This window comes from Miniopterus natalensis, chromosome 2 (assembly GCF_054644295.1).
Source record: "Miniopterus natalensis isolate mMinNat1 chromosome 2, mMinNat1.hap1, whole genome shotgun sequence".
Taxonomy (NCBI): Eukaryota; Metazoa; Chordata; class Mammalia; order Chiroptera; family Miniopteridae; genus Miniopterus; species Miniopterus natalensis.
In genome coordinates, this window is record NC_142082.1 from 26,750,160 (window position 1) to 26,894,338 (window position 144,179).

The window sequence follows — 144,179 nt, forward strand, 5'->3', positions numbered from 1 at the left end:
CTCCCCCACAAGGAAGGAGCTCATTGTAAGAACCAGGTCATTACCGTGGCTTATAATTTAACCAGGAGGAGACAGGAGGACCCTTTGATCCTATGGGTAAGTTCCAGTCTCTGGGCAGTCTGCATGGAGTGAGCCCCAAATGTAAATAGAAGATCCAGCACCTTACTAATTCCCAGAAATCCTCCCACTTCACAGCCTCCCCGGGCCAAGTTCAACACCCCTGTGTCTGGGCTCCATCTGTTCTCTGCTAATGGAAATTGGAGTGTGGGAAGTGAAGATGTTTTTGAAAACACGTTTTCAGGTGGGGTTGCCATTGATTAACCCTGCTTTATGTCTCAGCCTCTCTCCCTGGGCCCAGGTTGCGTGACTCATACCTGGCTGCATTGTGCGTGATATCTGTGATGGCTCAAGTGCTATTTGGGATATGGGGCCTTACACGGTGTGGGCTGTTGCGAAAAATACAGGAGGCCGAGCGCCGCCGGGCTATTTATAAAGATAATTGTTGCCTGCGAGGGTTCTAGACATCCACTTGTCCACACCCCAGGAGGAGCGGGGCTCTTTGTCATGTCTGGACTTAATAAAGGGTAAATAATGTGAGCTATATAGCTGGCTACAATGTGTCTCCTCCAGTAATCCTCTGTTTCAATTTTCTGCTTTGTATTGTGTACACAGAAAACAACCTCACGAAAGAGCCTCGGAAAATGCTGCTCCAGTTTCCCCCTCGTGAGGACACGAGGGAAGGTTCACAGGTAGCTTGGCTTGAATAGAGTGCAGGCTGGCGGGGCTGCGCTGTCTTCACAGCCCTTAGGTTTCAGTGCGTGTGTGAGGAATTTTAATTCTATCGATATAGAAAAGATACTTCAAATGGTTTTCCTTCTAGTGTTTAGATGGCAACATGCCACACGCAGCACGCAGGCTGTCTCCAGGGGATGGCAAAGGGCTGCTCGGTTCTGGGAGGTGAAACAGACATGGAAGCATCTCCTCTGAATGCTGCAGGAGGAAACTGAGGCACAGGTGACCTTGGCGATGACGCATTCCTGCTGCTCAGGGGAAGGCAGGGCCCCCATGTGTCCATCCCCAGTGCCGTCTGCTCTCTGGAGGCTGACAGAACCAGGGTACTAACCAAGCTGGCAGACCAAACAGGTTGATTTGGGGACGTTTATAGTCTACATGGTCCTGAACCATTGCACGTCTGAATAAAAGCATGGCTTTAAGTCCAAAAGTTGCCCCACTTTTTCAGTCAACTTCATATTTTAAACATCTGAGGATGTGGGAAACTCTCTAGTTTCTGAAGTCCCCCAAACATCTCAGATCTTCCACATTCACTGGATTTGGCACAGATTCCCTGTTCCGAGACCTTTTCTGTGTCATGGAGGGGATTCCCTTCCACATCCCCCAGTTGTCCTGCTCTATCTTGTGCTTCCCAGGGACAGGAAGCGCTATTCCTGCCCCTATGGGAACCCTACCTCCCTCAAGTCACTGAATCCATTAACTCATGATCTCCCTGCCTTGGTCTTGGCACTGGGAGCACCACAGTCCTTTTCTCTAAGGACACCGAGAGAAGCCCTGAGGGCTGGTGTCTTGTGTGGCAATATAGCAAACTCACTGACTGCAACTGCATGTGCCCCATTCACTGGGACTCAGCCAGCTCCAGGGAGAGCATTCCCTTCCAGGAGTACAATAAAGTCTAGGTCCTCTGGGCCATTTGGGTTGTAACAGTTCCAAAGAAAGCACAAGCTTTGCAGTTGGCAGTGGACTGAGATCAATGGAAATAGAATGGGGTATAGGATGCAACCAGAGAGAAACAGGGACCCCAGCACTGGGGTGGGGGTTGAGGCGGACCATGTTCAATATCCCGATCTTGATCAAACACCCGAGAGGGAGACAGGGTTCCAACTGGTCAGCGCAGAGGATGGTGTCTACCCCACAGAGTAAGAGTCAGGAGCTCACTGAAATGCCTCGCGCCGAACAGGAAATGCCAGCTCATTTACTACTGGTGCTGTAATAAAATGGAAGACTTTTTGAGAACATCTCATGACAAGATCCAAGTTCCATGATCAATGTTATCATCGTGAAACCCGTGCCCCAAGTTAAACGTGTTTGTGCAGGAAGCCTGGCTCCAAGAGTGGAAGACATAAATGTAAGCCTGTTAGTTAGCAACTCTCAAAACACACCGCTGACGTTGGTATGCATAATGTACCCATAGTAAAAACAAAGAACAAAACTGTGTACTGAGCAACCCATGATTAAATATTGGCTATTCATTGGTCTGGGTGTGGGCGCTTTGGTGTAAGGAAGAGAGAAAAGAGTCCTGGGCAACCTCATTAAGTTACCCAGAAAGTAAATAGCAGAAGTGAGCCGGCTGCTCATTTTAATAGCAGTTCCCGAGATACTAGGAATATAAAGATCACTGTTAAAGAAATTAGACATTCATGACAGAACCAAAGACCTGAGGAGGTGTCCGCCTTTCTCAGCCCCTCCTGCACTTAGTGGACGGCTCCCTCTGTCCTTTGGGTTGGCCGGCCCGACCAGCCGCATGGGTGGCCAGGGGAGACAGCCCATTTCACCCCTTACAGAACCAGGCACTCGGGATCTGATTTTCAAATTGCCCTCCCTTTTGCATCTGCCCTGATGCTTTGCATTTGTTTGAGGCTTGCATCTGCTTCCAAACAATGCGCAGTAATTTTAAACCTGTTTAGCACACATTTAACCCAGATACTTCTTTTGTGACCATTTCACTGGCATCTGGGGTTCAGTGCAGAGAGGTTGCGAGGAACAAAGCAAGAGCAAAATGGTCTCAGCCAGCAGCTGCCCGGGGGGAGAGCAGCACCCCCCCCCCATCAAACCCACGCACAGGGCACACTCTCTGGTTTCAAAGGCATCCCCATCGAGTAGCATGTTCCTGCTCCACAGGGTGAGGGCTGCTTCCTAGGACTGATTTTCATGATTTGAGGGTGCATGTGGGCCGTGAATTTGCCCCACCTGGGGCTTGCTGTGGCAGGAAGGAAATTGCCTCGATGAGGAAGTAGAGGAAACCCTCTTCCCTGTTGGCTGCCCCATGGCGCCAGTGGGCACTTCTCACCAATGTTGGTGAATAGCTTTCCTGGCAGGACAGATAAATGCCTTCTGTGGCTGCCATCCAGTGGCTCAGAGGCCTGCAGGTTTAATAAGAAACTTAGAGGTCCATGAGGGAGCTGGCCATCTGTTGGCTGAACAATTCATTTCTCACCTACTATCCTTAAACACACACCCACATCGTCTTTAACCGTTTGTCCATTGATGGACTCTTAGGTTGTTTCCATCTCTTGGCTATTGTAAATAATGGTGCAATGAACATGGGAGTGCAGACATCTTTTTGATATCATTTTTCTCTCCTTTGGATATATACCCAGAAGTAGACTATTATTCAGCCACAAAAAAGGAAATACTGTCATTTATGACAACATAGACGGACATTGAGGGCATTGTGCTAAATGAGATAAATCAGACAAGAGACAGATGAATACTCTATGATGTCACCTATATATAGACTCTAAAAAAGCTGAACTCATGAAAACAGAGTAGAATGGTGGTTACCAGGGGCAGGAGTTGGAGGAACTGGGGGGACATTGGTTAATGAATAAAAACCTGCAACTAGAGGATGAATAAACTTGCAACTAGAAGATTAATAAGTCTGAAGAGCTAATGCACAGCATATGATTACAGTCAACAATACTACATCATAAACGTCAAAGTTGCTAAGAGACTAGATCTTAAATGTTCTCACTACAAAATGAAATAATAATTATGTGACCTGACGGAGGTGTTAGCTGATGCTACAGTAACAGTCATAAAGCAATATATACATAAATGTGTCCAATCAATGCATGGTACACCTTAAACTTAACATTATATGCCAATCATCTCAATTAAAAAGAGAAAGAAAAAAATATGTCAATTACAACTCAATTTTAAAAAGAAAGGAAAAGGCACACTCAATTCCAGGTCAACTTGTTGGTTTATTTTAATCTTGGTGTTTCCTAAAGGAAGGGAACTGCAGGAAATCTTGTAACTGAAGGAAATTTTTGATTTCTTGCTTTTGGGCCTGTGTGCCCTTCTAATGCAATCACACCCTAACAACCTAAGACCTCTAGATGGCCCACAGGATTTTGACTCACTTGAATGACAAAGGTTTTTGGTTCTAAGCCTGTTGTCATGCCAGAGTTCAAGGAGGGAGGGTCCTCATTAAGATCCCTCCTCTCCTGGAGCTGGGGTCTGTCCAGCTCTGTGTACATGTCCTTGTCCCATAAACACCGCTTGGGAACTCCCTTTCTGCCCAGAACACGTGTGGGAGATCTTGGGGACCCCTGAACAGTCCACGGGGTTCTTAAAGTTAGACTTTTTAAAGCCAGATTTGAAAACGTGTCTATATAAGATCTGATTGTTCTCTCTCAAAGCATCAAACATGACAAAATTTTTACAATCGCAAAAATCATGTCACATTGTTTGATATGGCAGTGTGCTCCTTACAAAGGCTGACTAAATGAACAGTTGGAGATTTATAATAGACTCTATTTTGTTGCTGGATGACAATTAGAAATATGGGGATTTATCATGATGCTGCCAACAGCATTTTACGTGATGATGGGAATGTACATCTGCCCTGTGCCATATTATGACAGCCACTAACCAGGCATGGTTGTTGAGTGCATGAAATGTGGTGAGTGGGAGTGAAGAACTGAGCTTTTTATTTCATTTGATAAATAACTTATATCCAAATTTAGATTTTAAAAGCCACACATGGCCAGTGGCAACCATATTGGAAAGCATTGATTAGGTTCTTTCCTATGTCATTTATTGCTCCATACATACCTCCCCACCACACACACATAAAAACATGTAGAAATAGCATGAAAACTATCCCTAGAAACTTGAGATAAAAGAAACAAAATCTGTCATTATCAATTCATCATTTTTGCTGATGTCCTGAGGGAGAGTTTTAAATTTATACATTGTTTTATTTAGATATTATTTCTTCTAAAATGCTATCCTTTGAGACAATTGTATTTCCCTTTTTTTTTCTCCCAGAAGCCACAGGTCAATATAAAGGCAATTAACAATATTTTTATCCTTTAAAAATGAAAAATTAAACCAGGTTTTTGAAAAAATCATTTTTGAAGAATGAACATTAAAAACTAAAATGAATTTTATTTGAATTTTGGCATGTGTTAAAATAATTGATTGCTATCATAAATTAGGTTTATTATTTTTTTAAAATCAGTGTTTTTGTTCACCACTGTATCCATAGCCCTTGGCCGGAAAATAATGCAGTAAATATTTTCTGTGATCCTACAGCATTGTTTGCATATTAGTGTTGGCACTTCCATCTAAAAGTCTGAAAGTTATCATAGGACTTTCTCATCAGTGGTTATAAGATTAGATGAGGTAATAGATAGAAAACAAACTGATGCTGCTGTTGTTACTCTCACCTCCCTGTCTAGGACGGGATTCCTCAGGCCTGGGGCCCTGCCCTATTCATTTCTGTACTCTCATATATTATATGATTGTAAGTGACTGAGTGGATGCAGGAATAAGTGAGTCAGTAACGGGCAGATGAGGAGAGAGGTAATAAGTGGGAGAGAAGGGTAGGTTTTGTTGGGAGCCTTTGGAGAGTAAGTGGTTAGAGCTGGATTTTTGGTCAGCACTGTTGACACGTTGGGAGGATAAGGCTTTGCTCTGGGGCTATGCTGGCCATTGTGGGGTGTCAGCAGCACCTCTGGCCTCCATCCACTCAATGCCAGTAGCATCCTCAATCCTAACAACCAAAAATATCTCCAGGCATTGCTAAGGGTTCCCTGCAGGTACATTCGGATTATATCGTTTGTTAGGCTTCTAGTTACAAAGTTCCATAGACTCTGAGAGTCCTCCCCAACCCTTTTTTAAAAAAAAATTTTTGCAGAACTGAGAATTTTTAGGAGTCTGTGATGTTTGTGGTAGAAATGCCTAATTGGATGGACCACTCCCATTAACAAAGATTTTTTGGGGGGAATGAGATTAGGGATAATTTTATTTTTTCTTAGGGGTTTTACATATATTCTAAATGTTCCACCCAAAAAAGAGAAAAACTCCACAAAGTTTTATTTTACTATCATAAAATGTATATAAATTGTGTTTAATTTATTAAACAAATTATACTGAGAAATATTTATCAGTTCCTGTTCCAATCCTTTACCTATAATCCAGTCTGATCTAGCTCATGGGGTCATAAGGATGTCACTATAAAGTGATCATAATTAGGCTATAAATATAAACATGAAAAATGGAAGCAAATGCCACCTGCTCATCTGAAATGATGACTCACTCCCTGGGCTCTTCATCTTGCAGGAAATGGTTCTCCCACTAGACTCTGCTCCTGCTTTGGCTGAAGTGCACTTCGGTGTGGACGTCTCGTTCCACATGCACAGGGTTTTCTGATGTGCTTGTTGAATTAGTGCATAATTTTGCCCTGTACTAGAGCGCAGAAGGAGGGGACCAGCTTCAGGGCTGAATTGCTCTGTGCTCATTTGAATATCAGTAGATATTCATTAGTGTGAGATGAAGGCCAGGCTCATCCCCACGACTTGACTTTGGAGATGAAACACAGCAGCCACAGACTTCACGGGAACAAGCAAATACTCATGGAATGTTGCGACAATGCTCAGGGGCCAGAGGACCCTTTCCGATTTTGACCTTTCTTTTCTAGTCTATCAATGAGGATTATTTTAAAAGGCACAAAGATCGAAGCCACCAAATATCAGGTTCTCACCATGTCACAGAAACATAAGGACAGAGTGCACTGGAAAGTCAATGGGGCAAAGATGCACCCAGCTTTTAGCAGACCACATCCAGATCAACCATTTTAATATCCACAAGATACTATTCTTTCCCTTGTGCTCTTAGACAACAATTATTCCTTAAAACTGAAGAATAGGTTTCTTTAGAACAGTGTACGAGACAAAGTGGCTCTTCTTGGAAATACTGCTCAGTAATAAGATAATAAAATGTTTGAATGTCAGTGTCATCTAAGGCTGATAATAACATATCCTGTACTTCTCTTATTTTATTTCCTTATAGGCCAGATAAATGAAATTAAACCAGCTCTTTGCTCAACAGCTTGAGATGCGTTGTTAATAATAGCTTTGCTCTCCCTCGATAGAATGACTGGCTCAAGGGTGAGTGTGGGTGGAGCTTTCCTTCAGGAGTTGGGTGTGTGCCTCAGGTAAAAGCTAAGTAGAGGTGGCCTGGAGAAAAGGGTAGGAGCTGTTCATTTTGGAGTTATGTTGGGAATGCTGGCGATGTCTAAACAGTAAACAGCAAATGAGCCTAGAGTACGGGTTCATATGACCTAGGGCTTCCCCAGGCCAGCTGGACATGATGGTGCAGCACCTCACAGCCCTGAGGATGCTTCTGTCCCCAATTTTAACACCAGCTACACAGTATTTACGTGCAGCCTGGCCAAGACTTCAAGTTAACAAACTATTTAAAAACATCTTCACTTCTCATTGGTAAACACTGTGAGTACTAATATATATTGAGAAAATTAGTGTTTTCATGGAGTGTTTTCTGGTACATTACCTAAACTCAATGCACAACTCACACTTGGTGTTTCATTGCTAGCTAGCATTGGATTGCAATGTTTCACCACCAACCATGGGCGTCGCAGCAATAATTTGACAGGAGATAAAAAAAGAATAAGCTCTTTGGTGCAATTTTTATAGTCTATTCTCCACAGTCTCGGTCATTGGAGTGGAAGCAATGAAGATGTACAATTTAACCAGTATGTTTACATGCATCCAATAGATATTTTTCTTTGGAGATTAATTGAATTACACCTATAAAATACTTATATTGTATACTTATCAGTCCTGAGATGGTTTTAAACAATTAGGGGAATATGTTTTCATTAGTAATAAAAAATAACTACACAGCTGAGCAACATTGAACAATATGCTCTGAACAGGACGCTCTCCAATAGTTTTTGCAAATGTACTCTTTCATGATATTCCATATAAATCATAACTTTACTGAAGTCCTTGACTCTAAAATCTCAAATTCTAAGTGGAAAACAATCTTGTCTCAAAACCATACACAGTATGTACTGCCACAGTAGGACATAAATATAGTAGAGAAAGCAATGAATTTGGTGGGGTGAAATTGGCCCCTTTTTTTTTTTTTAGTTTTGTTGTTGTAAGTTGTGTTACGTTAGGCCAGTCCCTAGTCTCTGAATCTTAGTTTCTTCACCTGTCATTTGTGTGTTAGAGTCAGAAAGGAACTGAAACTGAGCAGGGAATCCTCACAGAAAATAATGCTTGGATGCAAATTTGGTTTAGGTTGAATGCAGGCGGAGGTGCACTGGTAGGTAACAACTGGCTCTAAAAGGAAGGAGGGAGGGAGGGAGGGAGGGAGGGAGGGAGGGAGGGAGGAAGGAAGGAAGGAAGGAAGGAAGGAAGGAAGGAAGGAAGGAAGGAAGGAAGGGGAAGAAAAGAGGAGGGGAGAGGAGGGGAGGAAAGGAAAAGAAGCCCTGACTTGTAGTGTCTGTCAGTTTCTCCAGTATATATACTCCCATGATGACTGATTTCAAGAAACCAATGTGACATCCTTGACCATGGAGCTGGGGAAAAACAGAGCTGGATCTTGAACTAATAGAAGTTGCCCCAGGGCCCTGCTGGGTAGGGTGTGGTCTTACGGCCCTGCCCATCATTCACCAGGTTAGAGCAGTTAATATAGTTGGTGTTGTTTTTCATGTTCCAGTCAAATCAGGAACATTCATTGCACATAATATTATGGCTTAGCATTGATTCATGTTTTACAGTATCATAGAAATAACACCTTGATATTTATAGCTACTAGTACAATCATCACTTTGGTGTTTAAGACCACAAGCATTAAATTTACTCTCAACAGCACTGTTTATGTCCCTTAAAACATTTTTGTGAAAAGTGGGCTTTTTATTGTGGTGGGTCCACGGTTATATTGTTATTGGGATATAGTGTCAGGCAGTTGAGAAGCTATAGACCAAAGATTCCTGTTTCCTTCCATAAGTATTTGTAGGTTAAATTACTCTAGTGATAGTGACATACAATGTCTAGAACCGGGCACATGCTATTTTCCCAATAAATACCTAGCCACCCCTACCCCCAAGGATAGAAGGGACAGCAGTGACTCAGGGTAAAGCTAGTGTCTGCCCTTCCCCTGCCTTTCTTCACTCTTCCAGCCACTTGTACCAGGAATTAGCTGACTTGGTTTCAGGTTCTGTGATAAGCGCTGAGTTTAGAACTGGTGAATGAAGTCTGAGAGTTGAAGCGATATATCAGACAGGTTGTTTGTTAAGTATCTACTCTGTCAGAGTGGAGAGATAAACTCATTCACTGAGCATATCTCTAGAGAGCCTACTGTGCGCTGCCATTTTGTAGGCCCTCGGTTTACAGTACAGATGCCTCACACTCTAGAGGGAGGGGCCAGCCAGTGAGCGAATCAACGCTCAGGTCTATGCACAGTATAGCAATAGTGATGAGCTCTCCAGAGAACATCTCATGGTCCTTCATTTATTCATTCACCCAATAAATGCTTATTAAGCCTTCGCACATGCAGGGGGGAGGTGGGACAGTGAGCAAAACCAGACAGTTCCTGCCTCTGGGTTGCTCACAAATTAGTAGCCTAGCCTAGTGATCCCTGTGCATGGGAGAGCAGGTGTGGCTCATGTTGGCTACGACTCTTGTAGAGAAGGAGACTGGGGGCCAAGCACCTTCCCTGGAGAGGAGACACGAGGTAGAGCCTGAAGGAGAAGGAACCATGCTAAGAGGATTCTGTCTGGAGACCAGATGTCCAGAGTCAGTCTTGAAAGAGACTGGGCTGAGAAATGGTGCTGTGCCCTGGAATAGCATGGTTCCGCTGGGAACAGGGTGTGCTTGGCCACTGAGGACACTCCCCACCACAGGGTGGAGATCGACGGTAGGCAGGCCATGTGTTGTCCCTGACAATTGCCAGCGTGTGGTTGGGAAGCCTGAGTCAACCCACAGTTTCCAGCAGCTCTCAGGTGTCTCCAAGGAAAAGGAAGGCAGTGAGGGGCAACCTGGGTACACCTAACAGTTTGTCCTGGGGTTAACATTTATTAACAAACACCTATTGAGCACCTGTGGTATGCAGGTGCTGTTATAGGCCCTGAGAATATAATTGTGAATGAAATACAAACGCCAGGTAAGTGGCCCTAAGTGACAAACAAAAGCCCCTCCTGATCTGACACTGACCCACCACTGACAGTCTTTGAGAAAAGTTGGGGTGGGGGGCCTTGAGCAGGCTGGACTGATGGGGATAGGCCTGGACAGCCTCAGGGGATGAAACTGTGAGGGGAGGCAAGCCCAAGCCAGCCCAAGACAGTCACCCTTGGGGCATGACTCCCCCTGCCTGTGACCATCTTCCAGGCTGATTCCCATGCTGGTCTGATTTCAACAGCCTATGGCCCACCACAGGGCAGGAAAAGGCAAAACCTTATTGGGGTACCCAGGCTCTGCAATGGCTGGCTTTGAGGCTCTATTTCATGTGCCCCCTACCTAGCATGACTGGGAATGGTGGCCACATGGGATTTTCCAGCGGTAGCTGAGAAGTTAAGGTTTCCTTCCATGCACAGGGGTCCAGAGAAAGACATTTGCCATGAAGGCAGTTTTATCTAATAATCACATGAAAACAGTCCACACGGTTTTATCCTAAATGCCTTTCAGTACCTTTTTCATTCCAAAGTGCCCTTCATAGATCACTGAAATGGGTGAACCGGGAAAGTGTCAGAAATAGTGAAGTTAAGCAATTTACTAGAACTTCAGAGAAAACCTCCAACAGCATGACATAAACACAAGTCTCAAGGCGGTGAATCCTTGACCTTGCTCTTGGTACTGAGGTTGGCTTTTCTAGCAGGGAGAGACATTTCTTAGCAAAGAAATGTGACCCTGCTCATTGAGAACATTCTGTGACACAAGGAGGTTTTTATAAATAATCTACAGTAAGCTGGCTTGACCATGAATTCCCAGATCCAGAGCCTGACAAAGGGGCAAATTCATATACACGTGGGCTGTGGTGCTCAGACTCTGATAGGCAGGGAGGGTGGCAAGGGCCTCCCCTGGGGTCAGGGGCGAGGGGTCTTCAGAGGGCTAGAGCCTGGGTTTTAAAGGGCTGTGAGGATTGCAAGGGACCCTGAGAACCCCTCAGGACATGCCCAACAGTGGCATCCTCAAAAAAGAGCCACTGCAGGACTCACTAAAGCTGTGGCAGTTTGCAGAGGAAAAGACTGGTGCAGGCCTGGTCATGAGGCAAAGCTTCCAGGATATGGGGGTGAGAGTTCAGAACAAGGTATCTGGGCAGCGTGGAGGGCCCAGGGGGCGTGGGGGCTCACTCACTCAAGAAGCAGTGCCCCCTTCCCTGTGGCCTCTTCCCAAAGGGGACAGATAGGAGCCTATGATCCCTACCAGGAGAGAACAGAGCACTCTTTTATGTGTAAATGACCTTGGGCAACAAGACACACTCTGGTGCCTTGCTCTTAGCCAGCTCTGCTCTCAGCACCTGCTCCATCATCCCCACCTTCTTGTTCCTAAGTTCTCATCGGCAACTTCCTATGGGACCATGTCCAGCAGACATTGCATATTCCAGCCACGCAGAGTCCACATATGTCTCTACATTAAAAACAAACTCTGAAGACAAGCAGCTACTTTAACAATAACACCAGCAATAATGAACACACGAGAAGGAGGTATCTGTTGTTTCCCTTTGTGCCCTGCTGTTCTAAGGGCTTCACAGGATTGTTTCACTGAGTCCTCGCAGCAAACTAGCATGGTCATCCCTGGAACACTCACGGGGGTGGGGTGAGGCACTGCAAAGATTACAGGGTGATCAGCACGGCCAGGATGGACAAAGGAGCACATATCTCACAGGTCTTGGGTAGTGGACTCCAACCCCCACACACCCACGCAATTGCTATGCAGCCTTGGGCAAGTTACTAAACCTCTCTGTTCTTATCTGTAAAGTGACAAAGTTGTGTAAGGTTGGTTCTGAATCCCAGTAGGGGCTGATACAAAGTTGGCCCTTCCCCTCCTCCCCCAGCTCACTGTGTGGGCTGGATGGCCACTGGTAGGAAGACAACCCAGAAAGGGCAAAGCACGTAGAAAATCAAATCAAGATGCTTTCCGTGGAGCCCCGACATTGCCCTGTGCTCTCCCAAGGCGGCAACTCTAGGATAAAGGACTCAGACACCTTAACTGTCTCTTCAGGTGAGAAGAAGAGATAAAGGAAGGCAAAATCGACTTTCTTTCTGGTTAAGCATATGTTCCAAACAGCTTTAAATGGAGCATGAATGCGATGAAACCATCCAAGTGGAATTTTACTTATGCGTAGTTCAGGACATGCCTCGGAGAAGGAAGCGCCTGCTCAGGGAAAGGCAGGGTCTTTCTCGGTGCCCAGTTAAAAACAGAAATAGTACCACTGACCATTGTAAGTAAATCTTGACATTTTTTCGTATCTCATATTTTGCCATTTCCCACAATTATTACAAAGACCACACAGGTAATTAGGGGATAAAGAATAATTAGATAATGAGGTGAGAAATCAATTATGTTTTTTTCAGCTAATTGCAAAAATATAAGCATTTCTGGGCCTGAATTATTCACACTAGCCAGGGAACGGCGGAAACTCAGCAGTCATCACGTTGTGCTCGTCAAACCAGGTTTTAGAACCTCAGTGTCCTTTTATTCTTTCTTTAATGTCAAAAAATATTTTTATCAGTGACACACACAGTTTGAAAACTCAAACTGGCTTATGACAGAAACAGTCTGTCTTGCCCCTAAGTCCCCCATCACCTATTACACACACTCTCCTTCTCACATTTATTTATCTTCACATTTCTAAATAACATACTCTTCTTTCTTAATTCTGCTTTTAGATTTTCTTTTTTTTTTTTTGGATTAGTGAGGAAGAGAGAGGGAGAGACAAACATCGAGGTGAGAACAAACTATCAATCGTCCACCCCCTGCACCCCCCCCCCCCGGGGCTTCAGCAGGCAACCCGGGCGCGGGGCCAGAATCGAACTGGCAACCCCTCGGGGCACAGGAACGACGCCCAACCAACGGAGGCACACAGGCCAGGGCTTCCTTGATTTTTTTAGCTTGAGTTTCATCTGACTTCCTGTTACAGAAAATTATGGAGGGTTTGGCTTTCTTCCATGAACCCCCAACACGCACCCTACTATGGGCCTTTCCTCCCCCATGACTCTAATATGCTGTACGACTTGAGCGGGTCAGTATTTGAGTGGAGGAAGTTACATGTCATGACGACATAAGTATCATTCGCAGAAGAGCCATGTGGTACTATGGCCTCTTTTCCTTCCTTATACAGGTCTTCTGTTTTTCTAGACTTAATGGATTTGCTATTTCATTGCATTAGTTTTTACATACTTATCGCTAATTTATTCCTAATCTCTCTGTGAGAATTGTAAATCCCCTCTCAACATGCAACAGGCATTAGGCCATCTGCCATTTTCCCCTTTCCTGGAAGACACTGTGCTGTAGCCTTCCTTCCTCTCCTCCGCCCCGTGTCCTAACTTCTCCCTCCCTCCCTCCCTCCCTCCCTCCCTCCCTCCCTCCCTCCCTCCCTCCCTCCCTCCCTCCCTCTTTCTCCCTCTCTCTCTCTCTCATGTTCTGGGAAGCCCCTTCCCACCTCCTCTTGGAGCCCCAGTTTCCTGAATCCTGTATCGTTGTCTCTCTTAGCTTTTCTCCCATTTCGTGGGGCACATCTTCCTGTACCCCGCTGATATTGTGGGTTGGAGATATATTCACTGAGTGATTATATGTCTGAAAATGTAGTCAGTCTTGATCGTTTGTTTGGGTTAAAATTCTAGGGAGAAAGTCACAACATTTAAATTTCATTTGTCCCATAAAATTTTGAAGGCAAATTTCCATTGTGCTGAGCCCACGCGGAGAGGAAGACGGGGCCAGGGTAACATAGCTGGGGCTTTGGGGCCCCGAAGGGACATTTAGTGTGTTGGGACACAGCCTAACCCATGGAGCAAGAGGTGATAAGGGCTCAGGTATCAAGAGCCAATGCAGGAACTGGATTTAAAATCTAGCAAGGGGCTGCAGATATGGGAAGCAAGACTAGGGAAATGAGGTGGAAGGACTGTCTCAGGACGCTGGTTGCACTAGGGATGAGTGGGGGGATAGGGGATAAGGGGAGCCACAAACCACAGGTGGGGGTGGGCATCGATCTGTCCATGCATGTCAAGGAGTGCCTGCCTGCACCTGCCCTGCAGGGCAAAACTGGGCACTGTGTGCCAGGTGTCATCTGAAGGGCCAGAAGTGATCTGTGCAACTGTGGCTTCTCGCTGGTCCTGCCAAGGGGGCAGACTGCAGATAACCAGGTGCTAGTTAGGGGTGTGGGGTAGGGTTTCATTGGGAACAGGTAGACCAAGTTGTGTGGCCATCAGGTTTTCTTGTTAATTCAAATATGTTGTGGCTCCTCTGAGGGTGCTGACTTTCTGCTCCTTTGTGCCCCCTGCTGGCAGAGATTGGAGCAGAGTATTCTGGGATGTGCAGAGCATGCCAGGGCCATGGGATTAGAGAGGCCTGGAGAATGAGCTGGGCTGGAGACCAGGATGGAATGTGAACTGACAGGTGGTCCCATCACAGCAACACAACATTTAAAAAAAATACTTAGTAAGCTAATGTGCAAAGATTTGCCAAAACACAGTTGTCACCGTCACAAATGGCAAGAAGGCCTTTAGGCCCATTTCTTGACATTTCACACATCTCTGAAACCCTGCTTTAATTGAGTGAGTGTCTTCCCATTTAAAACTTCGAGGTTTAATGACCCAAAGAATAGAAATTGATGAGGAAAGACGTGCCACCCCTAATTTTAAAATATATTTGTCATCACAATCATTAATCTTTCTAAAATTTTCTCCCTCAGGGAGGAAAAGTAGAATTAAAAAAAAAATAGCTGTTCTTCATCTCGGCCTTTCAGCATTCATGCACTCACTCATGTGTTAATTGGCTTCATAAGCAGCTACGTGCCTGGTGGGGCTGAGAGCTGGAGGACACACAGGCCCTCTTCCTGATGGCTCCCCTAGCTCAGAATGGGTTTGCAGGAAGCCACAGTGCACACTGATGAAGTCCCCAGAGTGGGGAGTGTCAGCACAGAGCAGGTGTCAGGGGCAAAGCCTGGCTGGGGAGGGGACAATGCCCTGCTCTTTGGCTGACCTTCTCTCACCCCAACCCCTTGTCTTCACAAAGGGTCTCCCCGGGCTGGCCTACTCCAGTCATAGGGCCAAGCCCCCTTTGGTCAGCCCACCTACCCAGGACTCAAACTCTTTGGGTCCTGACCCCCTTCTTGATCCTTTGACCCCCTTCTTGATCCTTTGACCCCCAGGACCCACCTGCTGGCTCCTTCCCTCAGCACAGCAACCCCTTTCTGTTCTCTGTTGTCCTGGGATTATGCTGGAGATCACGTCAAAGATACTCATTTGAGGACTGGCCTTGGCCTTCCACCCAGCTCTCCAAGATCCCAACCTCTCTGGGATCAGCTCAGTCCCTTTCCCCTGTCCAATCCAGAGTCAGTGGGAGAGCTAACTCCCTCACATCTCCATGCTACCTTTTAGCTTTTCCTGTGCTCAAGGACAAAGCCAGCAATTGAGTAGACATCAATAAAAATAAAAGGAATGCTTCTCGTCAATGAGGGATTAAAGACAAGGTCTTTTGCTCTCTCGGTGGTATCAACAGGGAGCCCACTGTGTGCCAGTCCCTGTGGCAGGTGTTAGGTCCACCCATAATGGAGAAGAAAAGGCCTCCTCCGCATGGACTCACAGCCCAGGGGAATGACAGATACCAGACAAATAAATGTGCAGATGAAGATGAAAGTGTCATAGTGCTATGAAAAAGACTAGGCTTTGGAGCTGGACCCAACTTTGCCACTTACCTCCTGGGCGTCTCTGGGCAATTTAACTTCTTGACACTTCCATTTCCTTATCTGAAAAGTAAAAACAGGAATGCCAAGTTCACTGAGTATCATGAGGATTAAATGAAAGAATGGAGTTAAAACAATGGTTACCCAGAGCGCAGACACGGTAAGCACTCAAAATTGGTATAAACGTTATTACTAATAGCCATCATTAATAATCAAGTGTGTATCTGTGTGCTCTGTGCCTCCTAATTCAAAAAGGGATTATGAAGCTAAATAAAAATTCTGAGGTGTAACCGACTGCTTCCGAGAGGATTTCCTCAAATATTCTTAATGTCACCGTGCTAATTAACACAAGTGTGTGGGGACAGATGTCTTGGTGTAGAAGCTGTGAGACAGGATTCCAGGAGATGAGTGTGGGTATCTCTCCCAGCTGCAGCCGGTTACTTCTCCACTGGCAGTCCTGGGGGCCTTGGCCCTGTTGGGGTCTAGGAACAGATGTGGGACTTTCTTGCTGGCCTCTCTGGGCTGAACAGGAGCCTGGGATGGGCATGGAGGACTCTGGCTACATTCAGAAACTTGAGGGTATGGAGAGAAGCCCTGGATGAAGCCCCACAGAGCCTGGCAGATGGTTGGGTTCTCTTGGCCTGCTGAGCTAAGAAGGAAGTCAAAGCTGGTTTCTCCATTCCTGAGAGAGTGTGAGGGGGCCAGACACAGAAGGTTCTCCAGGAGCTGTCAGAGATTTAAGTCCAACATAATAATTTTTTGCTATAGCAAATACCCCATTTCCTGCTGGAAAAAAAGCATTAGCTAAATTGGAGTAGAGAATGGTCACTGCTGAGAACCAAATTAGTGCCCTGGTGGAAGGAGAAGAAAATATATTTCAAAGCACAAGGCAAGGAAACATCAAGAAAAGAGACTAGAGGGTAGATCCAAGGGAACTTGCAGTTGAAAAATTAGAGTCCCAGACGGAAAAATGAAAGAACATATGGAAGAGGGACAGTTAATACACAAATAGTAGACAAGCTAAAGAGAGACTAGAGTCTACAGATTTAGGAAGCTCTGCTGAGTAAAGACCCATGGCCAGGAATAGTTAGGGAATATCCCCTACACAAGAATAAAGAGAAAAATCTGCGAGCCTTCAGAAGTAAAGGACAAATGAATTACAAGGGAAGAGGAATCAGACTGGCACCGATTTCTCATCTGGAACACTGAAAGCAGGAGATGAGAGAACAGAATTACAGACTCTGAAAGGGAGCACGTGATGTCAGAACTCCACAGCATTCGGGCTGTCAAGGTGAAGGGTGGATAATTGCATGAATCCAGGTCCCTTTCCTGGGGAAATGCTTAAGGAAGCAGTGGTGAGCAGTGAATCTTGACATGAGCAAGCAAATAAACACACACAGATACATGTAAATGGTGATGATAACTGGGAATGAGAAATACAGGTGCTAAATATGTATTTTTGAAATTGAAGAGACGTACCGCAGGCAAAGCCTTAGATAGTCCAGAAGTAAAAGTATTAAATCTACAAAATCTAAGCATTAGCTTGGTGGGGAAAGGGGAGTAGAAGCCATGTCATCTCAGGGGGCCGAGGTCTGAAGCAGAAAACAGGTATGAAGCACTCCCCTGCTCTCCTCTGACTGAGATGGTGGAGGTGTGGGAGGCTCGAGAGAGGGAAAAGGGTGTCTCAGTGGGAAAAATACCTAGGTCCTTTGTCATAGTATGTAAAGCAGTATACCATGGATTATGCGCACCAGGAGGGAAAGGCATCATTAATAATGGTACAAGGGAGATAACCATGTAGTAGGAGACACAGAAGAGAGTAATAATACCCATTCAAACCAGCGAAGAGAGAAATAGAAAAATAAACAATAACATTGAAATGGAAGAAATAAAACCAAGTAATTAGCTATTCCACTAAATACAACGGACAGACTTATTCCATTAAAAGACAGAGGCTCTCAGATTGGATTAGCAAACAATCCCTAGGGTATATTCTGGGCACAAAAAACATACCTAAAATAAATATAACAAAGAAACGTTGAAAATATAACTCTTAGTTAAAAATGTGTAGAAATGTGCATGTCACAGAGCTGAAAATAATGGATTATCTTCTGGCTAGAGTGAATAAATTTTGGATAAAGATTATTAAAGTTCAGATATTTTTCTATCAAAAGATGAGCAGATTGTAGGGTAACATTGCTTTTCTATGGAGGAGAAAGGAGTTTATGACTTGTTTCATCATTAGGAAATGTCCTTCAGAATCTCTGAAGTGACCTCATTTATGTTTGTATGAAAGAATATATGGAGGAGGGACAGTTAATAAACAAATAGTAAAAAAGCAGCTGGCCAATTCATTGGAGCCAGTGGAAAAGTTACTAAAATCAGGATTTCTTTGTGTGTGTAGCACAGTTGCCTATTGGTTGGTTGATTGAGTGTTCACTTTTTCACCAATATTTCTGGCTAAAATGTGTTGGAGCTATTAGGTCTAACTCTACAACCGTTGCCCTATCACCCTGTCCCAGGGCAGCATGTCACAGGGGTTAAACCAATGGGCCTGGAGCCAAGCTGCTTAGGACACGATGCCCAGGAACTGTGGGAACTGGGCAAGTCACTCCACTTCCTAATCTATGAAACTGGAATAATAGTAGGATCTACTCATAAGGTGGTTGAGAGTTAACTGAAGGATAACTGAAGGGTTGATGGATTACTGAAGAGCTAGCACTGTCCTGGCAGGTAACGATAAATATTAGCTGTTATCAAATAGCAAATTGGCAGGTGAGCTGTAATGAAGGAGGGGGTTGCTGTGTGGCCGTGGGCTTGTGTGTGCCAGTGTTTTCCCAGCTGTAGTTCAGCCTTTAGAGATGAACAATTAGCGGGTAGAATTATCTTGTTGACTCACGCCCTCAGGTCAGAATGACATGTATGTGTACAGAAGCTCAGCCAATCTTTATTCTAGATGGCTCCATGGTCCACAGAAAAAGAACAAAGCATTATATTTTAAAGATGAGTTTTTCTAAGAGACATACAAGCCTTCTAATCCACATGCTTTTTGAATTGGGAACAGGCAGTATTAAACCATATGTGAGAAGCAAAGTAAATATTAAAATGTGCATCCCTCCTCCATGCTGTCATCAACAAAAGGCCTAGGAGAACCAACAAAAAGAGATGAGCATGGGGTGGGTGCAAGTTGGAAAAGACACGGAGTGAAGGAGCTGGATGAACTCTCAGGGCTGTCCCTCCTTGGAGGTGCTGGGGTTATCTCCCCAGGGAGGCGGCTGAGACTCAGACTTGCCCTAAGGGCAGAAGGGCCTTCTGTCATCAGGCTGACCTGAGTCTGCTATTGGCTCTAGAAACCTGTGTGGTTCTGGCAGGGTATTGAAAGGTTGTGAGCTTCCATTTCTTCTAGTAAATTAAGAATAACAGTATCTATTTCCCACACTTGGGGCAAAGAATGAAGACAACATCAGTGACAACGGTGATGGCCATGACTGTTATTAATAAGGAGCAGATGGAAGGACTCTAGCCTACTGCTCTTTGCACTGGGCAACATTTTTTTTTCTCTTGAGAGGGAGTGGCATAGAGACAAGTGAGAAAGGCTCTGAAGGTGAGGAAAAGTTATGAGGATGGGGGTTCAGAACCTGGCCACCTGCTCCCGGTGGCAACTGGCCCCATCCTACCCTGACACGGTGCTGTCCCTGAACACTGTCCCTGCAGAGGGCCTTGGTGCCGGAAGACCCCTGCCTCCCCTCCACCTGAGAAACAGCACAGCGGTGCCGAGGCTGCTTCCCTGTCCCATGGTCAAATGATGTTTCCCTCCCACAGAGGAAAGGGCCCAACCTGCCAGTCAGAAAAAATTACCATGCAGAAATGACCATTTCTTTAAAAGTAAGGATGGTGGACAAAGGCGCTTTCATTATACTGAAAACTCTCTTCAAAGCTACATGGGCGTAAAGATGTAAAAGCCAATCTCTGCAGTTCCCGGGAGCCCCCTTTAAAACCTGACTTCTCCGGAGGCCCTGGCCAGCCTCCGACTGCACGCAGAGCGCAAGGGCATTCGCTCCGCACTGTCAGCAGGGCGCGCTTCACAGGCAACGAGGTGCAGTATTTATAAGTTTCACAGCGGTTCGCCTGGCGGGGCAGCTGATTCGCCTCCATCTTTTCTGACCTCTGTTTTCTTCCTTCTTTCTATACTTATCTTTAAAACAAACCAAAGCCAAGACCAGAAATCCAGCTCCCAAAACAAAGCAAACAAAAATAAAATGAAAGGTAATCCTTCTATCTGCAGAACCAAGATCCGAGAGCGCCCTGCCCCTTGTGTGGTCTCTTTGCTGTGCCATATAACACAGGAGGTCCTGGTGCTAATAAGCAGCCACACGTGACAGCCTGGCCCTGCTCGGAATGAAGGCTCCTTTCAGAAACGACCGGCTTGGCTACAATTTCTGAACAGCCTCCACCGTGCACCAGGAGACATTCGAGCTTCAGGGTGGACTGGTGGCGTTTTCAAGGGAGCCTGCAGGGATAAGGCTGGACACACAGAGAGAAGAAACAGAAAGGCAACCGCTGGGCTGGTCAGGGGAAGGCCCAGCCGGTGTGGGAGCTGGGTGTGCAGGGGCAGAGGGGAACTGAAAAATGCTGACGGCACAAAATTCCTTATTTGGCTTTAAGACTATTTTTTGCAACCTTTGGACATGATGTGAATCTATCCCCTCTCTTCCTAACTGCCAGCAAACTAGGGCCTGGTTTCTCTTCAATTCGGCATTCACCCCTCATCAAACTCGTGAATGAGGTTCAGTCCCTTCAACCCCACAAGACATTTCGTCTGCCCACACCTGGTATCTGTGCTACGATACTTATAATTGCCTATTTCTTGGTGTGGGATAAAAGCGCCCAAACATATTCTCTGTACATGAGATGTGAATTCTACCACCACATCATGCCTGAAACATTACGATCATCCAAAGACCCCAACGACTGGGGTTGATCAACTCTGACTTTGGAGAAGATGTGATTTTATTTAATGACGGCTGGGAATAGAAATATTGTATGTCTACTCGAGTACGTGAATGAGGGATTTAGGAAAAATTAGTCATGCTTCTCTGAACAGAACTTCATGAATATCTACACTGGTGGGTGCTGATTCTGAGCAATGTTGGGCTTCCTTCCCTCTTCTAGAAGTGCCAAGGCCAAATGAGCAGGCCGAACATGAGGCAGGGCATCTCACAGTACGATCGGCCAGACGCCCACGAGCTTAAGAAGGCTGTTTGAGTAACTCTGAGGTTGGCTTCACTCCTGGAGCTGGCCTCCGGCTTTCTTCTTCAAGCGGGCTTGCTGGCAGGAGGCAAGCTGGAACTGAGGGGGAGGTTCATGAGTTGACCATCTCTATTAGGCTTGGCATTAAAGTGCTGGTCAGCATTAGCATGAAAGCTGCAGTCCTAATTTGGGCCAGAATTTGGGTTAGGAGGGCTTTTCTGTTCCCTCTGCCTGCAGGCCTACTATCCATCATAGCTCTACTCTGGATCTCAGGGTCTACATTCCCCAGGCTCCGCTGCATTCTCACCTGGGGAGGGGGGCACCTCAGCAGTGGCTGTTCCCCAGGATTGGGGATCCTGCTTCTGTTGGGAGTCCAGATTCTGGGCTTAGGTAACACAATATGCCCTCTGTTGTGGGTTGAGTTGTGTCTCCCAAACAGACATGTTGCAGTCCTAATCTCCCTCACTTTCCTACCTCAAAATGTGACCTTATTTGAAAATAGGTTAGCCGTGCAGATGTAGTTAGTTAGATGAGGTCATCAGGGTGGGCCCTAATCCAATGACTGGTGTCCTGATGAGAAGAGGAGAGGAGACACAGAGATACATGCAGAGAGGGAAGTGGCCACGTAACAACAGAGGCCGAGATCAGGGTGATGCATCCACAAGCCGAGGACACCAAGGATTGCCGCAAACACCAGAAGCTGGGAGGGAGGCCTGATTCTCCCTCACAGTCTCAGGAGGACCCAGACCTGCAAATACCTTGACCTCAGATTTCTGGCATCCGGACTGTGATACTATATATTTCTGTTGTTTAAGTCACATAATCAGTGGTACTTTGTTTTGGTGGCCCCAGGAAACTACTAGAGTGGTCACGCTGGCTCAAGAGCAGTTTGATCCATGTTAATTCCTCTGTCCACACTCGGTGTACAAGGTAAGGACACAGGCCCGAGTCACAGACAGTGCATGAATCTGAGCAGACTCCTAACCTACTCTTTATCTTGTTTTTTTCTGCTTCATGTTTTTTTATTCTTACTTTATTTTTATTAGCACAAAGGTATAACAATAACAACCCCAAGGCAAGGTCGCCTGAAGCCTAGGTGCATTTGTCGGTGTGCAGTGCTTGTCACAGGACACTCTCGAGCAGTGGGTCTCCATGGTGGCCCCAACCAGCAGCTTGGGCGTCACCTGGGAGCATGTGGATCTGCAGACCCTCTGAATCAGATACCCCAGGTGTACATAGCAATCTGTGTCTTAACATGGCCTTTGGACAACTCTGAGGCAGCCGAAGTTTGTGAGGCTGCTTAAAATTACTTCTCAATGAGTGTAGGGGACTCCAGTAAGTGCTAGTTGTACATCATTGTTTCAAGACCCCTAAGTACTCAGTCTTGATTTCTAGGAGATCCACCCTGCCCTGCTGGGGATCAGGGATGGTGGAACCTGGGTACTAAGGCCCCACCTCCTCAGACCCCTTTCCTTAGTGGGACATGAGGTGCCAGTGCTGCACTAGAGGGTTCCCCGAGACCCTTCCCCACCCAGCAGCATGGAGCTTTATGCATTGTTTAGGGTCTCAGAATTCCAACCTATGTAATTTGCAAAAGGACAGAGGCAAAGGTTGTCAAGCAGGAGTCCAGCCTTCATGTGGACTGACCAGAGGTGATATTTAGAGGACCCTGGAGGGGTCTGGATGCTGGAACTTCAAAAACCAGAGTCAGCTTGAGATGCTGCTCTCAGACGCTTCTGGAGCACACAGAGACTTTCAAATGTCATCCACTCAACATTCACACACATCACAGTGATGTATTTATATAGACCTTCATGTTTCAGATGAAAGCATTTGATATACCATACTAACCGTAATGCAATCAAAGCAGGAAGCACTCATTCTGAATTAACCGTTTTGGTGTATTATCCTAATAGAGTATTATTTTTAAACTACCACAATATTTTAATTACATTCTCAGCATGAATCATTATGTACCTTAGTGGAAAAGCACTTCTGACTGTAATTGCACATTGAGTCCCATGATATAGTCGATGAACGTAAATCCTGAAATGGATTGACAGACAGACTGCTTATCCGCCGCTGCTCCCCACCAACCACGTTTTCTTTTAGCCTACCTCTTATTCCTGCCTGCCCCTCCCTTACTCGTTTCCATTCAATAATCTTTATTAACCCCTCAGCACATACCAGTGATTCTTCTCAACTCTGGGGACACCAACAAAATGCCCTGTCCTCGGGGGGCCTGCGTTCTAGCAGAGGAAGGGCATCCTTGCTCGTAAAGAAGTACCCTGCATAGCTCGCTGAATGGTGGAAGGTACTGTAAGGAAAACTAAAGCAGAGGGGGTGGGGGCCCAGGGATTGTGGGTGTCTGGGGTAAAGAGCTACAATTTTAAGACAGGCCACTGGGAGAGGGCTGATTGAAGGGGACCAACAGAAGGGGACGCTGGAGCAGGCATCTGGGCTCAGAGTGGCAGAAACACTCACTCCTCGGTGCATCAGGAGTGGCGTGTGGTGGGCCTGCTTCCTCTGAGTTTCACGCACATAGACCACCAGGGCCCTCCAGGACTGCTCCATCAAAGGCACTTGAGTGAATTTTCAAACACATGGGATTGGAACAGGACAGCTCTCTCCTGTATCATTACCCATTTTCCTGTTCCATTTATGGGTGAATATTAAGGCACTTATGGGATGGAGAAAATAGAAGCTAACACATCTGTGCGCAAAACGGTCAATGGCAGTTCAAACAGTCCTCTGGCCTTCAACGGTCATTCCGGCCAAATTACCTGTGGAAGATTCCACCTGACATGCGAGCCAGACTCTCTCATGTGCTCTCACACAGTCACGCCAGGTCCATCGGGAAGTTCAGGGGCGGCAAGGCCTTGCTTTCTCAGCTCTTGCTTCAGTGCAGCAACCAAAGTGGCGAGGTTTCCTTGGAGGAGGGCTCACTCCAGCGGGGATGTGTGTGCTTGTCCACAGGACAGGATTTCCTTCCTCCTGGTGGGTTTTAAACCCAGACAGGCCCCAGGGGCACAGATGGAGGTGGCCCAGCAGCACTTGTCACCCCCTGCACTCCACGAGCAACCACTTGTTAGTCTAGCAGTTCCTCGAGGCCTATCAGGGTCTCACTCATTCTGTGTCCTGACCCATAATGACTATTCCAGGAGCCTGTTCTAGGAGGTTCTGACCAGCTCATTTCAAGGGGAGCGTGGGGAACCTGTCTCTGATAATGGCCAGGTGAATATTATGAAAAAGCATGTTTGCAAAGACTGACACCTCTTTCCCATGGCTGGGCTGGTTCTAGCCTCCCACAGACCGTAGCCTACACTGGCTGGTGCAAGTGTCCATTCAGCTTTTCCTTTTTCTTTCTATTCTCTGTGGCTCTTTCAGAGAAGGGGCGCAGGTGGATGGGTCACTGTTGCCCCTTAAACACTGTGGAATGAATTGGTGCCAGACAGAGGGAGTAGGGACTCTCCCCGGCTTCTTAACGAGGGGCCCAGCCTGGATCACTCTGAACTGACGTGTCAAAGCAGGTTTCAGGGCCACCCGGGGAAATGGAGAGTGGTGGCAATGTTTCACTACTAAAGGAAATACTGGACAGCTGTCTATCTGAGGCGATAGTGTCACAAGGGCAAGGACTCTCCAGGACGGTGTCTTCTGCTTTTCCCCTTAGTGCACCCTGGAGCCAAAGGGAACTAAAGTCCCAGTCTTGGTATGCTGGGTGAAAAGTTGGGCAAATCACCCACTTTTCTAGGTGAGCCACCCACCTCCCCAGCAGCCTCACCAACCTCTCCAGAGAACAGTTATCAGTGGTCATGGTGGGAAGGCCTTGGCCTTACCTCACCTTTCCTCTTTCTGCCTCTGTTTCCACCTGCTTTTCATTCAGAACAGTCTGAACGCGCGGGCCCTCTTCTCTCCACGGCCCCCACTCCCACTCTAAGGACCCCAGTTCCACATGCACCCATCATCTCTGCAGGAAGACTTCTCTGTTAGACTTTAGATTTCTACCATTAGATTTTCCTCTTTTCCCTCAGTCTGGCTGGAGCCTCGCCCACCTTACAACCCACATGTGCTCTCTTTTACACTCAGGCTGCCGGACCCCCATCTCTAAGTCTGCCCCACCCTTCCCTGGTGCTCCCTTCTGCTCCTCCATCCGTCCAGCAGTGGGACCATCCTTTGAGCTCAGTTCACTGACACAGGGGATGAGCCTCTTTCAGGTGCCCCGAGAGGCCCTGTGCAGGAGTGCCCACATGGACTTGGTGGAAATGGGCTTTGCCCTGGAGACCAAGTCCTTCCTCCCTGAGCGATGACCTCTGGCTGTTCCTGCCTCCTTCCCAGCTCTGAAGTGCCCCCGGGACCAAGGGAATCTTTCCCAGAGAACTCTGTTCCAGAGCCACAGAGGCCTAGAAAGGAAAGAGTGGCTGACTGGACACCCATCAAGAGGAAGAGACACCAAATGTTTACCCTTGACCTCATTTGACCCACAAAACAGCCCAGGAGGCAACTGGGGCTCTAATGAGACATGGCCCAGCTAGACAGTGACGGAGCCCGAATTGAATGCCTATTTGTCCAGGTAGTTCACAAACCATCTCTCTCTGTGGATGTCTGTTTGTGGAAGTGATTGGACAGTATTGGACATCTTTTTATTTTATCATTACCCTATTTGCAATGCTCCCAACACACTACATAGCAGGAATCTAATTTACCCTCAAGACTCAGGCATTCATTCAGCACATTCCTCAGACAGAAAACAGTGGACTTGCCTTGGCCTTATTTGGACCATTCCAGGGTTGTGAAGTATTTCCACCCATTGCAGCTGGTTGGGACCTCCCACAACCCTGAGGGGGATGCAGGGCAGACATAATCAAGCTTTTCCCCAGAAGAGTCAGGCTTGTGAAAGTGAGGCATCATGCCCGGTTAATTGGCTAGTTGAAGAAATAGAATTCAGTTGCCCTTTGGTATCTACAAGGGATTGGTTCCAGGGCCCCCTGCAGAAACCAAAATCCAACATGTTCAAGTTTCTTAAATAGAACAAAATAGTATTTGCATATAACCCATGCAATCCTCCATTAAACTTTACATTATACGTAGGTTACTTATAATACCTAATGCAATGTAAATGCTATGTAAATAGTTGCTACACTGTATTGTTTAGAAAAGAGTAACAAGAGAAAAAAATGCATGTACATGTTCAGTACAGACATAAGCATCTTACGCCTAGCTATCTAGTGCACATCCACAACAACGTGACATTTTTTTCTGAGTATTTTCAATTTGCAGTTGGTTGACCCCCCCAGTGGGGAACCCGGGGATACAGAGGGCCAGCTGCAATACCATTGCAGTGGGTCTCCAACTCCTTGCTGACAGCCCTGCTCCAAGAGAAGAGAGGTGGGCCTTATGCTTTCTCAAGGTTGCTCTCAGTCTCAGACTCCTGTCAACTGTGGTTCTGACACATTAAGGAGAACCCAGAATCCACTACCAGCCAGCTCACAAGAGGTAAATATTCATATGTGTAGTTCCCATGCCCTTTATTCTTCCAGATAAGGGATAACAATATCATGAAATCTCTGTTTCTGGGGTGGGGGACAGAGAGATGGAGAGAATGAATAAATGAATGATGATAGTTGGACCATTTATTTTCACTTCACCAAGCAGCCTATAGCTTTAAAAGCAAATGTGATCACAAGTGTGACAGGAATTGTGCCAGCCACAGAAATAACCAGGCTTCTAGGCTGTGATGCTAAGTTTGTGTGGCCTGGGAGGACAAGCTGCATTATCAGTGGTGATTGCAGGACACAGACGCCCTGACCTTTTCCTCTCGCCTCCTCTCTTCTCCATGGGACTTTCTGTAACGGGGGTTATCAGAGCGTGTGGGGGTGACATTAGCACAGTGGCAGCTAAATAGAAATGATGTGTCATGCCTTATTAATTAGAAAAGAGCGCTGGTGAGGTTTCCTGAGACATGTCAGCAATTCCCAGAAACAGAAATATCTGGGTTTGTTCCTATCCAGCCCTTCCCCTGCCTTTTTTTTCTTTTTAGCTTCCCATATTCAGGAGGACCACTTCTGGGAACTGCTAAGCTTTGAAGAGGCTGAGCTGGGCCCCTTTGGTCTTTGTATTGTCTACAGCGCCCCCTCACCCATCCAGCTGGTTCCACTGCGTGGAGTGAGGTACGCCTGGCCTCCCCCCTCTCCTGTGCGCTCTCTCCTCCAGTTAGTGCCCGGGGGACCCACTCTATTCCCTGTCTTCTCCATCAAACCCTCAATTTTGGCAAACAGCTAACCCACTTCCTTACATTATTTTGCTGGCCATGCTCACGAGAGCCTCCTGCAGGAACATGGAAAAGGTCAGTCTGCAAGTGGAAGATTTGGGAGCACAGCGGCACCTCGGGCCTCTGAACCGCCACCATCATGGACTAGTCTCATGTGTGAGGGTCAGCCTGCACCTCTGCCACAGTTCCCTGGGAGTCCCACCTCTACGCTAAGCATGCTCATGCTTCCCTGCTCTTTCAGGCTTGGAACCTCGCATTCTTTTGCTTTAAATGGATGACAATAGATGGACAGTGTTTTGAGGGACCCTACAGTGAAAATACTTGGGCTCAAATCCTCACTCAACCACTCCTTAGCTGCGTGGCTTTTAGGTTGCCTCACCTTTCCACACTGTTCCATCTGTACAATGGGGACAATAACAGTGCCTGTTCACCGAAATGTTGGGTACTAAATGAGCTGGGCAGGATGTCCGATCAGAAGTAAGCTTTGATAACAATTGGCTGTTATTATTTTTATAAATAAACAGGTGTTAGGGCCCAGCAGAAGGCCCTGAGGTCTGTCCTTTTGGCCTAGTGTGAATTTTATCACTCCTAACAGACCGTGTTGTAAGGTTTCAAACAGGAACTGTGGCCAGGACAGTGACCCAGGGAGTCAAGGACTGAAAAAGCACACGAGTTTGGGGATGGCGTGGGATGCATGGCCCTGTGTTGGAGGAGGCCAGCTTGCATCCTGGGGTATCCCAACGTCCTAGTACCCAGGTGTGGGGATCACAGCCAGTCTTCCCTGGACACTGGCATGGGTCTATGTGTACCTACTGATCTCCATCCCTGAAGCCCAGGCCTCCTGATGGGTTTGCCTGGAGAGAGTTGTGTGAGTTTTGGGATCACAGAGCAGCTAAGACGCAGAGAGGTCAAGAACAGGCTCAGTGGCCCGGGTCGTCAGCAATAGGGCTGGATATGGGAACCAAGACTGACACACGGTCAGTCTGATTTATTTATTTTTTTTTAATCCTTACCCAAGGATATGTTTTTATTGATTTTAGAGAGGGAGAAACATCAATTGGTTGCCTCCCATACTCACCCCAACCAGGGATTGAATCTGCAACTTAGGTATGTACCCTGACCAGGAATCGAACCCACAACCTTTTGGTGTACAGGATGACACTCTCACCTGCTAAGCCACCTGACAAGGGCAAGTTTGATCCATCTTATCTTTAAATTTCTACAAGACAATTTGGCTCTTAAAAAGATTTATTTAATTAAAAAAAAACACAACAACATTTATATGAAGAAAATGGAAATGGAAAGGATTCTAGGATAAGTAGAGTCTATGCTAGGAAGACTCATGAGCAGAAAGCTGTCAGTTCTCCATAAGACGATCTGTACCATTTAATGTACTTAATACAATACCACCTTTCAAAGAGCACACGTAGGATTTTCTGAACTAAATATATCAATTCTGAATTTCATATGAAAAAGTAACTAAGCAAGAATAGTGAGAGAGTTTTGAAAATTAAATGTAATAAAGAAATCACTACACTTTCCATGTTAAACATTAAAATATTTTGAAAGTTACACTAATCAAAACAGTATGATATTGATACAAAAATAGACAAAGAATAAAAAAAAGTCCAGAAACAAAATGAAATATAGTCAGGACTTATTATATGATAAAGACAGCATTTCATGTAAGTGTAGAAGGATCCATTTTTGCAATAAATGGTTTATTCTAGTTGGGGAGAGGGGGAGAAAGGTAGGATTTCTACTTCATACTATATACCCAAACAAATTCCAGATGGAATTATATACATGTGAAAAGTGAAACTACCTGAGGTGTTCTACCTAAGAAATCTTTGCCTAGTCTTACAAAAAAAAAAACTAGAAGAAAAATAATAGCATTTTTTTCATAATCAGAGTGAGACTCAGGAAAAAAATCTCCCCTACATATAATTTCCCCCCTTTTCTGAACAGTTTGTTGAAGCATATTTAATATACAACAAACCCACATATGTAAAGTATACAATATGATAGTTTTAACATACATGTGTCCTATGAAAGCATCACCACAATCAAGACAATACACATCCATCACAACTGTGTCCAATGTTTCCTCAGGCCCTTTGTAATCCACCCCTCCACCCTCTCCCGTTTCTCTTCTCAACCCTCTTCAGAAAGCAGGTCTCAACCCTCTGGCCTGCTTTCTGTCACCAGACTGGTTTGCATTTTCTAGAATGTTGTGTAAACAGACGATACAATGTACACTCTATTTGTCTGGTTTCTTTCACTCAGTGTAATTATTTTGAGATGGATCCATATTGTTGTGTGCATCAGACCTTTGTTCCCTTGTATTGATGAATAATATTCTATTGTATAGATACACTCAAATGTGTTTATCCATTCACCCAGTGATAGACATTTGGGTTCCTTTCCATTTGGGGCTAGAAGATAAAGCTGCTATGAACATCATGTACAAGTTATTGTGTGAACATATGATTTTATTTCTCTTGGTAGATACCTAGGAGTGAAATGGCTGGGTCATAGCGCAAGTTGTTCAACTTTTTAAAGGAATCGCCAAAATGTTTTTCAAAGTGGCTGCCCTACTTTACGTTCCCACCAGACATTTGCGAGGATTCCAGTTTCTCCACATTCCCACAACACTTGGTGTGAGGTGGTGTCTCATTGTGGTTTTGATTTGCAGTTTCTTATGACTAATGATGTTGTACACCTTTTCATGTGCTCACTGGCCATTTATCTCTTCTTCAATAAAACATCTTTTAAAATCTTTCTCCAATTTTAAAAACTGGGTTATTTGTCTTTTTATTATTGAGTTCTAAAAGTTCCTTATATATTCTGGATGCAAGTTTTTTATCAGCTACATGATTTGCAAATATTTTCTCCCAGTCTGTGACTTGTCTTTTTATTGTCTTCAGTGTCCTTTGAAGAGCAGAAGTTCTTAATTTTGATTATGTGCAATTTATCATTTTTTATTTTATGGATCATGCTTTTGATGTCATGCCTAAGAAATCTTTGTCTCACCTTATAAAAAAATTTGAAAAAATTTTGAGCCACAGAAAGGAAGTTGAACAAAGAGAAAAGATAAATGACTAACTAGATCAAAATATTTGAACTCATAAAGTACTAATTTGTCTAGTAGATAAAGAACTTCTACAAATCAATAAACAAAAGACCAGCCATCTAACAGAATAAATGGCCATGGGATATAAGCAGACAGTTCATAGAAAATGAAATACAAAATACAAATGCTTCTTATACATAAAACACCCAACTTTACTCAGAAAAAGAGAAACACAAATTAAAACTATAGTAAGACACAATTGCTTCCCTCTTAGGTTGGCAACAATTAGAATGTCGGACAACATCCTGGGTTGAGAAGGATGTCAGATGGGGGGAAACGGTGCTCTCTGACAGGGTCTGAGGGAGTTCAAACTGGGGCGAATCTATAGAGAGCGATCTGGAAATTTCCTATAAAAATGCACATTCTGCCTGGCCCGGTGTGGCTCAGCGGTTGAGCGTTGACCTGGGATCCAGGCAATTGGGGTTTGATTCCCGGTCAGGGCACATGCCCAGGTTGCTGGCTCAATCCCCAGTCGGGGGCGTACAGTAGGCAGCCGATCAATGACTCTCTCATCATTGATGTTTCTATCTCTCTCTCCCTCTCCTTTCCTCTCTATGAAATCAATAAAGATATAGTGTTTTTTTTTAAATGCACATTCTTTTTGATCCAGAAATTTCACTTCAGGAAATTTTCCTTTTATATATGCTTACTCATGTGCAAAATATATGTGTTCAAAGATGTCCATTGCAGCATTGAATACAATATAAAGTATTAAGGATATTCAGTAAACAGCAGGCTGATTAGGTAATTTGCGGTAATCCGCACAAACAATGGAATATTGTTGGTGGGGCGGGGTTGGGGGAGGATCCTCCTCTTTCCTGGGTTTATGGCTCAATGTGAGTGAGCCCCACTCCTGGGCCCTACCCCAGAATGTAAAAGAGGAAAGCTGTCTTATGAATTGTGTGCATGTATTGTCCATTCAAGAAATTAAAGCTAAAAAAGAACAGAAAAAAAGAGAATGGAAATCGACATTCAGGTAGCTCTTTCCCTGTGAGCTAGCTAATTAAAGAAAATGTACAATTTATTGAGCACCTACGTATGCCAGGCACTTTCTTTTAAGCCTTACAACAACTCTGAAATAAATGTTTATCCTCGCACATAGGCCTGGGAACCTAGGCTCAGAGAGGTAAAGCATTTGTTCACGGTGGCACAGGCAGGGGGGGCTCACCGGGCATACAATCTGTTTTCCTATACTGACACCTTCCCAGGAAGTTTCAATATGAACTTCAGACTCCTGACTTAACAATTGCTCAGAAATTGATGACTGATAGAGTCATTGTACCGTGTAAGTCACCAACTACAAGGTAAGTCCTTTAAAATAACTCACCACTCTTATAAATACACCAGAAGGTGTTATGATAAAGCTCCCAAACACATGATTTCTGAATTGTTCAACTATAGGATTTGCCAGAATTGGACTAAAACCCGACCTTAGCAAAACAGATGGAACCTGAGATCTCATGATGAGTATGGATGGTCCTGCAGGTGAGTAGACTCCCCAGGAACACTGTCTATTCACCGAGTGCGCACCCAGCTTTCATTGCAGTGTTTGTTTGTTTGTTTTGGTGGAGTTTGGTATAATGAAATCTTTTGATATCCATTCCTGTGCTCTAGTTCATGCAGAGATTAAGAAAAAGCTTCTCACCCTGGTCAGTGTGGCTCGGTTGGTTGAGCATTGTCACATGCACTGAAATGTCATTGGTTTGATTCCCCCGGTCAGGGCACATGCCCAGGTTGTAGTTTTGATCTCTAGTCAGAGTATGTGCGGGAAGCGACCAATCAACATTTCCGATCAATGTTCCTCTCTCGCATTGATGTTTCTCTCTCTCACTCTCTCCCTTCCTATCTCTCTAAAATGTCAATTACAAAAACATTAAAAAAAGAAAGAAAAAGGTTCTCAATGTTCATTATTTAAATTAGCAGGTGGTAGGAGGCATCAAGACACTGCCCACAAGCAAAGGACGATGACAGTGAGCCTTCACATCACTTCCACCTGGTCACCTGTCTCTCTCCTGTGGAAGGGGGTCTGAGATCAAAGCGTGACCTTGGGGATCTTCCTGCCGCCTCTGAGGGTGCTTCTCAGTGCAGGCAGGATCTTCTCACGGCTCGGATTCTCCCCTTTCAAGCAGGAAGAGGGGGAATCAGAAGGGCACTTTTGTACACAATTCAAACTTCTTGTTTCTCTTATCCAATGAAGGACATCTATTGATCGGAAATGTGTGCTTCCTTAGAAACCTCCAGCCGCACCTTCCTATCACGCACCCCACTCCTGACCCCTCCAGCTATTATCGATTAGACACTGCATTTTGTCGCCGAGGCGAAAGTGTCTCGCATTGACGTAGAATTCCAGTCCTGGCTCCACCCCGGGCCCCCACCCCAACCCCCGCCCCGGCCCCCCGAGCCCCCCCACACACCGCCTTCATCCCTCACCTCCCACCCCTGTTGCTGTGCCTCATCTCAAGTAATTATGCTGCACATGAATCATTTTTTAATGTTTGGTTTAATACATACAGATTCTTTAAACAATAAAAAAAATCAGCAAACAGCATCACAATCTGGAAATCTCTTTCTTAACATAGAAAAAGGTTTCTTAATGGCACAGGGGGAGAACGCAACAGCGAGCTTGACAACATAATTAGGAGACTGTTACTGGGAAGGAAAAAGCAGTCTTTATCCAGCTCTTACTACTCTCAATAAGATTATCCCCCCTGAATAGCTAATCAGCTTTCTCCAGCTTCCCAAAGCCGCTGCGTAGCTGCTCTCGGCTCCCCTGACTTACCAGGCAAACAGTGACACCTCAGAAAGGGAAACGGAAAGTGTTAACAGAATGTGAGCAAACAGCACGCTGGCGCTGCAGAGAGATCGCTGGCAGATTAGCGGCAATTTAGGGAGATGGTGCTGTCACACCTGGGTTGACAGGGCTGACAGGGTTTGTTGATCTCCGCTCCCTTCTCAAATTTGAGTGTCACGTTTCAACAGAACCGAGGAATAAAAAATCCCCACACAGCCCCTTTCAGGAGCTGATGTTGGCTTAATGGCAAGTTTACGGCACCTGAAACAATGGGAAGGGGACACAGGGGTGCAACAGGCTCCTCTCCGAGTCACCATCTCCCCCTGGCCCTGGGCCCGGCCCTGTGGGGTCTCCGGGCTGGTGGGAAGGTGAAGGGAGAAAGTACAAAACTGAGAGTCGGGCTGGCCAGCCGTTTCTCTGGTGTAATTATGCTGTTCAAGCCCTGACCCTATTCTGAAAGGAAGCCCCTGCTTCCAGCTGTTCCCCTGCTCAGGGGGGCTGCTCTTCAAGAAAAAAGATGCAAAGAGCCCCAGCGGAGGGCCTGGCAAAGTGGGGTCATCTGCAAAGCAGCGAGGGCCATGAGCAGAGCGGCTAGGCCAGGCCCGGAGCTCACCTGAGGCCAGACTCAGAGTGCGCACAGGCTGAGCCGGGGGTGGCAGGCGGGGAGGACCTGTTTGTAAGACAACCACCTACCACCCCCGCTAGGTCAGCTGATGGGCCATCGAGAGCCTGCAGAGGGTAAAACGAGATGAAAGCCATCTCTACCCTGGAGAAGCTTCCACCCAGCTTGGAGATATCAGACTATTAAAAGCATAGGTTCTTGTTCTTTCCAGCTCATTAAAGACTTGAAAATTCATCATTACATGGCTCCTCGGAAGCAACAAGGGTATTTCTACCTGGTTCACAGTTGAGGAAATGGCTTGGGAGAGATGCTCTGTACATGGTGCCTCTACCAGAAAGAGTGGAAATGGAGCCAACCCCAGCTGTCCATCTAGTAACTCTTGCTCCCAAAACTCTAATCCTTATTTACACAGAAGGGCACACAAAAGCCAAACTGAGCCTTGCTGATGTTTAAAGTCAGAGATGTGGAGGAACCGAAGTCTATGAGCTGGAGCATGGGGGACGCGGTCAGGCCCCATCCCTACCCCCTCCACCTTCCCGCCGTATCTGTGCTTTTCTGAGTATAGGAAACAGTAAGCTGCTTTTCCGTAGAAAACAGCTGGCGATTAGCCAGGCTGCTTATGTGCAGAACACTGTATGTTCCCATTTTTGGAAGACCGATGGAAAGCTGGCATCTCAGGCATTATTTCTGAGATTGGAGCCCCATTCCTTCCCCAAGTGAAAATGCCCTTTGAGTCTGCCATGCCCTGTTCAAAGCCAGGGTTGTGCGTTCGCACCCCCACCTTGCCACAGTCACCGTTAGGGGCGCAGCAGCTGCCCAGGTGAGCCAGGTTAGAAGTAGTAGTGCACACACACACATTAGGATGTATCCGGTGAATGGTGAGCGCACGTGCTCACAGCACTGAATGAATAGCCTTCAGGTCACAAAAATGTGTGTGTAATTAGTTCTCCTTCATTGTGAAGTGTTACAGCGGTCTGTGCCTATGACAGGTCCCACCTAGGCCCCCAGATTTCATGCAGGGTTTTCCACTATATTTGCCCACTTGTTCTTCTTCTTACATCAAGGTCCTTCTCCTTTCCTGGCTGACCTGGCCATGATGTGCTAAGGGCCACCCCCCTGAAGAGTCTTCTCTCTGGCTGTCCCAGATGCTGCAGCTCAGCTCTCTGGCCATGCACTTCCATCCTACAAAGGTTTCACTAACCCTTTGTCTACAAAACACGTTCAGCCCCAGATACTCGTTCCACACCTGCTTTTCTCCTATCACTAACTCTCCCTCCTCTCCTTTGTCACTCCTCTGAAGGCATACCTAATATCCTTCCTGACTAAATGTTTTCTTCTTCCATTCCTGGCCACAGTCCTTTGCTGTATTCCAAGGTTTTCCCACACTGTTCCCAAAGGGTTGAAAAGCCTCCAGTTTCATAGATAATGGAATCCTCTGTTCTAATTCTGCATCTACTTCTAATTATATTGTATATGAAGGTTACCAAGAGTGCCCTTAGCATAAACGATGCAAATCAAACACCCTTATCCATGAAAAATTTATCTGGAAAGTCCAAAGAATATATTTCTAATTCTTTTTGGATGTTACCTTCTTCCATCAAATAAAGGCTATTAGGGTAAGATAATCTGTATTTATTTTGGGTCACTAGAAAGGGAAGATGCCTGGGTTGAAATCTTAGATGACACTCATGGCTCAGGAAACAAAATTTAGGCAGAACTGCAGTCTCAATTTGAGAAGCAACATTCCTCTTTCCAAGCACTCTAAATATACCCTTATCATTTCACTTTCTCTTATACTAACTAAAATCTCGTTTCTCTCATGGGAGGAAGAATTTGTGAGATTATTAGATTATACTTGAAAGTACATGGAAAGTTTATCTTATTTTGTGTGACAAGGCATATCCAACATCTTGGTCTGTCTAACCAGTCATCCTATACTTGAGCCAAATGTTAAGGAACAGAAACTTTTCAATTGCATTAGCAAAAAGGCCGAATCCAAACCACTCATTGGTGTCAACCATGGATAATGTAATAATTTTAACAAGATTCATAAACTGAGGGAAAAGGTGATCACACACTCAACCTGGAGACTTAGATTTTTACTAGATTACAAATGGTAAAGTCATTGTTTTTCCATACAGGTTATTGAGAATATAGGGTAGTGTGACAGTTTTAAGTTTCTGTTTGCTTTGTCTTTAGCAGTTTGACCGTTGACCCCAATAATAAGAGACATTCTAAGGGCTGGAGAGGGTCCATGCCCTATAACTCCTACACTTAGTGTCATCTTTTGACTGATTAAAAAAAAATGTTTTTTTGTGGCTGGTTATAGCATTTTCGCCTTAGTCATAAAGTAGAAGCAAGTTTAGGATGACCTGCTCATCTGTGAAGGAACCATTCATTTCAAATGACCAACATTTTGGCTCATTTCCAAACTGATCAACTAAGTGGTCCTTAGTAGATACAGCACCATCAGTTTCCTTTTCACACCTGCCAGACATGCTTTCCTCAATCAGAAATGAAAACATAATAGCTAAATATAGAGTCAGGTCTCCTGATTATGTCTCCAGCAAAACTGGAATAAATGACTGAAAGTGACAGATAATCTAAGAAAGCAAACTTTAACAAATAGAGATTATCAACATGTTCCAAAGAAAACATTGCAAGTATCCAGACTGAGAAGTTTCAGTTTCAGTTTCTTGTCTATAGTGCAAAGGAAATAGCCAAGAGAAAGAGTCCAACATTAACTTCGAACAGGAGAAGGCCTGGTCAGTTCTCAGGGGAAACCTACTAACTATGTAAATATATCTAATTTCTCTCAGCCTCAGATATCAACATAACCTCCCTGTGATGAAGGCGGAGAAGAAATTATTAAAGTTAAACAATGCATCGTAAAAGTGCCATTCAATACAAACACAAGGGATTAGTTTTCATTATTTACAGTGATGTAATAAGGAGAAATGAGAAACCTAGATAATCCACCAACTGGATAATCTGCCCTTTAGATAACCAAGATTGACTAATCTTCTGCAAGTTAATTGTTAGGCAGCAAATATTTTGTCCGCTGTGAGAGTAGCTCAGTTACAACACAAAAGGATGGCTTGATTTTGTGCACTTAACACAAATCACCAGGCAAAATGCATCTCATCAACTGGCTTCTCCAATTTTAATCAATTGCTTATTATTTCCCCCCACACCAACTTATTTCCATGATTTCTGCCATGTGAAATAATCATGAAATACTCAAATGAGCGTGGTTTAGCGGGAAAGGAAGCCGCCATCGTTGACCCTGAGTAGACAGGCTAGTGGAGTCCTCGGGAGTGTTTATCTCCCTGGAACCTGGACTCATGCCCAGCAATGGCATGAGGTGTGCGTGACCTGTTTGAGCTCAATTACGAGTAGCCTCTCTATCAAATTATACGAAAATTGTTAGCCTGGTGGAAAGAAGTTGAACTTCTGGATTCTTAATTCATGCCAATTCATGTGTATTAAACTAGAGGTGAAATATTACCAGTCAACATGCATAGAATGTAGGTGTGCTTCATTTCCAGGCCACTGCTCCCACTTTCTTAGCCTTAGTAAGTCCAAAATTTGGATAACAGAGAGCCATGACTCACCACACGTAGGGCCATGTACCCTATGGGGTTCTGCTAAGCTTCCTATCATTCTGTGCCAGAGAATTGAATTTGGGGAATTATCTATTTTAGGCTGAATGATGGAAAATAAAAGTTGGAAAGGTGGGATTTCCTAGGACGTGTGTTAGAAAGAGGCTGAGGCAATGGCAGGTGCTGCCTTTCTTGGGAGAATAGGCTTTTGTCTCACCTGTGTCCACTGTGGACAGACTATGTGATTTCTTGGGCAATGGAAAGGTCCTTTTTTGTAAAAAGTGATCTCTCTCACCTCCTTACAGATTATTGATATTTTCTCATCAGAGATCCACATCTCTGACTTAAGTTAAATAAGATTTTTTCCTTGTTAAGAACATATTTGCCAATGATACATCTGATAAGGGGTTAATTTCCAAAACATATAACGTACTCATACAACTCAAAAAAAGGAAGACAAACAACCCAATTAAAAAATGGGCAGGGGACCTGAATAGACACTTCTCCAAAGAAGACATACAGATGACCAAGAGGCATATGAAAAAATGCTCAATGTCACTAATTATCAGAGAGATACAAATTAAAGTGACAATAAAGTACCACTTCACACCTGTTAGAATGAATACCATTAATAAATCAACAAACAACAAGTCCTGGCAAAGATATCTAGAAAAAGGCACCCTAGTACACTGCTGGTGGGAATGCAGACTGGTGCAGCCACTATGGAAAAGTGTGGAATTTCCTCAAAAAATTAAAAATGAAACTGCCATTTGACTCAGTGATCCTACTTTTAGGAATACATCCTAAGAAGCCAGAAACACCAATCAGAAAGAATATATGTGCCCTATGTTTATAGCAGCATTATTTACAATAGCTAAGACCTGGAAACAGCCTAAGTGCCCATCAGTAGATGAGTGGATTAAAAAATTGTGGTACGTTTACAACATGGAATACTATGCAGTTGTATAAAAGAAAGATCTCTTACCCTTTGGGACTGCATGGAGGGACCCGGAGAGTATTATGCTAAGTGAAATAAGCCAGCCAGAAAAAGATAAGTACTATATGATCTTACTTGTATGTGGAATCTAATGAACAAAATAAACTGACGAACAAAAACAAAAAAGATCCAGAGACATTGAAGCATGGAACAGACTGACATATTTCAGAGGCAAGAGGGGAGAGATTAACCGATGAACTTATATGCATATATGCACAGTCCATGGACAGACAATAGTGAGGGGAAGACCTGGGGAGGGGCTAGAGCAGGGTGGAGGAGGTCAATGGCGGGGGAGGAATGGGGAAATTTGTAATGCTTTCAACATAAACATAAATTTAAAAAAACAACAACAAAACCCTCTAACTTTTCTTTCCCTGAGGAGAATCATTAAGACATTAATCTGAAAGATTTTCAGAATCTTTCTGGAAGGTAGACTTTGTTAAGGGAAAAGAAAGACAAAACCAAAATTTTAGGTTCCTAGGATTTGGGAGCGGAGGTGGGCAGGAGGGACAGAGTATCCCCAACATGATTAAAAAAAGAGTGAAAGAGAGAAGGCTGGGCCACCTACGGTTAAGCATGCCTTAGCTAGGATTTGCCTTACCCCTGAACAGCATAAGAGAAAACTGTGAAGGACCATGACAACTGGCCAATCCTAGATGCGTAGCAAGGCCAGGGCTTCTTGCAGCTAAGCAAACACTTGCTCTGTGATTTCATAATGTACAGTGGAGCGGGGAGAACCACTCCTCATGCTTTTGCCAATTTTCTGGACAGCCTTCCAATGCCTCTTTGAGCACAACTTCAATCACCTCTTCCATTCAGTTTTCCTTGTTCTCTCCCATCAGACCCTGTGTCCCTGGCACCCCAGGACACCTTGTCTGTATTTCTGCCTGGGAGGTTAGGTCCCTTCTCTTTGTGTTTGCTCATCCCTGGGCAGGAATGTCCTCCTTCAACTTTTGCATCTATTCCAATATCTACTACTGTATAGCAGAGGCTCCGTAGATGGTTGTGGAATTGCCTTATTGGATTCATTGATGAAATTGATGGATGGAATGCTGACTTAATGTTCAGCAGTAAAAATAATAATTACTAACTTTATGATTAGATACTGGGCCAAAATGATTAAATAATAATTACCTCATTTGTACAAGTACCACAATTAAAGGATAAACTCTGCATCAGCAAAGAGTGTTTTCGGCCAAAGTCAATTTTTGGTCTATGACGAGCCTGAGTAAATTCATTGAGCTATCACGGGAGTGGGTTTGGGGAGGAATAACAAACCCTCCATTCCTAGGAGGCAGCAGACTCCGAAGCACTGATTTCTTTTCACCTTCAGCGTCCTGATATGTAAAATGGGTAGAATGCCACCTATTTCCATAGATCCTAGGAGGAATGAATGAAATAACTCATGGGAAGTTAGTCCAGCATGGGAAGCATATACATGGGTGTCTTAGTGTCCTGGGGTTGCCCTTACACAGCACCACAAAATGAGTGGCTTAAAACAACAGAAAATTGCCCTGGCCGGTGTTGTTCAGTGGTTAGAGCATCGGCCTACACACCAGAGGAATGCAGGTTCGATTCCCAGTCAAGGGCATGTACCTGGGTTGCAGGTCTGATTCCTGCCTTGGTCAGGGCCTGTGTGGGAGGCAACCAATCGATGTGTCTCTCTCACATCGATGTTTCTCTCTCTCTCTCTCCCCCTCTTTCCTTCTACTCTCTCTAGAAATCAATGGAAAAAATATCCTTACTCCTCGGGTGAGGGTAAAACAAACAAACCAAAAAAGCCCCAGAAATTTATTGTCTCACTATTATGAAGGCCAGTCCAAACCTTAGGCGTCAGTAGGGCTGTGCCCCTGCTGAGGCTCTGGAGGAGACTCTCCTTTGCCTCTTCTAGCTTCCGGTGTGTGCCAGCAATCCCTGGCCTTCCTTGGCTTGTAGATGCATCACTCCAGCCAAGTGGCAATTTTCTCTGTGTCTTCACATCATTTATCCCCTTTGTGCATCTGTCTTTGTGTCCAAATTTTCCCTTCTTATAAGCACACCAGTCATATTGGATTAGGACCACCCTAAATATATAATTTTAATTGGATTACCTCTGTAATGACCCTATTTCCAAATAAGGTCGTATTCACAGGTCCTGTGAGTTAGGACTTGAGCATATATTTTAGGGGAACACAATTCAGCTCACAATCGATTACTTGATCAACATTAATATATTCTCCCTTTCCCCAACTCACCACCCCCCACCCCACTGTGTACAAGGAAGTCAGATTAGATCAACCATTCTCACAGTTTTTGGTCTTAATACTCCTTCACACTACTATAAATCATTGAAAAACAAAAAGAGCTCTGTTTCTGTGTATTATATCTATTGATATTTACCATGCCAGAAACTCAAAATAGGAAAATGTTCACACATTTATTTTAATTCATTTAAAAATAACTATAATGAAACCATTATGTATTTAATATAAATAAGATAATTTTATGAAAATAAGTATATTTTCAAAAAACATCTGAGAAAAGTGGCATTGTTTTACATTTTTGCAAATTTCTTTGATGTCTTGCAGAATGAGGACATCTGAATTCTCATACTTCTTTCATATTCAGTCTGCTGCTCTATGTTGTTCTGGTTGAAATATATGAAGAAAATCCAGCCTCACACTGATATGTAGTTGGAAAAGAGAAGAGTATTTTAATGGCTTTTTCAGATAGTTCTGGATAGTCTTCTTTGCTATTTCACCAAAACTCAACAAGCTTAGCTGTGGAATCTGAAGCCATATCAATTAATATTTTACTATATTACATTAAAATCCATTGGTCTGTTTTGTCCTTTGAATGCATGATCTTGTACTCTCAGGCTTTGACATTTGGAAATTACTCGTTCACTAGAGTTATGCAGATCTTCCAAATTTTATGAGATAATATTTTTTAAATGACATTTGTTAATATCACCACAAATCTCAGCAGAAAGGTCTTTAAGTACTAAAATATTTCAAGCCCACAGTGGCAGGTAGAAGTTTTCCAAAATTCTACTTTTCAATTGAACGTTCACATTTTATTATTGACAACAAATACTTCCAGTTATTTTCTTTGAAGTGACATTTTGGAGAAAATATCAGCCAGCTGTCCAGGTTTGAACAGCTACTGTTTGTTCATGAAACATACATCAAGCAAAAATGATGTTCCCTGACAATTGTGGTTAGTTCAGGTTGCACGTCAGTTTGCAGCGGAAGTGCTTCATGCTCATTCCCCACTTTGTCACACAGTGCATTAAAAAGATATGCACACATGGGTCAAGATTTAATAAAATGAATATTTTTACTGCTTTATTTAGAACATTCTTAAGGAAACTGGCTTTCCCCCCTGCAAGTGCGCTGTGGTGAAGAGTGCTTTGGTTACTCTACAGTTGGGCACCGCTGCCTCGATCCATGCTAACGCTTTAGCAGTTTTACCCATCGACGATGCAAATGTCCACAGTGAAAAAGAGCTATAACATCTTGTTCCTTTTCTATGACTGCACAGAAAATTACCACGTACTTAGCAGCAAAAAGCAACACACACTTGTTATCTCATAGCTCCCATGGTCCAGGAGTCCGTGAAAGACTTAGCTACATCCTCTACTCAGGTCTCCCAAAGCTGCAATTCAGATGTGAGTTGGGGCTGTGATCTTCAATGGGGCTCAGGTCCTCGTCTAAACTCATTCAGGTTGTCGGTGGAATTCAGTTCCTTGTGGTTGTAAGACCAATATCCTTGTCTTCTTGCTTACTCTCAGCCAGGGACTACCCCCAGGTCCTGGGGGCTACCCTTCTGCAGGCAGGCTATATCATGGCTGGTCGCTTTCTCCCTCTGAGAGCAGCCTGAGAAAATTCCTGCTTTCAAACAGCTCACCTGATTAGTGCAGGCCCACACAAGATAATCTCTTTGATTCACTCAAAGTCAACTTATTTGGGACCTTGGTTATATCTGCAATATACCTTCTGCCATATAACGTAACCATCACAGGAGTGATATCTCATCACATTCCTTGGTTTCACACTCTCAAAGAGAAGGGATGTTACAGGGCATGTACAGCGGGAGAGGGAATTTGCCATCCTAGAACTCTGCCTACCACACTGATCTTAGTACTATCATCAGGACCAGCTACATAGTTTGCAGGGTCCAGTGAAAAATAAAAATGTGGAGCCCCTTGTTTAAAAAGTATTAAGAATTTCAGGACTCTAACATCCCATCATTGGACCAAGCATGGGACCCCTCTAAACACAGGCCCATGAAGCCAGCCCTGACTCTTATGCAAAAATTTCTCATCTTGTGGATACTTTGTGAGGTCTTGGAGACCCCAAGCAATATGCAGACCATACTTTGAGAATTTCTGAGTACAAGCATCTAAACTATAGCCCATGAGGAAATTTGTCTGACCTTAGCCATGTAGGAAGTCTAAGAATTTCCCAGCAGGAATGGGACACCACTGGGTTCTTCCCTTTCCAGAAGTCCAGCCTCATTTTCCCCTGCAGCTCAGAACAATTTCCCCTTGAGACCACACCTGCTGTAGTTATTCAATGACATAGGCAGTCAAGGTTTAAATCTCTCATTGACAGATTCTAGAAACCTGCTTCTGTTTCAACATTGCCACATGTAAGACAACTTGCAACATAGGCCTGCCATTCCCTTGGACCCCCAGAGATGGGGTGTGACAACAACTGCTGTGCTAGTGGGAATTTTAATGTGAAACTTATTTAGGAAGTCTACATGGATTCTAGGGAAGATGTAGTTCTCAGGAAAAGAAGTCATTCCATCTTCTGAGAAAATCTTTAAGGGCTAGGAATCAACTCTTCCCCACAGAATCTCAGACCTCTGAGTGGCATTCTGTCCTTTCGTGGCAACCAGAGCCCCCTCCCTTCATGCTGAGGGCACAGGTGGGAGAAGCTCAGGCCCACCTCACCTGCCCAATGGTGAGTCATGGCCCACATTCCAAATCTAACGAGTTTGTTTTCTGTAGTGAAACTTGGATCCTTTTGCTGAGTCTGGTACACGTGCAGAGTTCCAAGGCTTTGTACTCAAGTGCTGTATTTGGCTATACAGTATGGACTCAGTTTTCTGTATTTCTAAGCTTTCTCTTGTTCACTTGAACCTGGCAAGAGACACGGCCAGCGCTTGAGAGCTACCTATATCTACCTGCCTAAGTATGGTTTATGTACTGATGTAGGTAATGAGGGCAAATCACCAATTATGATTCTATTCTAGGGCTTCTTCCCAGGAGTTCACCTAATTTTTAAACAAGGGTTATTTTTGCCTGGAAGCATGAAAACTCATTTTATAGCCAGTATTCCCACTAGAGCCACAGCCTTCTCTTTGGTTCCAGGAATAGCAACCAACAGAATTTTGATCAAATTCTACCTGGTCATCCCCATAGTCCTGGCTTCCTTTCCAAGCATTCACTTCACACTGACAATAACCTTTAATAATGCAAATGTTACCATGTCACTCTCCTGCCTCAAATCCCTCAATGGTTCTCCATGGCATGATTTCCACAAATACTTAATGAGAACCATGCACCATTCCAGCCACTAAGGCAACACATGAGAACAAAACAGAGAGAAACTCCTCCCTTATAGTCTACAATCTGAGGGGAAGTCAGACACCAAACAAAACATCAGGATATCAATAGCATGTTAGAAGATAAGGACACTGGGGAAGTAGATCAGAATATGGGAATGGGGCTTTAGGGGATGGGCAAATTGCTCTACAAGCAGGGTGGCCGGGCCCTCACTGAGAGGTGAAATTTGAACAAGGATAAAGGAAGCAAGCGAGTAAGCCCCATGGGTGTCTGGAGAGATGCTTCAGGCATGGGGAATGGCAGGTGCAAAGCAAAGGTGGAGCCCACTTGTAGTCTTAGAGGAATGTTTGGGTAGAGTGAGCATGGAGCAGTGAGAGGAGATGTGTCAAATGGGCCACGCAGACCTGACCACTTAGGGCTTTACACTTGGGGTGAAGGAATGTTGCCTCAGCTTCAGCTCCTGCCACTTCCCTTCTCTTTTATATGTTCTACCATCTTGGCCTTTCAGTTTCTTAAAAGTAAAAAGCTTCCCATAAGAGGTTCCCCCTTTCTGAAATTTTCTTGCCCTCTTGTCTGGCTCATATTTAGTGTCACTTCTTCAAGAGAACCTGCTTACGTTGGGCCCCCTACCCTACACAGCCACAGTCCCCAGCACATTTTCTCCTCAGCTCTTTGTCCATTTACATTTGCTGATTGATGAGTGAGCGAATGAATGAATGGAATGTGGTAATTTGCTTAACACTTTTGTCTTTGCTAGACTCTAAGCTCCAGGAGAGGAAGGGCTGTACTAGACCACCTCTATACCTCCTGAACCTGAAGTTCTTGGGGCTCAGAAGTTGGAATTCGGTTGGTGCTAATATGAGTTGATTGATCAATTCATGTTGGTTGATGATGGGATTCAATAAATAAAGAGCCTCAGGTTGAGTCCTGGTCACCCAGATTGGACAACAGTTGGGTGAATTTGGGTTTTCAAACTTGCTTCCCTATTAGGGATTTAGAAGTCACAGTTATCCAGCAAGGTCACATTATCCCCCATGACCAACATGATCAGCTCTGTTTCCACCACAGCCCTTGTTAATGATACGCCTTACATTTGACAGATTTGCAGCCCTTTCACAGATGAGCCTGAAAGAAATTAGATGGAGCTTTAATAATTCAGGCTTTGTAAATGTTAGGAAATTTGCAATAGTGAAGTTGGAGTTCTAAGATCTGAATTTGATTCCCATTTGTATCACTTACTAGCTCAGAGCATTGGACAAGCTACTTAATGCCTCTCATCCTAAAATATCCCCTCTATGAAGTGAAGCTGAGATTCACTCGTAATCCTTAATCATCCCTCCTCCCCAGGGTTAGTGATAAAATGTTATAAGGTCTGTGAATAGTTCTGTAAACTCTAAAAAGCTATAGCTATTCTCAGCCTTTGGCTGAGATCAAGTGTAAAAAACTCTTAGCTATTATATAAGCATAACATATCTATAGTGCTTGTACTCTCTTTATACCCACAAGTTATGTACATTTATACAATTACTATTATGAAGAAATTATATATTGATACCTGCTACTGTGACTCAAGAGTAAAATGACTTTGAAATTAGTGATAGCACAAACACCTCAGAAACACCCTCCCTTACATACATCAAATGAACACCTCGCTCACCGGGCTCCCGTTACTCTGTTCTGCTGCCTTAATGGCACCTGTTTCCTTTGAAAATGACTTTCTTCCCTTACTCAGGTACACCTGGATTGCTGGTCCACCTAGACCCAAATGTGGGTTTCCCAAGGAAACACAAGTTGTCCATTTTGTTCATTCCTTGATTCCCAGAACTGAGAACTCATTAAAATAGGTGGGATAAAGAGATTGCTAAAAAGGATGATATAAAGTTTTGCAGATCTAGCTTGATTTAAGTAATGGTAAAGACCCAACATGAGTGATTGAACTAAATGTCAGAAAAAAAAAGGTAAATATCAAGAAAATATCCCCAAGATTAGTTTTAACAATGTGTGTGAATAAATTAGTGGGCAAGGTGAAATGAGATTATGGAAACAGATGCATGGTATTAACTGTGTATCATTTCATTCTCGAAGGTATTAATGTAGTTATATTTAAGAACTATCCCCTAGACTCCTGCTATGTTTAGTGAATGAAAGGTCACTTTAGAGTGTGTGATCTGTCCCTCCTAGGTGCTATTCATGGGTGATAGTTCTGTGAAAGGATATCACAAGCGACTCCCATATCCATGAGTCCATGCTAATATAAACAAACAATTGAATACATTAATAAAATGAGGAGAAGAGATGAATTTCCCATGCAGAGGAATTCCAAATAATTTATAAATACTTAACCCTTAAGGAAAGGGAGCATAACTCCCCTCCTTAAGTTTGGGCTGCGCATAGTGGCTTCTTTACCAAGCAGATGGTATGGAAAGTGGGGACACACCCCAGCAAGGTGATCAGAGGCAACATCAACAGGGACATGTTTGAGAGTCTCTGCACTGATTTGCAATGAGCATGAGAGGTGTATAGGAAGTGGGCTTTCAGTATTCACTTTTTGAGGACAAAATAAAGGTAGGATTTGGGGAGGATTAGGATAAGAAAATAAACCCTGCATGTCTTGAGGTCCCCAGCCCAACTTCAGGGCTTGGTGTCGACCTCTGCAGCAATCCAGCTCAGCATTCAAATCCTGACCACACAGGCATGTCATTTGGAAGTTTAATCCTATTGACTATATAGGCAGAAAGAGAAGACCCAGTCTATTTAAGTGAGAAAAACAAACAAACATGTTTTGTTACATTTTGGATAATTTGCCTTAAAAAAAAATTACACACCAAGATATTAAAAGCAAGAGTGGTTTTACATCTCAGATAAAGATCTGCAAAATGATTCATTATGTATAATTGGTTCCAAATTGTCCCTCCCATGACAAGTTTTAAAAATGTCTTCTGTGATAGCCTGATCGTACCCCGATAGAGTATAAAGAAAAAAGACTAAACAATAATCACGTTTTATTTTAATGTGAGTGGGGCCCTTTCCAGCTTGTTCATTCAAAACTAGCCTAATAGAAGCCAAATAAAGAAAATATGAATATGCACTAAAAAAATTACTAACAATGCAGTCTTCATTCTTTATGCCTCAGCTAACCTTAAATTAAGAGCTTTCTGGGGAGACCTTCGAATCATTTCGCTCTACGCAGATTCGATGTTAAAGGGTTTAAATGCCATTATTTTTTTCATGTACTGGACCTTACATATTAATATTCAGGCCAGGAACAGTTTAAAATTGCAGAGAGCAAGAACATTCACCAATAGCTCAGTGGGAGGCTGAGTGTAAGTAGCTGCCAATCACCAGAAATGGGCCATTGTGAGCCCAGACAGCCCTAACAACACCCTGATGGAGTCCCCATCTCTCAGTCGTTGTTCTGCTAGGGCTTGGAGCAAGTGTGGGTAGAGGGAGGGGTAGCTGGGACCCAAAAATGGAGCAAGCAAAGGTAGAACCCAGAAGCTCCAGGCTGTGGCCAGCAGGAGGAAGGGAGCCAGGCGGCAGGTGGGAGGCGCCTGGAAATGCCCTGTGGCTTGGGCAGCAGGTGCCACCTCCCTCTATTATCTCCCCAGGCTGTGTGCCGAGAGACTTGGTATTTTGGGGCCGCAAACAGGGTGGTCCATTACAGGCAGGTGTGGCTTGGACAATCGGCACACGGATGGGCTTATTTATCTGGGGGCCGTGTGTGGTTAATTTTCTTGTCAGGGTGGCCAGCCGTGCCCAGGGCCAAGGCTGGTTGATGTGAGGCCAGCCGTTCACTTTATACATTTGCGTCTGTTTATTTGCTGGTCATCATGGACTTGCTATTTATCCAGCTCCCCTGGCAATTTGTACTGGGAACTTAGGATTGCCCAACTTTGCTTAAAAAGGAGCTGGCAGGATTGTGAAACTGTGGCAGCTGGCCATTGCAAGCAACGGCCATGTACTGGCCCTTGCCTGGGTCCTTCATTTCACACGGAGTCAGTAATCCCCCTCACTTCCCTGCACGTGGGCACCGCTATCCCTGCCCTTCCCACTCTGCAGGTGAGCAGTGCGCCCCAGGAGGGCACCCTCCTCCCTGCGTCTGTTCTGGAGCATTGCGTGCTATGGCCAAACCTCCCGCCAAACAAACATGACATCTTATCACCAAGGAGAATCAAAATGCATCTTTTCTGTGACAGCTTTGGCGATGACAGTGGTAAATTTTTACTCAAAATGCCAGCTATCCTCTTAGCTGCCACATACTAAGTAGACACCAAGAAATGGGAAAAGCCTGAGGAAAGGGAAGAAAAAAGCTTGGAGAGACTGAAGGGGTGAGTGGTCCAGAGGACCTGTGGCCCCACACTAAGCAAAACAGCGAGGTGGTGTTTGGAGAAGTGGAAGCTAAGAGGCCGCAAGAGGAGAAGGCGGGGAAGGGCCAGTGGAGTGTGGCCCCAGAGCCCGTTCCAGCTCTGGGACGCCAGAGGACTAGCAGCAGGGCCAGCCAGATTCATGACACACAAGGAGAAATAGCACACGATTCTGCTTCTCCTCCTGGGTAAACATTTGAAGAAAGTCCTCACCCCCAAGAAATTGCATGGATAACAAATATATGTGTGTGTGTGTGTGTGTGTATGGATTATATAAATATATTTGGTGCTTATATATATGGATTATGAAAAACTTTGGTAATTTATTAGTGACAATTATAACTGCCACCAAAAACGACGACAGCATCAACAACCAAAACAATTTTTACCATTGAGCTAATCTCTTTGTCTAGAAAGTTTATGCTCAGCACTGGAAAGATTCTCTCTGGGCTGAGAGCTTCAGTAGTTTCACTACTTCAGCTGACAAACAATCGTGATGCATCCTCTATGCTGGATACAGAGATGGGTGGAAACCAAGTGTCATCCTGATGGGGCTTCCAGTTCAGAGCCATGCTGGCCATTTGGCAGCCATAAGCCATAAGTTTAAATTGGAAGTAATAAAAGTTCAATTTCCATGAGGCTGCTGGTGGGTAACATATTGGACAGCATATTTAGAGAAGATTTCCATAATCAAGGGAAGTTCTATGGGTTGGTGCCATTCTGAGAATGTATGTGTGCATGTATGTGTGCACATATGTGATGGTGCACTGTGCATGTTTGTGTGTGTATATATGCACGTGTGTTGATGTATGTGTGTGAGAAAAAGCAGAAAATCAGTGATTTGGGCTGAGTACAGAAAAGGAAGAAAATATGCTATCTTTTGACGGACGGAAAAGTAGACAAATGTATAGTGGTTTGTTTTCCCCCACCCCAATCATTCCATCATTTTATCACCAGAATTTAATTAATTTAGAAGGTGCAACTTGGCCAGTTATATTTTCTGGACACTGATATCATGTGTGGATGACCTATAGGAGCTAATGCCACTCCAGATGTTGGGATTCATAGGGAAAAGCCAGCATTGTAGATTTTGGTTCACATGTGCTAGGTCAAGGACCCTTTTCACAGGTAATAGTCCCTCACACTGCTTGTCACCAACACTCTAGGAGAGGGGTTCACACAGGCTCTTCGGGCTTCACAGGCAGCGTCCCTTGTGTGGCACAGTGTTAAACAACAGTGATGTGGGTCTGCATCATACTGTTTATTCTGGGATATAAAGTAACAACTTAACATAATTACGACACCTCCAAAACAACAAATATGTTGCCTCTCGTTTTATCAGATTCCTGCTAATTAATCTAGCTACAGAAGCTGCACAAGTTGCTGAACCAGGAGGCAGGAACAGAGAAATGTCTATCCTAACTACCAGCTGGCAGTATACCAACTACAGCTCAACTTTCAGCAACAAGGAAAACAATCAGAGAAATCTCCCTGCACTGCAAATGTTCTTCCTCCCCAGCCCCCAGGAAAGCCATTTGCTGTGATCACACTTTATTGTTAAGTCCCGACCAAATACACACATACTAACAACCTCCAAGTCCACACATAGCAGATGCACACAGACACACATCACCACTGAAAAAGTGCAGTTTAATTTACATAAAGTCATCCATTCTTTGCTTTTATGCCTCAAATGTGACTCTGGGAAAACTTATCTGTACTAACAGAACGGATCATGATTCTAAAATAATAATCCTGGGAAAAGACAGCACATACAGTCTTGAATGGTTCAGTGGAATTTTCATCTCCCTCTTTGCCTTCAGCATATGTCATGGGTCCCTCTTGCTTGGGTGTTAAGTAGTGTTAGTTCTTCTATGGTTGCATCTAAGACATACACATGTATTGTCTTCCTGGAGGGACTGCATATGGTGTAGATGTTAACATCCTAGTGGGGAACTGTGCTGGTTCTGGAGCCAGAGGACTTCGGTTCAAATCCTGACTTTGTCATTTACTATCTGTGTGACCTTTGGAAAAGTTTACTTAGCCTCTTTGAACCTCAGCTTCCTCATCTGTCGATCAGGAATGATGGTGGTGGTGGTGATGATGATTATGCATATTTCAAGAGCTGTGATGAGTATTAAGTGAGCTAATACATGCAAAGCAATAGATGAGTTCTTGGCATATAGTAATCATTCAATAAATTATGCTTATTACTATTACTTAGGACAGAGACTTGACCTTTTTTCTATCATTAATGTTGCTTAGCTGTCATACTGAATTGATACCAGATTGCCTTTTTTTACATTTTTTTAAATCCTTACCTGAGGATATGTGGTTTTTAAAATTATTATTAATTTGAGAGAGAGAGAGAGAGAGAGAGAGAGAAACATTGATGTGAGAAAGAAACATCGATGTGAGAGAGAAACATTGATCAGTTGCCTGCCATATGCTCCCCACTGGGGATCAAACCCACAACCTATGTATGAGCCATGACCAGAAATTGAACCCGCAACCTTTTAGCTTACAGGATGACACTAACTAATTGAGCCACCCCGCCAGGGCATATCAGATTGCTTTTAAAAATGTAAGTTAATAAAAACTGACATCAAAAGGGAGGAATTAATGACCTGTAGAAGGAACCTACCTGAAGGGAAAGGGTTGTACATGAGTTGTTTGCTTACTTAGTTATCCCTTCAAACATTATCGGGCATTTATGTTTCAGACCCATTGCTTGTATAGAGTAGATGAAGGAACTAGGAGACAGCCCGGTTCCTGCCCTCATAAAAACCACAGTCTATTTTAATACTTTACAAAGGTCCTTAATTTCTTGTCTGCATTCCTGAATCCAAGACATTCTGAAAACTGAAGTTTTGCCATTGTTGCTGTAGCTCATTTGGTGGCAGGTGACAGGGTCTGATGAGTTCATGAGACAGTGGAGCCTTGGCTGAACTATATGAGGCTATTTATGGTCATTCCCCCACTAAGTGCAACATTCATATCTTTTAATGTAGAAAGATTCATGTATCTGATTATGGAGAGCTGCCCAGACTCTGTACACTATATAAGGTGTCCCCCCTGCCAAGATGTATATACATACTTTGAATAATTATAAAGGCAATGTTTATTAAAATACATTTCATTTTCAAAATTGAGTTATCAGTTGTTAAAGTATTTATACATTTTTGGGAGGACACCCTGTATACAGTATATATATCTATTATCATTCTGAAATCTAAAAAATTCTGTACTTTAAAACATAACTGCCTCCAAGAGTAGTGGAAAAAATGTTGATGGACCTGGAGTTAAGTCATATTTTGGGAATATCTATAAGGGACACAGAGTGTGGCCTGAGTCCAATCGAGTGTGCTATCTCCAGGAAAATAAAGGTAATAGGAAAAACATAATAGCAACACAATGTTTGAAAGATAGTTGTAACCTAAGGGACTGTAGTTTCAAACACTTTGACTGGGCTGTGAAAACAGAGTGGGACACAGAGGGTGGCAGACGTTTTGTAGAAACCACTGCAGTCTTTCTCCTCCTTGAATGCTCAGCTCGTGGCTGTGTGACTGGCAGGTCTTCCCTTCAAGAGGCCAAATCTATGTCCCCCTCTTTGAGTGTGGACTGGCCTTGGCATTGACCTAGGCATAAGTGACCCTGAGCGAGTCCCAGGACTCGAGGGCCCCTGTGTGTTTCTCCTCTCACTCTTGACCTTATGCCCACCTGCCAGACTAACTGGCTGGAGACTGAGAAGACAGGGGACCAAGGCATGCCAACCTAGGTGCCCAAGCCAAGGTTCCAGGAATGAAAGAGAACAAGTTGACTATGGCTGACCACAGACACATGAGAGAGCTCAGTCAAGACCAGAGAACCTCCTACCCATGCCCACCAACACTGCTAAGCTGCAGAACTGTCAGCTAAATAAATGATTATCGTTTTAAGCAACTAAGAGTTGGGATAGTTATTAAGTTTGGGGGTACCTTGTATGTGCTAACATATACAAGGGGATCTAGGAAAAGGGCTGCCAAAGAAAAGAATTTGTCAGGGTATCATCAGCCCTACTCTGGACAAAGTTACCTCCCACCCAGGTATAAAAATACCTACACTTGTCCAGCCCACTTCTGAATGCAGAGAGCTACTTGCTTGTCACAATCGCATTATTTCATTGTTACTCAGTTCTGTGGTCTAATAGTGTTACCATTCATGGGAGTAGAATGCCTTGAGGTTCCTCTGAGAGACATGAAGCGAGGGTTTTCTCTACGTATCTGATTACCAGGTTTAATCAGGAAGGAAAAACTGAATGGTTGTAAATTGTCCCACAAGAAAACGTTCCCAGGCAATGAGGTCACCTGTCCCGGGGAAAGTAGACAGCTCTTGGAAAGAGACACATGCTGCTTTGTTTCAATTCTGAATCTTCTTCTGTGTTGTAGTCTAAGACCCAATTCACCAGAAACCTTTTCTTCACAGCGCGGGTTGGTGTGTTGCTTCATACAAGGCACAACTGAAGGAGGTCGTTTGCTGTGTGCCTCGAAGTGCTTATGCCGACTCCGGGGTCATCTAGTAGCACTTTTAGGACAAAGGGCCTGGACTGAGGCTAGTGGGAAGTTCACTTCCATTTCCTGTGTCCCTGCAGTAAGGCCGGTAGGTAGTTCACATCCATTCCCGCGTCCCTGGGAGGTGTCTTGATCTGTTATGTGTAAGGCAGGGCTGGAGTGGTCGGGAGGCCCATTGTTCCCACATTTTCAGCGCGGCAACCTCTCAGGGCATCATCTTTAAGAAATTAAAGTTCAGTAGTCTCACCACCTGTTATTGGGAGGGACTCGCTCCATGTTACAGGGCTGGCTAGGCAGTACTGGCTTTGCCATTTATTAGTTGTATGACTTTGAAAAGTTACTTAACGTTTCCACATCTGTTTTCTCACCTTTAAATAATAATATTTGCTCTTGTGTTATAAAGATTAAAAGAAACTAAGTAAACTCTATGAGAGCAGAGATTTTGTCTATTTTGTTCATTACTATATCCCAAGGTCTAAAAGAGGTGGCTGGCACGTAGTAGGTGCTCAAAAAATATTTGTTGAATAATAGCATATTAACCAGCATAATATATTTATTATAGTTATTACAGCCAGAATATATTAATATATGGGTATTTGTTGCCTTAGGCATGTGCTTGGACTGGCTATAGTCAGTATTTAGCACTAGCTGCTAATACTATTATTTCCATTCCTCCAACACCTCCAACAGGGTTGCCATGAAGATGTGTAAAACACTCATGCTTTCATACTATGTTGAGAAAAATTATGAGGTCAAAGGAGGAAAAATAGCCCTCAAATACAAATTATTATTGTTGATCTCAATTCTATATTTCATAATCCTATTTCTGAGCACATTATTTACCCAGTAATATAACTGTAGTTTCCTCTTGGACAGAATGCTGCAAATAAGTACCTGACCTGAATAAATGGACAGATTATACACCATGTAGGGAATCGTGGTGGTTACTTGATTTCCCAAGATGTGTTAGCTGTATATTTAGCAGGTGTCAGACATTTCACTGCCACAGTTCTGGCTCTAATGCAGGGAAAACATGATCAGTAGATTTACCCCAAGTCTTTCTTCAACCAGGAGAGTGTCAAGAGGTTTTTAAAACCCAAGAGGAAGCTAGTAGTCTCAGTTTCTTTCCTCCAACACCTCCAGCTCTCTGCTGCCTTGGGACATTGGACTAGCTGTGCTCCCTGTCCAGTGGGCTCTCTTGCCTCAATGCTCAACCTTGATGGTTTTGCCTATCACTCAAGTCACAGTTCAAAGGTCAGTCCCTCAGGGGCCTTCCCTGCTCATCCCACCTAGAGAATTACATCCTGCTCTTCCAGACTTCTCTGTGCCACTACCCCATCCCAATCTCTAATTATCTCCATTTGTTTTCTTGTCTATCCTGAGCACAGGACTCTTCAGTGTCTTGGCATCCTAGCATCACATGTGTCAAGAAAAGGGCATGGCATGTAGTGGGTCCAGGATAGATGGTTATTAAATGGCTGGGGATCAAATAGGAAGGCAACACAATATTGTGTAGAACTTGCATCAGACCTCAAAGAACTGAGCTTAGAATTAAATGAAAAGCTTTCATCTCAAAAGGTCCCTGATATCCTCTCTTCTAGGACTTCTTTTTTGCATGCCACTGACACATAAAAATGACAATATTTCTATGGCACACTGAGGTAAACACCTGTGGTTCCCAGCTACTATGGCAGATGTTGGAGGCCCCAGCTGGCCGTTCCAGGGCTCGAGGTGGGGAGACACTCCTTTAGCATACCCACCACCATTTGCAACCTCTTACTACCTTGGCTGAAAAGCTCAATGGCATTCCAATTCATTTAATTCATGGGTTGTACAACTGAGGCACAGAAGGTGGTGCCACTTTCCCAGGCAGATGGTGACAAAGCTGGTGCTAATTGCTATATGTTTTGATTGAAGAACGTGACATAGGACATTCAGGAGTAACAAGAAATATTTGATGGCACTCTAGGAAGACCTGGGCTCAGGGACCACAGTAATGGTGATTTGGACTCTATACTTATGAACTTTGTTCACTGAATCATCCTCATAGCGGCTTCCCTCGACCACTGTGTTAATGATGGATGTGTTATAGAGATACTGGGATGCAATGGGATGATATGTAAGAAGCTTCTGCGAGTTTCATGGAACGAGAAGGAACACAGAAAGCCAAGCCATGAGCATCTGCCTGTGCCAGAGCAGGCCACAGGCTCTATAGCATGAAATAAATTCTTGGGCAGGTACTGTTTTCAATCGACCATCAAAAACAGAATTTAGGCCACCTGGATCTGTCATTGTGTGCAGTGTAGCCAGGAACACAACAGGTTAGGGGGGGTGTCAAAGGCTTATTTTTAAAATCCTGACAGCAGCAGGCACACAGCAGTAAAGGGCTGCTACTCAGCTACCCACAGACCTCTGGGTCGCAAGGAGTCACACGTAACGAAGTCAGTTCCATTGGGAAGAACACTTGAATGTCGGTTAGGCTCTTGTGAGGGTTTCTGCTGTCAAGTCATCCTAAGGAGTCCTCCCAGAGCGTCAGCGATAAAGCCACATTCAGATGCAGGTATCCAGGTGTTACGGGCAGAGTCTCACAGTGTTTATGAAGGAAGAAAATCAAGTCTGAACTTTAATTCTAAGCTCTGAAGGACAAGGGTTATCTGTTTATCCTTTATGTTTGCCCAAAGTACCTCAGCAAAGATCATCCAGCAAAGCTTCCTTATTCTGGGACCTGGGTCCCCGAATTCCAGCAACTGAAAATCTGAAAGCCAACTATTATGGATTGAATTGTGTTCCCGAAAGCTCTGTGGAAGTCCTAACCCCCAGCAGCACCTCAGAATGTGACCCTATTTGGAAAAAGGGTCTTTGCTGATGTAATCAGTTAAGATGAGGTCATACTGTGATAAGGTGGGCCTCTTACCCAACATGACTGATGTCCTTATTAGAAGAGACACAGACAAAGGGAGAAGACAGCCATGTGGCAAGAGACAGAGATCGGAATGAAGCTTCTACAAGCCACGGATCACCAAGGATTGCCAGTGGCCACCAGCAGCTGGGGGGGAGCCTGGAACAGATTCCCTCTCTAAGACCCCAAGTAGCAACCATCCCTGCTGACACCTTGATTTGGGGCTTCTGGTTCCCAAACTATGAAAAACTACATTTCTATTGTTTCAAGCCACTCATTTTGTGATACTATGTTATGACAGGCAGATAACACCGACCCAAAGAGTCTACATAAAGTCTATTAGTGATGAGAAATCGCACCTCATACAGCCATGTCGGCCCTTTTCCTTGCGATCTCGCCTTGCTCTCACCTTTATGGATGGGTTACATGATTGCTGAGGGCACAGCTCCGTTTAGAAATGGCAACTTTGTCAGAGGGCAGTGAGAAGTTTCTAGAACAACAAACTCAGGCACAACAATGGATGACGATTTGGATAGAGGAGACTAGATTACGGGGAAATAGAAAGGCTTCACTGACTGGGCCATGCTGTGCAAGGCAGGAAGCACTCTGACCAGCCTCAAGACGGCAGCATTTAGCCCTCTCATAACCAATGCATTAAGATGGGGCATGCTGAATGTGCTGCGTTAAAAAGGCACCACTTACATATCATTTCCTCTGAAATGTTTAAGTACAAGCAGTCACCCTTTTCAAGTTCCCTCAGCCAGCTTTCCTCACTGACACCAGAGTGAACTTGACCAGCGTAGTCTGCTGCCTGCTAACCAGACCTCCTTAGACTCCCCGGCACTCTCACAGTGTTCTCAGCCCAAAGCACTGTCTGGTCTCGGCCTCTGCCTGCCACCCAGCCTCAGCGCTGACCTTCCCTTCTTCTGGGCCCTGCTACACCTGCATCGGGTGCTGGAAAGCAAGGTGCTCTCTCTCACCAGAGCCTCTGCACCTGCTCCACCGTCAGTCTGGACTACACTCCGCCAGCACACAAATAAACACACACACACATGCACATGGACATGCACAGACACACACCCCACCTGTCAAATGCATACACACACACTGAAGCATAGACAGGCACACATACAGACACACACACATGCACACACGCACAAATATGTGCATGCACACAGAGACACAAAGACATACATGTACATACATGCACACTCCCACTTGCCACACAAACACATAGAGGCAGACAGTCACTATAGTTTACTTAACATGTTAACTCCTATTTACACATCACAAACTCAGATCAAGTTCTACATCTTCTGGAAAGCATTCCCTGACCTGACCTCTTAATTCCTTGTTATATAGTTTCACAGGACTCTATTCCTTTCATTAAGAGAACTTATCTCTGCAGGTAATCACATATTCATTAGTAGGATTACTCAATGTTTTTCTCTAAATGCTATGCATTTGCAGCTAGACTCTAATTCTGCTTTCCCACCCCTCAAAAGATGGCTCATTTTTCTTCCTCTTCTCTGCTCAGCCCAAATCACAAGCAAGGGTTTTAACTACCTTTCTGCCTTTCCCCACACACAATACACACACACACACACACGTACCAGCATACACATGCACACATGTGCCAACACACACTAACTCACACCAAGAGACACTCCCATACTTATGTGTGTGCGCGCACACATACACACACACACACACACACAGACGTACTCTTAGAATAGCCCTGTCCAATAGAGCATGAGGACTGCGTCTAGCTTTGCTCACCATTCTGACCTCAGTGCCTGAGCACTCAATCACTGGTAGCTACAAGTTTGAATGAGGCTAGAATTCCAGGACATTTAGCGACAAGGACTCACAATTCTAGAGGCAAATCCACAGGAAAAGATAAGCCTAACCCAATCAAGATTCAGTGGAAAAGAACATCTCAATATCATTCCTGGTGTGCTCAACAAGTAGTAGGGACAATCAACATCATGGAGTAAAGTTTCAGCAAACTTGTGTTAGGGAAGAAAGCCTGCTTGCTTTTATCATGGTCCCTGCTGGAAAGAATTATCTAATCACATTGAATAGTGGCAAGGTCAAGACATCATTATTTTTGGGGAAATCACTAACCTTTGCAATGCACATATAGTGTTTATAAGCAATTTAATCATGAGTCACATGCAATAATTCATCTCTTTGTTGGGTCCTATAAACCTCATAACTTTCCAGGGCTGCAAAACCAGTAAGGTATCCAAATGTGATTATCCTGATAAGAAGCAAGTTCTGAACACTATATTCCCATTTTATCACAGTTTCCCTGGAATAGTCACATGCCTTGTATAAACAGATATTCAAATTAGAAAGTCATTTATCTATCACTCATTTGTTCTAATATATACTGTGAACAAATGTAGTATGCCAGACATACAAGAGATATGATTATTAAACTTGTTATATGTGCACCATAACCGAATTATTCATTTCCAAGTTGTTAGAATAAAGAATTAGTTCACAATAAAACTAAACAAAGTTTAATATTTCTTTAATTATTCAGAAGGCTAATCAGAACTGGCCCTGCCTCAGAGATATTAATATGTTCATCAATTTCATTTACCTATGAGTAAATGCTCCCAATGGACTGAAATTTCAGCTAATGGATTACTAATTTTTTTTTTTAATGTAGCTCAAGAGGCATTAGTGAGAGCAGGCACTAGACATTGTGTTCTCCACAGCTTAGTTATGTATTTATACTTATTTTCAAGGTTTAAAAGGTAGAAGTTGGAAACAGGGAAGAGCACAAAATATACGGAAAACACTGAGCTGTCTTTGGGGGCTGGATGAGAGGCTCTTAGGGTAGAAAATGTCAGATGATTCCACTGAGTCCCTCTGGATAAGCTTAAATTAAAGGAGTCTCAAACAGCCATATGTTCTTAATTGTCCATTCCTGACTATGAGATTGCCTTGCTGGCTTTTTAATAAGAAGATTTACTAAGTGAATCTTCATCAACAACAGCTTTAAAAAAAACTCACCAGATGATCATAGGTGATCAATCCATATGCTGCACCATGAAAGACTGGTTTTAATTGACTGTTCACTTGGTCACTGCCCAAAACAACATCTCGCCCACTGATCATTACTGTTAAGCGTTTCCAGGAAGCTCGTTTCTCCGTTGACCTGATTGCTCGTAGCAAGCAAACTAGATATTTAAGGGTATAGTCTCCATTTTACATCTTCTTCTATGTTAAAAGTGCCATGTTTCCCACTAATGGTCCTAAGGTGTGGGTTTTAAAAATCAATTACAGTTTTAATGGGGGTGAGATGTGTAAGGATGCTCTGTGGCCTGCTTCTGAAGGACATGGCTCTCCTCATTCCTTTCTGGAGAAGGTTCGCTGCATGTGGAATTAACTGGAGGTCAGAGAGAAGCTGGTGGGGCCCGAGGGGACCCTGCCTGAACCTCAGAGGCAGCATCTGGGCTTCTGGTAGCCTATCCAGCAGCGCCCGAAAGGGCAAGACAATTAAACCTCCATGAGTTTGTGGAGCACTTTAAGATGAAAACACCATATAAATGCTAAGTATTATTATTACATGGAAGAAGGAAGGGTAAAAATGATGAATGCTAAAAAAGAAATACCTATAAGATATAAAGTACCCGGGCAGAGCAAAATGAGAAAATGATCTCCCACTGAAGTTTAAAAAGTGAAAAAAAAAAAAGTGAGAAAGCCATGCTCCGGAATGAAAGATTCCGTGAAGTATTAAGATAAATTATGCAATTGAATGCAACTTTATAGAGCCAGGGGTCACAGAGAGACAATAGGGACTCTGAAACATGGCCATGATAATTAATTCCTAAAAAAAAAATCAATTAATATTTTTTCTTATCATTCACAAAGGGGGTGGGAGCAGATGATAGTAATGCACACATTTCCCAAAGGAGAAGTAAGGATGGTGAAGGAATCAGAAGCATGTCAACAAGGGTGATCAGGAAATGAGTGCATTCATAACCAGTGATGCCACGGGGCCACGGTCACATCCATCCCCAGATTTTGTGGGGAAAGGCCAGGGAAATGGAATGTGTCACTTTCAGAAATAATTAGTAAATATATTTTATATTTAGGGCTTCACAAGAAAGATAAGAATGATGGGTCCATTTATTTCCTAGTTGATAAAAATGATTTGGGGTATTCTATCCCATAAATATAAAAATAAACAGAGAAATTAAACACACACGGACACACACAGCGACACAGTGGAGCAAAGTTTTTGCAATGTCCGCTCAACAAAATTTCTCGATAGAGCTAAGTCATCTTAGGAAAACCAACCTTCACCTGCTAATAAGTAACAATGTATGATTGAGATAAGCTCCTAGAATACCTCTTTTAGCGCTTTATTACACATACAACAGTTTTGTGTTGGTTTGTTTTAAAGTCAAGAAAGAGAGGAAAATGGAAGAGGCTAGACTTGGGATGCCCACTCCTAGTATCATAAATTTCAACTGGAAGCTACTCACAGTGCACTGGACACGGATGAGGCAGGAAAACACACTTCCAACTGGAAAGAGAAGCAGACTCGGAGCGGGCGCTGAACGCGGCCGGAGGAGGCGGTGGCAGAAGGTCAGGGCGGGCCAGCTAAGCCCTGAGAGAAAGGACGGCTGGGACGGGCGCACACTTGATAATGATATTCACTAGATGCGGCGGCGGACAAAGACGGAGGTGAAAAAGTCACTGTCGCTCTGAGGGGCTGGTTCCAAGTAGGATAAGTGGTGAATGCAATTAAAGGGAGAAAAATGAAAGATAATGAGATTAGGGATAAAACGTGTGAAGGGGCCTGTGGCCAGGGCACACTGTGGCCTTGAATGAGACTCAGGGCTGGGAGATAATGGTCGAAACCTCGCCTCAGAACTGTTATCAGTGGTTTAAAGACACAAAATCCAGTTGCACGGGGATCAGTAACTAGAAATATACTTGAGGAGATTATGCCAGCAGTCTTCCCTGGGTGGAGTGCATGCGATCGCAAATGAAACCACTTGCTTAGCTCCAATGGCTCTGTTCTAAAAGGCACATCATGGAAATGACGAACAGAAAAACAGCGTATTCAGGGTGATAGGCCCTCACAAAGAGCTTAATTATTGCGGGAGGTCAGGGTCAGGCGAGGGAGGCTGTGTTCTGAGGAAAAGAGAAGATTGAGAGAAAACCTCATTAGCAAAGTGATGAATCTTTGATTTGTATTTAATTTGTACACAAATCGTGCCCTTTTCAAGATATTGATACTTATCGGCGCAGGGTTTTGCTATGGATGTCAGAGAGACGGGGCCGCCTTTTTCGGCTCATTTGTCTTCGGCAATGCGCCCCCTGTGTCCCTATCCTGGTCCTCTCTGCAGGTGGCAGCGTCTGAGGGGCCCTTCTCTTATTGGGGGAGGGGCTCCAGGCGCCCTCAGAGGAGGACACACATAGCAGGTGAATGAGTGGATGCAGGCGGCATGACATGCTCCAAGGTAGACACACTGGATGTGGAAAGCAATCCTCAAAGGGCAGGCAGGGGACAATGGCCTGGGCATGGCCCTCCCTGCGCTCTGAGCCCTGGCTGGGAGACACCTCCTTTCACATCACTGCAAACTTCTGGGCCTCTGACGGGCTCTTTCAGGAAAGAGCACGGCCTGGTTGGCTGGGTTCCTGGACACTTTGGTGCAGCAGAAAGCCTGAGAGCGTAAAAACCAAGCCTTTCTGTGTTTACCAGCGCCTAAGGGTAGAAGAATCCACCAGGCACAGTCACCAACAACACGGCTTTGGGGCATCTGCTCCTTTCTCAAAGACTAACATCTGATGTGTGTTTACCACCCGATCTGGGAGGCCCATTCTGTCAGAATAACTGTTGCTAAACCATAGTCACTTTTGTCATTCTTGTCGTTTTGTTTTTGCCACTTACGTCATTTTTAAGTTGTCACTGAGTTTTTCATCTTCCCTAGCTTTTCCTTCTCTTACCTACTTTCATGTCCTTCTTTTAAGATGTGTATGTATCAGAAGTGAAAACCCACCATGCCCATGTTCCCCGGCGTAATTAATCCACTGTGAAATAGAGGCTGGCAGTCTTTTAGAAAGATCCTTTTTGCAAAATAATAGTTCACCTAAAGACCCAGGCCTGTGCTTCAAGTGGTGCTTAAGTACCAAGCATGCCCTTCTCCTCACAGCCCCTCTTTGCCCTGAGCCGGGGCAAACGTGAAACAGGCAAGGGTAGATCTAAGGGTAGATCTGGCGACAATGCTAGGAACTTTCTGGGTATATCTAGTCTTACACATGGAAGTGTAAGGAGACCGGCCACCAGGCTCAGCCTCAGCTGGTGCAGTGCCCAAGGAGTCTAGCCCATGGTTGGGAAACTTGTGGGGAGATGCCAATAGTCAGGTAGTGATAGTCAGGTAGTGGCTGAGCCCCTGGTCATAGATAGTGGGGGGTGGGCGGTCAGAAGGGACTGACACAGGCCAAGGAGGTTGTCAGAACCCCATTCAGGAAGACTGGGACTTTGGGCCTGGTGTAGAAATTCCCAGGACCGGTGTAAAGCTCAGTTACACTCAATGGGCACCCATGAGCTAGCTGTGAATAAGCTACAATCTGGGGGTCCCAATTCAGGCTTGCAACAGGTGGTCCCAGGACCAGGGATGGGTGGATTTCAGGAATTAAGTCTACTGGAGGGGTTCACAAACTTTGGGGAATGTGGCAAATGCAGAACCCCCGGTTCTCCTCTCCAGTCACCTGCACCCTAGGTTCTCATCTGTAAGTTGAGGATTCAGTGCTTAGAGGAGCAGGACTGGAGAAAGGCAAGAACTAAGTCCCGTAATCCAGTTCTGAGATGAATGAGGTGTAAGATTGTTGGTTCTGCTGACAGAACTGGCTGGGCTACAGGGGAGGAGGTTGGTATCTTTGCCTCTGTCTTATAACCTGCCCCTGATGGCACTTGGGGGCCTTGCCCAGCTCTACCAGCTTCTGCACTACTGGCATGCTTGCTCAGCCCCTCCTCTCCCCTCCACAGTGACCCTCTGGTTGCATCTCTGAAGTCCCAGGAAACCAGCATCCTTCCTATAACAGGTCATGTGGCAACCCTCCTGAAACCTACCACTTAAACCTGGTGCTACCATCTGCACTTTGTGTGTTTAGCTCTTGTCTCTCTCACAACTCACGGGTCCCTGGGAGCCCGAGTGGTTAGCATGAGCTTTAAAAATTAAAACTAAAGATTAAGTTTGCTAAGCCAGCATGATCTGTGGTGGAAAGACCCTCAAGATAAATTTACTTTGTCTGGATGTTTTCTGTACCTTTGGAGAAGATTAGACTAAAATAATTTGGAGACCTGCCCCTGTGACATGGCCCAATTATGAATGCCACTATTTATTCTGCAGGCATTCTGTACCTTGAATAGTTAAATTTTGGTGTTAAAACTGTTAGCAATTTCAATTCTCCCAACAACTATCATTTTCTAGCTTTAGACATGTTGGTGATTGACATATGGATATGAGGAAAAAACATATTTGGAGATGGAACAACTCTAGCAGAATACCCCTGACAGAAGAAACATTACTCTTAGTGAGACAGCCCTTGCAGCACAGTGGCAAAGAAGAGGCAAGCGGGAAGCTAAACAGTGCTCTGAGCCCGCATCACCGTCGGAAAAGGTGTCAAACTCCTCGTGAACCGTGAAACTTTCAGATTAAGTAGAGCCTCGGTGTTCAATCATATCATTTCAAAGGAGAGGTGCCAAATGGTTGGAGAGAAATTCAAATATTTCCTCAAAATGGAGACAAGTGCAATTGAGTTTGGAGAAGACTGATCGTGTAGGAGTTAATCTCAAGAGAAAGCTCCAGCAGAAAGTGACAAGTAAGTCACATTTCAGGTGCCTACAGAACTTCCTTAGGCCAGAGAGAGAGAGAGAGAGAGAGAGAGAGAGAGAGAGAGAGAGAGAGAGAGAGAGAGAGAGAGAGAGTGTGTGTGTGTGTGTGTGTGTGTGTGTGTGTGTTCGTTCCACAAGGCAAAGTTACTGAAAAGTATGTAAATTCAGTGAGGTCACCCAAAGCAATTATCACTGTGTATCTTAACTGTTATGTTCCCTTTTTTTCCCCTCTGATTTACTCCATATTGTTTTGTTTGACATGAGCCATAGCAGAAAGCTGTGTGTTTGGTGTAGCCATCACCACTTGGCTTTCTTACTACCAAATATTTGATCGTTTCTGTTCCAAACTGAGTTGGGCAACATTAATTCACAGATGCTATTTGCAACAGATAATTAAATCTTAGCAGAGAGGCAGAGTGGCATTTCAAAACAATCACAGTGAGGCTGGAAAAGAAACCTTTTTCCATTCTACAGCACAATAAATGTGATTTTGTGGAATATGAATTGATCAAGGGGCAAAAAGGAGAGATGTGTAACAAACTGAAGTGAAGGATTAAGTTTTATAGACTCTACAGGCAACGGTTTTAAATTCCAGGACACAGTTATTTCCTCATAAGCCTCTCCTCCACTCCCTCACTCATCCAAATGTTCCTGAACCGCCAGGTGCCATCAAACCTGCCCTCAGGACCCACCCACCCACCTAATGGCTATTGCATGTCTAAAGGCAGGGCATGGTCAAATCGAACTGTTTTCATCCAAGGAAGGAAAGAAAAATGTACTTAGAAGAAATAAGAACAGTATTATCAGTTCTTTATTTAAAGCAAGGAAAAAATTGACTCAAATCCCCCGCCCGTATATTAGTACAAGTGACTTTCTGAAGTTTTTCTTTCCTTTCAATAGAAAGTCAATCTGAACACAAGCCAATGAAAGGTCTCTGAACAGGAAACTCTCGAGGGCTCTGATTCAGAGCTAAGGCAGCATTTGGTGATTTAAATGTCAATGCATTAAATGATTTTAGTAGCCAGTCCATGGTTCTCATTAAGGTGTTTAGCTGCTCCCAGAACAGAGCTATGCTTTGGGAAATGTTTACCCAATAAATAGGAAACACACGAACCAATCTTGGCTTCTTTGACTTTGAAACACAATTTGATGTGATCAGAGCCCTGCCATTTGTGGATCTACAGTGGCTTCTGCAGCTCGCTCTGAGTGACTGCCCCTGCCTAATACACACTCTCTCTACAACAGAACTCAACTCTCTCCCCCTCCCTTCCTCCCTTCCTTCCTTCCTTCCTTCCTTCCTTCCTTCCTTCCTTCCTTCCTTCCTTCCTCCCTCCCTCCCTCCCTCCCTCCCTCCCTCCCTCCCTCCCTTCCTTCCTTCCTTCCTTCCTTCCTTCCTTCCTTCCTTCCTTCCTTCCTTCCTTCCTTCCTTCCTTCCTTCCAGAAATGTGTATGGAGCCTGTACTAAGTAGTAGGCCCTATTTTAAGCACTTGGGCCCCATCAGTGCAAAACAAAGCATCTATCCTTTGTGAATGCTGTGCTCTAATTTGTAGGAAAAGTATATTCTCTATATTTTATATGCTATATTGGGTATAGAACACGTATCTGCTAGAGTATGTCACCCTTGGAGGAGCTTAAGAAGGGGTGGGGTACAAGGAAGATGAAGTTTTGTATGGGGTGGTAGGGTAGGTCTCATGCATTTGTAAGGTGTTTCAGTTTCTGGTGTACACTTTGTGAATATCCTTCTTTGGTTAGTATGTGTTAGACTGGATCTGTTTCTACCCCCCCAGTCACCTTTGTGAATACAGTGGCCCAGTCGCAGCTTTAGAAAACTGACTCCTCTACTCCCCTTACTGTCTTTGAGCAGCGTGACCCTGGAGTGTATCATCTCCTGATGAGACCTGGAAGAGAGGAGCTAACTTTCTCCAGCGTGCTTCACAAGACATCTAAGTGTTTGCCTGTCCTGGGTTGGTGCCCAGTTGATAGGGTTGTGGAGGTGTCAATCTGGGTCACCCTCCTTGCTCTCCCTGATGTTAGCTCAGTGTCCTTGTCTCTCACCCTTATGCACTCTTTTTTATAAAATGTCACCCTCAGACAACACAAATCTTTTGTGGCCCAGCAATCCCCACCTGCCTCCTCACAAAGGTTCTAGACCCTTCTCAGTCTTGCACGTGCAGCTGACAGGAAGCCTGGCCCTTCTTCCTAATCCAACCATTCACCCACACTTTGCAGAAAACCTTCCCAAGGGCCCACCTAGCTGTGTGTCTCCAGAAGCATGTCTCCCCCTGTTGAGGCCATAACATTTGGCAGGAGTGCAGCCAGTGAGGCTGAGTTTTGCCATTCAGTCCCCCAGCTAGGCTGATGTCCACTGCCCTGTGTGAGAATTGTCAGCTCTGTGGGTCATGTGTCTTCCCCTCCCCCACACCTCCTTTGCTCAGGGTGGGCAGGAGTGCCATCTCAACCAACAGGTGGCGTTTCTATGTTTATTGTCTGTTGTTCCCTGCAAGTAGCCCCCTGAAAGAAAGACCATGTTGGAGACCCTGGGATGCCCCATCACATGTGACATGTGTTCTCCAGAGAGCAGATGCTCAGCGAACATACACTAATAAGAGACTTAGCAGCACAAAATGGCACATGCACAGGGCATGGAGCCCATTCAGAAAGCATTTGTAGGAACTGGAGGATAATTATTTGTCAACTATAATAGTGATCCAGCCCTTAGGTTCTTAAACACGGCCTCTGGTGGTTCGTGGGCTGCTCTTATGTAACCTTCCTGGATCTATAACAGCAGATAACCTATTAACCACACAGCTCTTTATTGTTTCTGCCAAGGGAAAGAATACATTAAGTTGCCTTTGAAATCTTTATCCTGCTACTATCTGCATGAATTAGCATATTTTATGATTTAAATCTAATTACCAGGGTTCTCCAAGCGAAGAAACTGAAAGTGATCATAGCCGAGCACTTGAACATAGCCAAAATAAAAGGCAGAAAAATAGCCAAGGCAGATGAACAGCTAAACTGGTGAATGATCGGAAATTTAAAGAAGCAAAGGCAACCAATCTGATCATTGTTTATAGGAAGTTTCTTGGGTCTACATTGTGTTTTCATTGACAACAGCAGCCTTGGATTTTCTCATACAATCCCAATTTCTCTGTCCCATGTGCTGGACTCTCATTGGACCATGAAGGCATCACAGTTAAATATGACCATTTCTCCAAGAGATTGCAACAATACATTCTAAACATAGCACTTTTCTTTCCCTCAGAGCTCTCTTATAAGTAAACATTTGGGAGCCATATTTGTGAAGAATCTATGAAATGTTCTAAGTAACCTGGGAGACAGTATCTCAGTGACAACTTGGTTTGTGCCACTGAACTTAGTGATCAGTGTATGAGTTTCCTGGGGCTGCCCTACAAAAGTGCCATAGACTGGGTGGCTTTAAACAATGGAAATTTATTATGTAGTCTGGAGGCCAGAAGTCCAAGATTCAGATGTCGACAGGGTTGGTACCTTCTGTGGCTCTGAGGATGAATCTATTCCAAGACTTTCCCCCAGCTTCTGGTGGCCTCAGGTGTTCCTTGGCTTGAGAATGGTCATCTTCTGTGTGTGTCTCACATCTTCTTCCTTCTGTGTGTGTCTGTCTTCTGTGTTCAGATTTCCCCTCTTTCTAAGGGTACGAGTCACATTGGATTAGGGCCCACCCCAGTGCCCTCATCTTCACTTGGTCATCCTCGAAGACCCTATTTCCAGATAAGCTCACATTCATAGGCACTGAGGATTAGGGCTTCAACATATTTTGGGGGAAGACACAACTCAACCATTAATAGTCAATTAGTTGATCAAGTTTCAACCTAGAAGTCTACTCAGATGGTTGTTATCACCAGACTCAACAAAAGCCCTTCTTAGGAAATTTTGATGAATAGGTGGGCTTTTATATGTTCCTAACCTGATATTACCTAACAGGGAAGAAGAGCAATTGACTGCCGTCTTATAGCATTTAGGAACAAAAGGAAGGGCCCTGCCCCCTGAAACTTAGAAGAAATATGATTTGCAGAGAGTGGGTCCTTTTAGTTAATATATCTTCCTATTTTTAAAAATTGACTTTAGAGAGAGGAAGGGAGAGAGAGAGAAACATTGATGTGAGACAGAAACATTGATCAGTTGCCTTCTGCACGTGCCCTAACCAAGGATCAAACCAGCAACCCGGGTATGTGTCCTGACCAGGAATTGAACCCTTGCTTTTGATATATGGGACGACACTCCAACCAACCGGGCCACACTGGCCAGGGCATATCTCCCTATTTTAAAGTATGAAGTATAAATGACCTTACAGCTTAGGTGAATCCATCCATCAGACCTTCCTCTAAAAGCTTTCACTGAACTCCTCTCAGACTGTGGGATACATAGATGGAGAGGTGGGGACTATTGCAAAGTCCAAGGTGGTCCTGAAGGTGTAACCTCAGAGGAGAATCCTGGAGAGCAGGGGAGGGGGCAGCTTGGGACCCCAGAAAGTCTTGGCTTATTCAGCTCCATAGCGAGGTTCCACTCCTCCACTAGCACTAGGCTCACCCAAAGATGCCTCAGTTGCTGATTTGTGGTCCCTCTCAGGTCATGCAGCTCCAGGAAGAGGAACACAGATAATTAGCTCTGCATCATCAGAACACAGCTGAAGATATCCACCCTCCCAGCCACATGCCACATTATCAACTAAAGCCATGTATCAAAAAAATGCTTTATAAATGAGAAAGAGCCCTGAAGTACAATTTTGCCTAGAAATGGGCCTTCTCACTTGAGAGAACTAAACTATGAATTTAAATCAGCGCATACATTGTGGCATTTCAGCGCAAACAAAAGGCATTTCTGTTTATAATGTTAAGTGCTGACCTATTGCCGAAAATATCTTCACATTATAAAAAATTCCTGCACATAAAACACTAAAAAATTTTTTGCTGGTGACTTCTCAGAATAAAACCTTCCTTGGCTCTATATTGCTTTGCATCAAATCCATACTCCTTCCCGGCCGTGGTGGCTGCCTCCAGAATCTAGCCCCACCTTAACTTGCACCTCAAGTGCCCGGTAGATAGCTGTTTGGCACATGGCATGAGCTAACTGTTTGCTGAACAGAGCAGTGCTCACTGAGCATTGAGGCCAGGTCCTACCCCCATTCTCCATTCCCTAAGGATGCATGGGCTTGTCCCATGTCACCTTCTACTGCCTGCCTTTTATCTATCCTCCCTCAGACTGTCTAGTTCTACTGGTCACAGTCCTAACCCAACTCATGTCACTCTCTCTATATGGCCTTCTGGGAATCCCCTCAGATGCCTCAGAACATTTCTGTGGTAGCTCCACCAATGCACTTGTCATAGCACTAGTTTCCATGACACTACACTCAGCACACACCCTGTTCTCTCCTTAAGGACAGGGCCATGCATTATTCACTGTGTCCCCCCACCTGGCATGGTACAGCATCTGGCCCCTTAGGAAACCTCCAAAAACACATGGATGAGTGAGATTCTCAGGCATCCAAGTTCCAAGGAGGCTCTGAATAAAATGTGGGCTGCAGCTGCAATAGCCTGGGCTTGACTCTCACTTTGGAGGCTAAGATAAAGTGCATACACAGACCTACGAGCAGAGGTGAATGTTGGTGCCTTCTCGGGGTGCCCAGGGGAAGGAGGGAGTCAGCTTTCTGCTCTTAGCTTGTTCCCTGAAGAGCAGAACTCCAAATGATCCGAAGTCAGGAAGGGCACACTCCCCTCACCCCCGGGTTCTGTTTTTAGCCTCATGCCTGCCAGGATCTGAGATACCATGGTGATGGGAGTCACAGAAATAGAGAGAGACAGAAGATCAATGGCAGAAAAGGCCCCTGTGTTCTGTGCTCTCTGTGTAACGGGAAATGCCTCAAGCTGGTGGCTTCAAGGTATTTTCCCACTTATTTACCATTTGCTCTCTCAGATGATTCTGAAAGCAGAAAAGAATGAGCGGTGACCACAGCCTTTTAAGCCAACCCAGATGTCAGGTGGATGTCACTGCAGCTCTAAGGCCATCTGAGAGGGCAGAGTGAAGGCTCGGGATGGTAATTACTGCCAATGAATTTATTCCTGTGACCTCCTGAAAAGCCTCATGGAATCCTCCCTTGGGAGCCTGCATCCTTTGAGGGGCAGCCAGGAGCCTCTGAGCAGAGTGGCCAACAGGCTCCCAGGAAGGCAGGCATTTTATTTAAAAGAAGGAATCCCATCTGCTGTTGGATTGAAGATGCTGTTGGACTATAGATGGCATCATCTCCAAACCTGGCTTGTATTTCGTGACAAAGGCCCTGAAACAATCACCATCCTGTGACAAGTATACAACGAACCACCAACAAGTAAACTGTTCCTATTTGGGGCTGCCTCCCTGGTGCTCAGGCTGGTCTTCGGCAGACAGTGAGTCCTATACATATGGGGTCACTTTACTACCCCACGAGATCAATGGCAAAGAACTGACCCCATCTATTTCCACATAACCCACTTTAATTGCATGCTTTTGCTGTATCTGTTTTGAAAATTTGGAATTTCAAGATTCAAAACCTAAAGAAGAAAGCTGCAATAAACATCACAAATATGAATAAATATTCTAGGCATTGGTGTAATTGTTTTGAGAGATGATTGCTTTATAGGAGTTGTCTCCAGCCCTCACAGGAAAACCATACTGTAGGTTATAGTAGCTTCTTTCCCCAAGTAGAGACATGAGGAGACACGAGGAGGAAAGGTTGAAGGACTTGGCCCAAAGCTAGCTTATAGAAGTGGCAGAGGCAGATCCAAACCTGTGTCTGGTCACTTCATTCACCCCCAAGGCCAGTCTCAAGTCCCAGTCCCATTGCTCAAGTGAAAGGTTTGTTTGAGCCCCATGCAAGAAGGTTAAGGTGCCACTAGCTGAGCAAATGTCCCTGGAGCTGGTCAGGAGCAGGACGGCCGGGCCTTGTCCTGCAGGGACCAGGTCACCCCACTGGGATGAGTCCAGTGGCACAGCTGACTCTGGAAGACCTTCAGAGCCCCACCCACAAAGGATCTTCTCTGTGATTTGAGGAAGAACCTGGCCCATGTGCCCAAATTCCAATACTGACTTGAGAAGGGAAGGAACTGGTAAAGGAAACAAATGGTTTTAATTTTTCTTATATGACTCTTCATTTAAAAGTTTTTCTTAGAACAAGTAACTCCAGTGGGCACAGTCAAAACAACCCTATACAACAAACACAGCAATTTAGGGATAATAGCCTTGGGTTTTCCACAGTTGCAGGCACCCAGCAGGATGGGCCACCCTGCTACTTGTGGGAGGCATTTTGTTGTACATCCAAACCTGATTATCACATTTATTAACACAATCAAATTCTGTACTTGGACACAACCCACTTTTACCTTCTTTTAAAAAACCCATGAATAGAAATACCAATCTGGTCAATTATTACCCACAGAGCAACTTCGGCTTTATAGATTGGTAATGCAATTGCTTTCAATCACCGAGCGATGTGACAGATAACAATGATAGATTAAACAGTTCAACTATAGGCTGCATATTATAATGGCATTTTGCTTAATCTTTACATCAATACCCACTCCTCTGGATTTCCTTCCAATCGTCAGAACCATAAGATTAGCCAGGGTGAGTAATGGAGAAACAGAAGCGCCACATTTAGAAGTCCCCGGGAGGAACACTGGATTTTTCTTCCCCTGTTGGTCCAGGCCTCATTTCACCCTATAGGATGCCACACTGTATCCTTGACCATATTTTAGCTTGGAGTTCTTACTCCTATTGGCTCTATAATGATGTGATGTATTTGGCATTCAAAGACATGGGTTTGAGTTTGGCTCATTTGGGAAATTAATGTCCTAAGCCACAGTTTCCTCATCTATAGAACAGTGTGGCTCTGAGTAAATTGATAAATGGAACAGAGAGAGTAGTTATCAATGGAGCAAGGAATAAAGTGACAAACTGAGTTGATAAAATATTGTATTCCCCAAAGAATCAATTCTTGTTCCAGTTAAACAGTTTTTTTGGACCAATGACTAGATAATAAAATAACATAGATATTAACCCTGAAAATTACAAACTGCAAGTTGCCAACAACTCGAGTTTCCCTAAGGTCTGTAAGATAGAAGTCTACTTGCTATACTTCTCAGCAGAAGGTGTTTCCCACCTAAAAACTGACCATGCTAGTATACTGACATCTGGTTTTACCTATGGATTGGGGGACTTCTGCAACAGAAGATGAAACTAGTCAATTTGGTAAATTCTAGAAGTGTTCTGGGGGCAGTGGAAAGAAAAGAGTATACTCCCAGGCTTTGAGGTCAGAGTAAGGGCCCAGAAGCAAACTGCGCACATGCCAGCTCCTCTCCTGGATTGTGGATCATGAAGAACTTTATGTGACTTCACTCACTATTCACTTCTGGACTCCATTGTGCCAAGACAGGGCATTGTCATGGCAGATACTGTAAATATTCTTTTAAACAGAGTGACAGTTCGAGGTTATATATAAAGAATATTCTCATGTCAGTGAAATGCTTAAAATTGAAATGGGATATGAAGAGATCTTTTCATAAGAACAGATTCTCATCCACCTGGGGTAATTTAAGTGATATGGTATCTGCAGACAAGGGGAAAGATCGTGACCTCCCAAGGTCCCATCCAACCTAAGATTCTATCATAGTTTTATATATGTTCCATACCAAAAGCAATAATCCATGTCTGAGACAACTGTTAGACTATCTTAGAACAAAATCTGAGCAAAATAGCCTGAAGATCTTTTTTATCCTGTGTCCCCCCCCCGCCTCTTTTTTTTAAACAAGAGATGAATTACTGTCTCCCAAGCCCTGTGCTGGCAAGATATAAATGTCTCATCTCGAGACAGTGCTCCCAATAGTCAGCATCAGCTCTTTTGACATATCATTTTTTGTAGTAAAATATATAAAACACAAGATGTTATGTATATTTTATATAAATCATTTCTAAACATACAATTATATTGTTGTGCAACAATCACCACCATCCATCTTCAGAACTGTATTCATCTTCCCAAACTGAAATTCCATACCCATTAAACAGCAGCTCCCCTTTCCCTTCTCCCCTAGTCTCTGGCAATCATCATTCTACTTTCTATCTCTGAGAATTTGACTATTCTAGATATTTCATATAAGTGGAATCCTTTTGTGTCTGGCTTATTTCACTTAGCACACTGTGTTCAAGGTTCATCCATGTTGTACTCTATATCAGAATGTCATTCCTTTTTAAGTCTGAAAAATATTCCCCTGTATGTATAGACATACCACTTTTTATTTATTCATCTGTTGATGGACATTGGAGTTGTTTCTAGCTTTTGGTCATTCTGAATAAGGATCCTAGGAACTGATGTACCAATATCTGTTTGAGTCCCTGCTTTCAATTCTTTGGGCATATACCCAGTCATGAAATTGCTAGACCATATGGTAATTCTATGTTTAATTTTCTGAGGAACGGTCATACTGTTTTCCACAGCAACTACACCATTTTTTGATGCACACCAGCAATGCACAAAGTTCCCAGTGTCTTCACATCCTTGCCAATGTTTGTTATTTCCTGGTTCGTTTTCTGTTCTTGATAGTAGCCATCCTAATGGTTGTAAAGTGGTATCCCACTGTGTTTTGATTTGTTTCCCATAACAATTAGTGATGTGGGGTGTCTTTTCCTTTTCTTCTTGGCCATTTGTACATCTTAGTGGGAGAAATGTCAATTCAAGTCCTTAGCCTATTTTTTAATTGAGTTGTTTGTTTTCTGTTGTTGAGTTACAGGAGTTCATCACATATACAGAACATTAACTCATCATGTATATAATTTGCAAATATTTTCTCCCATTAGTGGTTTGCATTTTCACTCTGGAAATGTCCTTTGATGCACAAAAGTTTTTAATTTTCATGAAGGCCAATGTATCTGTTTCTCTTTTGTTGGCTATGAATCATATTTTAAGAGCAGGATGTGGGTGAGTCTCTTCCTACAAGGTCACCTAAGTTGGCTCTAAAGCAACAGGTAGTTAAGGACTGTGAAATTCACAGGAGTGTATTGTAAATCATTCATTGAATATGTACATACATAAGGTGAATGTTTCGTGAACCAGAAGCCAGACCCCCCTTCCTCTTGGACCTAACAGAGCCCCTGACTCACCTACCCACAGGAATGAGAAGAGGAGATGGGCATGGAGACCAGAAGCAATGCTGGGCACATAGCAGCCATTCCCCAGCTGCTCCTGAGTATCTGCTCAGTCATCTATTGACTATATGACCTCGCCAACAGCAAGCACTCTATGGGTGCGCCATGGATGTGGTTTTGCTGAACCATTTTACCTCTCCTAACCAATCACTGCCCTGTGCAATGGAGGGGTTGCATTAACTGCCAAACTCACAAGGCTGTAGCCCAACAAGATTATTTCTGTGAGTGCACTTGGCAAACCAAACTGTAAAACACCATCTTTATGTGAGGTTTTGAATAATGTGACTAGAGGAAGAGCCAGCCCGGGGCAGCACTTCTAGTAAACTTTTCACCTCCAGGGATCCTATCCTCTATATCCTCAATAGTGAGGATTTCTGAACCTATATAGGAAAAGTTTTTGTGGCATTAATTTCAGAAAGTGTAGCCTGTCTGTTTTGTCACTATCACATTTTTTCTTGGCATTTAGTATAAAATGGTCCTGGGGAAATGCCCCATTAAAGTAGTGCATATTTAGTACTTGTCCCCTGTACTGTAAAAGGTAACTCTAATAATGATAATAATAAAATAATAACAAAACTAGTAGCAGAATTCCCATCCACTGGGATCATCCTAGCAAAGCCAAATAAGCCCACCACACATGTGCACAAGGGATGTAGATTCAACAAATAAACGTACAAATGCCAATAAATAAATAAGTCAGCACTAGTGCACACAAAGGCAGAAGGGCCTGTGCATTCTGTGGGAATGAGAGAAAGGAAATTTTTAGATCCCACATACATAGATGAAAAGCTGCCCAATTACATCATTAATTCATCATTATCCTTTATTGAAATCTAATGAAAATATAACAATAAAAGTACACTATAGGCCAACTGCACTCTGGACATAGGACAATTATAAATAAAATAACACTGGATAGAATCACAGAATGGTGAGGACATAATATGCCAAGGGCACACAAGGTTAGTCTGTGTACAAACAAGTCAACATATAGATGTTTCCCAGTGCCACACAGCACACAAATCGAATAGAAGAACAGAACTCTAATCATCTCAAGATGTGACATCCTTTGACCTCTCCACAGTTATTAAAATGTAATGCCCTTTTCTAATAAACACAGCCTTCTCATAAGAGGGATGAGATGCCTGAGCTGCTGCAGCCTTGTCGGAAGCTTCCAACCTTCCCTGGTCCACTTGCTCACTCCCTCCTCTGTAGTCCTGAACTACCTCATTTAGACCCTTTTACAGCTCCTTGGGCACATATGACTAGTGTTTGGATCCCATTAGATCACAGGTTCTAAGAAGATGGATCACCTGAGTATCTTCTGTGAACATCCTCCCCAAGCATTGTGCCTCACGGTCCACATGTGCTCAGCGGATGTTGGTTAAACGAATGAGTGACTAGTTGAACTGGGTTGGTGCATGTAGTATTCCTTTCAGAATGTTGTCTTATTTAGAGGATCACCATATTTTCAGATGGTGACTTTGTATTCACAGTTGTAAAACCAAGCAAATGATGAATTGCTTTGAAAAAAATTAAAGAAAATACTACTGGTCAGTGAATGGAGGTCAGATTTCTCTAGACTGGTCTATCAAATAGGAGATGAGAACAGTACAATATTTATGTTCTCATTTTAGTGAATATACAGAAATATTGTACTTGGAAGGAGAAGAGCATTAATGAACCACACAAATATGATGTTCTCAAGTGGCAAGACTCATAAAGACAACCACAGGGGAAACAGAACTTGGGATCATGAGGAGCATCACTGTTAGGGTGTGAACAGTCATTAAACTGTTAAGTGTAAGATCCAGAAGTGTCTGGGGAGTGCTGCCTGGTCCCCCTGAAAATATGCACCAAGATGGCCCTCAAGACTGAGCCGGCTCAGGAATGAGAATCTGAGCCGAAAACTTACAGAATGATTGGCTCACTTTGCCAGGGGCACACACCCTGTGAAGGATCTTCAGGCAGTACACAGCCTCTGAAAACTGTCAGGCCATTCTGGCAAGGTCTTAGATAGTGTCCTGGCTCCTGAGGGTGAATCTGGACTTTGCAGTTTGGGCAGATGCAGAGGGGCTGGGTCAGGAGAAAAATGGAAGGAAGGAGAAAGGAGGGGAAAGTGCCAGCTGTCTTCTTGCATTTCACCTAACACTGTGGCCTCACTAGGAATGGTTCAGTCACAGAGATGCAGAGGTCATCAACCCATGGTGATGGTTTTCTGCCGCAAAAGAAACTAAAACAAGGGTGGTGGTTTATTGCTGAGGATTGACATCCTGCCTACGATCTCAACTGATCTTACTATTTTCCTAACCCAGTGGCTTATTGATTCCTCAATTGATAAACACTCAGTGTCTACTCTAGGCCTGCCTAGGCCTTGTGGGCTGGGTCTCTGCCCTCCAGGCACGGCAGAAAATCCTCTAGGATAAGGTCAGGGGAAAAATTATGTGATACTAATTTAAACCTTATAACCTGTGCTGGGAGTTTTGGAGAACCGAGAGGATAAACAGTTCTAAACTGGTAAAATGTGGTACATTTTTATACATTTTATTTAGATCCTCTAGCACCTTGATGTTCAAAATGTGCTCCAGGGACCAGCAGCACCAACACCACCTGGGAGCTGGTGGGAAATGCAGGACCCTGGGCCACTCTTGGCCTCCTGATCCCTCTGCAACCTACAAGATCCGTAGGGGAATCATATGCACACACAAATTTGAGGAGCACTTTTTGAGAACATACATGAGGTGTCACATATTCCATCAGAGTGTGCAAGACCATAAAGACAGCCTGGAGGAAACATAAGACGGTCTTGTTCCTGATCACATGTGCACAGAGCAGCAAAACGAGATGTTAGAAAACAACCGCTATTTGGCTTCTGGAATGTCCAACCACTTAACACAGACTGTAGGTTGGATCAGAAAGCGAGAGTAAATATTGAAGTGACATTGTCTGAAACATGAGTATGTTTAATGGAATACATTTCTTTCAGAGACAAGAGTTAGTTCAAGCCATTCCAATGAACCTAACTATGTCAGGGGCAATAACGAAAGTAAAGCTGTTGGCTTTTAAGAAAGGAATGATGGAACCAAATACCAAATGCCAAAACACAATCTTTTTTTAAGACTGACAGAGTTCAATGCCAAATAGCAACGGCATGGAAAGAAAATAATTGTAATGGGAGATTGGATTGGGAAATTGGAAAATGAAGTGTATATATATATTTAGAAGACTATGTGAGATTGATTTTATTTCTGTTTCTAGAAAACACAATAATACCAGGTACCAACTAGCAGTCCCTTTGGAGAGTTTAAATAAGTGCACCAGCCAAATAGAGAAATCAAAACCATTTTTCATCTTCTTGGAGTCATTTTTGAGGCACATTATTGGGAAAAGTGACAAGGAGGCTGCTGGTGTTTCCACTTTTATGGATGGATAAAAAAATAGCTGCTATCAGCTCGGATGAGACTCTCTTACAGAGCAAAGCATGGATACCAGGAGAGAGATGGGGGCGCTGAGAATATAAGCAACACACTCTCGAAGGATAAGATTGCTGGTTCCCAGCCTTGGCTGCGCACTGGAACCAACGGGGGAGCTTTACAAAATCCTGAAGCCTGGGTCTCACTCATACATTCTGATTAAATCAATCTGGGTGATTCTTACACTAGCCAAGGTTGAGAGCCACTGGAATGCAGACATCCCCAACTTTAGGGTACACTGGCCCCAGTTTGAGCTGTTGTTAAAATGAGAATCCTGGAGACATTTGGCTTCCGCCTCAGGATGTGTGGTGTTGGAAGGAGTGTTGCTTCCTTCCTTTCAATGAAAAAGAATCAGCCTAACTTCATATATACAACTTTGCTTGAACCTGTAAGAGAGCTAAGGTTGTAGAGCCTACGGGCCCAATATTTAAGGAGACACAGCGCTGGTAGGGAGAGGAGATGCAAACATTTGGTCACCTCACATAGACACAACAAAACACAATGAGTTCAACTAGAATAGCTATGGGGTTAGTGGGAGCCCAATGTGAAGCCCAGGGCTGCAAAAATCCAGGTAGTCCTGTGATCTTGCTGGGTCTTCCTCTACTATCCCTACCAAATGCTCATGGAAAAGATTAGAAAGAGCCCAAGAAGTAGCCTTTGTGGTAAAAATACAGGGAAGACAAAATCATTGTGTGCTAACCTTGGTGTGTTGGCAAACACTTGTTGCAGCTGGAAGAAGATTGAGGGGTGGTAGTGATAAAAGATTTTTTTTTAAAAAAAACAAATCCTGCTTTTGGGAAGAAGTGGATTTAAGCTTAAGTCCAAGATTGCTGTAGGGGAGAAGCAGGGGAACTGAGAAAGCCACCCCAAAACCCAGGGAAATGGTGGATGCCTAGGAATATGCCTTAACAGAACAACAGAAACCCCACTCCCCACCACCTCCAAGCTAAGAAGCTTCAGATAACAAATAACAGCAGAATGCTGAGAATCCTGCTGGGAGAGAGACAGGAAAGGAGCAAGAGCATGCAAGACACCATCTCTGAGGCACAGTGTCAAGGGGAGACCAAAAACACAGAATCAAGTAGCACTGCTTGGCTAGCCCTCCCTTCCTAGACCCTGCCCTCTGCCAAGTGATCTCTGCAGGAGTCTGAAGCCTGTGGTGCACCGAGGGTAGCTATGGCAATGAGAGATCACAGGCACACCCAACTCCTTACTAGATTAATGCAAACCTCACACTGCAGGTCCAGTAGAAAGAAAGGCGTGCCCAAGTCCAGACATGAAAACTATTTATCTCACTTTCTGCTGACCTACACTACATGTGAGATTTTCAAAAAAAGAAAACAAAAAGGGGCATACCAAAAAAAACAAAAAAAGCAAGGAAAACCAACACATTCCCAAGAGAGAACAATCATCAGACCAGACTTAGATGTGAAACAGTTGTTGGAACTATCTGTCAGGAAATTTAAAATAACTATAATTAGTATGTTAAAAGTTCCAACAGAAAAACTGGGTCTCAAGCAAGATCAGATGGGAATTTCAGCAGAGAGAAAGCATAAGAAAAACCCCACATAGAAATGAAAGGAAAAGAACCCCAATGTAACAGAAATGAGGCATGTCTTTGAAATGTTCATCAGTAGATTCGACACAGGCATAAAAGAGTCAGTAAACTTGAAGTTAGGTCAATGGAAATTACCCAGTTGAAATACAAAGGGAAAAAGTGTAGGGAAAAACCAGAACATCACATCCAAGAGCTGTGAGACTCTATCAAACATTCAAAATATATACAATATCAAGGAAGAAGAAGAAATATTTGAAGTAATATTGGTCAAGAATTGTCAAAAATTAATGACAGATTTTAAACTACAAATCCAGTAAGCTCAGAGAACATCAAATAAGATAAATACAAAACAAAACAAAAACCTGCTTAAGGTATCATATTACACTGCTAAAAACAACAACAAAAATTCAAAGAAAATGTTGAAGGCAGCCAGAGGAAGAAGACACATTATGTACTAGGCACACACAAGCCAAGGAAACCAGAAGACAATGAAGTCACACATTTAAATTGTAAAAAGCAACAACAAAAAGCTGTTGACCCTGAATTCTACACTAGAGAAAATATATCTCAAAAATAAAGGAGAAACAAAGACTTTCTCGGGGGGGGGGGGGGGGGGTGCTGAGGAAATTCAATGTCAGTAGATATATTCTACAAGAAAAAGTGTTAAGAAAAGTTCTTTAGTCAGAAAGAAAATATCAGACTAAAACTTGGATCTGCACAAAGACGTGAAAAGGCACTGGAAACATTAAATAGACAGAGTTACTAGAGCACTTCCTTCCCCCTTCTCTAGGGATGCTAGGCTCACTGTGAATTGCCCATGGGAGGCAGAGGGGCTAAGAGTCAAGTCCATTGTCCCCGGAGGTGGGAGAGCTGAGCAAAAGGAAACCCCGAGCTCTAGCAGACACCAGAGAAAACAAGTTATGTGGCCACACAGATGGGACACAGTTTTCACTTTCATTTAACAAAGGTGTTTTTTAAAGAATCCACTTATTTAGTTATGTATTTTTTTTATCATTTTCCTGTACCATATCATCTCTAATCTCACTATTCTACAGGACAAACATAGTATTTCAACCATCACCTGCAGGCAAATAACTGTCACCTCTCTGCAGATCACTGTCTGAGGCTCAACCCCTTACCTGGACAGCACTCTCAATTTTCTACCTGCTTGTTGGGCATTGATAACCAGATAATAACCAATACCAAGTCACTCCATATTTACTTTAATAGCATCACTATCATCCCAGTACTCAGGCTAGAACCCTATAGGCATCTTCAATACCTTCCCATCTCAGCCCCCAAAGGGCAGCAAACCTGCCTGTCCACTTTTCTAGTGTGTCTCAAATCCATCCCCTTTCTTGGCCTCTCTCAATCACTACTCAATCTAACTCAGTAGTGGTTTTAGAGACTTTAGTTTCCAGACTTTGACAAAGAACTTCTGACTGGTTTTCTTCTGACTAGAAAGGTCTCTCTCCTCCAATACATCCTTCACTCTGCAACAAAACTTATTTTCCCACAAAATGGGAGAGCTTCCACACACTGAGTGCCCAACTATCCACCTGTGCAGATTAAGTGAGGGATCTCAGCTACAGGAGTCCACAACCCCTCTCCCTGCTCCATGAAACACTGGCTGTCTTTGTGTTACCTGTTCAAGAATTGCCTTTCCTCTTACAATGGTAAACTCCACAGGAGCAGAGACCACTTCTGCCTTTTTCACAGCTGGGCCCCAAAGACCCCACCCAGGGCCTGGACCATGGTGAGCCAATCAGAGTGAATTTAGGTCAGTAGAATCCAAACTTTGGTATTCCACAGGTTATGCAGGTCATGCATTGTACAGAATGTCCTTGGGGACAGAGGGAGTTAGGCCCAACCCAGGAAGGTAGGCCTAAATTGGGGCGGGCTGCAGAAAATGCTGGTACTCATGAGTCTGAGGTCCCCAATCAGGGGACTTTTGATATGTTGATTTGCCTGCCAGTCAGGTAGGAGACAGATGGGGTGTGGCCTGGGCTGCCAAGGGAGACCTCCCTGAGATTCTGAAATTCAAATGAACTACAGAGAGGGGATCCAAGGCTAGCAGCTGCAGCCACAGTCTGCTCAGCCATCTCCCACACCCTCCTGACTTACCCCACTGGTCAGCCCCCTGCCTCTGCACTGTGCAGACTACAGCTGGGTCCTGCTCAAAACATTACAGAAGGCTTACTTCTTATTAGCGATGCTGCAGTTTCCACCACCTGAAATATTTAAAAGTGGCGCTGGCACACAATAGATGTTTAATAAATATTTATAAAATGAAAAAATATATAACTGGTAAGAGAATAAAAAGATTAATAGATGTATACTTTAAAAATTAATGAATAGATGCATGTACCTCTGTGAAAATTCTGCGCACATCCTGCGTGTTCAATTCCATACTCTTCTCACACCTGCCCACCTGTCTGATGTGCCCAGCTAAGTCAAAGGGCTCACTAGCTGCTTATGGTATTGCCAGGCAGAAATGACCTACCTTAGGCCCCTATCTTAAGAAAGGAAGTAAGAATATTAAATAACAAAACAATATTTATTAAACCATGAAGAACAATGGCTTAGGTGGTAAGAAATCACTAAAATAACCCATTATAACCCATTCCAATATATGGGCAAAAACTCTATACCTTTAGATTCACAGAGGTGGAGCCAAACCAAATCAGAAAGGAACAGATAGTTTCTTTCAATGTGTTTCTCAAACATTTTTCATGGAAGGGAGGTGAGTAATGTATGGTGCCTCTTTGTGTGGGCCTGCAATCCTGTTTACTCCGAAAGTTCCAGGTAATATGCTGTCTGCAAGGCACCACCTTGACTTTCACTGTGGGATTATGAGCTCATTCTTTTAGATTCTAACCTGATGTTTTAAAAACACTGTATGTTTTTATTGATTTTAGAGAGAGAGGAAGGGAGAAAGAGAGAAACATCAATCTGCTGCCTCCTGCACCTCCTCCACCCCCAGGGATCGATCCCACAACCCAGGTATGTGCCCTGACCTAGAATCTAGCTGGCAACCCCCTGGTGCATGGGACGGTGCTCAACCAACTGAGCCACGCCGGCCAGGGCCCAACCTGAATTTAATGCATATATATTTCACAGACTCAACCAACAAACTAAACATTACATTTTGGGATTTCTTTTGAATGTGTCAGGTTGACAGGAGCAGTTTCCCAGAAATGTACCACAACTTGCCTGCCCGGTCCCCAGTAGCCCATTTCTATGCGCTTCATTCAGTTGTAAACGTGTCAGCAGGAAGCCGTGACCACAGACAGCAAGCAGCTGTGATAATGTGAATGAATAACATAGATGTTGGGTTATTGTTATCCTTGAGGAAATCTTATGTTGCTCCATTCAAAAGGAGAAAACTGCGTGAAAGTATGAAAGTGATATTGAGCAGATGTTAGACTGGGGTTGTCAATCTTGTCTAAGCAGGTGCTAATGTGTTATAATTATCCCTTCTGGCAGTTGATGTTTAGGATTTTGGTTCCCACCTAGTCAATCACAGCTATAATTGTTAAGCTACTTACATCGCTAATATGCTGGGTAATAACCAGATAGGATTTAATATTTGACATTTACCATCAATTTTCTTTCTTCTGACATGCAGCTCCTCTACACCAGTATCTGTAGACTGGGCTCTCTTGTGACTTCTGAATAAAATAAATAGAACTGCATGGCCAAAAAGGAAATGAAAATAGAAAACAGCTCTGTGTGTCTCCCTCTCGATGGTCCAACCTTGGTGCCCTAACAAGAAACAATGCCCTCGCTGCAACGGAAGCATGATTTAGATGCCAACTTTGCGCATGACAGAGAAAGCCTGTTAAACCATCTTGCTCACATTCACTCTCACTGTAGGGGAAGAGATCATCTTGATTTCCCCTGACAAATGGAGAAGCCAGGGTGCAAATGTTGAAAATGGCCTCCCGGGGCAAGAGGGTAGGTTACACGGAAATTTGCAAAACTCACCCACCACTTTTCCGCCCAAGGATCTTGCTTTTCTGCATCGGCCTGAATTTTCAACAACAAAGTAAAATGGAAAAGGGACATGGTCATGGGAAAGATGTGGGACTCCAATGTCACAGGCCTGGGCTTGAATCCATGCCCTGTCACTTTCTGGCAAATTCAGGAAGTCATTTGCACCGCCTGAGCTCCAGGTTTTTTTTCCATGAAATAGGGTTTTTCTGGGATGAAGCAAGATAGCTCACACGAAGCCTCACATGGCGGCTGGCACAGAGGAAGGGCACTGTTTGTTGTAAGACCAGCTGCGCGGCATTACAATGGTGTGCTGACCAGGATGGAAGCTGCCTCTGAACCTGGCGCCTCGAGAGCTCAGTGACAAATGATTGCGCGGGAGTTGAGGTCTCCCACTGGCTGGGGCAGCTCCAGCAGGGGAACCACCCCTCATGTATGTGTCCCAGCGAGCCAGGAAAACTAGGACTCTACGCAAGTGTTGGAGTGCGGGCATCACCCACAGCAGGCTGTCACCAGGGTATCGAGGCTCCAGAAAAGCCCTCAGGCCCTGAGCTGCCCTGGGAGCTCGGGCTTGGTTCCGAATACCACAGGTCCACTTAGAATCAAGTTCCACCGGCTGCCGCTACTGAGAATGCCAAGAAAGAACCCTCAGTAATGGGACTGGGAGTCCATTTCCTTGATGTTATGGCTATGGTGCCTCCTCACACAGCTCCAGGGAATACCAGTCACATGGGGGGCAGTGGGAGGCACTCCGGAAAGGTCCCAGTTGCCAGGCGTACATAGAGAAGTGTTCCTTGGTGGGCATTCTTATCGAGGGCCCAGCAGAAGGGAAGATCTCAGAAAGTTTCTCTAAAAGTTGTCACTCAGGAGATTGTATTCATTATTTTAATCCTAAAGATACACATATACATGTACACACACACACACATATGCACATACACACACCACGCACATATACACATATATGCATGCACACCACACACATGCACAAACTTACACATGAAATCCAGCCAATTAAATTTTTGGTCTACAACCCAACGTGTAATAGTTCCCTTTCAGTTTTCTGCATCATTTCAGCTTTATCATTATGCATGTTTTCTATCCATAACCTCACAGGATGCTTCAGCACCTCTGTGGAAGTCAGAAGAAGCACTCAGGGTAGCACAGACCCCTGACATCCAATGATGGTTTTGTCTTGAGGTTAATAGCACCCTCAGTAAGATCAACAGCACCTCTTGTCACCCCACTAACCTCTTCTGACTGTGTTTTGTCTTGAGGACATACACATATCCACATGTTGCCACTGTGCTTGAAGACACATCAAAATTTGGAAATATTTTTTTATGAGAATGAATTTGTCACTTACTCCAAGGAATGTGTAATTTTCCAACATTTTTACTACATGTGTCATATGTATGTCATATATATGCATGTGAATATAATATACAGACACACACACACACACACACACACACATATATATATATATATATATATATATATATATATATATGTCAGGATGGGTGGGAAGATAATGAAGAGTTTATTTCTTTTAATTAATTTAACAGAAAATAAATATCCATAACTATTCAGCCAAGTACCCTTCCTCAATTAGAAGAGAGTAACTAAGTTGTTATTCTGTTTCTCAGACATGATGGCAATAAACCAACTAGTAAGATGGACTGCACCAGTGACAACTACCAAACAATATTTTTACAAGTTATTAAATGCCCCTCGTTCCCCACAGGAGAAAGGGGCTTGTTTCAAGGGGATCCTGCTTAAAGTTTAAATTGGAAAGGACGTGCATTGATCTGACATCCAAGTAGTATTAAGACTTCAAAGCGAAGCAAATGAAGCTGGACCTAGTCATTTTGCAATAAAATGTGAAGTCCTGTAATAGTGCCCTTTTAAGCCACTTGGGACATTTAAGACTTCAAATAAAATGCTATTAGCACAGACAGATAAACAATCTAAGCCGCTATTTGCCTGGGGCGATACCCTTGTGATTTACAATGGGCAAAGAAAATACAGCAGCCTAGGTGTTCAGAAAAATGACACGAACACCAGTAATCTCCTCTCCGAGATGGCAGGTCTTTGCTTTGCATACCTGCTGAATGTCTCACTCCTATGTCAACCATTTCATGAATGGCACCTACTCCAAAACCAGCTCCTGATTTCAACTCAGTGGCATAAACAGACTTAAGGAGAGAACATGAAATGTGAGAGATTTACTACATTTTTTAGGTGAGCAAGAAAAAAGTGACATCAAGAGTGGTATTTCACTTAGGTCAAAATTCTGCTAAGTGCCCTGTTCAAACTTGTGGAAATAAAGATGCTGGCCCCCGGGAAATCTCCTGTCAGCGTAAGAGGTGCCTGGCCCCATGAAAATCGCTAATCACAGCAGCAAAGATGTTCCCTTAAGAAAACAGGAGCCGCTTGACCTCTGCGGGGAGGAGGGGCCAATCCTCGGAACCTGCTGCCTCCATTTCTCTTTAGGGGAGACCTGTCCCAGGAAATTCCAGTGTTAGGGACAGGGGTGGCAGCCAAGATCTCCATAGCACCTGTGCCTTGGAACTCAGCTTTTCAAACATTTCCCTGCCGCCCCTGCCCCCCCACCCCAGGCTCACAGGGCCCCCAGGGCCATTGCACGAGGCCCTGTAGAAAAAGAGCCAATCCAAATTAGCCTCTGTGGCCGAGAGAGGCCGGGATATGCGTCTCAACAAAAACCTGGATGGCAGCTTCCGTTTTAATAACAGCAGTGTATCTAGTCAGTAACTGATGAGTGTCTCCTCCTTCCAGCTGGCACAGACACACGGGGCGCACCGGCCTATTTCTCCAAGCACGTTGTTTGTCTGTCTCCTGCTTCTGCCTGGGCCACGATTGTGCTGCAGCAGCCAGGATAAAATATGCCAAATAATGCTGGCAGAGGTACCGGCAGCTGATGAATTTAACTTCTGTACACATAATAAGAGAGGGTAAAGCAGTGAGGGCTACTCAGGAGATTCAGTGTTCCTAGCCTGTGAATTTTGCCTGTTTTCACCTGAGAGTTAGAGGAGCATCTCAAGAAAAAACAAGTCGCCATCATCAAAATGCTGGCGGGGGCTGTTCTATTTCCAAATCCACTGAGCACTTATCTCAATTCTAAGAGGTAGAATCTGGAACTACTGCTACCATCCAAGTAACCAACGGTCAAGTAAAAATAAAATGCAATAACAGCTACTATTTAGGATTACGCCAACAAGGCTATTGTTCCTTTAAATTGGAAAAAAAAAAAAAGGAAAGAAAAATATTCTACAAGTTCTATGGGAAAAACATGTCATATTCGTATAGACCCCCAAATCCCCTCTGTTTAAACAGGGTGATTAATATCAGCTCCTGTAGGAAATTAAATTCGGGGAAGAACAGTAATATGCAGATATGCAGATTTCTGGGCAGAATGGCCATCTCTGGGAAGGGAGCTGGCTGATTAATCTGCGTCCTCAGAATACAAAATGAAACGTTGGGCTCTCCTGGGCGAGTGTAGAGAAATGACTTTTCCTTCCCACAGAAGGGAGAAAAAAGAACATAACACAAACAAGAGGGGAGGGTCCTGTGCCACGTGCAGTGTGCCTGTGAAGGGCTAGGTTCTGGTATTTAAAACAGCGGGTCACGTTTGCAAAAGCTGACTGCTTCATCGCAGGCCCCTCGCCGCGTGATTTGTAGAAAGTTCTCCCTCCCTCGTTTCTGAAGACGTGAAAGAACTGCCTGTCGTCCCTGTTTATTAACCTTGAGGCTCATCTTTAATCCCTCCTCCAAAGTTCATGTTAAAGGTATCCTGCTCTTCTCCGTCTGCCCCAACAGGAGGTCCCAGGGAAACCAAATGTGATCATACATGTGCTGACTGTCCGCGGAGCTCACATGCAACCGAATAAACCTCCACACAGGGGTTTTCTTAAATTCCCGAAAGACTGCAATACACAATTTTTTTTAAAAAGTAGAATGCCAGAAACTTAATTTGCAAATATAAATTACTTCCCTTACAATCCAAACCTGTCATCATTTCCAAATGTCAGTGTGGTCATCGCGTCTGGTATGGACTGAGTAGAAGATTTTTGATCATTGAATAATGATACTATTTTGGGGGGCGGGGGGGATATTTACGGCAAGATGCAAAATGTCATTTTCGGTGGGATTTTTTTGTCATTACTGGAAACTCAAGCCTGTTATTCTGAACCATTCAGGGTGTCTCCAATAATTGTATAGAAGTAGGCATTATGCTATATTATTAAAGCTGTAATTTCCTGCTGAATCTGTCTGGATGTTTCTTTTTATCACTTGGCAATTTCTATCTAGTTATAGCATAATTAAGTTTCCTGACCTTTGCTCACTCTCTTAACAGGACGCTTAGAAATATACTAGAATTGCAGATCTTCAGGCCGATGTCCTCTCTCCCCACACAGTAATGGAATAAAATTATTAATCCAGTAATTGTACAGAACATATTACTTTGCATTGAATGTCCCTGCTTCTCATTTTCTGTCGGTGACAATCAGCCTGAGGGTACAAATCATTTCTGCAGGAGCACGGCCCTTGAAGAAAGCCTCTCATTCGCTCTCCTGGAGCTACCTGTGCAGCTGTGATTATTCAGGGGCTAATACAGCGCTAGGCTCAAGCCAACAAAACAAAGTTAATAAAATAGACTAAGGAACAAGATATTTTCCTGCCTGCCACTCATGTGCCAAAATTAGAACCAACGGCGGGATAATACACTGCACATCCGAGTGTGACACTCTACGTGGATTTAGAAGGCTGGCTGAGCTCCTGGGTACATCAGGCAGGCCAGAGGGCACGCACATGCCTACTGGGTAGTTAGAAGGCACCAGAAGCTCCATCTACAACTCCATGCACCAGAAATAAGGGGGCTGTTTCGGCTGTCACTGTGCAGGTCCTGCAGGAAGGGCAGCACCTAGACAGAGCCGTGCTCCAACCCCACCAAAAGGCCCCACTCTAGAACAGAACCCACATTCCAGATTCTCTCTCCCCTCAGACAGACTCTGCATCTTTGAAGAAAGATGTCATCGAAACGGAGTGTGGATCTACGGGATCATTGGACTGAGGCCTTGATCTGCTAGAGTGAGCTTGCAGGAAGCCTGGCTGCTTCGCTTGTTTAATAAAAAGTCGTGCAAGCCTGATCGCAGGAAGGATAAATGGCCAAATACAATTCTCCATCTTCATAAACACGGTGGAGATTCGATTCTGAAGCAGTAATAGGTTTCCAAGCAAAAGAGCAAAATGATCTTTGACCATCAATGTTTATGTGTAAGATGTGTAACTACATGACAAAAAATTTAATATGTACTCTCTGTGAGAACATGGTTTGGATATTACAATCAATGTATATACCATAAATGAGCTTTGTTTCAAATGCCTTCACATGTGTCAGGTCATTCCTGGAGTCCCCAGCACCGCATTCTGGGTCCCCTATGACAGTGAGCTTCCATGCCAGGGCAGAGTACAGGTTCTTACCTAACATTCACAGAATGAACCAACAGGTTTATAAACTAAGCCTTGTAGCTTTCTTTCACATCTAGACAAAGGAACATGTACAATTTTCATTCTGCTGATAAATGCTAGTAACCATTTAATAAATAGGCTGTTTTAAAGTTTATTGGCCATAGGTCAGTTTACAACCATAAACTAAAGTGTGTTCCAATGTGTTTTTGATATGCTACAAAAATACCTCTGACTTACTTCCACTGAATCGCTCATGACAGAAGGGAAACCACAGAAATCATTAGGAAAACTTCACAGAGCCACAGATAGTAATGTCAGTTTATCTATATGCTAACTGTATTGGTGTAAATCAATAGTTCTCAACTGGAGGCAATTTTGCCCTGCCCCCCCCAGGGGACATTTGACAATGTATGGAGGCTTGTCCCACTGCAGGGGGGGGGGGTTGCTACTGGCACGTAGTAGAGGCCAACATCCTACAATGCCACTAAACATCCTACAATGCACAGAATGGTCCCCTCCCCCAACTAAAATTTATTTGTAGCAAATGTCAATAGTACTGAGGTTGAGATCCAGGTCTAAATGGAAAAATGTTTGTTGAAAAAAAGAAAACCCTAAAAAAACAATCGCATCTTGAGAGCCTTGTGCACAGTCAATTCCAGATAAAGCTGAAGCATTAAACTATATTCTCCCAATTTCCCAGCTTCTGAAATTTAAACACAAGGACAAAATGAGATATTTTCAACTCTAATTGTTTTCATTCCCAGCTGAGAGATAAACAGTCAAAGGAGGTGAGTGAGAATTAAGGGGTTTGTTTTCCCTCCACTCCTGATTTTATTACTAAAGTAAATAACATCAGAAAACAAATGATCCCTTCTGTAGATGCAAATTTAACCGTGGAATTTATTTCTATTATCGTTTATACTATCTGTCGAGCTGCCAGGATGTAGAGCCCTAGAATGCATTCGTATTGTGTAAGTGGTATAAAGCACAGGTATCTGGGTGACAGTGGCAGCTGTTCATGTGCGTAGGAAGCGTAAAGGTTAGAAACTGTGAGATTCAACATGTGAATGTGCAGAGGGAAACGGGACCTCATTTCTTCTTTTTTTTTTTTCCCCCATGAAGCTATCAAAATTTCTTTTAGGTTTCAAATATGACAGCCTCTGTACCCAAAGAAATGTATTAGTACAGGCAGTTTAATAACCCATTCAGCTACATCAGCTGTTCTACTTCTTAATTTCTGAAAGCAAAGGAAATTGTGACTCACTTTTGTTTCATTGTAGCCTGTAAATGCCTCCTGTGAAAAGTCACAGACGGGAGCTGTTTGGCTGATTTTAGCTGCCTTTATTTCAAAATTCAACAGGGAGTGAGACATTCCCAGAACTCCCTTTTGCAGTCTCTGAATCGGCTTCTAATAAACATGCATTTGGGGGAGAAGGCCTGATGGGAGGACTCTCACTTAACTTCCTATTGTTTCATTGATAAAAATGATCCGGGGAGCAGAAGAATATATTAACCGTTTCCTTTGGTTTTCCAGCGAGAAGGCTGAAAGACATTTCTAAAATAGATCTATTTTCTTTTCATTCTACAGAATAATGCATGAATGATTATAACATATGCTCTATCTCCCGTTTTTTCTCTCAACCAGTGGAAAAGTGCCTGACACTGTAATCACAACTTGTTGGGTTTTCAATCTGATGCTGTCCCATTTTATCATGGTAGTTAAACGTCCATTCTTGTTCGGTGTGATAAATGTTATGGCCATTTAACAGTAACGAAAAAGAGAGACATGTTAAACCAAATATTGCTTCAGATTGTGTCTTTTATTCTCCTTTATCATCATATCTTAATTTATAGTATAATCATCATTATCACAACTGTCAGCCTCATTTAACCTTCGCTGATCTCCCATGATTCTTTGCCGTCAGGTCTGATTGCCTACCTTCTGCTGACTGGCTGATAATGGCTGACAGATTAGCCCTCCCCGCGAGGAAGACAATGATATATAGAACCGCGCGGCCTGCTCTATATATTAATGAGGAGCTGGCAAAGCTTTGATAAGGCTGCGGAATAATCCATCAGTGCGAGAAGGAGCTTGTAGAACTGGAGAGACGTTTCATGGGAAAACACCTGGGAAGGCTGCAAGGCCGCAGCTGCTAAATACCTGTCAGCTGTCTCCCCGCCGTTGTCACTAACATCAGATAGCGGGCGGGTGGGTAACCTAAGGAGTTTATCAGCCCCCCAATCCGGCCACCTCCTCTCCAGGTTGCGCCCACCGCTCCGTCTTTTACAACATATTTAGCAAGCCAGCAATTAATAGCTCATTTTCTTTGGCATTAGGGACTGTTTATCTTCGAAACTAGCTCTTATCGGGGGCTGTTACCATGAAAGGCAGGAGTCATTGGCGCTTTTTGTGTTCCAGTTGTTGCACTTACTCAGCAGAGGCTCGCTTCGCCATTAGATACAATGCTTCAGATGGCTACTTGAGTTTGAATGCACCGTTATTACAGGTATTATATGAAATTGCTTGTGTTATGTGAAGGGGATTATAGAGGTTCTGGATCAATAACTTCAGTGGATGTTGGGAGTGATTACAGTGCTCTGTCAATTTTCCCCATTTGGCTGTCAGTGTCGATTTACAACACACCACCTCTTTTATTCACATCAAATCACTCATTTCATTGGTAAATTCTATATATCTCAATTTACTTTAAGTAGCTGATTTGTGTAAAATAAAATGACTTCCTCTTCTGTGTGTGCAACAGACCTAATCCTATATAGTAATAAAAAGTGTAAACACAAGGCAACTCTTTGTCCTTTCTAAAGCATCGTGTGGAGTGCTGTGGCTGCCCGTTACATAAAATAGCTATAATCGAAATATCTCCATCACCCAGGCTCTGTTTAGACCACACCTGGCCTCTTCATCTTTATTTTTTTAATCGTGGTGAGGAACCTCAGACCTGCTCAGTCTCTTCCAGTGTAAGTAGACGGATGCATAAAGCAGGTGTGTTTTCCTGCACCCACTCCCACCTCTGTTCTCATGTTAAGAGGTGGGATCGTGTGTGGCTGTGCAGGTTCAGCCGCTGCCTTTCAAACTGCAGGACCACAAATGCGGTCTTAGGATATTCTCCTTAAATTGATCGAAGGCTCATGCTCAGTGCAAGTAGCCTGAGAGTTCTTTCTTCCTTTACTGTGTGTGTGTGTGTGTGTGTGTGTGTGCGCGCACACACACACATACATGCATGGTGATTGATGACATGTGCTGTCAAAATTTAGGAGAAAGAAGTCCAGAAGCATTCGGTGACGGGAAAAGTCAAAGGGGCACAGGAAATGTTTTAGGACCAAAGTCTGGATTTTCTATACCAATAGCAATTTTCTAACAGCATTCACACTGCGTAAGATATTGGGCAAAGCAGTCCTATTATTTGACACATCTCAGTGTGCCCGGGATAACGTTTCATTTGGGATCTTACTTTTGAACCTTAACTTGACACTCTCTTCAATGTTTTCTAGTATTTCTGACCTAAAATAGGCTCTTGAACAACTGTGTACTTTTCCACAAATAAATAAAACTTCCATAAACAAAGTATTTACAGAATCATCTAAAGCAATCGCTCCAGAAAGCTTCCCCCAACAATTGTCTATGGCTCAAACAGACAAATGAATAAACCACTAGATTCACCAACCTATTAATGCACACAATTTCGGTACTGAAGCTATTCAAATAATAGAGTAGAGAGGAGGGAAAGGATGTGTTCATTGTCTGTCCTGGCATAAAATGTCCTTTGCATAAAAATATACAGATTAATCCTGCACATCTGCGGCTTTCACATTTGTTCATTCACTTCTGTATATTTTTTATATATTTTGCACAAGTTATAAAGCCAGGAGAAAATACAGGATTCTGTTAAAAATGTAATGAGTAAAAAAAAAAAAAATCTCCATAAACTGTGTCTATATTTTCTGAAAAGCTCCATTGTCCCACAGAACACAATATTATTTAATATGCAACTGAAATCAAAGATCTTCCAAATCTACCATTTCTTTGTCCACTACAAATCAGCGGGTTAATGCAAGAAGCAAGGTTTCCAGTGTTATTAGCAACTCCATGATACAAGGGCAAGTTAGACAGAGGGAGCAAAAGGCTCTACCCAACATCAGCATTAGCACAGCAGAGAAATGGGAGTAGAAAAAGGGAAGGGGAGTAGGCTAAAACCCCCAAAGGGACAAGCTCACACCTCAGACTGGCTCCACACGTGGCACACACGTGGCCAACTTTCCTGTATTGCAAGGTCTTGAGTTACTGTGTGTCTGGGTCTCTCCTTAAGCACATCATGGCATTAGCCAAACTGCTTGCCTACCAATCTCTTCATTAGTCACCTATCATGCTCAGGCTGGACAGAATTGAAGCATCTCCATTTCATAGGTAACAAAATGCAAATCCACATGACTTGCTTTAATGCATCCATCAGAAAAGGTTAGGCTAGAATTCCAACCTCTTGTTCACTAAAATCAGAAGTGGTTTTAATTGGAACATACTTGTCAACTGGTATTGATGATCTGACTTAAATCTAAGGAAATATTTTGAACAGGGTGGTACACCACACACTGGGGATGAAGAACAGAGCTGGGAGGGAAAGAAGATCCATAGATATTTAAAAAAATGATTCTTGCCCTCAAGAAGTTTATGGTCTATTTGGAGAAATGAGACATAAATAGAAAATGAAATTTAAAGCATATCATAGTACTGCCATACTAAAAATTATAGGATTCAATAATCTTAAGTGTTAAATAAACTTTACAGTCAGTAATAGTTACAAATCAGGTAGAAAACACTCACTCTTAGCTGGGGCAACCAAGAACTACAGAGCAAGTGAGACTTCAATAGAACTTGGCACACAAAGAAATTCATCTCAGTCTTAGGCATTCCTAAGCATACACAAATCCATGCCATCACTCTTAAAGAAAAGTTGAATTTGATGGAAAATTATAGCATGAAGCTGGCATTCAGGCTGATATATGACAAGCTACTGTTTGGAAAACTCTAATTTCAAAGGAGCAATAATTCACTTTTAAATAGCAATTTATAAAAGACGGCAGCCTTTAATATATAAACCCCTAGAGTTATGTCTGACATTACACAAAGGACATACATATTGCATAACCACTTTCAAACAATAATATAAAATTCAAATTAAGAATTTATATGCATCTCTGAAGCAGCTACCAAATCCGCTTAGGGAAACAATGCACTTTGACAAAGTTACAGAAAATACTAATTTACTAAGAGTCAACAAAAATTCAATTGCAATTTTAATAACAAGTCCAAAACAAAGGGGATATCCAGAAGGCTGGTGTCTGGTAAAATATCAGGGTGAAATATGTAGAACGATCTATGAGCCCAAAGTTACATTTCACCTGCTGATCTATACTAAATGCCACACAGACATGTTGGAGGAAAATAAAAGAGAGAGCCATACAGATATTACAACTTAATGGGTAACTGAGAAAAGGGGAGCCCTCACATTTTATGGGATTTTCCTATCCTGATTGGTCAGAGAAAACTGGAAGAGAAAAGGAATATGTAACTAACCTAACCTTTCTGGGTCAAAATAATATCCACTGCATTATTATGAGTGGTGTGTTAATCAAGGAGTGAACTCCCCTCTCCCTGCCTTTCCCTTCAGGATGCATTGAGAAGGCAGCTCACTTACCATCAGCATCTGAAAAGGACAATCACAAAAGATGTTCACGTGTTTGCTCACAAAACTCTTCCTAGCACAAGAAATTGGACCTAGCACAAAGTAGGCACTAAATAAATATCTTTGGAAGACCTGAATGATTGACTGGCTGAATGAATGAATGAATGATGTTATCCAAAAGATAAATGATGCCTAGCCGGGCGTGGCTCAGAGGTTGAGCGTCGACCTAGGATCCAGGCGATCGGGGTTTGACTCTCGGTCAGGGCACATGCCCGGGTTGTGGGCTGCAGCCGATCAATGACTCTCATCATTGATGTTTCTATCTCTCTATCCCTCTCCTTTCCTCTCTCTGAAATCAATAAAGATATATTTAAAAAACAAAACAAAACAAAAACCCACAAAAGATAAATGACAATGTAAATTGGTGGAGGTAAGGCTATATTAATCCCCTAATACTCGTGTTTTTCCAAAACCAGGTAATTTTATGAATGTTTATAAATTACTAATGGTATATCTTTGGGCTCTAAATTCTCTTTAAATAAGAATTTAATTTTGATTAGTAAGATTTTGTCCATTTGCCATATAATTTCTGTTCAGAGAGATATCAGTGTGATTTAATTGAAAATATGGCAGGACCATTACAAACTATATTGGTGTATTTTACGTTCCCATGACTGGCCATTTGTACATCTTTTGTTGTTGTTGTTAATCTTCACCCAAGGATATTTTTTCCATTGATTTTTAGAGAGAGTGGGAGGGAGAGAGGGAGAGAGAGGAAAATGAAGAGAGGAAGAGAGAGAGAGAGAGAGAGAAACATTGATGTGAGAGAGACACATTGATTGGTTGCCTCCCACAAGTGCCCCAGTTGGGGCAGGGATCAAACTGCAACCCAGGTACCTCCCCTTGACCGGTAATCGAACCCAAGACCCACACTGGCAAGGGCAATTTGTACATCTTAATCCCTTCCCCTTTTTCCCCCATCTTCACATCCCCTTCCATCTGGCAACCATCAAAATATAGACAATAATACTGCAATAACTACGCATAGTGTCAGGTGGTTATTAGACTTATTGGGGTGATCACTTCGTAAGTTATATAAATGTTTAATCACTTTGTTGTACACCTGAAACTAATGTAATATTGTATGTTAACCGTAATTGAAAAAATAAAACAATTAGTTTTAAAAATAACATTGGCTTTCCATGGAGTGTTGGTGCCATCTTGAATCCTGTGTTTTAGACAACTTTGAAAATCCTGGTAATGTCAGGGTAAGAGTCATACAGAGCCGTGCAGACCATGGGAATCACTGACCTGGAGCAGTGGCCCCCAGGAGCTGGGCTTTGCAACTTCACTTAGTTGTGAACTTTCTCTACATTGTTGCTGTTTCCAACGTGTCAGAACTGGGAGGGCAGAAAGGCTCCTGGTGCATTTGAGTGCGGCCTGCTTTCATCTCACATGAAGGACATCATGTGGAAATTCTTCACTATGCTGAAGGCCGAGGACAGGGAAAGAGAAAATCCCGCTTGTTATATTGATTGGAAATAACTCTACATATTGATTTAAAATAACTAAAACCACCGAAAAGCAGTCAGCGAGTGGATTGAATGTGTTTCTCTCCCCCACCCTTCTTAATACTGCTTCCTGTTAACAAATATCCTGTGTTATGAATTTGGTTGCTACCTTTAAAGCAAGTGTGTCAGTTTTAACTCTGCTTGCAAGGACCTTACCCTTAGTAATAGGCAGGACGCAGGGATAAAATAGTAAGGGGATTTGGGGTGACACATTAAAGAGTTCAAATAAAAAATAATTGAATACTTAGCCCACCGAAAGTAGTCTCTTCCCACGGGGCCTGCAGTGTTTAGCATTACTTAGTATGACCACGTTCAGGCCAGAATGGACTGCTCCATCAAGAAGCATGTTATTTGTGGTCTATTTAGGCTGCTGTTTCTTGTAGGGAGAATTCCTTTTCCTTGAGAGGAGAGCGCTTTAACAAAAAAAGTGAGATGAACGTAAATGCTGGCAATAATAAACTACTACCCAAGGTGAAAAAGCATTCCTAGTTGGGGGGGGGGAGGGGGGAGGCCCATCTAGCATGAAGTCATCCAGGATCCTCTTTGGGACTCCATATTCCAAGTTCGTTCTTCCCTGCTCTGCAAGATATTTGACAACCATCTTCTTAGGTTATTACGGGTCGATTAAGAGGATGGAGAGAATATTAATAATTTTTGGCTCCTATTTCCTAAAGTGAAAAACGCGCACGGCCTCTAAATGTAAACTTGCACTGTAAACCGACCCCATTGTGTTCTGAGATCCTGAACTGTTCCAGTCTCAGGTCCCCTACCCCTGGTTCATAAACATGCACTCTTGTGCCTGCGTACCCAGGAGGAACTCGGGGTGTTGGAGCTACGAGGTGGTCTCCCACACCTAACGGGAGCACGGGCTCCCTCTTTTAAGGAAGGGGGGGCGGGGGAGGCGACCAGCTGCAGGAACCTGGCTACAGATCCTACACGCGAAGGGGGCTTCTGTGCAGCGGGCCCACAGCCTGCGTCTCCTCGAGGAAAAGGGCCCAAGCGGAGCGGACGCAGCTTCACTGGCCAGCCCGAGCCCCGCTCCTCTTGGGCCCAGAGTCTTTCTTCCCAAGGAAGTGCCTGCATACCTCCTTCCTTTTGTCTCAACCAGAGGCCTTTAATAGCTAAAGTAACTGCAAAGGACGAACAACAGCAAGGCTCCGGTTTCCAGAGTAACCATAAAAACAGACCCCAGTCTCCATGGCAAAGAGAAAAGCTATTTGTTGCAGCCTTTTCAGACCTTGAGCAGACACTGACAGTTTTCCTATAATCACCCCCGATTATTTGTAGCGACTAACTATATTATAATGTTAACTATAGGAGGTCTTGGAAAATATGCGGGCTAAAAAAAATATGTGGAATAGAAAAATGTCCTGGGTTTTCCTCTGCGTTAGCTATGAATACATTATCACTTAAAAATTTATAAAATAATCCGTTCTGGTAATTCAACCCAAAGGGGGTAATGTTCATCTCCCAGCTTTCTTTCATTAATTCTCTTAAGGTATCTGCATCTAGTTTAGAAGTCCATACAGTCTAAGCATCTTGAATGCATGCATTTCTATTGAAGAGCAAAGTGAGAATGAATATGCAATATTTATACATTTTATTTAATCTACTATAAATCAACTGTTCATTATCCAATGCTTGACAGCTGCTGTTTCTTTCAGTCATTTGCAAGATGTACCCAAATTAGGCTATACGTATATGCATGCCTATATGTGTGCCTGTGTTTGTACGTGCATGTGTGTGCATGTGTGTGCATGTGTGTCCTACATCAGTGAGGCTACAAGACCAGCAATTCCATTACTTAATACATGTGGAGGTGGCTTATTCCAGCCTGGGAGAACCTCTCGGTTTGCCAGCAGTTGGCTTCTTGTGCACAGCCATGCAGCCTGCCTGGATGGCCTGCCTGCGTTTCTTTACTGTTCTTCATTTGAATAGGGAATGAACTTGAATTTCAGTCTCCATCTTTTATTTAAAAACCAAAATCTACCTATCGGGCAACTATATGGCCCTTTATATGTTCAACTATTAATATTATAGTGTTAATATAGTTCCATTATTAAGTCTATGCAAGTTAACTTCCAGTTGAAAACAAAGTACAATGTTACTAACCATTCATTTCTAGATTTCCCTCTCTCTCTCTCTCTCTCTCTCTCTCTCTCCCCCCCTCCTTCCTCCCTCTCTCTCTCTCTCTCTCTCTCACACACACACATACACAATTAATTATGGAGATATATATTACATGGCATATTTCAAATTTTTTATGTATATCTAAGAAGATTACTACCAAAACATTACATTAGTAGAAAAATAACTATTTTGTTTCCAATTTTCTGGAGGAATATAAATACCTTTTCCTTAAGGGATATAGCTGAAAAATAGAGTTAAAGTCCAAATTTAAAAATCACAATTTTTATTCTATAAAAAGAACTTCCATTGAAAGTTCTCAACTTATCTGTTAAAGTTTGAAGAATAAAACTTGGGAAATAAATATGTCATGTTGCTTAGAAATTGCCTTACTTTAAAATGGCATTAAATATAATAAAATAAACCTTGCCCAACAATGTAAATGTTTGCAGAATTAGATATTAATCAAGGCCTGAATTTAATTTTCTCAATCATTTATTAAAAACAAACATACATATACTTGGTCTAAAAAAACTCAGGGAGCATATATGCAAATCTTCACTTAGTTGCTCTTTTTCCTCTTTAGAAAGCATCTCAAATAACTAAAGCCGAAAAGGTTTGTCTAAATATGCCAAGCCGAAACTGCAGCATTTGTCTAAAGTGTTCAATTCTTAAACAGAGTCCCCCCACCCCACAAAAATTCAGCTTCCTAGGTAACAATGCTCCCTCTTTTCCTGACTTTGTGTTTCTTCCCCAAGTCTATTTGAAAAAAAATCTATGATCTTCCAAGGGAGGGACCATTCCCAGCAGCTGGTCCGGAGGTTCAGTGGGGTGTTTACTTTTCGGGGGGGGGAGGGCCTGTCTCCAGGATGGCTCACCTCCCAGGCCAGCCTCTGCCTGGAAAGGGGCGGGCTGAGGACAGCTGGGGAGGGAAGAATCCGGATACACAGATAACACATTTTGTGGTGGGACTGGGGAGAAAGCAGTAAACACTGTGAGACCTCCACCAGGATCACAAGAAACAGCGCCCAAAGTAAAACGCGATTACCTCGAGTCCCAACTATGTCACATCTCCCCTCTGTCCCAAAGTCTCTATTTATCTATCAGATTGATCTGCACGGTATGCCTCGCTCCTATTACATGCTGGGTTTTATAAATTGCTTAAAGATAAAAGCTTACCCTGCTGTACAAAGAAGTAAGATATAATATTGAATTTGCACTAAAATGAAAGTTTCCTGGTGCCCCTTATATATTTAAAATTGCTGTTTTCTTGCAATGAATATAATTCTCTGTCTTTTCCGAAGTATAATCCCATAAGGGTTTGGCCAAACAAAAATGCTCTAATGATTGCAAATGGCTCAAATATTCTGTCCAGTGAGTTAAGTGATAAAAGTTTCTATGTTAAAAGAAATAATAAGTGGAATTTCACACATATTATAGTAATTGTGAAGCATCCAATTTACATAGAAATAATGTGAAAGAATTCTGACCATAGTGTTTTAAGTGAATCATTACATGCATTGCTGATACATTTAGAGGCTGCAATACACCAGGTATGTTTCTTTTAGCATAATAAGTCCTGTAATGGAGCCTTTAAAAGCTTAAAATGTATAGTTAGATTAACCTTTCTGTTTTAAGGTTTTTTCTCCCTAAAAAAAAGCAGAAGAGAGAAATAGGAAATCATTAAAAAGCCAATTAAAGCAATAACCCCTTTCTTTGCTCCATCCACTGGCTCCTTTGAGGCCCTTCTTCCACTTCTCATCATTTTACTCACTACTTCAGATTTTTGGTCAAATTTGGTTATTTTTTTCCTCTTTGTTTGAGATCCAAGATTTCACTAAAATTCTTGGCCAACACACAGTGGTGATTTTGAAAGGTTCATCTCTTAAAAGTTAAGGCAGATTTCTCTAACTAGAAAGGTAGGTTTCTTGGACAACTTCTAGACTTAAAAAAATTGTGACACCCAAATCAAAATACTCTAGCATTTCTCCTCCTCTGAAGATATTAGTAAGAAATGTTACTCTCCCCTTTTACTTTCCCAAATTAGCCTTTTATGGACTTAATATTTTATTCCAGCAAGAGGGGATTTCTGCTGTACCTTATTAGCTTACATGATTGAGTAAATAAATCAGTTATTCATACATACATTATTATAAATATCATTAATAAAACTGACAATCAAATCATCCCAAACCATTTTTTCCCCACTTATTTGGAGGTTACAAGGAAAGGTGGGTGCATGAGTTTTCAGGTACCCTTAAAAATGAGGTGCTCTATGTGTAACCTCATCAAATTCTTTTTTTCTTTTCTGTGATTTGTGATCCTTTAAGTCCTTTGTTGTTGCTATTGCATCTAAACTAGGGTTTCTCAACTTAGGCACTCTTGATATTTTTGGACCAGATAATTCTTGTTCGGACGGGGAGTGGGGGGACAGCTGTCCTGTGTGCTATAAAATGCAGCATCCCTGGCCTCTCCCCACCAGATGCCAGTAGTGCCATTCTTCCCACCCCGGTAGTGACAATCAAAAATTTACCCTAATATTGTCATATTTCCCCTGGGGCAACCCCCCTCCCCCAATTGAGAGCAGTTGAAACCCACTGTCCTAGATCTTAAGGTCATGAAAAGAAAATAAAGTTCTTCAGCCCCTTTCCTTGGACTAAATATGGTAAATTCAAGCCTATACTTTAAATACTCTAGATTGCCTAGAGTTTTTCATGATTTTCCTTTTATTAAAAAAAGATGAATTTTCAGACACACAAAAAAATAAAATAGAAAAGTTTTGTAAATAAAATTCTGATTTTTTTCCAAAGCCCTTTCTCTCTGATTAAACTTTAGCACTTTAAGATAAAAGGGACTAAGTGGAGCATTTGTCCGTTTTCCCATTTCCTGTCCTTGAGGCCTGGGAGAGCTAGGAAGGGGTGAATGGTGTACAAGTATCACTAGATGATCTGCCTGCTTTGGCCTGCCAGATCTAAAACAATCAAAATAAAAATCAGAACAAAGATCTCATAGGCACTTTAAAATGTTTTTGAGAAGCAGGACAGTATAAAGAATATAAGTCCAACAATAACATTTTATTTTATGGTTTATTAAGTGTTTTCTAGCACACCATATCATTTGTTTTTCATAAAGCTGCCCGTATTTTGAGATCATTAGTTCAAATTCTAAAGCCATCTGGCCATTCATCCATCATTCACTCATCCGTCCAACCACTCATTTGTCCATCCACTAATCCACATATCCATCCATCTACCCACCCAGCCACTCACTCGTGCATCCACTTATTCAATATTTGTTAAGCCTTTGCCGTGAACTATGCATCTGAGAAAACTGTGTGCCAGGCATGTAGGGGGAAAGAGCAATTCAGACATAATTCCTACATGTAGCACACAATTCAATAGAAAAATAACCTCAGCTAGATAAATTTACCTCATCAGTGTTTCTGTCTGCCTGCTAGGTTTGGCCAATAAATTAATGAGTAAATACACATGTATTTCACACACACACACACACACACACACACACACACACACATTTCAGGCTCAGAAAAAAAATCCCTTCAACTTTAATAGGCTGGCAAATATGACAAGGGAGCAAAGCTGCATACATTAGCCTCTTAGTGCTTTTGGAAATGGGGACAATATTTTGAAAGAATATATCATTTGTTATACACATTTTGTCGAGTGCTATATTTTCTAATATGTATATGTGTATGTAAATATATACCCATGTATTCACGTACCTACAAGTTTACTTAAATTATACGTTTCACATCACTTCTACCCACTGACCTGCGATACTGAGGTAAATCTCTCAACATCACGAGCTGTGACTTATTTAGTTTTGTGTTCCCAATATTTATATGTCTATAACATGCATTCTATAAATGTTTGATAAGTGAATGAATGGTTGAATGCCAGGCACTATGGCAGGGGCTGGAGATAAATAAACCAAGACCCAGTCCCTGCATTTAAAGGAACATTTTGTCTAGCTGGAGATATGGCCTAGACAGAATGATTAAGGTCCAGGGTGACCCAAACAAAAGGGAGAGTAATCAATTTTGCCGGGTGGTTGGGCAGAGATTAGGCAGATACCAAAGGGACCATGAGCTTGTGGTTTGTTCCTATAAGGATGGCAGAAGACTAAATCATGCTCTAAATTCTTACCAAAAAAAAAAAAAGTTCAGGATTTCTTTTAAAGTTATAAACCCACAAGGATAGAGAGAAAAGGAGAGGTTAGAGCAGAAATCCAATTCTTGGAGCTGGAAAATAGATGGGTGATTGGCAACTGATTTGAATAACCTGGGAAAGGCGAACTTCAGCCAGTAGTGGGGGAGTGAGGAGCAGAGAGACTGAAGAGTAACTGACATCCTAGGGTCTCAGTCATTGCCAGTACCAGGGACCTTTGCAAGTTGTGAACCAAAAAAACGGGCAGGTTGATGAAACATCTCCTTTAGAAGATGTCAGAAACCTGGATCTCCGTTTTCAATACAGGTAGACTGGGGAATGACCTCACCCCTCAACCCCCAATCCCAGAAGAAGACCACAGGTTTGACCAGCAGAGTTAGCAAACCAGGAGGTTGCAGCCCAGGTGTGTGCGGGGGAACCAGACTAAAGACGGGAAATAAGCTAACATCTTCAGCTTTTTACCTTGCTAGGCCCTCAGAATGTTAGCTGTCAGGCCTTCTATAGTCACACAGGAGGTTGGGCCATCTGATTAGGCAAAGAAAATCAACCTAAAGATATTAATATTAAAGTCTGGTACCTGTGAATGTGACTTAATAGAGTAAGATGTAACTAGTTAAGATGAGGTCACACTGAAATAGGTTGGACCCCTAATCCAATATAATTGGTGTCCTTATAAGAGAAGAGACAGAAAAGACACATGGGGAGAAAGCCACATAAATACGGATTCAAAGCCTGGAGTAATAAATCTACAAGTCAAGGACACCAGGTTTCATAGGCAATGCCAGAAGCTGAAAGAAGCAAGGTAGGACCCTTCCCTCCAGATTTCAGAGGGAGCATGGCCCTGCCCACACCTTGGGCTTAGACTTCTAGCCTCCAGAACTGTGAGACAATAGCTTCCTCTTGTTTTAAGCCAATCAGTTATTGGTACATTGTTACAGCTGCCCCAGCAAATGGATACAATAAGGAATTAGAAAAGACAACAACTCAGGTTGGAGTGAGCTAGTGCTACAAAGGAAGCGAAGCCCCCCCGCCCCCCGCCCCAGGACAGGACTCCTGGCACAGTGGAGACCAGCCCCACTGATCCTTAGACACAGAGAGAGCAGCCAAGAGCAGGAGGGCCACCTTACTACCACATCATGACAGGTATCCAGCTGGGAGAGGGAACTCTGACCATGGATGGGAGAAAGAGGCCACCAGGACCAGCACCTCAGCTGCCCGGTCCAGCAAGGCCACTGTCACAGGGCAGATAGCCCCCCAGCAGAAGGAGAGCATTCAAGCCCCTACTCCTAGCAAGGTTTTCCAAAGTTAACAATCTTTCCAACCTGAAGAATTTCTTCACAGATCTAGTGGACAGGACCCAAGGCATGGGTCTCCCTTCCATTCTTCAGCCATGGGTGTTCCCTCCTAGTGTCCTTGTACCAGACAGCAGACACAGAGCTGGGGCACCCCCTCTCTGAGGAAAGGTCTGCTCAGGAGACGGGCTGCTCTGGAACACTTAGGTAACCAGATCCAAACAGCACAAAAAAACAGTAAACATCTTTTCTTTTCAAAGTAACCACTCTTAGGGGAATAAAGTGACTCAGGTCAGCACTTTTGCCCTCTAAATGCCCCATGCACCCCTCACTGGCCTCAACCAGGGTGGTCCTGAGCCTGGCTTTCTCTCACCCTTGAGCCTCAAGTCCAAGTTATTTCCTGTGACTTCTGACCTTTGACCTGCTTATTTAGCACATCACATTGGACTCTTCAGGAGCTTTAGTCTGGAGTCAGGTGCAGCCATGGGTCAAAATCTAAAACTGTTCTGGAAATAGCCAAACTAAGAAAGACCTTTCTAGGCCCATACATATATGCCTAGATATATTTTTAAACACACACATATTTATCTACATTTTTAATGCAATGAGACTAACTAAGCAGAACAAATTAACTCTCTTCTAATAGGGCTTGAACTCCTCCAGGGCCTCATTTATCCTTTGGCCTGCAGAGCTGAACACCATGCCCGGCTGTAGGCACCTTGTAAGTGTTTGCTGAATGGAAATGAACTGTCTTGTCATTTCCAGGCACTGTTAATCTAATCAGTTCATTTATTAGCTTTAAAGATGTGAATGAATTGCTTCTGAGAGTAGAGAACCAGAGGTCTCCCCTGGGAACTGCCTGAATCCAGCTCAGGGAGGGCATTCTCCATGACTGGCTGATGGAAAGAGCTAAGAATCACTCCTTCCTCTTCCAGCTCCACCTGATTAAAGCAGTCAGCCTGCGATGCTATTTACCTAGACACGTGCAGCCTCCACAGCCTCCAACTCGGAAAGTAAGGACACCCCAAGCTTGAGGTATTGACACGTCTAGCTAGTGGGTGCCTCTCTGAACCACCTGGCTGATGGGAAGCTCTGTAGTCAAGATACGTTTAGACCACAGAGTGCCGGAGTGCTGAGTTAATCATGGAGTGTTCTGCTGTGCTCCCCAATGATCGTCAGCAATAACCATCATTTCCATCCTACTCAACACGTCTCACCTGCAGCCCGCAGTCATTCTGGGAGACACATGGCTCCAAACCATGTTTCTGGTTCAGTTCAGCTTCTGACAGAGCTGTGAGCATCAGCTGCTGGGAGAGAACCCACCAGAAAGTCAGTGATATCATCTTTCCACTATTTCTGTGAGCTCAGATATCCCATTTCATCAACTCATCTGCATCATTCTGCTCTGTAGATTCAAGACTATTTAGCAAAGTTTTGGTGCATAACAGTCCATCTCCAAAACTTAGCAGCTCACAAGGATTTATTATTTTTCACAACTTGGGCTGAGTGGTCCCTCTGCTGGCCCTGCATTGGCTCACTCCACTGGCTGTGTCCAGCTGGGGGGCTGGCTGAGCTGACCATCACTCCCGTGTCTGGTGGTTGGCAATGGCTGTTGGCTGGGCTGCCTCAGTTCTCCTCCACGTGGTAGCTCATCTCCAGTGGGCTAGACCAGCTTCCTTACATGGGGGTCTCAGGGTGGTATGCAAGAGGTGAACGCTGAAGCTACAAGGCCACTGAGGGCATAGTCCCAGAAGCTGCAATATGTCACTTCTACTGCATTGCTTTGGTCAAAAGAGATCACAAGCCAGCCAAGAGTCCAAGGGTACAGAAATAGACCCTACCTTTTGATGGGGAGATTGGCCAAATGACATTACAATGGGGCATGCACACTCAAATGGAAGAAATCTCTGGCCATATTTTACAATCTGCCACAGGAATAAATTTGGCTTATAGTCCTTTCACTGATTCTTCAATTTAATCCACCTTTCACTGAGCCCCTACCATGCGCTAAGTGGGCATGAATAAGACCAGGCTTTATCCCTCTGAGACCTGACAGTGTGGTTGGGAAACACAGAGAGGTGCATTTTAGGAGCAGGGCCACAGATAAGCCCGGGTGCTATGAGAGCACAGAGAAATACTCTTGGTGGGGCCGAGGATTCCAATGAAGGGTTCCTGGGGAAGATGGTGGTGAGTTAGATCACAAAGTTGAGCTGGAATCACACTGGAGAAGAGACAGCGTTCCAGAGGGACCAGCAGGACCAGAAGCAAGCAGACAGAAATGAGCATTCATTGTCCAGCAACTGACCACCTGCTCTGCGTGAGGCTCGGCAGAGCAATATGCAAGGCACCCTGAGGACAGGAAGGACCTCAGATAATGTAGACTCATCACTGCAGTTCAGTACAGAATATGATGGGAAAGACCATAGTGGCCCAAAGAGAGCAGAGAAGAGGAAGCTGCCACATGAGAGAATAAAAAGTTCCTCTGCAGAGGTCAGTGGAGTGTCTCGCTATGCTTTAGTTGGGCCCTTCATTTGATGAGCTCCCAGTGCCCCAAACTCTTTCTCCTCACTCTGCTAATGAAAATATTTGCTCTAAAGTCCAACCCTCTGGCTGTTTCCTTAAAGACACAGCCCAGATGAGTGCCTGACCCTCATCTTGGCTCAGGGTCCTTCTACCTCAGCAACCATGCAAGGTGGAACCCCACAATGAACTCTTGGGTTGGCGTGTTGGAGATGAGCATGCTCAGAAAGATTCTTCCTCCTGGAGCTGGCCACGGCACCCCGCCGGTTCTCCCAGGACACTTCGTGCTCCTGCTCTTGCCTTTTCATCTCAGCTTCTACGGCTTGATGTCATCTTTTATTTGTGCCTCTGCAGCGATCTCCTAGCTGGTCATTCGGTCTGCAACGTCACAGCCCTCTTTCATCACCTGCGCAGCTGCCACCATGGCCTTCCTAAAAACATCTCATCGTGGAATGTCCCTGCTTCTAAACTTTAAATGGCTTCCTCTTGTGAAAGGATATGTAGCTTCCTGTTTGCCACATAATCGTTAGAAATTTGGTAAATAATTGCTACATGCATAAATAAATAATTAGATGAGAAAAGGTATTTATTTATGCTCATGACTCTCTTAGACAGTGATTGTAAGAGTTGCTTCCTTCCTTCTTGAAACTCAGATGTTTATTGTGAGTGCAATGGAGGGGAGCAAGGGGGAGGAGAGATAGTAGTGAGGTGGGGGCGAAGGGATGGCTGGGCCCCCAGCCCTGGCGCTGGGTGGGGTTGTGTGGTTCTGGCCATGCAGGCCTTGCCCCAGGGGAGACTGTGCAATAGGAGAAGTGAGGGTCGCAGGACAACAAGAAAGCCTGTGCTCTGGGATGAGGCAAAGGCCTGGACCATGGCTGGTGCTGACCCAGCCAGCGGGCAGTCAACCTGTGGGCAGGTGGGGTCAAGCAAGTCAGTGTTGGTGCCTAAATGGGCTTTCCTCAGCCCAGAAGGTCTACACCAGCTGTCTGCCAGCCCCTGGAAGAACAAGGAATGCCATGTAGTCCCAAAGTGGATAGGAAGGAGACCACGAGGGTGTGGGCCTCCCAGTCTCGTTTCTTGTTCAAGATGAGCAATGAAAAGGAATCCAGGCGGGAGTCTATGAAACCGTGAACTGCCGCAGGAGACAAAGGGAGAGATCCTTCAAGAAGAGAAAAGGCATACTAGTGAAAAGCGTCTACTGTGGAAACCAAAGGAAATCTACAAGTGTTTGCTTTGTGTTCTTAATAATAATCCACGAAACATCACTACGTAAAAACCAGGAGAAGGAAAACAGAATGAAGAAACTGATTGCAATAAGAAGGAAGGTAGGTAAGAATTAAGCTGGGGTGCAAAGATGGGGGAACACGAAAGAGCCACAGAGAAACGAAAATGAAACAGCAGAGTTAAAATCTTTATTAAAGCACAAAAGATCGCAACTGGCAATGCATAAAACTCAACTTATGACTTGGAAGACAAACTTGAGCTTCCTTCCTGAGGGCAAGGTGAAGCTCCAATAGATTTTAACACATTGTATGCGGGAAACGTATTTATACGTTTTACGTTGACTGGTAGTAGAGCGCGTGATAAAAACTACCCACAAACAATGTGTTAAAAGAGAGAGAGAGAACTGACACTATGCATATGAAGAATTAGAAATGAAGAGAATACCTACAATAAACTGAAATTTCACAAAACCTTACCAGCTTACTAAGTATTTTAGGAAAGGGGGGGAAGAGACATACTCTTGAACATGTACTTGTGAATTAAATTTCAGGCATAAAGAAAACAACCCTATAAACTTTTAGGTACTAAGGGTAAAAATACACATAAATAAGCAGAGTAGAAGCTGTCCTCAGGCTTTATCTTTGTGAGGACAGTGAAGAAAGGACACCAAGTTGGGTGTGCAGTGGTCAACTAAGCCCATGCAAGTCGATTTTATGTGCAAAAAGTAGCAAGGTCATATTGGCAGATATGAAACACTCAGAAAGGAGACTCTCAGTCTTTCTGAACAAAGTAAGGCACAGGGAACTCAACAAGGACACAAACATAGAACTCAATATAGGGGACTCCTGATATAAGCATAGAATTAAATCTATAGATTTGTAAATACGATTCCAAAATTAAACATAAAAAACAAAAATATTCTTGGGAAACAAAGTATTATCAATTATTATCTTCATCATCATTACCATCTCACTTTAAAATCCTCGATTATATTTTTTAAAATATAGAAATTATTTCAGGGGAGGGAAGGAGAGATAATTTCATAATCTTACATAACTGAGTGTTAATTTTTGACATTGATAATTAGAGAACCATAGGATGAACTCAGGTCTTAGGAACATTAAAGGAGCCACTTAAAGAAATAAAAAAAATCGAAGTTTTTGTATTTTTCAAACTATTGTGGTAAAAATACATAGTTCATTTAGAGAGACAAAGGTAAAAGGAAATGTTGAGAATGAGAAATGCTTGCAATATTAGAGATCAAATGGTGATCAGTGGGAACCAAACATATGTTTTTTTTTAAAACTTCACAAGGGATGTGCACTTAAAATGGAGAATTGATAGTCTACATTATTTCAGTTGGTACTTTGCACAGGCCAAAGCTAGGATGCCCTCTTTCATTGCTAGTGTTTGCCATTATTTGGAAACTGAGGGATTAGGAAGAAGAGGTAAAAATCATCATTATTTCCATCTGGTAAGATTTCCTCCTCCACTTCTCCCTCAATAAAATAATAATAAACAACAAAGTAATATAAACTAAAGTATCTATTTAGACAGCCAGTGAAAAAGTAAATATACCAAAAATAGTATAATTCCTATAACCTGCAATAATAATAATAATAAACTGTTCAGAATAACCACACAGCATAAAATAGATAAATATGATAAAAAACATACCTTTATCAAGCAAACAGATATAAATAAAATACGAAGCATATGATATTCTTAGATAGGAAAGCCATTACATATTATATAAGGATGTCAATTTAACCCCCCCATTGAAAGAAATTCCAATAAAATGTTTAGCAATATAGTTTTTCAAATTTTAACTAAGTTATATTAATCTACATAAGAAAGTAAATGGGTAAGAAAAAGAAATATAACTAAAGAGCGCTACATATTAAAATATACTGCATAAGACTACACCAATTCAAATAGAGAATAGCCAGAAAACTACAAAGTTCAATGGTATAGACAAAAAATCAAAAATAGAACCAAGTTATTTTCTATTCTTTAATGTAATACTAATGTATATAAGAATTTACTTTAAGTCAGTGGAGAAAAACTAAATTATTTGATAAATTCCGCTGAGATAATTGTTCAACTATTGATAATTAATAAATAATTTTTACACCTGTACTCACATCATGCATTTAACTAAACTACAGAAAGATTACTGCAACAACAAAGACATAAAAGAACTAAAGAAAGACATATATGGTGTGAAGACATTTTATAAACATGGCATCACAGTAGAAATACAAAGGAAAATTTTGATGAATTTGATAACCTAAAATGTTCATACTCTTTTATATATACAAGGGCAAATGACAAATTGGGAAAAATATTTAGAACATAAACAGTACCTGTAATTCTGTTAAACACCTCAATATGTAAAGAGCATCTACAAATCAATAGGGAAAAAATATCCTCACAAAGACATTATGGATACAAATGGGCAATTCAGAAAGGCAGACCAATAAATAGTCAGTCACCATATGACACTGTTTTATCCTCACTAGTGACCAAAGAAGTACAACTTAAAAGCAGATGTCATTTTTTAATGGTCAAAGTGGAAAATTTTTTTTAAAAAAATAATAATACTCAGTCTGTCAAGTATAGATAGGAATCAGGAATATTTCTCATACCTTATTGATGGGTGTGTCCACTTGTTCAAAATTTCTGGAGTGCAGATAGTTCGTGTGTCTCAGGTGCCTCATAAATGTTTATTTCCTATCGAGTCAGCAATAGTATTTCATGATTTTTCTCTCTAAGAAAATAATCAGAAATATACACTAAGATTTTGACAAAAAAATGTAAAATTATAATTTTTATTTCAAACTTGGGGAATAATAACCTAAATGTTTATCAAGAGAAAAATAATTTAAAATAAGTCAACTTAAAATTAATGACTATGCACTTATAAGGGACCACTACATAATATTCAAAAATCAATTTAGAGAAGCATTTACTAACATGAGAAAATTCTCATGATGTAATGCTAAGTGAAAAAATACAGGATATAAAATTTCTCATACATTATGATCTCTATTTTATCTTTAAAAATGTATTTTTCCTACAATCAGCATGCATTTATTTTTCCAATTACAATAATCACACTCAATATACTTTTTTTCAAAACCAAATTAAGAGGAAGCTTCTCCAAATGATGCATTTTGGGCCCACTACCCAGCACGTCACATCATTACTGATGTTGAAAATCTGAACACGGAGAATCAAATAGGAAGCCCCTTCCCCTCTCAGCTTAATTTTAGGCAGTGAGTACCTTGGGCTCCAGTTGTTTGGTCATCACTATCTCTGTGAAACATGCAAGTTACCCAGGGTACTCTTGTTCCAGAATGATGTATGTGACCACACTTAGCAAAGTGGCCTACTCTAGGTATTCAATGGATGTTATGCTGGGATTTAACAGTTCTACAGTTGGGTTATGAATAAAACACAGAGGAGGAAACAGCTAATCGAAGGCAGACTATCTCAGAGGCAGGCAATGAGGTCAACGCAGAAACATTGCAGTATCGCTGCAGCAAGCAGAAACTTCGCCCTAGTTCTGGTGCCATTGCCAGAGTTGGCCAGAACCTTTTCCAACTTCTCTGAGCCAAGAAACGCCTAAGGTGTTGTGCGAAGGAATTTTGCTGTATTTAGCACTGATCATCGTAGCTTTAGGTTTTCTCATACCTTATCTCAAAAGAGGGTTATTAAAGGGCCTTCTCAGGAAGTATTTCATTTATTCCCTCTGCTCTCAGCAGTACTTCTGGTGGCCTTGTTTAATCCAGCCACTCACACTTGGGTTATAGATTTACTTTTTCCATGGTTGCTAGTTCAATAGTTTGACAGTAATACCTCTCTCACGACTTTACAGCACATTTTAAAATGGTCTACTTCTGGCCCTGGCTGGTTTGGCTCAGTGGATAGAGCATCAGCCCTCAGACTTAAGGGTCCTGGGTTCGATTCCAGCTAAGGGCACGTACCTCAGTTGCAGGTTCTGCCCCAGTCAGGGCGAGAGCGGGAGGCAACCAATCAATGTGTTTCTCTCATATTGATGTTTCGCTCTCTTTCTCTCCCTTCTACTCTCTCTGAAAAGCAATGGATAAAATATCCTCTGGTGAGGATTAAAAAAAAAAAAAGTTCTCTTTCTGCTGCTTCTTGTATAAACATTATTTTAATTTTGTCACCGTTTGTCCAATGGACCCCCACCCTCCTCACTCATAAGGTATATTTCTACCTTTTTCAAGAGGGTCTATTTCCTAATTACCAGTGATGAGTGGGCTCACAGCTGTACTCAGGAAGCACTGCAGTGACTGCTAGGTAAGGAAATTTGTGTAGGGTGGGGTTCGAATTCTTGCCTAAACTCTAAGGTGTGTTTATTCAATTATTCTTTGAATGTCAGAATCAGTGGTGAATCCAGATTTTTGGCAGAACTGAATACATACATGATACAGCCCGTTAAGAAAAATGATAAGGTATTCATATAAAATTCCAGGGCCCTTCCCAGGTTCTCAGCAGAAGCTATGCAAGCAAGAGACCTGAAGTTTAAAGTTTAATGGTTTCATGATGAAGTGGCCATGATGAGATAAGATTCCTGATTCTTAATAATGCTTTGAGAACCTGTGAAAACGGTCATAATTTTTTAAAAATACATGTAACTGAGTTATTTAAGTCTTAGTCCTGCTGGTTCTAACCTACATCAGTGCCTAATGAGTTTCCAAAATACTCATGTAGCTTGTACTCTGATGTATATGTACTAGACATCATATAAATATTAAGATGCATAGCTCCATATTTTCCTGCACTTTTGTCCTCAAGACAACATTAGGAAGCACAACACTCAGAGATATCTGAAATGATTCAATAACAACAATAACAGCAATTATTGCTTATTGGGGGTTGACTATACATCAAGCAGTGTGTAAAGAGCTATACTTTATTCTACTTAATCCTTACCAGAACACAATGACATAAATATTATAGAACCGCAATCTCTTGTCTGAAATCCCTTGGACCAGCTCTTTTCCAGAAACAATAACTTTTCCGATTTTAAAAAGGAAATTCTACCAAATACTATATATGATATAACATGCTGAGAGGCTCTCAGGCAACAGACAATAATTAGACACACTAATATTTTTGTAATAAAGCATATGAATTTCATACCAAATAGTATAAAGATTATAAAGAGCATCATATTAGTTGAGGTCAAGGTTTGCCACAAAGTCACCATATGAGAGCACATAGGGGAACATTTATGTTCCTATCTTCCCCACTATGGAGGTAGTCACCTGGCTTATCTAAAACTAGTATCTAGTAATGTGATACTTGTCTTTCTCATGATCTCACTTATATGTGGAATCTAATGAACAAAATAAACTGACAAACAATACAGATCCAGAGACATGGAAGCATGGAACAGATTGACTGATGAATCTCAGAGGGAAGGGGGGAGGGGGAAGAGATTAACCAAAGAAGGTATATGCATAACCCATGGACACAGGCTATAGTGTAGTAAAGGTTGGGGGGTGGTCAATGGAGGGGAAAGGGGGGACATCTGTAGTACTTTCAACAATAAAGATAAAATTTTAAAAATAAAATAGAAAAAGAAAAAAGAAAAATAAATAAATAAATCTAGTATCTAGTCATTAACTAAGAATCTAAATAAGAAGGGACCTATAACAACAGTTTTGTTTTTCTCCACTGGGATTCCTACCTAAACTGACAAACCAGACACAGCTCAAAGTATTATTAGTGCGCAGGTTTGGTTTAAACATCAATATCTATAGACTTCTGTTGGGCTGGTATACCTGTGCCTTTGTCAATTTCTGTCCACAGAGTCAAGGGTCATGAGAAGGTTAATGATATCAGACAGTCATTTGTTTTTCCTAATATATTTTACACAGGTATTCATAAATTTAACAGTGAGTGAAGTAGAGTAACAAAAGCTAAGAGCTTTCTTGACAATATGTGTAAAAATAGTGGCCTGAGAGTCAAATTTTTAAATGAATGAGAAATCTAATATGAAAAACAGAAACTCTAATAGAAAAGTTACACAGCGGACTAAATACAGCTAAAGAGAAAATCATATGATTGGAAGACAGACCTCAGTCCTCAAAATCTTACCCAGAATGGAGCAGACAGCGAAAGGAAAAAGAAGTCAAATATAGAATAAAGGTTTAGAGGTATAGAATAATATGAGAAAATAAAAAACATTTCTGATCAGAATTTTAGAAAGAAAATAGAATGGAAGAGAAACAGTATTTAAAAAGATAATGGTTGAAGTTTTTCCAGTATTTTCCAAAGACATGAATCTTTTTATTTAGGATGCCCATAAATTTCAAGAATAATAATTAAAAATACTCCATACCTAGATACATCCTAGTGAAACTGATGAATATGTATGAGGAAAGGAGACTTTTTTAAATGGCCATGGAGAAAAAAATATATTTCCTAAAATGAAACAAGAATTAGAAATATAACTGGCTTCTCAAGAGAAATAGGAAAAGTTCGAAGACAGTAGAATAATATCTTTTAAATGCTGGGAAGAAATAGATCTTGACTTGAAATTATAAATCAGTTAAATGTATTTCTCAAAAATGATTATGAAATAAAGGCATTTCAAAAATCTCATTAGAGATACTTTTATAGGATGTTCTCTAGGAAGAATAAAAGAATCCCAGGAGAAAAAGATCTGAGATGCAAGGAATGTTTAATCAAAGAAAATAGTAAATATGTAGATAAGTTTAAACAAACATTAGCTGTGGAAAATAATAACATATAATTTATGTGGTTAAAAATAACAAGATAGAACTAAGAAAGATAACAACTCAAACATATAATTTATAATAAAAGCACTCTAAGGTTCTTGTATCATTTGTGAAGTGGGTATATATTAGTTGTAGTCTTTGCCTAGTCAAAAGGCTTATGGGTTATTAATATTTTAGGGTAATCAAGGTCATAGAAATAGTATTTTGATTACTTCCAAAATAAGTTGGAAAATAATATGAGCAGGAATAAAAATTCAATTAATATAAAAGGAAGTAAGAACAGAAGGAAAAAAACTAAGAAAAGCAGGAAAGAAAGAAAGCATTAAGTAAATTAGATACTACACTTGATCTTAGCCAAAAAGCTGAGAAGCGATTGCATTAAGTAAATAAGTAGAAAGGAATTTAAATATATCAGTAATCACAATAAATATTAGTGAATAAACTTCCTAACTAAAAGGTTAAGATGATCATGCTGAATTTTAAAAATCCTAGCTATACGTCATTTATAAGAGATACATCTAAAATATAAGGGCATAAACGGGTAAAAAGCAAAATAGAAGGAAAATATGTTCCAAACAAATAGCCAAAGAAATGTGGCATTGATATATTAGTTTCACTAAGAAACAAAAACTTTAAGGCAAAAGGCATTACCAGAGATATAAAAAGAAAGTTTACAACACATTGATAAAGGGCTCATTTCAACAGGAAAATATAACACTTCTAAGCATTTTTGTACCTAACAACACAATCTCAAAATATATATTTTAAAAAATAAATATAATTACAAGAAAAAATTGGAAAATCTTGTATCACAGAGGTAGATTTTTAAAACACCTCTGTAAATAATCAATAGATCAAGTAGACAAAAATCAGTAGAGATATAAAATATTTTAATAACACTATTAAAGAAGTTGATGTAATAGAAATATATACAAGTAGAGAATTAAATGTTTTTTAAAACACTCAAGGAACATATACATGTGTTGATCATATACTAGGAAATAAAGCAAATTGTACCATATTTGAATAACTTAATATAACATATGCATATAGTTTCTGACTGCAACAAAATTTTATAGATTCTAAAACACAATTTTCTTTTTTAGTTTTTAGAGTTTCTAAATTGGTAGGTGTCTTACAATCAATGACTTCTTGTAATTGCTGTTGCTAGTTTTTCCACACTTTAATGTATCTGAAATCTAAATTCTTCTTGTATAACATTTTAGATTCAATAAATTAAGTTCAAAATCAATAACAAAATAATTTAAAAACAAATTCATATATTTTTGAGATAAGAAATACACTTCAAAAATCCTCATGAATCAAAACACTTAGAGCTGAACAATAATAAAAATGCTATGTATCAAGAATTGTGGGATGCAGCCAAAGTCATGATAAGAGGTAAATTTATAGTCTTAAATGATATTAGAAAACAAAAAAGCCTGGAAAATAATAAACTACAAGAATAGCAAAATAAACTCAATATGCAAAGGAAAGAAAATCATAATGAACATAATGTAATGCAGTTGAAAATAAAGGCATGGGAGAAAAGATTAGAGCCAAAATTTGGTTCTTTGAAAAAGACTAATCAAATTATCAAATCTCTAGAGATGATAAAAATAAAAAGAATGAAAATCAAATATACATAGCATAAATGAAAAATCAGGTAATAGAGGAATATATAACAGAGATATAAAATATCAAAGAGTATTAGGAATACATATAGGCCAAATAATTTGGAAAAATGTGAAAATAACAAATTCCTACATAAAACAAGTTATCCAAACTGACCCCAATAGGACTGAATGATCCTGTAACCATTAAGTGCCTTGAATCAATATTTAAAAATCTATCTACAAAGAAAATACAGATGGTTTTGCAGGTGAGTTCTACCAAGCATTGTATAATTCCATCACACAACCATTCCAGAGAATATAGAAAAAAATAAACATTCCTCCAATTCACTTTATTGGGCTAATTATCAAAATCAGGGATAGTATCAGAAAGAAAGATGACAGGCCAGTCTTATACATGAACAAAAATGCAATGCAAAATTATTAACAAAATCATTAGCAAATTATGCCCAAGTCCAAATGAAGTTTATAACAGAATTTTCAGGTTTCTTTTGCATTAAAAAATATATTAATATAATTATTATATTTGCAGCTTAAAAGTAGGAAAACCATATAGCAAATATTGAGACTTACAGTTATAGTAATCAAGATGAGTGGTATTGGCATGAGGATTGACAAACAAATGGAACAGAACATAGATACTAGAAACAGATCCACATATATGTGGATACTTGATTAATGACAGAGCTGAAGAAAAAAATGGGACAATTGGTAATCCAAAGAAACCAAGAATTGGGCTCCCTACTCACTCCATATACAAAAATCAATACATTAGTAGCCTACAAGTGAAAGGATTTGTTTCTCATTTAGAGGAAAATACAGGGTAATATCTTTATGAATTTCATGTAGAGAAGCTTTGTGTTTGAACTGTGTGAGCCTAAAGCCCTTGCCTATATCTCCATGCGGGGTATACATCTTTAAAAAGAAAATAAGTATGAAACATAAGATATGGTTGATGAAATTTAAATAAAAGCTAAATCCAAAACCACTGAGATAAAAAGCTCAAAAGATGAAGGAGGGGGAAGATTAAGATAAAAGTCTAAAACCCACTAGATGTAAAGTGAAAATAAGAGAATAGAATGAGATTAAGATTTAGGAACAGAAAATAAATTTTAAAACAAATATAAGAATAAAAAGGATTGAGGAAAATACTTTTTAAAAGGAAAAGATTGGATTTGGTGTCAGAGTAGGCAAGGGCAGTAGGCTGTTGGGAGTTCTGCTCCCCAGGGCAGAGCCCCTGTGAGGTTGGTGGTCAAGGAGGCCAAGAGCCATGACTGCCTTTGCCAGACTCTACGTAAACTTATCCCCCAACACATGAGTACTCTCTTATCAGAGGCCACAGGTCGTTCCTACAAACATTTATGAACTTATTCATCTATTCCCTCTACATATATTTACCAAGTATCTACTGCGTGCGAGGTGGGGAGCATCAATTTCAAGGTGCTTTCCTCTGCCTCCTTTTACCTTTGAAACCAGATGCTCAAAGGAAAAAGAAGTCAGAGGAAAGCACCTCGACACCGAGAGAACTGTGTGCTACCAATATTCACTGCACCAGAAATAAGGGCAAAGGAGACAGAGGAGAAAATCCATCATCGTCCCATGGCCTATAGATGCCTCCTTTCCTGGAAAAACAAAAAAGCGAGCAAATCCTGTAGCACACTTCTTGGATTTAGGGAGAGGAGCAGGGGGAGGAGCAGAGTAGCCCATTGTTTGTGGGCGATCACAGGCAGTGAGAAGGAAGCACTTTGGGTGAATCACAAGTAGAATGATTTGCATGTCCTCCTATCAGGCACAATGGAGGTGTCTAATTGATGCATCATTACCAGAGGCTTTTCCAAGTACAATGTGGCATCAGTTAACTCTGTGCTGTTTGCTTTACACACTATTTCTCTGTACTAATTCCTTTGCTTTACAAATCACTTCTGTGCTTCTCCACTCCTTTACCAGGAAACGTGTTCTTCCTGAAGATAGACTATACATATCGAGAGAATTTGTTTGTTTTTAAATTGAGCTGGAAGCAAAAGAAGGGAAAGTTTCTCACATATTTCAAGACATTTTTTTCCTACCAGGTAACACACCCTCCTCTCACTTTGTCATGATTTATGTAATTTACTTTGAACTAGGATGCACTTGGTTCACTTTTCACTTTTACCTCCCAAACCCCTATTCACAGGAGAACTGTCACTTTGGGGGTGAAGACACCTAAGATTTGCTAAAACATGTAGAAAACTTCTTACTGTTCCTTATTGTTTTAAATAAAACATTAGTTTACATGCTGTGGCATCTCTATCACTTACCAAATAATGCAAAACAACTGAACCACTATACAGAGACCTGTAAAAATGTTGAACTACCCAATAAATGTCTCTGAAAAATATTGATTTTAACAAGACAGTCAGGTGTCATTGAATAAGCATGTTGTCAGTCAGGTGACTCAGGACAGAGTAGGGAGGTTTTTAATGGTTTAAGACATCCACTTGCTGATTCCAGGAAAACAAGTGATCTAAAAAGACCTGACAGTGCCACAGTTTATTTTTTCTACTGAGAGAGCAAAAGCTAAAGGGAGATTTTTCTCCATCCAACTTGTGGGAGATTAATGTCAAGTTATATATTTCAGTGTAATCATTTTAAAAAGCAAATAAGATTGTCACTCCTTAGGTCAATACACCATTCAACCAGATCTCCTATAGCAAATAAGCATCACTCATGGGACTAAGTTCTACCCACTCACATAAACTAATTCCAGGTGGGAGATAGACTACAAGTATGTAAATCTCTATGGATCAGAAAAGACAATCTGGGAAATGCCTGACCCCTCTGAGTGGAGGGGAGTCTGACAACTTACACCTAGGATAAAGGTGTCTAACTTACAGTGTTGGACAAAAATGCACAAAATGCCTTTAATCCCAAGATAAAGATTGTGGTCTTCTTTCTCCCTCCTCAACTCAACACATCCAAAGTGCAAGAACCACACACACACACACACCTGCCATTATTCACACACACAAACATGCACAAATGCAGACACACCAATATTACATTACCTGGGACCTGCATCATTATACTATTTTGGGATACAGGGGACATGAATCCCCTTTTTCCATTTATTAGCTGTGCCACCTTGTACAATTAAAAAATTTCCCATGTCAAAGGTATTTTATAGGTGACACTGAGCAATTGTAAAGACTAAATGAAATAATATTTGAGAGGGGCCTAGTTCAGTACCTGATACCTAGTGAGAAATCAATAAATGGTAGTCACTCTTATTATAATACTAGAAGTTGCTACCATTATAATTTCATTATTTTTGGTCCTACAGTAAGTGATGATTACTGAAAAGAGGGTGAGTGATGTGATATGAAGTTTGAAGGAGGAATCAACGACACAACTTTCTAAGGCACATTGAAGATTTTAGCATTCATCCCAAGGGCAAGGAGAAGAGTGGTAAACTCACATTTTCAGGAGGGGACACATGGCACTGAGATGGGGCAGACAGATGAATGGAGGCAGGTTAGGAAACACACAGGGTTCACGGAGAGTTGGCAGCTGCCAGGAATAGGCAATGGCGGTGAAAGGTCAGAGAAGTGGACTTTGGAGCTACTTAGAAGACGAGATTGAGACTGATTGAAACATGTTTAACAAAATAAAGTGCATTTTCTTATTTGGACAGTTGAGAGTCTGGTAATTCTCTGTGGAGACCACAGGAGAGGAAAGGATTCAGTGCCTACCCCTCACCCTCACCCTGAATAACCTGCCTGCACTCACACTCTAGCCCTAGGATTTATTCCAGGGAACCTGAGGGAAGATGAGGACTGTAGATGAAACTAAACCATCACCGCAGTCCTCAGCCTCATGGCAGAGGGGCCACATTCTGAGAGCCCAGGACCAGAAGCAGACATGGTCCCCAGACAAGTTGGACAGACAGCTATTGAGAGTCAGTCCCAGAAACCAAACCACCATTGGAGGCCCCAGGAAGGCCCATGAGGACCAGATTGCTCAGCCAGCCACAAGCCAAGATTGGGTGAGAGTCAGAGGTGCCAGCTGCAGCCAGGGGAACCCCCGAGGTGGCTTCAGGCAGGCCAGGCCAGCCAGGGGCTCGGCTAGGCAATGGGCACAAAGCCTTGCTGTTCCAAGTGCAAGCCTCAGACCCGCAGCACCAGCATCTTCTGGGAGCTTGCTGGAAACACACTCTCAGGCTCCATCTGGACCAAAATAATATGTGGAATCTATTGAACAGAATAGATCCAGAGGCACAGAAGCATGGAACAGACTGACGAATCTCAGAGGGAAGGAGGCAGGGGAGGAGAGATTAACCGAAGAACTTGTATGCATATATGCATAACCCATGGACACAGACAATAGTGTGGTGAAGGCCTGGGGGAAAGTGGGTACAGGGGGAGGGGGTCAATGGGGGGAAAAAGGGGACATCTGTAATACTTTCAACAATAAAAATAATTTTTTTTAAAAAAAAGGCTCAAAATCTGCATTGTAACAAGAGGGTCAGGGACTTATGTGCATGTTCAAGTTTGAGAAACAGTAACCCACTGAGCACTGAGGCTAAATCAAAACATTGACTATGGACGAGTTATCTTCAGAGGGCCTACATTAGCTCCAGGTCACTGACAGATCAACGTGTGTGTGCATGTGTGCAGGATGGGTCCATTTCAAAAGCTTACATTTTCTTCTGAGTTGCATCCACCCCAAGCAATGAGGCACCGCTGACATGGCTCAGACTCTCCTCTCCACCCCTGCCAGCTCCGCTATGCTCCATTTTCCTTATATAGATTTTCAGGTCTAAACTGATGAAAGCCGGCTTCTGCTAATTATACACACCATCTCCTATATTCATAATCCTGGCACACGATGAGCGCCAAACATTAATAAAACAGCCAAAGAAGCCACAAAGGGAGCATCATTTTAAACAGGAAGTGGACATTCTGCCAGCCTGTCTAGTGCGTGTGCTGGAAAGCGACACCAAGGAGACAGCGAAGTGGCGATGAGTCTGTGATGGCTGATGCTCGCAGTGCTTTCCTGCCCCCACCATGTGCTTGGCTCAGCCCTATCTGGAAGAACTGCAGCCCCAAACGCAGCACTCAGTCTTTCCCAAAGGCCAGTCCCAATATGGCATCCTGTAAGAAACTTCCCAAATTAGTCAAAGAGCTGCATTTTTAAACCAAAATTTGAGATATAAGCTAACAGATTTAACCAGATTAGTGTACTTCTATGTGTGCTCTTCCGAATAAAAGCATTCCCTGTTTTAAACTGAGATCTCCTTGTCATGTATAAAATTTCATAACATGTCATTCTCTTGGGTCATTCTGAACAGTTCGAGTACACTTTTTGCAATGGAAACCCAGGTCCACAGTGCTCTCATTTTTCAGGACCCCTGCTTTCTGCAGAGTAAGGGCAATGGGAAATGATTAAGATGTGTTTACAAAAATCAGAACAACTGCAAAAGAAGCAAGAGGCTTGAAAACATACTTGCCAGGACCTGAAACCAAGAAAGATACACACCAATATCTGGGCAAGGAAAGCCATGTGGCATCAGGTCAGAAACGAGGGTAGGGGGGAACACTTGGGGGTGGGGGAACCATGCTGGGAAAACCCAGCTTGGATAAAAGATTAAGGAGGAACCAACCCAAAGACATTCTATGTAACACTGGGGAAGAAACGGCCACCAATCCCAAGGGTCACCTCATCCCTGCGTCATCCTCCCTGTCCTGTGATGCAAAGCTGTGAGCCACTGGAACTGGAACCTGTGACAGGCACTGACAAGGATGCCTGTAGCACAATGGAAGAGGGGAGAGTGTGCTGGGTCCTTCTAACCAGCTTCTGTAACATTTGTCATGTGCTACACTGATGCCACCTGAGTTCCCAGTGCCAGCTGGCATACAGGTGTGGGAAGCATACGCTAATTAACCAGTTTAAAGAGTTCAGCTCGACATTCCCTGAATCCCTCCTGAGGAGTCAGTCAAAAGGTGGTTGTAACAGCCTCTTTTAGAGCACTTAGAATGTGTTGTATTAATTGCAGTAAGGCTAGCTGCTGTAATAAACTCTAGACCTCTGTGGCTTACGCAATAGATATTTAATTTTCTTATAAAACCCAGTGCATATGGTAATTAGTTCCTCAGACCTTTTCAAAATGGACTGACAGGCACTGCTGGGGTAACTTATACTGCAGGGAAAGGAGAGGACCCAGACATTTAGAGGAAACAGGGTCTAACTTAGCACTGATGTTCAGAGACACAAAACATCAGCATGGCCCCTGGTTAGGGTGGGCCCTATGGGAGCTGGTGATAAGTGGAGTTCACTCTGTCTGGCTCACAGGAGGACCACTGGGCCCACAGACCTGCACGATGGTAATTTCCCAATTCCTGTGTGGACCTGGAATGGGTATATTCTGTAAAATTGGAATGGACACATGTGGTTCCCTGAACTGTGGGGTGAGAACTTCCAGAGTGGAGGAGGTCAGGGGAGCCTCAAAATTTCCCCCCTCCTCAGAAAAAATGAGCAAAGCAAAGATGATATTGCACTCCAAGGACCTAAAAAGTGTAAGGGCGGTAATCTCTGCCACATCCCCACCTAACTCACCAGTGAGCCTCACAGGAAATGGGAGGGAGCCTGGACAGCTGCAAACTCAGCTGAGAAGCAGCCCTGTTGCAGCTGCTGTGCCCATGGTGGAATCTCCTCCAGGAACATTTCTAGGGTTTCAGGGACATGGGATACAGGCACCAATTTTGAAAGTGCCTTGTTTCCATCCCTAACCAGCAGTAGGACCAAAGCAGCTTACATTTATGTAGAATGGATGCAAAATGCCTCTGCAGCTTTAACTGCTTGAGCTCTGCCATGAGGGGGTCCTATTGGACTTGAGTAAGTTCAAACAGGACCCCACATTGGTCTACCATGTCGATGGTGTTAGACTGCAAGAGCTGGGGCTGAGAAGGACACTGAAGGCCATGGTAAGATGCAAGAGCTCCAGAGGGCAAATTAACACAGATTTAAGGCAGTGGGGTGCCCTCTAAAGTAAAGAGAAACTGATTATCACTCACACCTTCTGCCACACAGAAGGAGCAAGGATTGGGACCCACTTTGGGCTCTGGAGGCAGCATACAGAAGACTGGTGAATGTGGTTCATCGACCTAGTGGCAGAAGGAGCTCCCAGCTATGGGCAGGGCCCTGCAAAGGAAAGGGACCTGCAGTAGGGTCAGGCAATGGCACGAGCATCCCTTTGGTACCAGAGGCGGGAAAGATGTTGCTGAGTGGAGGCTCACCAACAGGAGAATCGCATCCTGGGTCCCAGGGTTCTGGAGTGAGGCCATGCCATCTACAGTACTGAATCAGGCCACCTGAGAAAAGGCATCTGGCATGCTCTGGGGCCCTGGTAGAGACTGAACATGTGCAGTGGATGTCGAGTGGGAATGGTCAGGTTCACCAAGTTCTAAGGTCCAGAGACCTTTGGCATCTGTCTCAGCATGGAGAAGTCCTGGCCCCGTGCCCTCTCCCATTACAGCACTAGGATCCCTCTCTTGGCCACCCCAGAGGGAAGGTCCTTCTTGACCAGCTCATAGAACAGGACAAGGGGGTGATTTCAGTGTGTGGGTGGACAAGGCTGATTCCGGCACAGAACTCACCTGGGGTTGCCTGGAGCCTCCAACTCTGCCCCTTTCTGCATGGCTCACTCCCCTGCAGAGACTGTGCTCAAGAGATCTCCCGATAAACTTCCCAAATACAATCTTGGTCTCAGAACCTGTTTTCCTAAGAACCCAACCTTGACAACACTTTTAATGAAAAAATCCTAAAATATTATCTTTCGGAGAAAAAAAAAGAGTTCAGTCATAATGAATCAGCTTGCCTGGTACACAGAGCCACTTGTGACCTGTGGAATGTTCTTTAGGAAACAGACATTATATAAGACACACAAATTCAGGATCATCCAAACTGATTCATGCTCAGCTCCTGAGGGAAGTGTGATGGAGAGAGAAGGGTGTTGCAGGCAGTCCTGGTTCTCATCCCACTCCCACGTGGAGCGTGTCCAACCTGGACATTTACTGAGGCTGTGCCTATGACATCGTCTGTGAAATGAGGCCGAGAGTAAAGAGGAAATAAGATTGCAGATGACGGCCCAGCACCAGACGACACCCAGCACCGCCGAGTCCATCCTTCGCAGCACTCGGGTGACGACTTCCTGCAAACGGGAAGGATGCCAGGAGAGCGATTAATATTTGATGCGTTTCAGTTGTCAGTTCGCTCTGAACACAAGCTGTGAGACATCTAAGCCAGCTTAGTCTCATTTTATTAGTACTTAGCCACCAAAAAGGATCAAAGTCAACAGAAATTCTGCTTTATAAATTACCTTCAGAGCCCTAAGTTGTCATGGGAAAATAGAGAGAGCCCCGTTCTTAATCAAGCGTATTAGAACAGGGCGTGTTCAGAACCTGTTCTGAGATGGAAGGTCGGATAGTCTAAGGTGAAAACACTGACAGCTGTGCATCTTTCATGATTGGCCAGACGTCACCCAGATTCCCCAGGTGCCACGGTGAGCCTCGCGCTACAGGAGACAACCTCACCTGTCAAACAGGTTTTAGGAAAAAATAATCCTAACATTATTTTTCTTTAATGTCCAACATATGACAACCTCAACCAGCCAACAACAAAAGCTACCTCAAGGCCCTGCGGATGGCAAAAGTCAATTATGCCGTCATCTCTTACCAGGCAGTAGGTACAAAGAGCAAAGGGACACAGAGGACAGGAGACGGCACCTCTGCCTGGCTCAGCAATGTTAAACAGAGCTAAATTTTAGTCAATAGCTAGATTATAGTACCCTCTTTCTGGCAAGATTACAAGCAGCAGATTAATTCTCTCGGTGCATCCCACCCAAGGTTGATGACAGGTGTGTACCAGAGGAAGGCTACTGTGATCCCCGTATATTGTGTTGCGGGGGGGGGGGGGGGGTCACCAGGAGATGGTGCTTTGGGGCTTGTACATGCACTCGAGAAAAACACTCTAGAAAAGTCAGGCATTGATCCCCCCTGTGGGTATTCATTTTTTAATGTTTTAATTTATCTTTATTGTTGAAAGTATTATAGGTGTCCCTTTTTTTCCCCATTGATCCCCTCCACCCTGCAACCCTTCCAGGCCTTCACCACACCATTGTCTGTGTCCATAGGTTATGCATATACGCAAATAAGTTCTTAGGTTAATCTCTCCCCACCCACCCATCCCTGCTTTTAAATGACCAGGGCTTCACATTTGTCGGTACAAGTTTTTTGTTTGTTTTGTTTTAAACATATCTTTATTGATTTCAGAAAGAAGAAAGGAGGGAGAGAGAGAGAGAAAAATCAATGATGAGAGAGTCATTGATTGGCTGCCTAGCCCACAGCCCGGGCATGTGCCCTGATGGGAATCAAACCCCAATCTCCTGGATCCTAGGTTGATGCTCAACAGCTGAGCCATGCCCGGCCGGGCAGTACAAGTTTTTGAACCAAATTTTAGCTTCTCACTACGGTTTTAAATAATGAAAATGTACAGAAAACCTAAAAAGAAAATGACAACATGGAGGTTGTTTTTTGATATTTTAGATATTGGACAATGGAAAGTGATATTCTTTTTCTTTAAAATGTGGCTAATGAAGACTGCTAAACTCACAAGGATAAACTCATGATGTCTCCTTAACAAAAGACTCAAATTACTGATGGTATTGACTTGGGGGTCACCAAAAAATACACCCAGCCACCTCTTTGGGTACTAAAGTCTCTCCTTTTCTACTATCATGTGTGTGGGACAAGGACAGGAGAGGCTGGTGTGATGGGAGCTGTGTCCCCCCCCAAAAAAAGTCCCCATATGCTAAAGTCCTAATGCTCAGTGCTCAGAATGTGATGACATTTGGAGGTAGGTTTTTACATAGGTAATTAAGTTATAATGAGGTTACTAAGGTTGACCCTAATCCAATATGACTGGTGTCCTTATAAGAAGAGGAGATTAGGACACAGACACACACAGAGAAAGGCCATATAAGGACACGAGGAAGAGATAGACATTTGCAAGCCCGGGAGAGAGGCTACAGAAAGAACCAACCCTGCTGGCACCCTGATCTCAGACTTCCAGCCCCCAAGACTGTGAGAAATACTTCTGTTGGTTAAATGGCCCAGTCTACAGTACTTGGATGTGGCAGCCTGAGCTGACTAAAGCAGCCATTATGAGGAGGAAAGGGGTTCCTGTGAGCAGGCACCTGAGAGAATTTACTCAAATGAAAAAGGGGCTCAGGCAGACAGACAAGGCACACATCCCTATGGTGAATGTCCCTCTGGGGTGAGACCCTGGCCCAGCCCCCAAGAGGACCAAGAGTGTTGGGGGGGGGGGTCCCCTCCCATGGGCAGCATGGAATTGAGTAGAGCTGCAGCCCACCTGGGCTCAGACAGCACAGGGTGTGGAAGCACCTGGGCCACCAGGTCAAGGGTCAGTTTCCAAATGGTAGATGCCACAACATGCCCAGAAAGGCAGGGGTGCCTGGCAGGATGGCGTAGGGCTGCCAGTCTTCCTAGTGAATACACAAATACACTTCCTAGAGGAAATGCTTTGGGGGAGGGACTGCGGATCAGGGTCCTAAACAGCAGGCAGATGTGTATGAACAGATGTGGGCTGGTTGCTCAGCAGTCTTGCTTTTAGGGAACCAACCCCCCACTCCATGGGGCTACATGACAGCTGAGGACAGTGTGTACCCCAAGGTCCACATCAGAAGGGGGACAGTGCAGAGAGTGGAAAGGAGAGGAAAAAGGCACATGATGTGCAGGAGATCGCAGATGACCTGGTCTTAGCCAGGCCCTGTTTGCAACTACAGGGCCTTGCATAGTCCTGGCATCTCCGTAGGTCTTGGTTGTTCACCAGGTGAATCAGAAAATGCACACATTTTGAGTCTCCATTAGCATTACCAGTGACACTTTTTAGCTCACTGCAGTTTTCCCAGCATGAGTCCGAGATGCCTGGTGTGCTTGACAAAAATGCATATGCCCAGGTCCTCTCCCAGCCTCAGGAACTAGAGTCTCCAAGGCAGGAGCCTCAAAATGGAAGTGTAAGGGTGTGGCCAAACCATGTGCCCAATTTCCCAGCTTGCTGTCACATTCAGGAAACAGCCCCCTGAATAAAATCCAAAGATCATGCTGGGAAAAGAATGTGCTGAAAGGAGAAAGCCTGATCCACTCCTGCAATCTCTCCTCATGAGACACTGGGTGACTTGGAAGGGGTCACTGATGTTTAACACGCAGGTCCAAACAGGGACAGAACTTGGAGGAGCACAGCATGATCAGACTTGACTAAAGGCTGAAGGTGAGCCCTCAGAGAGCGTCACAAAGCAACCTGAGGTTCAACTTAGAACATGCACCTGGACCCCCTGCACGGTCCCACTGTGAAACCCAGGGAAAGTGTGGCCCTATCGGGTTTTCCGCCGCACCAGGTCACCTCTTGGGGGGAGGCCTCCTTCGCCCATCTTTCCCCACCCAAGGCAGACCTCCCCGGAGAGAGAAGAAAGCAGAGCCTGGTTCCCCGCCCTGTCCAACCTGTTTCGCGTGGCGTCCTCACCCTGAGGTGGCATGTGGGTCACCAGAAGTGAGTCTGATGGGAAGTGTGCTGAGGAAGACACCTGCACTGACACTGGCTTTGTCAGAGCTTCTTAAGCAAACACACAACAGTTTCTTGATCTTCAGAGTTGGTTTTAAGACAAGGAAACTGCTCAGAAGGTTACATACATCAGGTGTTGGTACCTTGAGAGGTGGAGTTTCTGAGGGGTCCTCGGAGTCTGAAGTCTGATTTGGTGCAGGGCAGACCCCCACATGCACCTGTGGCTAAGCTGTGCTGCAGACTCAGGCTGGTGGGGGGAGAGGGGCAGAGGCATCTAGGGTGGGACTCTGGAAATACAATTGTTTTCCAAGGAATATGTAGGGGAGGTGACTGACTCACCAAGCTTCATCCTTTGTCCTGCTCTGGTCCCATTCTTCCAGCCTGGAACCCAGGCAGCTACCCAGAGATGGAGCAGCATCCCCCAGTGAGGACTGAGGGAACTGGAGCAAGCACGGCCTGGAAGCCAAAGACTTCTCAGACCAGTGAATGGGTCTTCCAACTCCTTCCTCAAATCCCTCTTGTTAACCCACCAAATTGGGTATGTCTCAGGCAAGTAAATAGAACTAAGGAAGCAGTGAGTACAAAGAAAGGTCTCGGAGTATTTCCACTCTGCAAGGAGAGCCTCCCTGTCTGCAAGACCCAGGCAGAGTCCCAGAGAATGCAAAGCACTGGGGCCCATATTATATTTCAAAATGTGTTTGCCCATCTAACAGTGTGGGATCTCACTGGCCCAGAGTGACTGGTACAGATTCAGCTACTTGCCACCAGTTTGTCATCTTGGGTTAGAGCAATTAATTGGCTCTGCACAACTACTGGCTAGGAGAAGTGGGAAAGGGGATGTCCCCCGTTATTTAAATGTGTAAGTGTTGGAATTTTATTTCCTCTTTGATGAGAAGTTTGAAATTTTTACCCTGTCACAGAACAAAAGGAACAGTGACTTCTGTTTCACCATTTGCATAGCTGATTTCATGCACTTTTGACAGTTCTATCATGCTTCTGACAGTAATGGCTCCCCCCTAAGGGAAGTTGAGAGGGGGAATCTGTTCCTTACCCATAGTAGCTCATCCCCAAATGTTACACTTTATATGATTTAAAGAATGAGTTCAGAACATTTTGCTTTCAGTTTGGAAAATAGCCCCACAAACCTCGAATGAGATGAATTCCTTCCAGGTAAAACAAAACACCTGGATAAGTCACCTACTTCAAAATGCAAAACATTCACGGTTGGGGTCCCTCAAAGAACATTTTAGCATGGGCCTAAAGGTCCTTGGGGAATGTTGCTGGGAGGCTCCTGAGCCAAACCACATTGGAGCATGAGCCATCCTTCCCCAAGCAGGTATTTGTGAACAAGGTCCTATGTCCTCCTGGGGACACTGCCACCAGGAAAGCATTGCCCCTCTCATGGAGCTTGCAATCTATGGGAGACACAGGCACAGCCTATGTAACACAGATGTTGTGATAAAGATATGGAGACACATGAAGGACTTTCCAAAAGAAGTAATATTTGCATTAATTAAGATGCCATCACCTGATGCCTCCACAGACCACGGCAGGTGACAGGTGCTCTCTGGGACAGGCACTTAGACTGCACTTTCTTTCCCTACCACCATAGTCTTCCTTACCAGCCAGCTCTAGGCACCTCCTAGGCAGAGAACCCAGAGATCTGACAGGAAGGCATGTTCTTATTTCTCTAGCCTTGCCCTCCTAAGCCTTTGGTTTTTACCCTGAAAGTTCCAGACCCTCTCCAGCTCCCCGTAAAGATGTGCTCAGGAATGGCTCAGGCGACCAGTGTCTAAACAAAGAAAGGGATGAGCAAAAGGGCCAGCCTCGGGGGGAAGTGGGAGATTCAAATATCACTTTCTCCAACCCCTTCGAGTTTCATAAGATTCTGAACATTGCGCCAAAGGCTATCTGTAAGCAAAACTAGCACAAGCAATCCTGAGAGCAGAGCAAGAAACGCACTGGATGTCAGGTCTAAGGTCACGCCGACCCTCCAGGGGACTGTCTGATAGATCAGGAGAAACAGCTCTAGGAATCAGGTTTTAAAATGAGTCATTTCAAGTCTTACCTAGTTTAAAAAGAACCAAAAATAAAAAATGTTACCATCATAAAAGCAATCTGTCCCTTCAAGAGAAATTGCAATATGCACACAGCACACTTTGCTCAAGTTTCAATGCAAGTAGACTATTTTACACAAGTTTTTTTGAAACGAGATTTGCACAGGTTCATAATAAAGGTCTAAAATAAAACCACCCATCCAAATTCTCTGAATGGCATTCCTTGCCACAACTTTGATGATAACCAAAAGCCAGAAGTGTGTTACCTTATGCTGTTTGGTAAGTGTCTGCATATGATTTTCCAAACAGAAATAAGATCACGCCAAGGTGGTCACAGGCATAGGCAGATGCCATGCGTCCCCAAATCCCAGCGAGATGCTGCAGTAGATAAACTTGCTTATTCATTGATGATCAATGGGCCATTGGGAGATAGGAATGGATTTCATTAGTCCGGTTCATAACTTGCAGCCCAAATTTAATCAAATGCACAAGACAGTGTCCTTCAAATAGGAGCACAGCCAGCCATTCTACTAAAATTATCACACCATTGAACTGCAGAATGGGGCCCTTCGAAGCACTTTCGTGGGCATTTTATTGCCTCAACAGTAAAAATAGTGGTACTTTCTGGAGAAAAATTATAGCTGTCATTTCCAGGTTTTCTGTGGTAATTAACCTAGATGTGCTGAGGTGATGAGAGGTCTCCCTAATGACTCTATCGCTCAGAAAGGGAACATTTCCCTCTGATCTCTTCAGACAGTATCATCAGGGTGTTGTCAGTGCAAACAATACCCTTATCTAGCTTCTTTTCAAGTCACCTGATTAACTGGAGAAAATAGAAACAGAGAGAAAAGAGCATGTCCTTGCACAGAGGAGGCAAATGTCACTGAAAGGCCAGGGGACAGTCCTGCCTTGGCTTGCAACTCTGACTGGATCTCCCGGGGGCCACTCAGCTGCTCCTTGGCCAGCAGGTGGCCGGCTCTATCCTCGGTGGTCCTTCAGGGCTAGGCACAAAAGACACCTCTTCCAGGAAGTCCCCACCAACCTGCTCCAGGGGATGAAGAACCTCTGTGAGGCCTGGGTCACACTTCAGTTTACATGGTGTAGGCTGCATATAAAATTACAGCCTTTTCCAAAGTGATCAAATCTGGAATTTCTCAAAAGAAACTCCCAGGGAGGCAACAAGGACAAGAGGCCTCAGTGGTGGTGATTTCTTTATCCCACATCCAGCCCGTGCTCCAGAATGAGGGGCAGAGGACCCAGGAGGGGAGCCTGTTCAGCCCAAATGCACCCTTGGAGGTGACTATGAAAGGATTTCAGTCTAAAATGTAACTGGAGGAGGGGAAATGGGGAACCTCAGGCATGTGCACTCAGGAAAATAAAACTTAAGGACTGAGAAGCTGATTTCCTGTGAAGACCTAACTTACAGAAGACTGAGTTTTATCGCCTGACCAATGAGTATCCTCCAAGAATCTTTGCCCAACCTCAAGCCAATGAACTTCCATCTTGAACCCTTGCTAGACACTCCCTTTTGCACTCCTTACAGATTAATACGGCCCGCCCCAGCCCTCCGTGGGCTCACCTGTAGCTCGTTACAGCATGCTTATCCCAAATTACAATTTCTCTGCTATTCCTAATTAAACTCAGTTTCTGGTAATCTGAGCTTTCCTCGGTTTATTTCTTATTTAAGTTGACAAGAATTTATTTGTTTTGGACTAAAGTCAGTGCAGGGCAGGAAGTGCTTGTTAGTGAAGCTGTTCATAATAATAATAATAGCTAACCTTCCTTCTGGGGGTACTACGTGCCAGACCCTGGGCTTAATGCTTCACCCACATTATCTCCAAAAAAATTCACAGCTCCAGTACTCCTCACTGGGGAACCTTAGAAGGAAAGGGATCCAGTCTCTCATGTGAAGGTCTGGGAAAATGCTAATTTTTCAATGATGCCCAGAACATGTTTTTTCTAATAAAATGTAGAGGAAGTGATGTGTGTATGTGTGTGCACACACACACATGTGTGCATCTAAATATATGTTTGTAGGTATGTGCATGTAGGTGTGTTTGTGCATGCATGTGTGTGAGCATGTGTGTGTGTATGTATGTGAGCGAATGTGTATGTGCATGAGCATGCAATTTCTTTGTCTTCCTGGCCCTCACTGCCTTGGTGTAGGGGGGCAAAGCTACAAGCCCGGCTTCCAGGAGAGGGAGGAATGTGTGCTGTCCCTAGGCATACCTCCCTTGAAACAGGCTCTGAGCACCAGCAGGGCACATGCCCTAGAGGACCAGGTTTGGAGCTGCAGCTTGACATAGCATCCATTTGTCCTCAAGTCTCCCATGGGGGCATTACTAGTGCAACTCATGGAACACTGAGTGTGGCCCTGAAACACCGTGTGCTCCCGCCCTCATCCCAGTGGCGGACTGGAGCTGGGGGTGTCGGGTTTGCAAAGCAAATGTTCTTCTGAACCCTATGGGCTCATTATTCAGTAGAACAGTGGTAACATAATGCATTTTCATTTACTTGGCCTTAAACACATGTAAATTAAAGGGTTTTCTTTTATTAAAAATAACACTGAAACTCACCACTGATGTGTTTTTGTTATTCTAAAAAGAAGCAGCGCTAGAGGGACTGGGCTCTAATGACATTTCACATTCAGATCCCTGTCTTGCTGGAGAAAGAGGGGCCTCTCTACCCCAGGGCCAAGCCCTGCCCAAAGATGCTGCCACCAGCGACTCCCCCCGCCCCTACATTCTCATTGTCTTAAGTTGGGATGGAGAAACGGCTCGCCCTGGTTGGAAGCCTAATTGTACCCAAGAAAGAAAAATAAATTGCTGCTCTCCCGTTGGAGTTGTGCGATACTGGAGAAGCAGCGTTCAGTGTGGGGAGAGAGGGGAGCCAGAGCGTCATTAATGGCAGAAAAGTAACGGCCCACCGAGTCTCCTGGAAAAAAGGACTCAACTGTCACAGTTCCCCTCCCTCAAGAAGCCTTGTCCCCAGTAGCCAGATGACCACAAAGCCTTCCCCAGCCCCGTGTCCAGTCTTTCCAGTGTATCCCACATGCCAGAGCCCATGATTCTCACCGAAACTCCCTCTGCCAACAGCTGGCACCTAGGCCTCTCTGCCCAGCTCGCCAAGCTCTCCCACCCCAACCCCACAGCATCCCTCTGGGAACCCCCACTCCTTTTCAACAGAACCCCTGCATTCTAGGCCCTTATACATGGTTCAACACCCTGTATCAGTGTCCTGGAACTGTCGTAACAAACTACCACAAATGGAGTGGCTTAGAGCCACAGAAGTGTGTCCTGTCACTTGTCTGGAGGCCAGCAGTCCAAAATCAAGGTGTTGGCAGGGCCAGACTCTCCCTCCTGACTCCTGGGTGCTCTGGCAATCCTTGACATTCCTTCCTTGGCTCATAGACTCATCACTAAAATCTCTGCCTTTGTGGTCAGATGGTGTCTTCCCTGTATGTGTCAGTGTCTTCACATGGCATTCTTCTCTCTGTGTGTGTCTCTTCTCTTCTTATAAGGACACCAGTCAGATTAGAGCCCACCCTACTCCAGTGTGACCTCATCATAGCTTAGCTAACTACCTCTGCAATGACCTGGTTTCTAAATAAGTTCACCTTCTGAGGTTCTGGGAAGGACATGAATTTGGGGGACGCTTTTTAGCCCAGTGCACCCTCTTTTGTGTGAGGGGTGTGAATTGCTGAGGATCACATGGGATGGGGTAGACAAACCCTTCTAATTCCCAGGCCGGTTGTCATCCCACTACCACCTGCTCCCCCTCTACCCATGCGTGCCTGCAGGTTTTCACCTCAGAGTGTGTCTCACAGGGAATCCAGACCACTATAGGTAGTGAGATTTGGGGGAAGTAGGATTGCAGAGGAAGACTTTTTCTTTGTTTCATAAGAAATTCCACTAATGTTGCTTTGCTATGTTTGTGATTATAATATCCCAGAAGCCTGTTATCCTTACACTGACAGATGTATGCATGGAGGTACACACACATGCACATGCACATATACACATACATGCACATACATACACACATGCACACATTTCTGAGAAGGGAGCCAGACACTATAACTGTTGGGGTCAAAGATCGTCCAACCAAGAAATGAAGACCAGGCAGGTGTTGGCTTTTTAAAATAAAATTCACCATGAAATCAGTTTTCAAACTCCTTCCCTGCTCTACTTAACTGCTCAGCTGGTTGCAAGATTAGATCTTTTGGGCCTCAAAGCCTTCTTTCTCTTGCCATTTTTCCAGTAATTGTTACAATACTAGAAACTGGGAGAGGGTTCATTACTCCACAACTGGATACTTCTCCCAGGAACAAGTGGGAGGGGCCTCCCCAGTAATGATAATGGGCCACTGGTCGTGCTGGCTTTGGTCCCCCTAAGCATTATTGCCATCTTGACCTGACCATTGCAATTAGACAGGTTGGTCACATGGGGTGGGAAAAGTTTTAGTAATTTAATTGGATCTACTATATCCCTAACATGATCTCTCACACAGACCCCCTACCTTGAGCTGAGAGTGAGACTTGTTTGCCCTCAGGCAGGGGAGTCATAAGTAATCTCAAAGCCATCAGAGGGCAGCCTCAGACACTGAACATGGGTTAAAACCACCACAGTTAATACCTCAGGGGACCCCAATCTGGCTCCTCAGATGAATTTTCCACATGTGTATTCACCTCCCAGGGATACAAACAAGGCCTCACAAATTATTTCTGAATTTACCTTATAATTACATTGATTCCATGCAGAACCTTCAAGTGGCCAAACATAGACTGTCACTCAGACTACTGGGAAAATAAACATCCCTTACATCATGTGAAACCAAGGCCCAAGAATGAGCAAAGAAAATTTCTCATCCAAGTGTCAGACACTTTCAAGGTCAGGGAATGAACTCAAAATGAAGAGGACTGACTGAGCACAGAGAAGGATCTGGACCAACTGTAGAGGGGGAAGCTGGACCAAGAGAGGCAGTCTGACTAAAAGCATTAAGCAACAGCTGAGAGGCTCCAAGGAAAGGAATGGTTATTGATTTTTATAGCTAAGCACAGCCAGGTCCTTTGAAAGAATAAAGTCTAAAGCCCAGCCCAGCTAGAGGTGTATGGCCCCAGCAAATCCAAGATGAAGATAATTGTGTTCTATAAATTATTTTCCATAGTTCTGAACCCCCAAGAGACAGAGAGGGACCACGTAATGATTGAACACTTCAATGGGAGTATTTTTTTGGACATGTCACCAGACCTGAGAAATGGGCAACACCTTCTGAGAAGTCAAAGCAATTATTTTCCCAATTCTTTTATTGCCCTAAGGTGGCAAGTTGACAAAAACTAGTAAAATGTTACAGCAAAAACCCAAATCCATAACTCTTAACAATCCTTTTCAGAGACCTATGACATGACCATTTGCTCCTTTCTTTAAATACATCCATTTGTATTGTGTTGCCTCACATCCTTCCCTAAAGTATTATACTACCAAAAAAAAAAAAAATTACCTTTTTTTTCTTTTAAAACATCTCGTTAAGGGCAAGGAAAAACAACTGTCTCAATCTGAACGCCAATCAATCCGATCACCAAAGATGGAGCTGTATGATGTAAAGAGAGACCATTGTTTAATGGTCCTACAACCACAAACTACCTGTAAACTAGCAGCCGACCATTGAACATCTCATTGGTCTGGGCTTAGGGGTTAAAGGGAATGCAGAGAAAGGAGGAGCCAACAACTAACCCCAGCCATTGGTCACAGAGCATGAAAAGCTTGTCAAGGTAACAACTCCTTCATTTTCCTTAGGCTCCAAAAGAACCAAATGTGCCACCAACCACCCTCCAGGGTATGAGTGTGATCATTGAGGATGGTACTAATTGCTCCCAAGCCCCATTCACAAATACTTTTTTTAATAAGAGAAACATACTCATAAAAGTGATTCTTAATAAATCTGAACAAAATAATGGCTGTGCAGTGTAACATATTAGGTTCTCTCAAGCAACTACTCTGAGCCTTGCATGCTTTCATGTATGACTTCCTAGGTCTCCACAAATGTTTATTTGAGCCTGGCTCCTTTGCTAAAATTTCAGATCAGGGAACCCATTGACAATACAGCAAGCAAGCCAGGCTGGACAATGAAAAAATTAATTGAGGCTTATGTGGTTCCTGGTATTCTAAAATTACTCATTTGCCATGGATTATGCATCACCTTCCTGCAATGACGGTAAGTAAATTATTATTACTCCATTTTGTTTCAGAAGCGGTGCACTGGCTTTCAAACAAGTCCCCTAAATTTCAGAGGGGAACAAATGTAGTCCAGCAACTCTGAGCTGAAGTGGACATTTCCGTGCTTTTTTATAAATCAGTTATTGAGCTGAGAGAGGAGAAATCATCAATATAAATATCATTCTCCCTTCATGCTTAACACAGGGGCATGTCCCTTTCAGCATTTAGAGGGGCTGAATGGGGCCACATTTCAGTCTGGGGAAGAGGGCAGGAGGCAGTAAGTAGCAAGAGCCACAGCCCCGTGAAAGGGACTGCGTGCACCTGCTCTCTCCTCTGATCACCACTAAGTAGGCTTTGAATACCCAAAATACAGCCAAATAGTGCTAAACATCACCTTCCTTTTTAAGTTCACATCAGAACCAAAACTCCTTCTCTGAATTTCATCTCATTCAGTCCTCTATGGACCTACTATGTTCTGGATGCCTGCCAGGGTCACTGAGAGCTGGGGCTGACCAGCTGGCCACCATTGCACATCACACCCAGCAGAGACCTGGGGGCATCTCACCACTGAACAGGAGGTTCTCAAGGAAGACAGGTGAAAATGAAAGAGACAGGCAGTGAGAGAAGCACGTCAGGGTCCTCATTCCCAGGGCCACAGTACAAATGCCACGTCATAGGGCGAGTCTGGAAGGGTGCCAGTGGGGCAGGAAATGGCAACATTCAGGTCTGAAAGCAGTATTACCTCCAACGATTAAAGGCCACTATAATGTGCTTACTGGGATATCGGTAGCAGACAGTCATTATGGGGTCTCTTATGGGAGTATCACCCTCTCACACGGCAGTCAGGTAGAGAGGCTGACCCTGGCTGTGCCCTGGGAACAAACCTGCACCAGGTATCGGGGGCTATGATGGCCTCACCCACTGAGGAACAATCTGTAAGGGGTCACATGGTTAGACGGTCACTTTCTGCCCACCTGCTCCTCTCCATGTGCCTTTGGGTCTCTCCCCAGCCAGGGACTGTGCAATGACAATGACATGGTTTTTATTTAGTATTAGTTTCCAAACCTGCCACCCAATTGTGAGCTTTCCCGCAGCTGCCAACGCACCTCAGTTTGAGGGGGGCCAGTGGGGCTTTGTGACTCATCAGCACCTCTAGTGACTAGGAGACCCTGGAGCAAGGGACATTCCCGTAGGAGAGAAATACCCCAGATGTCTTCCTAGGAGAGGGTAAAGAAGGGAACACTTGTGCCTCTAAACTTCAGTTCTTTTTCCTCTATAAACCCACTTGAGATGCCACGAGACTGTACACCTGTCTCCATTTGTAAATTGAAAACATATTTATCACCTTGTTGCTGGTTTTCTTTTTTCTTTCTTTCCCTTTTTTGAATGGATGGGAATTCTACTTTGCCATGAGGAATGCTGAAGAAATGCATAATTAAAAATAGAAAAAGAAAGTCTTCTAAAGGCTGTTTACTTGGGCGATGACAGTGACACAAATGTTTCTTTCTCCTCCAAGGGCCCACCCACAGAAAGGAGCAGACAATGGTTCCGGGGCCCTCTGGGGACTAGCCGGCCCTGGAGAGGCCTCCGGGCCAGCCTGCGGGGCCCATTCAGCTGCCTGGCCCTCCCACCCTCCTACACTCCCCGGTCCGCTAATTACACACCAGCCTGGCGACTCCAGCCGAGGGGCCCCACCAATTACCGCCGCACTGACATTGCTTAAGCAGTTCATGTGTTTACATAGTTTAGTGAGTCTCTCTTAGTTTTCCAAAAAAGTACAAAATTACTAATATTTAAGAAAAAAGAGTTGGCTGACCAGGGAGAAAGGATTTACTTTGCATACGTATCAACATTGAGCAAGAAGCCCAAAGTTGTACCTTCATGTTCCCTTGGACGAAACTTGGACAAACCACACCATCAACTCTCCGGGCAAATTCCCAAAGGTTCTTTCAATCTGCAAATTGATAGATATGTGTCAGCATCGGGCGGCTCTGCTTACAGAGGGTTTAAGTTATCCTACCAAGTAAATAACAAAAGTTACATCATTTTCATCAACATTCATCATTCTAATTGCCTGAACCTCCACCAGAACAGAGTCACACTATAGTTTTATGGTATTTGATTAATGAGGGCAGGAAAATTGAAGTTTTTGCAATAAAACTAAAAAAAAAAAATCAACAGACTTTTATCGTTTTTTCCCTTATGATTTTAATTTAATGGCTCGTGTTTTCATTACTGCAGAGGCTGTACACTTTAGCTTGCAATTATGTCCCATCTGTGAAGCACTGTGTTATTACAGTTTATTCTAGTAGCTTTTCAATCACTTTTGAGTTGGGCTTTACAAGTATTCTTGCAGCAGGTGGGCTTCCTGGCATAAGCCCAGGAACACACAAAGCGCAAAGCTGGAGTTTAATGGCAGCATATGCATGTGGCACAGAGCACCAGCCTTCTCCCATATGCTGCTAAGCAGCCTCTTCAGCCTGCCAGTCACTCTTCTTACTGACTACAGTCTCTAAGTAGTTTTCTGCCAGGGAAAAATATACCAAGGCAGCAAATTTCTCCAGTGCACCATCCTTATTACTGAGACAACCCTGTCATTAGCACAAGCACAATGAACCTGAACTGGGGATGCATACCAATTAGGTGGCACAGAGCACTTTTGCTTCTTATCGCTATGGAAACGTACCCCCCCTCCGGCTGCAGTGGACAAGCAGGAATGTCCCCCACCCATATGTCACCTAGTTAACACTGTACACTGTGATGTGAACCAAAATCTGCTCTAGCCCCCGCAATAGCAGAGAGAAAGGAGTGGGAACAACAGAAGTCTCTGTACGTTTGAGAGACGTTCGCCTTTAGAATTCTGGATCCTGCACAACCATAGCTCACAGCCATGAGCAGGAAGCGATGATGAAATCTATAAATAATGTTCTTCATTAAATCTAGCATAGACAGTTCAAGGAATCTAAAGGCAATTGCTTTATCCCATTTAAAAAATGGAGACCACACTTTTTTTAAAAAAATTACCATAAGGAGTGTTTCACTTCTAAGAGACTGGGACAGCTCCTGGAGCCACAGTCTCATAGCCCTTCTCCCTGGAATTTTTACCTGCCTCCAGTACAAAATAAACCTAAAAAGATTCAAAATGTCTGTGTGTAAAGGATTTTTCCCACCTGAATGCTGTGAACTTTGCAAAGACATACAAATAAAGTCTTTGTTTTCTTTGTGTGTAGGTGTATGTGTATAAATCAGAGAGAGAGAGAGAGATTGAGAGAGAGAACTAGGAGGAGACTTAGATTTTATTTCACAGCTCAATCTATATACAACTGAGATATTCTGATTTCACTGGTTTGGGGTATTTTAACTTACATTGTGAATTATCAGTGGACCACACACCACAGCTTTATTTGCCCCTAAATTCCACCAGCAGCTCTTAAGCAGAGTAGACCCCTGAGTGTGGCACCCAAAACGCGGTGTCCCTGCCCCTGTACCGGCTGCCCCTCTTCTTTCACCAGTAGCCCCACCAGCATCATTTTATGAGCAAGTTTAATTCTTCTCTTCACACCAAGTGTGCTGGAGACCCTGAGTCTTACTTTCGTCATGTAAGGATATTTTCTCAACACTCCCCCTCAACTGTCACTCACCTTTTGGTCTAGAGACTCAGAGGCCAGCAACACAAGGAAGGAATGCGTTCACATGCTCTCTCTGCCCTGCACATCCCGGGGATCCCTGGAGAAGTGCACAGTTTTTTAAAGCAAAACAGTGTAACAGCCCTGAACCTACCAGGGACCTAAGTGAAGTAATATTTAAAGCACACACACAGTGCTATTTTTAAAGAACACCCATCAAATATTAGATGCCATGAAACAAAGTCATGCTGCTCAGAGGCAGTGACTCAGGGGGACAAAAAAGAAAGAGAAGCCAGAAAAACTGACTCTGAGCACAAAATCAACCAGACTTATGTCAGCACTGGTGAAATTCCCCAGGGATGATCACTCACAGAACACTTATTTTTTATTTGAAAAGCTATTCTAGATCTATGTGAAAGTCACTGGATTCTAATGGGAATAATTTCCTCCTGCATAATGTGTCCCGGTGGGAATCGTACAACTCCTTGATTTTTGTTTTTAAGTTAAAGACATCAAGGGAAAAGAAAACTTTTGTACAAAGAGGAAGAGTGGAGACAGGCAGAGGGAGGCGGAGTCCAAAGAGGTTTCAATTCAGTGCTAAGGGCTCTGGGCCTTCTCCCCAAATACAAGAGGGTCAACATTAAGAGTTGGAACTGGGAACAGGTCAGTGACTTGGTCTCGCAGCTACTTTGGGAATTTCTGTGGGAGATTTGAACAATCATGAAGAACATGCATTCCCTGACCATGATGCTGCAATTTACTATAAGAACCCAGGGAACGAAAGCAACTTGTATTTATTTCCATTTATTATATTTTCTTCCTTCTCAAAGTGAGACCCTGAAACTCATCTTAGGTGACTCTACCCACTGCTTTTAGGACTCTGAAGGGAATAGGGTATGGGGCATAGCTCTGACATGCACAGACACACACACACACTGTTAATTTCTCTTTGTGTCCCTTTAAGAAGGACAGTTCATCTCTGCCTAGATATATAGGTTGGGGTGCAGCTGGAGAGAGGGGAGCTCCTTCACTCCCCAATCTGGCATCATAAATAAGACCAGCATTTCCGTCCCCTGAGTGAGAGGGAGGAGCCTCTTTCTATCCTTGTACCAGTGATATTTCTCTGTCTGGGGCCTCAGACCTCATACTTTCTAGGCAGGCCAACTCAGGACACTTCTACTCATGTGACAGAAGGTGCTGGCTCTATACCCAAGCCCCTGGGTCCCTCAGTCAATGCACAGAGACAGTATCCGAGTATTGGTTGAACTGAGTCCAACTCCAGGGCAGCAGGGTTGCCCCTCAGTCTCACTCAGCCTGGCCAGGGGATGAAGAAGCTGCCTGCCTGACCGGTGGGCCCCAGCCATGTGCCCATGAATGGGCATCCATTCCTTTTGGCTAGGGTTCAGTCCGGTCAGCCAAGTGACCATTCTGATTGGTCAGAACCTGAATCTCATGGTTATTAAACATTTTGGGTATCACTCTCTTTGGGTCCATGCTTTTGCTTCATAGGTGCTGCTATGGGTTGAATGGTGTGCCTCCAAAAGACAGGTAGAAGCCCTACCCCCAGTAGGTCTCTCAGAATATGGCCTTATTTGAAAATAGGGCCATTGTAGATAGAACTAGTTAAGATGAGGTCACACTGGAGTACGTGGCCCTAATCCAATATAAAGGGAAATGTGGACGTAGAGAAGAGACCAAAGGGAGAAGATGACCACATGAAGACAGATGCAGAGACTGGAGTGATGCATCTACAAGCCAAGGAACACAAGGCCAGAAGCTGGAAGAGACAGGGAAGGGTCTTCCCCTACAGCCTTCAGTAGGAACAGGCCCTGCTGATACCTTGATCTTGAGTTTCTGGCCTCCAAGACTGTGAGAGAATAAATTTCTGTTGTTTCAAGCAACACACTTTGTAGTACTTTATTATTGTAGCCCCAAGAAACTACTACAGGTACATATTAGATAATGACTTTCTAGGTTCACAAAATGAGAAAAGAAACTTGACTTTGCATTGAAAAAGCAGTTGGCTCTGGGTTCCAAGGAATATAGAAAAATAATGAGTTCAAGGGCCCTGGAGCCTGGGAGAGGTTACTTAGTCTCTCTGACCCTCAGGTTCCGGGTCTGTGAAATGGACATAATGGTGTGTAACCTGTAAATTCTCTGCAAGGCTGAAATTAGTTAACCTATGCAAAAAATAACATTTATAGTATATCAATAGTATACTAATATAGTATAGTATTTTAAGTATATAGTAAATGCTTAGTCTTATTTATTGTATCTCAATATAATGGAATTTGTTAGGATAAAATATCATTTTTTTTCTGTTCTTAAAAACCATTTTTAATTCTGTGCTATCACTATTCAAAGCAGTTTTCAAATTCTATTGCAGTCATATCAACACAAGGTTTCTTTTCACATATGAAATAAACCACTACAAGTCTTAAGTAGGCAAGAAAAAACTGTTTTATAGAACTAATGTACAGCCTAGGCTCTTCTGGGCTTCTCCTAATCTCAGATGACCTCCTCTACAATGACAACATATTCTAAACCATATTATGAGTCTGCCTTTTGGTTTATTTTTTTTCTTTACGTTTATCTTCCTATCTCCCCAGATAAATAGTAGGTGCCTTAGAGATATGGATTATATGCAATAATTCCTCATATCTCTAGCCTTCATGTATTATTTTGCATATTGAATCATTTTAAAATATTTAATAAAGAAAAATTAAATAAGATAAAAAGAAAGAAAACAGAGCTTATAAAACATTTGCAATATGCCACCCCGTTTGCTCAAGCCTAATAGGGTCTTATTGCTTTTCTTTCATTTTTTTACAAATGAAAATATAAAACATCAAAAAAATCTAAGTTATTCTTTGGAATCATGCTCTATGCCCTACTTAATCAGCTAAGATTGTTCGTTTGGCTCTTGAATCTTTGATAATGGGGCTGGGGAGTGATATGGGGGGGGGGGGGGTTCTATGGCATTTCTACCAATCTCTGAGTATTATCATCACATGGTATAAGTGACTTTAGATTAAAGCTTTCTTTTTTAATGAATTGAAAGAATGATAGTAAAACAAAACTGGAGTAGGAAAAAGATATTTGGGTTCTAGTCCTGACTTTCCAATTAAGTAGCCATTAGAAATTTGTCAAGTTATTTCATTTCTTTGGGCCTCAACTTCCTTATTTTTTAAGTGTGATAACTTCCAATAATTCACCATCCAAATATGTTTGCTCCTTCCCTTAGTATTTCACCAAATATATTTATTCCTTATTTGAACTTAATATAAACAAACTTAATAAATACATGTGCGATTCTGACTTTAGCACTTGTAGGCTGTGTTTCCTTGGGCCAATCACTTCTCTGAGCTTCAGTTTCCTTACCTGCAGAACAGAGACACTAACATCATACCTACCAAATATTATTCCCTGTACCTCTGACAGTTCTGTGTTCTGCAAATGCTTACCCCTTCTTCCTCTTACAGCCACCTGAAGCTGTTAGTGTTCTTCATATCCTCATATACACATGAATGCCCTGGGCATGAGGACATTGACTAGCTCTCCCAAGGTCCACAGCTCATGAGTGCCAGCACCAGCACCTGAACCCAAGCAGCAGCCCCAGCAGCCCTGCTGTCAAAAGGCACAAAGCAATTGCTCCTCTGGCTGATGTGGTGAAAGTGTAACCATGTAGAAGGTGCATAGTGCTTAGGACTCAGCAGATGTTAGCTCTAAGTAGGGGGATCAAACATAATTCCTTTCTCTATTTTGAAAGTGCAAGATGTCACTGTTAATAATTGCACTGGAACAACAGGTGGAACCTGGGACTCCCTCAGGCAAACTGGATCTCAGACTCTTAGCTGTAATTACTGTTCCAGACTGTAAACTCCTGGAGAGAAGAGCCTATGTCTTTTTACACACACACCGTTCACATAGTGACAGATGATGGTGTTTCCCTCTGGAAGGTGAATGTGAGGCATGAACAACTGAGAAGAGAATTGATTACAGCTTCCTTACAGCCTCTTAACCTGCATGCAGGATGCTGAGGCTGGAAGGGTGCTGGTGACACCCGAGACCCTGATAAGGTAACATTTTCAAATCCCACAACAGTGAATCAAATAAAGATACCTTGATTATTTTTAATGTACTCATTTGTCAGTATGCCCTTCCCAAGGATGGAAAAAGAATATCATTGAACATAATCAAATCTCTCAGTTTATGAAATGCACACACAATTCAGATATTTGTGGTCAAAATAAAATTGAGATATAATAATTATATGATCACAATATGTTGGAAGGCCTAAAAATTCCAGTTGTGCTAGGAGCTATTAATGTTCCTAGGAGCTTCTAGATGCTTCTGAGCAGGGTATAAAGACATGTGCATGTGGAATTTGCCTCAGAGTCAGAGGACCCCAAGATCAAGTCATAGCTTTAGCTCCTACCCACTAGGATAATCACTCTACATCCTTACAGTCTTTGGGTGAAAATCAGGACACTATTTGCCTTATCTCCCCTTTGCAAGATGGAAAGAGAATCACATAAAGTAATTCAAATACATTCTTTCAATGATTCGACATTTATTGTGTACCTACTATGTGCCACATGTGTCTTAAGCACCGGGGATGCAGAGCAGTGAGACAAATCAACCAGTGACTGTGATGGAATGTGTTGAGAGTGATGATAGAAATATGCCTGGGAAACTGGTAGATTTTACAAACTATGCCATGGTCTGCCCTGAACTCTATGCAGGTGAACCTGACCCTTAGCCTAGCACCTCAGATGCTGTCTTATTCTCCTGTCCATATTGAAAATGTTGATTTACAACACTCTGTTTCTTAGAAAGCCCAGATATTTGCTCAAAATGAACAATATTAATGACAAAGATTTATAGCAAGGTGCCAATATAATAAGGCCAATTTTTACAATCTCTTATAGGTGTTAAAATATATATTAATGAACAACCAGTTTTTATCTTTGTCCCATTTGCTGAAATTTCTCCCCTGGATAACACTTAAAATCTATAGGAATAGACCTGGTCATTCTTTCCTGTTTGGAACTACC

The 144,179-nt window shown here is 43.2% G+C and overlaps 1 pseudogene; it reads right to left on the minus strand.

Annotated features, from left to right (window-relative positions):
* Positions 1-114,275: 114,275 nt before the first annotated feature.
* On the minus strand, positions 114,276-114,351 carry LOC148093661 (U2 spliceosomal RNA; annotated as a pseudogene).
* Between the last annotated feature and the right edge of the window lie 29,828 nt (positions 114,352-144,179).